The sequence below is a fragment of the Dermacentor silvarum genome, chromosome 5 (assembly GCF_013339745.2).
Source record: "Dermacentor silvarum isolate Dsil-2018 chromosome 5, BIME_Dsil_1.4, whole genome shotgun sequence".
Lineage (NCBI taxonomy): Eukaryota > Metazoa > Arthropoda > Arachnida > Ixodida > Ixodidae > Dermacentor > Dermacentor silvarum.
In genome coordinates this window covers 57,557,533-57,699,686 of record NC_051158.1, presented here as the reverse complement: position 1 = coordinate 57,699,686, position 142,154 = coordinate 57,557,533, and the positions used below count along the sequence as shown (strand labels likewise).

At 46.2% G+C, this 142,154-nt stretch overlaps 1 protein-coding gene across 1 annotated transcript; it reads left to right on the top strand.

Moving 5' to 3' along the window:
- The first annotated feature begins 25,945 nt into the window (after nucleotides 1-25,945).
- Nucleotides 25,946-130,418, top strand: LOC125945697 (uncharacterized). Its single transcript, XM_049667943.1, has 16 exons — nucleotides 25,946-26,029; nucleotides 27,689-27,770; nucleotides 40,608-40,790; nucleotides 41,942-42,063; nucleotides 46,652-46,812; nucleotides 52,163-52,189; nucleotides 54,192-54,265; nucleotides 69,760-69,864; nucleotides 74,425-74,565; nucleotides 75,456-75,547; nucleotides 78,178-78,329; nucleotides 86,812-86,835; nucleotides 97,204-97,230; nucleotides 107,725-107,798; nucleotides 116,197-116,298; nucleotides 130,223-130,418. The coding sequence occupies exons 1-16, from the start codon at nucleotides 25,946-25,948 to the stop codon at nucleotides 130,372-130,374; spliced, it is 1,602 nt and encodes a 533-aa protein (XP_049523900.1). The 3' UTR covers nucleotides 130,375-130,418.
- Nucleotides 130,419-142,154: the final 11,736 nt, after the last annotated feature.

Here is a 142,154-nt window from a genome sequence, read left to right as displayed (position 1 = left end):
GGAAAAACGTCATCAGCGCACCTGGTGCCGCCCCATGCAATACTTTGCTTCTGTTAACAATGCACCTTGCACCGCCGTCCACGCCAGTTCGTGTCGCCGCAGCTTTGCCGTTTGTACTAGCAGGATCAAGTGTCATAACACTCATAATCACACCGGGCTGCATGCAGATCAGAAAGAGCCACAATGCTTACGCATACTTTAACAACTCCTACAAGACTTTCTGTGTGAATTTTTTTCTGCTGGTATTTTTTATGCTAGGAAATCATCGTGCTAGTCGGAAAGCATTATGTTCTTGTTGGTAACATTTAGTGCCCCAAAGTCGTACATCGACTATGACAGTGGTAGTCATGGACGGCTCTTGATTTTTACCTTTGATAAGGTATCCCTAATTAATTTTCCAAGGAATTTGCCTATCCGCTTTCGTGAGCTACCGCAGCAGCTGCAAGTATAGAAAAGATGTTATAAAGTATTAAGAAGGACACATGGACAAGTTCGTTTTGCACCCTGAGACTTAAGGCATGACGCAATAATAGCGCAAACTGTCTCTCTGTCGTCATTCGTTAGCACGCTATTGCCGAAGCTGCTTACTATAGTGCATCAGACTTACTTTCCACCGGGCCAGTTACACCTCTGGGTACCAGGAAAAGTATGCATTACTTGGAGATAGATGGCAAAACACTGTCATGGTACTTTTATCCTTCTGCGTGAAGGAATACGCTCTATGATTGTGCAGTAATGCATGCGTGGTTTTTCCATTCTCCACATTGCATGCCATATGGCCGTTCTGTGTTGATAATATAGCCGTAAAGTAGACTAGCAGATATCGAAAGCCAAAAAGCCTGCCCGCTTACTCAAAGGCATCGCACACCATTCCTCACGCTAACTTGTATTCAAGAGTTCTACGACTGTCAAGGACATCATTAAGGAATGTTTGCAGTTCGAGGAATCTGAGAGTCGGCACATGAGACCATTTGTTCGCGTCCTAGGCGTCTAGGCGCATCGAGGGCCGATAGCTTCGTGTGCTCTATAGCACCCATATGCTTGCGCAATACCGGCGTTCACGAAGTGAAATGTCTTTTTTAAAGCGAAATTTTATATGTCTAGGCGAAATCGTATATGGCTAGGCGTAGTCGCCTTTATAGAAAACGGTCATCATCAGCATTGGCTCGAGTGTCGCCTTCTTCCGCAGCTGGCTCGTTGGCGCCCTTCGGGTTGCACTCGTGCTCGTGTTCGGCACGCGCTCGTGCCCCTGCTCCCACGTTCGTCGTCGTGGTCTTCTTCCACAGCTGGCTGCCTAGCCGCTGATCGTTCCAGCGTATAACTTCACTTGTCTTCTGTCGTCGCAATGGGGAGGCCACGTTTACGGGGTTATGAACCATTGCTTAAGGGGATATGAGCTATTCATTGGCTTATGTAACGGACAGATTTAATTAGGAAGCAATTTAATTTTGAAGAATCGCAAGCGGCAATGACGGGCGAATGCTGCTAACCAGGCTGCCGAGCAAACTCGAGACATCGAACGTAAGCAACAACGGCGGACTACGGGCATACCGTTAGTGACGTTGTTCTCTCCGCCGCAGCTGAACGTCTGTGTAACCTCATATTTGAGAAAGACTTGAATTAAACCTCGGGATTAACGCAGTAATAACACCAGGGCCGCACGTTTCAGCGTCGATGGTTAACCATATTCACAGAGTGGAAGGGCTGCCGATTTCTTTTTTCTTTTTTGTCTAAAGAAACATGCTATGTTTTGTATGAATATACCTTCATCTTTAGATGGGACCACTGATGAAAGATTTGACGTCACTGATTACACAATCGAACTCGCTCGTTCGCAGTTACCTGCTTAAAAGGAATACCAAAATTCTTTACAGGGTTCTCAACCCAGAAGCGCTATGGATGAGGACAAGTACACAAACGACAGGACGGGCGCTGTCCTGTCGTTTGTTTACTTGTCTTCCTCGTTCATGGCTCTGTTTTCATAACACTGTTAGCATGAACCAGCTTGCCCAAATCATAGTATTGTTGCTACAAAATGTTTTACGCGATAGGCACACCTAGATCGCCCGCTCATTCCTTTAACCGGTTGGGCTTGTCAGTTATCTTCGTTATGCCTAGTACCTACGTCCATGTGTGACCCTGGAGCCCTACTATACGTACTTGAACCCTAGTTTGAACGCAGACTGTACATAACTTCCTTGTGTTTTTATCGCCAACAACATTTTAAAATATTGCAACGTGTACATGGAAATCCAACTTTCAAGTCCATAGGCAGATGCGCACTAAGGAACGTGTAACGCGGCTCTTATTTCTTATTGCACTTTATTTTCAATTGTAAAACACTGAAATATAATAATAGAGTAATTGACTGCCGTTTCATTAATGCATAGTTCTTGCAGAAGCTTCTCGTCGGGCAAGTAATGACATTTGGCAGTATTGTGAATCAACATAAACTACAATTCATGTGCACTAAGCTTGTGAGGGACTACTAATATCGTCCAAAACATATATATATATATATATATATATATATATAAAGGGAGAGAGAGAGAAATTAGAACCATAGCGTTGGCGGCATCACAAGTAATTGACGTTAGCATGCCGACTATTATGCTATACCTCAGGCTTTATAAGAACCATCATCATCGTGTTGTTTGGCAAGTCTCTCTTCCTATGTTTCTCAAAGCTCCAACCGTGCCTCGGCACTTTTGTTTGCTGAGTCACTCTCACTTGGACTCTCAAATCTCACATGTATATTTTCTCAAGTCACTTCCCCAATCCATAACCCCTTCATTCGCTCTTAATGAACACTCGATTCACTCTTGATTCATCATATCACCGCTTGGTTCACCTTCATTCACTCTATCCCATCTCGGTTTTACTTCCGACACGCTTTGTTGGCTACATTACTTAAAATTTTAAATTTTCAGCACTCTTGATTCACCCTATCACCTATTCATTCACCTTATTCACTCTTATTCACTCTCACTTACTCTCAATAATGTTAGCTCACTCTATCTCATCATTACCTTTCGTTTGATTCCTATCATTCACCTAAAACCTTTTAAGTCACCATCACTTCACTCCTAATTCACCTAAGGTATACCCATTATCACTTCAGTTCACTTAATCCTTCTTCCACCCTTAATAGCGGTTTTGCGGCATTATCGCTCCTTATCCTAAGATGACTACTCCATCTCGACGACGCGGTTTTGAAAGGGCCATGAAATGTAGACCTCACCATGAGACACATAAGGCTTTTGCCTATATATTTATTTGTTAATCCGTTTTCTGAAGTTTTCTCCACAAAAACTTTGTACGGCATTGAAATAAGAATATTATGCCGATTATGTTGATTGTACCGTGCGACATCGTAAATAAAACTTTCAGGCAGCATTTCAGATAATTCTGAGCAGGTCTACTTCGGTCGGAACGGGAGCGGTTGCATTTGAGAGAGTTAACTCAGCCATGGCGGATATAATTTATCAAACTGAATCCTGTACTCTTCATGAGACATAAGGCTTGTGAGTGGACAGTTCTTTGCAGGAATTTCACGCTTCGTCTTCTATGGTGCCCGCGCGTTCTACACGCTGGAACCCAGAAATGGCGTGAAGAGGCAGGAACCCACCAGTTTTTGGGCGTGATCACGATTGCAAGAATACACCATAATATCGCCACTACGGCTGATTCAGCTCTCTCAAATGGAACTACTCCCCCTCGGATCAAATGAGGTGCCGCCGAATTCTGTATCTCTCAACAGCGAGCGAGAGACAAAATTGAGCTCCGATTACGTCATGCCTACCGGGATAATGGCGACATATGTACACGCGGCAAATGCTTCAATAGCGGTGGTTTCTTTCCTCTATATAATGATGCTAAAATGAGGTGGTTCGGTGGTACGGCTGCAAATAAATTTATACAATAAGGCTACACGATGTTTTTGTTACATGTGGTTTTAGCAAGTTATACTCTGCCGATTACAAAGACGTCTCAGGTCACAAAATGTCGTTTTGGTATTACGTCTGCTCTATTCCTAATGACGTTTTCAGAAAGGTCTCACTTTATTGTCCGGACGGTTTCATAATATAATTGATAATGTTACTTGCAGATTCCTATATGCGAGAAGGTGATCTGCCACGTGTAGTATGCGGAGACTGCCGTCTGCAGAAAACTGCAGCCGCTGGATGACGAAATTAAGAGGACGACTAAGATGGCGCCACCACTGCGCGTGGCAAGTGTGTACGTAGATGAAACAAAAGGACTAGCCCCGCGAATATGACGCTCTGGCGTGCGCATCACAGATTTGTGTGATGACGTGACCAGCTATGTTTACGAAGCCTTACATGAAGCTATGTCCCCTGTCGTTGCTCTTATATGCGAAAACATAGAATGCTTGCTATAAACAAGGCTGCGAATATTGCCCGGTGCAAATTTCCCCAAACGAGGCTTCGGGCTGTGGCTGCGGCGATTGTGACTGCAGTGCGGTAGCTCACAGTAATTGCTGAAGTCCCTTAGAGTTCGCGTGGTAGCCCTATCCCTGAAACAATGTAAGAAATTCAGGCCACAAGATATTGAAAACTTGGGGAAAATGTCTATTTCCTGGTGCACGACGCTCTAATGGTCTCGCGCAAGTCGCCGGTTATTATTGGTTTAGCTTCGGCATAGCTTGTCGTGGGTTCGATGGTTAAATTGCCTAATGCGCATATCAATCATGCTTCCATAAGTGATGTTTCCGAAACAAGAAACAAGTTCAACAACAATCTTTGGTGCTCTGTGTATCACTCGGCCAAATAGCTTTTGTTTAACACCCACTTCAGCCAGCAAACTTTCCTTCATCTCACACGTCGCGATCAGCTTCGCAAAAAAAAAACGAGTCAACTCCTCAGTGAAGATTGCGATGTTCTCGTTTCATATTTGTACTTGGGCTCCTAGCAGAGCTTCGGTCCTCCATTCGAGTACGGAATTTGTGAACGTTTTAGGTAAAACATTGCGATAGAGTGGGCTGTTTTCTGAAACCAAGTATTTGCGGCTTTTTAATAGCTAAGCTGTTTAACTCGGCCGCTTTTCGTCAGGTGTAACGCCGAAATGTGGGCCGATCCTGGTGGTTGTGCAGAACGGGTCCAAGCGCAATGGCACATACCCCTGTGAACTAACGAAACTGTTTAAGCTGGGGATTGTGCGTCGTGTGTAGGCCGGAAAAACTCCGACTGGCAATGACGTCACGATGCGTCGCCTAGCAACGCTTCGCCCCAGCTGCGCCGACCGCGCCGATCGACGCCACAACGGCGTGAACCATGACGTCATCGCGCAAGCGCGTCGCATTGCTTCGTCTTAGCTTTGCTGAGCCATGACGTCACCGCGCCGTGCGGAGTGGTTGCCGCGGCTGCGCAGAAGCGGAGCTAAGCCGCGACGTCACTGCGCCGACCTACAGTATATATAGCTCCCTGTCACCGCCGGGGCGACACAAAACCCCACTGTCTCCGCGCCGAGCACATCGCTGCGAAGATGGGGTGGCCGAAGAGCGTCACTCCTGAAGAAGAGGAAGCGCGGCACGAAAGCCGCCGCGACGCTGCCCGAGAGCGAGTGAGACGACTTCTTTCCGATCCCTAGTATCGCGCCACCGAAGCGGCGGCGAAACGTCGGCGATTCGCAAAAAATCCGGAATTACGAGCCCGCGAAACCGAGGGAAAGCGTTTGAGCGTCCAGATGCTTTAATGAGCGAGTGTTCGTTGCTTCTTGGGCTGTCGATGATTCCGGGATGATCTTCTGCAAAACGTGAGCCGAGTCTCAAAGCATAACCTCACAAAAACTTGGCCGAACCGTGATAAAGCTAGGTGGGGTTGCCAGCTTTGCTGTTTGCACAGTCTGTTTGCGCAGACACTGTTTTCCCAGGCTGTTTGCCCAGTCTTTTATCATTAATGTTGCTCATACATTGTCTTGCACTCTTGGCTTAGCTATTCCTCAAAATTTTGAGAGTGAAAATCCACAAACAAATGTCATGGAACAAAACACCCACAGCGCATGCGTTTATGTTAAATCGTCTTTGACTGAAATCTTAAAAGTGCGAAACAAATACGGAAACCTGAAAATTATGTAATTTCATTGGCGCAGTTGTGCACTATCTCCGGGATCGGCCCACGCAAGAAGCCGCGTTTCCACCAGAAAGCTCACCGCCAGTGTTTGCCAGTAACCATTACGGTTGAATAAGCTGCAGTCGTCGAGAACCATGAGTAGCAGCCAGGGATCTTTGAATGCTGTCGCGTTCCATTTTAAGAAGCGAAGCTTAAGCGTCCTCCCAATTTTTCAAGGAGAAATACATATGTCGGAACTCGCAACACATTTCAACTTGGAAAACGTAGATACCTTATCAAATGACTCCGGCCACCTTGGATATTCTATGAACATTAAAAGGTCGGTGTCACTCAAATTTTTGCAGTACGATGACCCTAGAGAATGCTGATTGTGTCATTGTGGTTGCTGACTTCTATGTAGCTTTGTCTGTGGTCTGCGGCCAGCTCGCTGGTCAATGGCGATGTTGGATAGTTTTCATAGCTTCGGCTTGTAGCGGGTTTCAGGTACACAACAAAGAGGCACCTCCACCTAGCAGCACGGCGTAAGAACAGAGAAGAGCCCGGCAGTTACAAAGCCGTGAGCCACAAATCGAGCTCTTTGCTGGGCGAACATCCGCTGTATGGCCCGCAGATTTCAGATTTCAACGACCGACGACTCTGCTCACCGTCATAACTGATTTTTGAGTGTAATTTATTTTGTCGACCCATGTTCGCCCAATACTAGTTAGAATGTTTGTTGATAGTACGGCTTCCTTGTGATGGAAACCGTACTATCATGGCATTTACCACACCATGTGAGCCATGTGGTACCAACCATACCACATGGCCCACACGGTGGGTGAGCTATGTGGTGCGAATGAAAGGCATTAGCAGTGCCTGTTCAAAGAATATTACCCTAGGCTGGCACTCTCGCATAATACAGCACCACCATTGTGTGCAGTTAAGCTCACAGGAACCGAGTGTCAAATATCATATCATTGCTCACTCCGTGCTGTATATCCCATAAAAGCACAAAACATGATGCTCAGCACATCCCATCTCCATGACACAAAACATTGCATTTGTTTAACAGACAGTGGAACGAAATGTATGCGTAAAAATTCAACGACGTTTTTTTTTCTCGTTCTGATCTCCTACATCATCCAGGTGCAACACGAGCAACGACACTGGCTCATCAGCTAGCCAGAGTTCTGGGACGCCCTCAGTGCTATCAGCCTTGCCATCCCATTCAATCTGTTGCTTTTGGGCATAGCTGCCATTATTTTTCGGTCAGCTATTTAAGTAGTTAAACGCAAAACTGTTCACATGGTTAAATACGCTTTGTTTATTGCATATTCGTAGTGCGTGCCCTAATGACGAAGTCTTGGGCTTATGCAGGGGTGACTATCTTTTTCATATTACATGTAGCTTGCTTCTTAGGTATAAAGCGTGTTCATTTTTAAATTTTACAATTTTTTTAGAAATCGTCTATGGCAGGTAGCATAATTCTTATACTTGAGCCGCAGCTCAATCATAAGAATTATGCTTATGAATTATGAGACGGACGTTGTAGCACGAGAAATCGAAACACATATTTAAATATTAATCAAAAATTCACTAAATAACTTCTTAGTGAATAACTTACCACACATATTGCAATTTACGAATTGTAGCCGGTGCGCTTGTCAGGCGTATCCACTTGGAATGAATTTCCAGAATGACACCAGTTTGGAGATATGCGCCATCAAACTCGCTGTAAAGAATACACTGTTGTTCCACTTACTTTTTACCAAAATGCTGTTTTATACATCGAAGCACAAAAGTAACACGAATGCCCATGTATTTCGTCCCACACCTTGGGAAATATTATGTGGAAACTGCTGTCATCCTCTAAATTCGTTTCAAGTGGATGCGACTTGCAAACTCACCGGCTACAATTCGTAAATCGCAACGTACGCTTATATATGTCGTACAGAATTTAAGAAGTTCATTAGTCAATTTTTGTTAATTAGGTGAATATGTGTTTCAATTTCTTGTGCTACTACTGTCCGCCTCTTCGAATAACCCAGCTCAATGATAAGAATTATGCTACCCGCCACAGGTAATATTTTAAAATTTCCTAAAGCTTGATTTTGAACACGCGGTATATTCAAAGTCCTAGTGTATATTTTCACAGCAACTAGTGTTAGTGAACTTATTAACGAGTTGCTGGGCTCTTCGAAAATCTCAATTAGTCTTATAGAGCTAACTCGGGAAGCTGACGCAATTTCTTAATTAAAAATGCAGTACGAGCAACAGAATATTTTTTTTCGTTTCCAAGGGCTTTTTTTTAATTTTGTCGAGCAATTTTGTGCATATAATGGCAATTTGATCTGGGAACAAAATAATGAGAATCCCATTTGGAAGCGTTTCAGTGCATCAAATTTGAAGACATGCTGTAGACATACCTACATCTGACGACAGCGAAATCTATTTCCAACGCACAGCCTTCAATAGAGTACGATGGTTCTCAGCCGAGCTACTTGACTCATACCACGAATTGTTCATATTTTGCTTTACTTATTTGGTATTTGTTAGGAATTGACCTTACCAGCAGTCAATTAGAATACCCGAAGTGACAGTCAATTATAACACTCGGTGTTACTGATTGGGTTTTATAACGCAAGGCATATGACCATCAATCGCCAATGTAATCGTAAGCTGTTTTCTGCAGGCGGGGAAAACATCATCGGAAATTCGGTAACCTGAAGTTTGTCCAATGTAGGACCTTGACATTTGGAAACCTGACATTTGTACAGTGCTATAGGGAGCCTCCGATGTATATTGGTGGAATATGCGCCTAGATTATTTCAAATATTACACCGTACAGAGTTGAACTGCAAGGTATACACGATGTCCGGGCTAACTTTAGCCAAATGTTTGAACCTATCATACCTGCCCTAGCAGGACACAGCAAAATGTATGTTGTTAGGTTATTGTATAAAGCAGGGCGTAAAATTTGTAAATCGTAGTCACTTTCTTGACCGTGGCCAATGGGTGCTGCTGCTGCTTTGCCATATAGCTTGCACTTAAAAGAAATTTGTTTATGTGCCCGATGCCTGGATGGACCCGCCGCGGTCCAGCACAGCAGAACGATGCAGTAACCATTATTTCATTAGTACGTATGCTTCTGTCACGCTATCGCCAACTATCCCTTTGAGATGATCACTGTGTTTGTCGCATTGTATAGCATGGGTGCGCGGAGCACATGCACACGCTCTCGAGCAGATGCGAAGAGCCCTGTACGTTTGGACAGCTTTTCACGTGACTGATGTGCTTTAGCTAACGGCCTTCAAACTGATCTAGCACTGACATTGCAACAACGAAGAAACCAACACATTTATGCACATTTTAGCACTCTTTATGAATTTAAAGAAATATACCTTGTATATGCATTATAACGTTGAATCTACTGCAGTTGTTGCTAATTTTGCGTAATTTTACACGTATGCAACATAAATACCTGACTTCGTAGTATTTCTTTAGGGCAGCACTTTTAACGAAAAAGTGAGGAGCGTTCTACGAAACAGGTTCTGATAAAGTCATTTCTGGTATTCTACCCCCTGTATTCTTAAACACGCCTTCACTCAACGCTTCTCCTCGACTCAGCCAAGTCGAGGCGACGAGCGTTCCTTCCCTCAAGGCGCCGTTGCGTTTCATGAACTCTACTTCACTTTTCCTCCGCCAAGGAACGCCTTGAAAATGCGCCCTTGACTTGAGTGAAGTGCACCGACCGAGAAAAGCATCTGATATCGAGGCTATTCTTAAATGCGCTTAGTAAAAGCCCAATTATTTAAGACAGATATGCGTTTCCGTTAATTTGGCTTCGTTATCAAATGACAACACGGCGCAATGTACAAATTTAGCTCGGCAGCGCTGCCACTGTTAGCGTTCGACTGATAGATGAAGCGGGAGCTGTGTTTGAGGTCTGGCAACGATCGCACCCCAGCAGCTGAGCATGGCGCATGGCTGAGAATTAAGAAAATTTGCGCCCGCATTTGTCTGCTGCTCCTTGTTTCCTTGTGCTTTATTTGCGGTTCACGTTGCAGTTGTTAATCGTGGTTATTATGGATTATATTGTCCGTGTGTGTACTGTGATCGAGCCGGATTGACTTCGAAGGAGGCAACGCATGGAACTGCCGATGGGCAGCTTTGTTTAACTTCAAGACCATGTGCTGCTGAAAGCTTTCTGAAAGCAACAGGACAAAAAATAATGGTGAGTGAGCATTTTATGCATGGAATCACATTACGCTATTGCGGTTCTCGTGAAGTTGCCGCCGCGATATCAATAAAACGTGCCCGATGTTTCCAAGCATGACTGGCTGGAGTTGCTCATGCTGCGGGAATTAGCACCCGAAGCATACTATTCGAGGCAGCATAAGATTGCGCGAGACGTTCCTTTTTTTTCTTTTTTGCATTGGAGCTTGTGGGAGATTCGGCGTGACAATCTGTTATCGGTTCAGCTGTATATACATAAATGCACAAGGCACCGCTCCGCGACTGTGTCCGATGATCATTCTGCTATCGCGTAAGAAATCTTTCAGTAGAGAAGGAGCAGTTATAGTATACATGTGGCAGAATGCATATGGTTGAGTGCGTAGCTCCGGCAGTTTTAAGGAAAAAAACGTTTTTCAGTCCTGTACTTTATTTTAGAAGCCGTGGTGGTTAGTCGGTTTGTTCAAATTGTAGCACATATCGTCAATGAACCAGCACTGGTGCCTGCATTTCCAGTGCTGCTTCACTTCAAATATACGCTACGCAATCTTTTATTCGTCCGAAAATTCACTTGTCAGTAGTTCATTGCCAGCATTAGTTTTTTTTTTTTTCGTCTTACCTTTTTTCAATGTGCTATGTCGTAGCATCTCCTGCACGTTCCATAAACAGTGCTTTCAAGTTCACGCAACGGCTACGTTTTTTTTTTGTTTTTTTTGAGCTATGTGTCTTCATTTCAGTTGCTTAGGTGCACTGAACTTAGCGTGCGAACGCCCCATATACATATCATTTTTGACATTCTGCTGCAGGATGTGGGCCTTGGAAAGACCAGCTGATGGAAAAAAATCAACGTCTGTGTTGCACGGTAAGGAATGTGACTGACGTTAAAGCATCGATAGATACGGTGCCTGCCTGTTGGAAATGCACCATCTCGATTCCCCTAAAGAACCTAGGTGCTGCGGAAGTACTTGACTGATCTGCCCGGTAGTTAGTCTGTGGTTATTTTTCATACTTATCACTAATAATATTGATGTTTTGTCAGGCCACATTGATAAAATGGTGAAATGCACGCCCGTGTTATTTAAAACCGCAAACATAAAACAGCTATCCCATAATGAAAGCAAACTCGTATTTCATTCCTCTTCAACAGTCATGTATTATTGTTTTGAAGAGCATAGTTACTATTATGATGTGCGAAGTCATGAGTTGCTCGTAATGTGTTACGGTTGAGACGTGAGCTTTGTTACTGCCCACAATTTGTAATGCAGCACTTTTGTATTTAGTGGAATGTTGAAGCTATTTTTGCATGAGCAACTGTACATCAAGAAATATACCATAATTGTAATGGTTGATCTCAGCTTCGTTGAACTCATGGTAGTATTGCGCTCTATACTGTAGTTTTCAGCAACGCCATTGTGACTGTCTGCATCTCCATTTGGCCTGTTGTGGGATCCTACAAGACACGCTTTGTTCCTGGGTCAATTACTGAACTTCTGCAAGCCCCATGGAAGCCAACTGTGATCCGCATCGAATGGAACAAATTCATTGTTCCGGCCTTCATAATTATTGCTTAAGGTGAAGTTAGAAACGGAGCTGAAACAGCGTATATTCTGTAAGAATTTACCACTGCATACCGTCGGGTGGCCACACCAGTAGTGCTACTGCTTGTGTTTGTAGGATCAGAGTCCACGCTCTTTCTGCAATCCTATCAGAACACAAAAAGACGAGGATAATTTTAATTTATTGTTTCAGAGATTGACACTTGGACTGATAAGAAATTATTCAGTGATACAGACTGCTTTATTAAATATGGCTTAAGAAAAGAAATCTGGATGAAAAATACAGACTTAAGCTGCACGGTGCCTATGAAGGCAGATTTATGAAAAATGCCTTTAGTGGTGATGTTTGAGCTGTTAGGATGTCAGAAAGGAGATAGTTGTTTTAGCCAAATATTGCGACGACGACTACAGTGCAGCAGTACACATTAACTGGAGCTCTACTCTTCTCTCCTTGCACACCAACGCAAGCGCAGCACCCTTGAAAAGGCAGTTGCTCTGCGTGGTTGCGTTGGCAGCCTGGTTCCTGCATAAGAGAAGGGGTTGGTTATAAACATACAGTGATGTTAACGCACATAAAAACTAGCTTAGATACAGTATTCGTTTTCATCAGTATACTTTTCGAAGTAAATACATTCATTACATATTTTCATTGTGTTCAGGAAGCCGATTTTTTTTTACATTGATAAGCTCGGGCTGTTTTCATTCATATTTGCAAAGATACAGTTTTAGGCTGGTTTGGCGTTTGCACAGCCAGACCAACATACACCAATCTAACAGTTACATAATGCACTCACTAATAGCTGGAATGTGCACAACAAATATATGTGACATATATCTACTACCACTTGCTAGCGTTTTCTGTATTAGGAGCTGAGTCAACTGCTACAGCTCTTTTTTATTACAATAAAGATAATGTGATGAACAAAAACTATCCTCTGTTGTATTGTTATTCAATGTTTTGTATTGGAATAAAATATTACATTCCCTCTGTATACGTGCAGGTATAATTATGAAAACCATTTCATGGTTGCTCACTTCCTCGTTGGGCTTGGATGTTCATAAGCATATGCTAATTAAACTAAATATTTTGAAGCAAGGATCACGTAATTATTGCTAACGACTGTAAATAACGGCTACTGTCACAAATCCCACGCAAAAAAACAGTATACTTTTTTGGTTTCCCTACAGCAACTAAATGCATGAAATTATAGAGAAACAGAAAAGTGAACGCACCTGGTCATTTTTAAAGATGCTCGCCTTGCTGTGGTACGCTACGTCGTCCTTGGAATAGCGTAGTAAGTGATGCACACGAGTACAAACCGCTCAGGCGGAGCGAATTCCGGCGTTCGCGCAGCCAGACCAGTATCCAGCAATCGAGCACACAGGCACCCACTAACGGCAGGAATCTTCGCAGTTGTTTTCTTTTCATAGGTTCGAACTGCGCCGCAGTTATGTATCGTGCTGCGTTTCAAATGGCGCTGCTTTGTATGATCCCCCGCGAGAAACACGGCACTGGCGCTGATAGTAGTTTCGGAGCACTCGCACGAAGAATACACGTATGCAGGTCATCAATTGGCTCAGCACGGAATAAGACGACAGGTCACTGCACTAGCTGGCAGTCTTCTTGACAGGACGGCCGGTCTGTCTCGGTGCCACAGTAGAATTACTCCGTTGCCGAAGCGCTCCAGAGGATTGCACCAGTCCGTAAAACGATGCCCTTGAAGATGCGCAGCATCGTTACCGAAAGAAAAGCTGCGGAGGCAACTGGCGTCCAACTGAAAAAGCCGACGAGGCGAGCGACAGATCACGACGCAGCCATGTTTGCGCACTAACTTCACTCAAGGAGCGATTCAAGGTAGCTGCGGGGCTACCTTGAGATTCTCGAGTAAAACGCTCGAGGTTTCCTTCACTCAAGGCGCGTTTCGAGTGGAGGGTGATTTGTGAAATGAAAAGCCGCCCTCAAGGAGCATTTCGAGTGGAGGGTCGAGTCGAGGTGCGTTTGTGAATACGGGGGTACGTGTCACGTAGCCACTTGTTCTACGTCCTAAACATTCTGTCGGAATGCTAAAGAAGATTAAAAGCACATGATGTGTGCACCTGCGTGCGCCAGAACCTGCACCTTGAAGCGCGCAACGTATGAACGAACAGCACATTGAATCTTGTGTTCTGTCATTAAAAATTGACATGGTCAGGGCGCAGGCATTCACGGTGACATTTACTCCAGTGATATGCTGGCGTCGCGGTGGCTCCTGATAGCGATAAGCAGACCAGGCCGCAGAAGCGCTGTTACTTCATACGCTGCGTCATGTTTTCTTCTTATCTTTTTTTTTCCTTGTCCCGTTGCCAACATATACAGTACCCACACGTTGCGCGTACTGAAGAGGGGACGCGCACGCAGCCATTTATTATATTGACACGTATACATGTTTATCTTTCACCGGTGGCCGCTTTCCACCAGCTAACAAATGTTAAACGTTATCGCTCGGCGCAGGACGCGCCTGTATCGGAAGTTTCTAGAACGTTATCGATGCTTCTTTCCATTGCCTGTTTTCACCGACGCTTATATTATCTGATTGTATGACCGACGCGAATTGTCTCGAGCTTTCTGGAAGACACGCGGGCATCAGGGATTAATCTGGAACCTTCGATTACTCAGGTATAAAAGCCGACGCGTCTCGCCGCTGATCAGATTTCGACGACCGCCGACTGTGTTCGCCTCTTTCGTTGTGCTTCGAGTGTAGCTTGCTTTTGTGGACACAGGTTCGCCCAATAAACAACCAGTTTCGTCATACACAGTATTACGACGGTTTTCTTCAGCGTCACTACTACGTAACAATATATTTTTTACAGCGGAGCTGTATAACATGTACTCTCCCATAAATTTTTCAATGTCCATGCCTCAAAACTTTTGCGCCCTCTATGAGGAGGCACTGCAAACCAGTAAGGCATGTGCTGGCACCGGGCGTAGTAGGAGGATAACTGGAAAACGGGCGGCGAGTAGCAGCGAAGATCGTGTCTGAGATGCGGCCCGTAAGCGGCGAGCTCGACAGGAAGACGGATGCTGCGAAACGCAGCTACCACGCCAGTAAATTGGACGAGCACAAGGGTGCTGTAAGCCTGCTGCTGAAAAGCGCGTGTTATTTAATTGTTGCACGGGAGTTTGGGACCGGTGTTTGCCTTCATCCTGGTTTCGCCGAACGGAACGGCTGCAAAGACGGGGTAAAGAAACGGTTGGTGGTAGTTGCCGATCCTCCTTGCTGGAAGAGCAAAGCACAATGGGATAATAGGTTGTCAGCGGTGGGTGACTATCGCGGTAACGGCTTAGAACGCGTAAACGCCGTATTCGTTGTGCACTGCGCGCGCCGTGTCTATTGTGAAAATCGTGGGAACCCCCTTCCAAGACATGGTCAAGTGATCGTCACGAGAAAACCTTTTCTGAGCAGGCGTTATTCGGTAAATGTACGCGCGCCTAAAGTGCCACATTGACAGCTTTCGCTGACGGATGGGCTACAATTTCTACGCTATCGGTTTTTCTAAACGTCGTATGCAGTTACGTGGGTAGGATCGGACAATACAGCATATGCCGATCACTCGGCCGTCTTAGTTTACAGGTGCCTCGTACTTATTAGCATTTAATTGCGCCCACTGTGCTGGACATGTTGCTTTACGATGTGCGATGTACAATTGTTTTGCGTTTATAACCCTGTCCATAGTCGCGGTTTATTTTGTATGCTGTTTATAGGGAGGGGAGAAAACAGCTTAAACCGTGGGGGCGCTGGCGCGGCTTAATGCTTTAATAGCCGGCGGACCAATCACACGATGATCCTCGTACAGGGTTAGTGATTGGTCTGCCGGCGCACCATACTCAAAACAGCTCGGTGGCCACAGCACTCCAAGAAGCAAAGGCGCAAATGGGGTATTGAGGTTACGCCTTCAGGGGAGGAACTGATCGGCCGCAACCATTCCTCCCTTTAGGGGGTAAAAGAAAGGGGACGAACTGTTACTTTCCATGCGGTTACTGCTTCGAGGACTAACTGTTGCTATTTTCCAATGCTTCTCAAGGTAGTAACGGCCATTAACGAAATTAGCCATTTATATGTGGATAAAAGAATAATTGAGCTGAAAAAGGAATGCAAAAAAGTGGCTCCAGTAGGATTTGAACTCACGTCCACAAGCTCAAAAATCAGGCACTCCAACCACTTCACCATGGAGGCTCAGTTAATTAGAAAGGATACTAAAGCAAGGTCGAGCACTCCGACGCAGGTGACGCAGTACATAAGAGACTAGGCATTTCGTGTGTTATGCGGCGAGAGTCTAACGTTGTGTGTATATGCAACCATTAGCGATTTCAAAAAGACAGCTGCCCGATTATTCTTAGGAGGATTTAAACTCACAGATTACGTGATTTACGAACGTGTAGCGAGCGCAAATGGGGCACGCAATACGACAGAGAAGGCCAACTTCTCTGTCACTTTGCGTGCCCCGGTTAAGCTACATATCGCTTCACTTAAGTTTGTAATCTCCTTGGAACGGAATGAACTCAGGTACTATTGGCCAAGAAAATGTGGCAGTACATGAATAACTGGCGCGTTAGTTCACTTATGGCGTACACAAAGTGCATGGCTCTTCATATTCCCCCCTCTAAATTTCACGCAATTTATTACGAAGAGACAAAAAGCCGCTTTGCATGTTCAACAGACAGTGCACGAAATTTCAACTATTCGCGATCAATAAACAATATCACTTTCGCCGCATCAAACCACGACACGGATGAAAACAGCAGAGTGCATGGTGAGTAACTGTTGCCGTTCGTCCTCCCGTTGCTCTCTTTCGGACCAAGGACTAAACACTTACTCTTCGAAATTTGCACACGGCACGCACACACCGGCATTTAGTTCCCTGAGGGACGAAAGCGCCCTCTTTAGGATTAACAGTCCAGTAACTCCCGTTTTCCCTTCCATATTTCTTAGAATGAGGGTTGTAAATGTTTGGGGCGGGGTACCGAGGGATAGACAATGGGGTCCCGTTGCTGCGACCAGCCGTTCTGGAGTCAACTTGCGGTGATATGCACCATCGGCTGTGCGGATGAGGTCGCCGTATGTGTTCCAGTTCCACCTGGCACTCTATGTGATTTCTTATAAATATTTCTTGTAAATACAAAGTGTCTTCAATGGTGTTGGGCTGCTGAGCACGAGGTCGCGGTATCGAATCCCGGCGACGGCGGCCGCATTTCCATGGTGGCGAAACGCGAAAACACCCGTGTACTTAGATTTAGATGCACGTTGAAGAGCCCCAGGTGGTCCAAATTTCCGGAGTCCCCCACTACGGCTTGCCTCATAATGAGATCGTGGTTTTGGCACGTAAAACCCCATAATTTAATTTTTCAAGTGTCTTCAAGCTTCATCTGTGTCTGCTTCAATCCATCCAAAGCCTTCAGCAAACATATCACCGCTATCCTCAGTGGCAGTATTCTTCACTTGCGTAGACTATCTCGGGCGGTGCGTCTCGGATGCCCAAGTGGGGAAGCAACACCAGTACCCTCGAGAGAGAGGCAGAAGAAGCTGGGCCTTACTGGTGATTATGCGAAATCTTAGAGGAAATTTCTGGACGGACATTTCAAATTAAGTTGTGCGATGGGCAACAGGCTGTGGTTCGTGAACGATTTGATGGTGATTCGTAACGTTCTAGATGTCGTGAAGCGCGAACGTGATGCGGTTTTACAGCTTCCCCAGCTCCTGACTTAGCCGGCTGCTCGTTTGGCGGCGCCGAAGGAGCGCTAATGCCCATAGCGCGCATCGATCATTTCATGAGAGAGGTGGTTGCGAACAAGCCACCTGCTCCACTTGCGCGCATGCGCAATGAACTGAGTGGGCAGTTAGTATGTGCCGTGCGCTGGCATGGGGAGGCCGTGTGTAGCGCGTGCTGCCGAATAACAGCTGTGCTGGTACCCACATTCACAGGGCGGAATGGCTGCGATTTTTTTTATATTTCATAAGCTTTTTCTGGGGGTATAAAAAATGACACCAAATAGGAAAGGAGCAGCTACTGATATAAATGCTTTCTTAGAACTCTCGACAACTTGCTCATTGGATGTTTTCCCGTAACGGTAGCGTGGACCGAGATTTGTAATGGTTAATAGTTCGGCAATTAGGCAGAACACAAAATAGTTGAAGTGGATAATTCAGTAGCACCATACCACATTAAAACCAATCTAATTTCTACATAACAAGATCTGGATGTAAATGAAACCAACAACTACTCAGTATTTTCAGCATATATAAGAAAACTGAGTTTCCTTCTCAGATGTATCTCTTCCTACTCTTTGTTAGTTTATGTAAATTAACTAACTATATATACATAAATTAAATTATGGGGTTTTATGCGCCCAAACCACGATCTGATTATGAGGCACGCCGTAGTGGGGGATTCCGGAAATTTGGACCACCTGGGGTTTTAACGTGCACCTAAATCTAAGTACACGGGTGTTTTCGCATTTCGCCCCCATCAGAATGCGGCCGCCGTGGCCGGGATTCGATCCCGCGACCTCGTGCTCAGCAGCCCAACACCATAGCCACTGAGCAACCACGGCGGGTCTGGAAGTGAGTTCAGATAACTTAGTTTGGTTAGTAAAGTTGGGTGTGGTAAATAAATGAAATAATAAATGGTTCAAAGTTATTTACCTAACTCTTGGAGGTAGAAAAAATCCATGATGACAGAGCACAGAATTTACTTTATTCAATTTTGATGCTGTAATCCTAAATTGCGTATCTGATTAGGCAATGCCGAGGTGATTACACTTAGACGTTTCGTGTTAGGTGCAAGTTTGATATTGTCCCTTCCCCACTTTAGCATCAGATTGCAAAAGCCTGAGACATCCTCAAATCGTTTTTACTCTACCTATTTCGCGGAAGAATGTTAAGTAGAATATAAGGGTCATAGTAGCAAGGCGCAGAAGTAATATGTTTGTGTAAAAGAGCATACGACCACTGAATGAGAATCAATTTATATAAGCTAAATTAAAACAAGGCCTGCGCGGCACTCGCAGCAGTCACAGGGTAAGCTAGACAAGCGTTTCGACAGTACTACCTAGTAATTTGAGTGAATGCGTCAGGAACGCGCTTGGGACGCCGTCGCGCATGCAAGCCGACGCGTTCCATCGCCGATGGCTAGCGCCGTTCGGCCCAGCCAAGCAGCCGACAATGCAACTACGGCTGTCACATTCGCTCCCATTGTAACGCGCCCAATCTAGCGCAATCAACATGATCCCGAGCGTCCGTCGGTATGTTAGCGCCACCTAGTTAAGGCGGCAGCAAAATTTACCGTGTCTGAAAGGTTGCGTTTGCCGACGTCTTAACTAGATGGAGCCACCATACCGGCGGAGGCTTGGGACCGCGGTGTTTGCGTTCCGCGTCTGAATCGCATCTCGTCGTCTGCGCCTGCGCGCCTGCATAGGGCGCTTTTATAGGCGCTTTTCCCGCCCTCGGATACCAAGCGCTTGCGTTGCTCAGTGGTAGAGTATCCACCTCCCACGCAGCGGGCGTGGGTTTGATCCCGACGGAGAGCGGGTACTTTTTTTCGCATGCGATAGCAGCTACGGGCATTAGGGAACTTGCATGTAGGGAGCTTGCATGTAGGCTCCCTAGGCGGCATCATCGCGACACGAAACGACTATTGGAATGAGCCCATAACAGCTTACGCTGTAATATAGTGGTTTTTAAGTGATTCCCATTATTAATCTCATGAGACTAAAGCCTAGTCGAGCTATGAGTGTGCGCCTGCTTCCAGTAGTCATTTCACCGAGACGGCAGCTGTATATGTAGTCTCTTACAAGGAAAGAAAGAGTGTACAATTACATTTGTTATTACCATGGTGCACTTCCTTCGTCACGATAGATTATGAACTTCTTTATGGCCGAGGTACTATTAGCGGTCAGCAAACTTTAGAGTGCAATTATTATAATATTCATATAGCTCGGCAATTATTAAAGGCGGCCGCATTGCTTTATTGATGTCGTTGTACCGTTTCGAAAGCCACTTGCTACACCAAGGCGAAACATTTTAAGTCAGATTGAAAGATACAAATGTCAGACGCGATAAAATGTCACAATAGAGAGTGCAGCTGTTTGAAAGCAGCCTTATAATTTAGTAAACGCTGCCAGGAAGGCAATTATTATACCAAAGAGAAAACAGACGCCCTAGAAGAAACAGAGGCACTGGGCGACACCACACGTTACACGAAAAGGTTTGATTTTCTACTTCTTCGTCACCGCTACAAGAGAATAATTAGAGCAATTAAGAAGGTTGCTTTTCATTGTCAGCGCACTAAATTTATTAACTGTATGGGGTGACATACGGTGCCGCATGCCTTAGCGAAACCAAAGGCGATGCTAGCAGTTACTGGGGATTTGTCTAAATTTGTAAACTAGTTATATGTAAAGCCTAATATTTGTGCCTCACAAAAAATTACGAAATCTGTGCTTCTAATTAGTAAAAATAGTTATGTTTCAGGATACCAACCTGGTTTTAATAGGGTAATGCAACAGCTGGTATAGAAGAAAACTCATGCACAAATATTGATTATGAACTTGGGCCGAACGAATGGCACACGAAAGGCTGATATAGAGAGAGAGATCGAGACTTAGCAAGCACTTCAGAGAGGGAACAACAGAGACAGCGAGAGAGAGAGGGCAAAAAGCAAATTTTTTTGTTGCAAGTGCGACTACTGCCACAAACCACGAAAACGGGTGAAAGAGTGAACGAAAGCTTTCTCTTTAAAATTTAGTAAGCTATAACGGTAGTTTAAAGTGATTGCAGACAAAAATAGTGAGACGGAATCACATGCGTCTCTCTTAGTCGTCAGGTACCATTGAACGCCGAAATTACAAGTGCTAATGCAATAACCTTGAAACGCAGATTGGTACGCTTCTGTGCTCTTACAAAACGTGTAAATATTTTGAGCGCTTCGTGTGCATTTCATCTTCCTCATCTGTACATACTCATCATCACCGCTTGAACCCTAATAGTGGGTGCTCGCTGGCTGAAATAAAAGGGAGACCTGTGGCCTAACCGTTCTCTCTAAAGTGGTGGAGCGTGCTCTCCGGTCTCGCAGTCCTCTCTTCTATCGAGCTTCCCCTCGAGTGCACCCCGGGAGCTCCGCTCGGGTCGCAGCTTGTATCAACTGCCGTCGGCCATGTCACTCGACCAGCTGCCGAACACCGCAGCTTCCACTATGTTTGCTTCTGCGGGGACACCTTCTTGAGCCGTTACTAGCGCTCAGAATGGTCCCCAGATGTTGGCTGGTCTCCATAGAGACGATGTTGAGAAGTGGTTGGAAAATTACGACCGCGTGAGTGCATTTAACCATTAGGGCGATTCCGCGAAGCTCACTCATGTAGTCTTCTATCTGACAAGCGTCACGAAGACTTGGTTTCTCAACCTCGAACGTGACTTGACAGACTAGTCCTCTTTTAAACAGCAGCTGCGACAGATTTTCGCCATCCCTACTGTTCACTCAGAGATCGCGAAAAAGAAGCTTCCCGAGCGTGTTCAGCACGCCGGCAAGTCGTACAGTTTATATATAGAAGACGTTATCGCCCTTCGCAGCTGTGTCAACAGCTCGAGGGTGGAGAATGACCACGTGCGCCATTTACTCAAAGGCATTTGGACCACTGCGTTTAATTCCGTTGTGATGAACCCCACTACTGTAGCCGACATAATCGCTACGTTGCAGCGCCTCGATGAACTTCATTCCAACCGCTTGCAGCATGCCCCGTCTGACCACGGGGCAACCAACGACAGCGAGTGGCGTGCACTCATCCGTACCATCATTCGCGAGTAATTGCATGCACAAACTTCACCGCGGGCTTTCAACGTCCATACAGCATTGTCTGGGGGTGGCCTACATAACATCGTGAGGGAAGAACTAGCTTCAGTAGCGTGCGCGCTTGGTCCAAGCCCTCTGCCCCTACCAACACCTACTTACGCTCAGAGTGCTGCTGTGGCATCACCCTTTCCTCAGCCCACGCCGCCTGCGCCTGCCCGCCATGTTTCTCGGACTTCACTCTCAGCAAGAGCACTGGCTCAGCCTGATGACAACGAACGGCGCCCACCCCGACCGGTCTGCCATTCGTGGACATATTTCAAGGTTTTGTCGACACCGTCAACAGGATGAACGCCGTGGTTACGAAGCTTTTGAGCGAGATGTGCTTTTTTCCCCAGGGCGACAACAGCGCCGCTCTTAACAACGTTACGAACATTGCTCACCATCTACGGAAAACGTCGGCAAAATCGGATGTTTCCATTACGCGCGTCTTCGTTCCTCTTCGCCAATGCGACGCTCCTCCTCTCCTCTTCGTCCGGCCACTTCGTCTTCTGACCATCGCTCGGAAAACTATATAATGCAGCTTCAGGAGGGAAGTCTGTATCTTTCGGACTACATCCAAGACCTCCGGAGCACCCGTCTAATATACTGCTGGTGTGTGTTGAAGGAGTGGTGACTCAAGCTTTGGTTGACACGCGTGCTTCAGTAAGCTTTCAGTCATTAGTGCCAAATTGTGTTCCCGTTTGCGAAAAGTGAAGGCACCCAACAATGGCCCACCACTTTGTTTTTCTTATGCCGCCCTTGTTCAGCCCTCCGCAGTTTGCACAGTGCACGTTTTCATTGAACGCATACGTCACCACATTCAATGCCACGGCTTGTCCTCCAGTACTTACGAACTCATTTTAGGATGGGACTTTCTCACATCCCCGTCAGCTTTGAGCTCTTGCCGTCAGCGTCTAATTCATGTGAGAAAAACTGAATGTTCATCTGTATTCTACGCACACAGGGCGCGTTTAGTCACAGCTGCCCATTATCTGATTCCACCTGGCCATGAGGATATTCAACATTGACTTCGGTTACCATCGTTAACGGTGATGTGCTCCTTGTACCATTCGGTCACCACATTTCTCACGGGTTCACCATCGCACCCAGCATGGTGAGGTTTCGTAACCGAAGTGCGCTAGTCACGGCGTTTAATCCAACTCTTTCGCCGATCACGATACTCCAAGGTGCCGCGGTTACTTGCTTTACGGACACCGAATCTGTTACGCTTGTTCCCCTTCAAAAGAAACACGACCTTTGCCTTCACCTCCTGATGATGATGGTACTGCTGCTTTAACAACCACGATAAACAACGAACTCATTGTTGTGCAGACAGACCTTTTAACGCTGCTTCAAAAACACAGATCCAATCTTGAAGTCCACTGACACGCCAGCACCTTCAGCGCATCACCGAATGGAGGTTATGCGTCCCCGTTCAACGCAGGCAGTTTTCTCTTGAATAAAGATGCCTTACACCAACGCAAACGCTAAATTCACCAAGGTTTTCTCCACTAGTAGCGTAATGTTCATTTAACACTTCCAAGGCATTGAGTCGGTGCGGATTACACTGATGAGGGACAAGTTGTTGTCGAATCACAAACGCTTGCTTTCGATGTCTCGAGTTTGCTCGGTGGCGTGGTTAGGAGCATTCGCCCGCCATTGCCACTTGCGATTCTTCAAGATGAGCTTGCTTCAAAATTAAATCTGTCCATCAGGTAAGAAAATGAATGGCTCATACCCCCTTAAGCAATGGCTCATACCCTTGTAAACGCGGCATCTCCATTACGACGACACAAGAGAACTGAGATTCTACGCCGGTATAATGAGCGGAAACGGAGCCAGCTATGGAAGAAGACGACGATGACGAACGCGGGAGCAATGGAACGAGCGCGTTGCGGATGCGTCGAGGGGCGCCAACTGCCAGCTGTAGAAGACGTTCGAGTCACTGCTGATGATAGTTTTTGCAAACGGACACGGACGTTCCGGCTAGACATAAACAAGCTTCTCTTGTAATATAAATTATCTCCCGCCGTGCCTTCCCTCTGCGTGGAGCCGCTGACGCATAGAGGCCGATGTAGGTCTTGAAGGGTCGACTGGCGGACGGACGACGTCAACATGGCCCTATCCACAGCCTCATGGGGCCTGTAGCCGCAGCAGAGATGGTAGCCGACGCAGCTGTGGTAGATGTATAGTAGCTCCAGCTACTGCGCTTGCCTCCGTCCGGCAGCAAGACCGGTCGTGGCAGTGGCCGAGGAAAGCGGCCACATCGCTGGTTCCTTGGACCGATTGCCCAACATATATATATATATATATATATGTATATATATATATATATATATATATATATAGATACTTTAAATATGTACAGTATATACAGCGCTTATATAGCCCTTGTGCACCACAGCGCCCCTAGCGGTCTCCATTCAAAGCAGAGCTACGGACGGACAACGGACGACGAGAGACAAGGCTCGGCCCTAAGGTGCTTCGCCCCTAACAAATTGTAGCAGCACCAACGAGGCAACACGCAGAGGTTCTGCCGACGCCATCCGCTCTTCTCTGTTTCCCCCCATTAGCGCCGAACGCTAGCGGTGTCCGTGACGGCAGTAGGCGCCTCTGGCGGCGGCTCGGCCGAGCTCGCACCAGCTGCGCGCTACTGCTCATGCGCCATAGCGTCATCCCGGCGTGTCGTCTACAGCGTGCCGCCCGCACACAGTGCATAGCTTTCGTCCCACTTCCTCTACCTGTGCTCAGACTGCAAGTGCTTCACGAGACGTTCTCCGATACCACGGACCACGAGAAAGTACTTACAACCACGAGGAAGCACTTCGTATAACTTAGCATCACTTCGTATAGCCAGGACCAGCTAGGAACCCATCATATCCGCTGTGTCTTTAGCCTTGCGCCACTAGTGCAAGCTACCCCGATTTTTTTATTTGTATCATTTGAGCTTATGTAGATATTACGACAGAACTATTAGATTGAATGAAGTTAGCGTTCACTGACCGTTGCACTCAGGCCAGTGTTGGCACCTCGGCACCTGCACTGTTCTACGCATTCAAGAGGAAAACTTATGTGCATACGCACATCGTTCACACCACCAGAGGTAAGCGCAACAATCTCCTGGCTAGGGAGCCTACATACAACGCTCCCTATTCCTGGCTAAAGTACCGCCATCTACTCTCTACTCCGCTGTCTCCTCTCCTGAAACGCTTACATTTTTCCTTACTTTTTGCTTGCAAGAGCAAGTCGACGGTGGCGCCCCTCGAAAGCCCCCGTTGAAGCTGTCAGGCCGGGTGCGCGCCGCCGCCAGCGACGGCGGCTGCGCAGAGTGACTTTCGACATGGTTCTGAGGCGGAAAAAAAAACAAAATATAAAGCAGTCAAAGCGCGCACCATCATCGTCCAACCGGAAATGCAGGAGAGAGAGAAGCGGCGTTGTTCAAAGGATGGCGGTACTTTTCTGAAGGTATAGGTACCTTATTCCTGGCTCTGGCCGAGCCGACTGCAGAGAGCGTGACAATGCGTCCACTTGGCTTCGTGGTTTTTCTAGCCAATCTCACTGAGCGTCTGTGGAAGCCTTTTAGGTCTCCTCAACGCGGGCCGAACATTGTGCGGTCGTTACCACGACCACAACACTGCGGCGTGAATACACCTCCTGTGCCCGTATAATTAATATTGACACGTGTACTTGTTCATCTTCCTTGGGTGAGCGCGTTTCACCGTCTAACAAATGTTATTGGTCAGTGCAGGACACGCCTGCATGTATCGGAAGTTTCTAGAATATTATCGATGGTTGTATCCGCTGTCTGTAGTAAGCGAACCTTGTGCAATCTGATTGCATGTATGCTCGACGCGAATTGTGTAGTATTTTCTTGAAGACACGCGGGCACCAGCGATTACTCTGGAACCTTCGATGACTCATGTTAAAAGCCGACGCGCTTGACCCGCTGGCCAGGAGAGACGACCGCCGACGGTGTTCGCCGCTATCGTTGGGCTTCGAGTGTCACTTCTTTTGTGGACACAAGTTCGCTCAATAAAATGTTGGTTCGTCGTTCAGTTTCGCTACTGGGTTTATTGACTGTCCCTTCCACGGGACGATATCGCATTCAACTGTGATGTGGTTTATCGGTAAGATACAGGTGTTGATGCGAGAGCATCAAATGGCCTATTGAGCGAAAAAGCGGGCGTCTATCGTCTGGAGCACCGCAACGGCACATTAATTCCCATGGGCTGCGTTGCAACGCCAAGTGCGTGCCTTGACGGACCAGAGCGGGTGAAAAGGAACCTCGCCTGGCGTGCCAGGTATTGGGTGAGGGGAGAGGCACTCTCCGCAACGCCATTTACCCTCGCTCTCAGAAGCCTGTGTTATCCGCGCGTTCCTTGTACGCGCAAACTCACTCTGGCATTCGAACTTCGCCTCGGCAGTCGCTATCAAGATATTTATGCAGACAGACAGACAAAGAACTTTATTAAACAGGTCCTGCAAATTCGAAAGGAAGAACACTGGTGGAAGTTCGAACCTACGACTTTAGCTCAGAAACCGAGTGTCTTGCCCACTGGACCAAAGAAGCTCCTCCTACATAGCAGGCTTGTGGACTCTTTTTTAGGACATCATGCTACTTGGACCGAAATTTTCATTGCCAAGCCCGGAGTGACAAAATCGATGACGTCAAAATCACCGCCGCTTTCTCGGAAGCATCCAGATTAGATTGATTGCAGCCAGGCATGACTTCACGAATGGAAGTGCACCGGCCTTGGCCAAGCGTCTAGACGCGCTCACTTGAACGTGAGAAGTTCGCCTCGAAGGACGGCTTAGCGGCGTTCAATTGGACGTTTTTTTTCTTTCGCATTAACAACTCATATTAAGTGCTCAGGTCCCCTCGGATTTTCTACCTTTAATTTTTACATCTAACCATTCGGTGTCGGATTCGCCGTCGGATTGTTTACCAATCGGCGTCGAATTGTAATTTGAATGTACAAGAAAACCTAATTCTGCTACGAGTAAACTCAAACACAAAACCCTTTTCCAGCATTTCTATCAGACCTACAGCCGCGCGTTCGGGTACTTGCGAAAATGATATCCAGATGGCGCTCGCATCCTAGACAGACCAAATAGGAACTTCATCCCCTAATTCGTTTGGCACACGCGCGCGCGTCGGGTAATAGCAAACAATTAATAAAACGATAAAAAGATGCTAGGGCCTTCAATTTTATTATTAGACCACTTATACTGCCCCTGTAAAAACGTCTTTCCAGCAATGCATTTCTGTTTAGAAGTGAGGGCAACTTTAAGGAGATCGGGGTAAGCTTGGTCTATGTAAGCTGGCTTACTCACGTTCAGCATTGCAGTGAATGAAGCCTACTTGCAGTATGCGAACGATGCGATGTGAACGGGTCCCGATAACGCTATCGCGTTCTACTCATAAAGGCGAAGCTTGAGCGTCCTCCTATTTTTAGAGACGACCAGTGACATCTTCCAGCAGATTTCTGCGTTTAGGCGAATAGTCTGGCCGACAAGCACCTGCTTTCGCGTGAGAGCGTTGGCACGTCGAAAATGTAGATGCCATGATGGATCGCTCAGGAAGGACCCTTATCTTCTGCCGCCACGCTTTCTCCATGTGGCGCTGTAGGGGCGCCCTCCGGCACCGTTACAGCTGTAGCGGTGAACAGCTGAGTTATCTTCAGAATACACAATGAAATAAGAGCTAGCTAAATGTCCTCTTGCCTTCAAGCGCATAATTTCTGTAATAAAGCAAATACCTTCCCGGACGCATTCGATTATTCGTTTACACAGACGATTAACGTAACGTTTATTTGTTGTACACAATGCTAATGCTGATAAGCTTGCTCTGGTAATTTTTGAGCTTTACTAGTAAATAAATGAAGAAGAAAGAAAGGCTTGCAAAATTTGTTGGACAAGCACACTCGTGCACACGTCTAAATTCTGTCTTTTCTCCTCATTGTACAGTGGTCAACCAAGAATACATTTGTCATGAAACTGCTGTTTGCCGTAATCGTTCTTACATGGAAGGTGTCTTCTATCACTGCATGTAAGTAATGTATGTGTCTAATTTTGGTCATAGTCATTGAAGGAAAATGAAGGTAATAAAACTCTCCGCATATAGCTATCTCTACTGAATAAAAAAGAGAAAACAGGCTCACAGGAATATCAAGACTTGAATAACTCGAAAGAATCTTTAATTTGCATCCTACAATCTGAACATGCAACTTGTTTTTTACAGCGACACAAGCGTTTTTTCTGAAGAGAATAATATTGGCGCAGCTTCCTCAAACGCGAAAAGGCTACTCAAGTACCCGATTGTATGCGGAGATCTTGGGCAATCAAGGTTTAAATGTTCGGAACGAAGAATTGGTTCAGAAAGAAAAATCTAACTGCTCACATTATCCTAAACAACGCAAAAAAGAAACAAAAAAGAAAAGCACAGCCGTGACAAAGACATTTTCAGAAAAAATGATTAGATATCATCGTCTGGCATTAAAGAGATAGGTTTGCGCTCGTATTACCCTACATTGCTTTCGTTGGCATGTATCCTTCCGAACGACATAAAACTCTGATGGACATTAGAACGGTATCCAGTGCGAATGCGAAAGAAACAGACTAAAAGTGAACAGATGAACTGTCTATTCGGAATAATAAATTTACCAGAAACAGAAAATAGGTATTCAATCAGACGAAGAGCAACGCAGCAACGGGCGAACAGGGAATCAAGCGAGCAGCAGTAGAAGGAAACATGCCTTGTAAAAGTGCGAAAACCAGGTAAAGATGGTTTTGTTCTGAGCTCATGTAAGGGCTTCATAAACCAAAGACTGCAGATGATATTCTTGTGTTAGAAACTATATTGCCGATTGCTTTTAATGTGTTAAAATTGTGAATACGATTTATTTGTATTTTTGTTCTCATCTGGGCTACTAAACATTGACTGCTGAACGGAAGCTTGAATCTGTGGTCCTCATCACGCGCTAAATTTCTTCATTAGATAACGATTCTCACCTTAGAACTGAGTTCATCATTTACGTGTGTGTTATGAAGTTAAAGCCGTATATATATATATATATATATATATATATATATATATATATAGCACACCTAGCGAGATTCCAAACGCTACACATTTTAAAAAAGAACCTGCACGAGACTTTAACGTAGAAGAAAATTTCTTATATTTATGTGTATCACTATTGCTTGTGCGATACAGATCATGCAGTATGACACGCGACCTTCGCAGTGGTAGAAGTATGTGCCTGAAGGCCAAGATTAAATGTTAAAGCTCTTAAGAGACTTTAAATATTGTGGAAAGTGTTATTTTTGTGTTTGTGGTTCCGTGCGCGGCTGCTGCGCGCATGCGCTGTTGTATGCATGAGAGGCGCGCACGTTCCATTTTGGCAGCTCAGACTAGAATTCAGTCCTTTCTTTCTGGCCCTGAGCGGCATGACTACCTACCTTGTAAACCAAAGTCGGTCCTGTTACATTTGTGCACACAGATAACTTCCCTTTACGTAATAGCGCTTTTTATGTGCGATTAGCGATAGCACTACAGAAGGTCCGGCTAGCTGTATTGCTTCTTGAAGTGTCGGATGTTTCGCTAGGCGCTAAGACTTTCGTAGGTCCTGCTTGTTCCACAGAATCAGCAGTATTCATAAACACGCGCTAAACACGAAGACGAAAGGAACGCATAGGACAGGACGGGCGCTAAGAAAAGTTCAGCACTCGTCCTGCCATACCTATGTGTTCATTTTGTGTTCGTGTTTTGCGCCTTTTTATGAACACCGTCAAGCTTCGTACAATCCACACAAAAGAAGCGAGAAGCGACCGGCACGGCATGGAAGGCGAGCATCTAATACCAAAAATGAGCAGTGAGAGACATTTTCGAAGCCCGGCCGGTCGTATCAGCTTGTCTCTGGGTAATACGACGTTAATTTTAAGCGCAAATATGAAGCTTTCCAGCATTTCGTCAGCATTTCAGATGTGCGCTGCACGGTTTCCACTGGTGACAGTGACAGTGACAAAAACTTTTATTGGTCCTGAGAAACTAGCCAGGGGGAGCCGACGGCTCCCTCAGGTCAAGTCGGTGGCTCCGCCCATGATGGCACCGGGAGGCGAAATCCCGTTGCGATGTCGTGGGCCCTCTGGACTGCCTGGAGTTGGATGTTGTGGTGGTCGCTTCTTAGGAACTCCTCTCACTGTTCCTTTGTGGCAAGTATTGAGTTTTCTATGGCTAGGCACAGCCAGAGCATGAGATCGAAAGAGCATGAGTCGGCTCCACATTTAGGGCACCACTGCGGGAAGTGTGGGTGTATCGTGCTAAGCGACCGCGGAGTGGGGTACGTGCGGGTTTGTAACATTCTGAGCGTGCTAGCTTGTGGTTTATTTAATTTTGGGCGAGGAGGAGAGAACCACCTCTTTTCCAAGCGGTTGTGTGAGACGATTTCGTGAAAGGTGCACAATGGGTCTTTCTGGATGCAAGCCTCGTTACGAGGAGGGCCGTTGACGGCTGCGCGGGTCGTGAAATCGCGCGCCAGCCGATGAGCCTGTTCGTTGGGGTTGCAGCCGTGCGGTTGGATCGAGTCTCCCAGGTGGGCCGGGAACCATGAAATGTGGAAATATGCTTCCGTGCCAATTTGACCGAAATTAGTGAGCTTCTTGATCACACTTCTATTTGGCCGTTTCGATACGCGCGCCGCCGAAAAGGACGTAACGGCTGTACGGGACTCCGAGAAGACGAAGAAGGGAGACGAAGAAGCGCTGTGTATGGCCAGGGCGATAGCCGCCTCCTCCGCCTCGTGAGCAGAATTGGTGTGCACAGAGACCGCATTCACCAGATTGCCCTTCGCATCCACTACCGATAGTGGATGCCCTATCGGTTTCTACTGGTGTCCTCAAGAACGTTGGTTTCCAAATATTAAACTTCTCAAATATTAAATTAGATGAAAAGTGCCAAAGAGAGAATTGTAGAGCAACATCAATACTCCCGATACATGTTTCTGCCGCTCAATACGTGCTTCAGAAAGTGTTTTTCCAAGCGTGAAAGAAGCTCGCGAATACACGCTAAATTGCCGCGCGACTGGCTCTTCGAGGTGTTTTGCGTGTATTCGCGGGCTTCTTTCAAGTTCAGAAAAACAGTTTTATGTAGCACGTATTGAGCAACAAAACGGTGTATCGGGAGTTTTTCATGTTGGTCTACAATTATCTTATTGACACTTTTCATCGAATTATAATATTAGAGAAGTTGATTTAATGAGGAATAATTATGCAATTAGGCGGAATGCGGTAAATGATCAAAATATCTCCTAGCGACGGCAAACAACATAACTTTGGTTCTGTCCAGCTACGTGGCATTTGCATATTTTTAAACCTTGGTGCAAGATAGTTGGGACACCCTGTAAAAAGAAATGCGCTTGTGGCGCCTTCTAACGAGCTAAAAACAAGCAGTCATTCATAATGTACAGCCTTTGAGATCAGACTGCGCTTATAATCGCAGAGGCAATGTCCAGCTTGTATGGCTGCTCTCGTTAGGCCCAATGGTTTTAAAACCGAGAATGGATCTCGGAAGCAGCGCCAAGTTATCGCGAATAGTTTGTTGTCGAAGCATCGTCACTCTAATGGAGAGCAAATACAGGGAGCTGTAATACGAAACAGTCCAGGACGACAACTTCATAGATCCAAAGTGGCCAGCTTTCGCCTCGAAGGCGCCGCCATGTTCAGTCGTGTATGGTCGTCTGGTTGTGTCATGGAGCAAGGCAAAAACCATGGTAGTATCCTTGAAGTGCGAAACGAAAATCGCCTGAATCTCTGCCGACGAGTCCGTTGCCACCGACGCTCCGCCGACATGGCAGTCAGCGATCCGTCTGCAGACTGTTGGAGCCGGTGCAGTGTGACAGGAGCGCCGACTGTACGGAAAACGCTGGGGCCGACAGTTGGCAGACAAAAATTGGTATCGAGTAGACATAGCGTGAGCGAGTCTTTACTGTCAAACCCTGTTACCTCCTCACACCAACCCGATGCGCTGCGCATTCGACCACTGACTACCTATTGACCTGAGTAGGCGAGAAAACCGTTCCGTACAAACATACAAAGATGGATGGATGTATGGATGGATATATATATATATATCATCATCATCATCATCATCATCATCATCATCATCATCATCATCAGCCTATATTTATGTCCACTGCAGGACGAAGGCCTCTCCCTGCGATCTCCAATTACCCCTGTCTTGCGCTAGCGTATTCCAACTTGCGCCTGCGAATTTCCTAACCTCATCATCCCACCTGACTTTCTGCCGTCCTCGACTGCGCTTCCCTTCTCTTGGTATCCATTCTGTAACCCTAATGGTCCACCGGTTATCCATCCTACGTATTACATGGCCTGCCCAGCTCCATTTCTTCCGCTTAATGTCAACTAGAATATCGTCTACCCCCGTTTGTTCTCTGATCCACACCGCTCTCTTCCTGTCTCTTAACGTTACTCCTAAGATTTTTCGTTCCATTGCTCTTTGTGCGGTCCTTAACTTCTTCTCGAGCTTCTTTGTTAACCTCCAAGTTTCTGCCCCGTATGTTAGCACCGGTAGAATGCAATGATTGTACACTTTTCTTTTCAACGACAGTGGTAAGCTCCCAGTCAGGATTTGGCAATGCCTGCCGTATGCACTCCAACCCAATTTTATTCTTCTGTAAATTTCTTTCTCTTGATCAGGGTCCCCTGTGAGTAATTGACCTAGATAAACATATTCCTTTACAGATTCTAGAGGCTGACGGGCGATCCTGAATTCTTGTTCCCTTGCCAGGCTATTGAACATTATATTTGTCTTCTGCATATTCATCTTCAACCCAATTCTTGCACTTTCTCGATGAAGGTCCTCAATCATTTGTTGTAATTCCTCTCCATTGTTGCTCAATAGGACAATGTCATCTGCAAACCGAAGGTTGCTGAGATATTCGCCATCGATCCTCACTCCTAATCCTTCCCAGTCTAAGAGCTTGAATACTTCTTCTAAGCATGCAGTGAATAGCATTGGAGAGATTGTGTCTCCTGGCCTGACCCCTTTCTTGATAGGTATCTTTCTACTTTTCTTGTGGAGAACCAAGGTAGCTGTGGAATCCTTGTAGATATTTGCCAAGATATTCACGTATGCCTCCTCCACTCCTTGATTACGCAATGCCTCTATGACTGCTGATATCTCTACTGAATCGAATGCCTTTTCATAATCTATGAAAGCCATATAGAGAGGTTGATTGTACTCCGCAGATTTCTCGATTACCTGATTGATGGCATGGATATGGTCCATCGTAGAATACCCCTTCCTGAAGCCAGCCTGTTCTTTTGGTTGACTGAAGTCAAGTGTTGTCCTGATTGTATTGGAAATTATCTTGGTGAATATTTTATACAATACTGAAAGCAAGCTAATGGGTCTGTAATTCTTCAATTCTTTAACGTCTCCCTTCTTATGGATAAGTATAATGTTGGCGTTCTTCCAGCTCTCTGGTACACTTGAAGTGGTGAGGCATTGCGTATAAAGGGCCGCAAGCTTTTCAAGCATGATATCTCCTCCATCTTTGATTAAATCTACTGTTATTCCATCTTCTCCAGGCGCTTTTCCCCTGGTCATATCTTTCAAGGCCCTTCTAACTTCATTGCTAGTTATAGAAGGAGCTTCTGTATCCGGTTCATCACTATTTCGAATGGAAGAAGCTTGGCTGTTTTGGCTACTGTACAGGTCAGTATAGAATTCTTCTGCTGCTTTTACTATGTCATCGAAATTGCTGATGATATATATATATAGATAGATAGATAGATAGATAGATAGATCGATAGATAGATAGATAGTGCAAGCACTATTAACGTACTTTGTCGTTTTTATTTGTACATAGCCATCATCATCTTCCCTCTTCTGCTACTTCTTCGCGCGTGAGCTGGGCCGTTTCTTTTTTGAAATAAAAAGTGCTTGACAGCTTGGTCGGTCTCGCTCTTATAAAGTGGTGAAGGTACGTCAAGATCTCGACGTCCTCTCGCGTTTCCGGCCTCCCTGGACCTACGTTCCGGTCGCGGCCTGCGCCCGGCTACCCCTACAATGATGGACACTTCCAACCCCGGCTCTTCCGGTGCCTCTAACCTACCACACAGACGACTCCGCCTGCGGTGCCCTCTTGGACTGCGACGAGCCCTCAACACGATCCCCCTGTCCTTGCGGGAGTCCGTGGTGATGACGTCGACGATTGGATCGACAACTACGACCGCGTGAGTTCTTGCAATAAGTGGACCGACACGCAGAAATTGAGGCACGTCGCATTCTTCTTGACCGGTGTTGCAAAGACGTGGTATTTCAACCACGAATTCGACATCGCGGATTGGTCCACGTTTACCCCTAAGCTGCGTCAAATCTTCGCTTCCTTGTCTGGCCGTGCAGAAGTCACCAAACTGATCCTGGGTACGCGCCTTCAACTTCCACAAGAGTCTTACACCTCATATATAGAGGATGTCTTGGCTCTGTGCCGCTGTGCGAACCCTAGCATGACGGAAGCCGAAGGCATTCGACACATATTAAAAGGCATTGGGTCTGTAACGTTCAACGCGTTAATCGTGCAAAATCTGGCTTCTGCCGAAGACATCACTTCCACGTGTCAGCGCCTAGACTAGCTGCGGTCTCTTCCTCTTCAACATGACAGCAGCGATCCTCAGGTTCCCCATTATTCATATCTACGTGCTCTCATCCGCACCATCAACCGCGAAGAGCTTCAAATACAAGATCTGAGGCGTTCACCTGCTGCGTGTGCCCCAACCCCCACCTTCGACATGCGCGAGGTCGTAAAGCAAGAGTTGACAGCGATGACAACAACCAGGACGCATCTTGCTCGGGTAGCGCGCCCCACACCTACCTACGCGGATGTTGCTTCGCTACCCGCCCCTACCGTGACCTCCGTGCCTACTGACGTTACTTATGACCATATGCTTCGATGGGAACCAGAGCACTTGCTGCACCATCCTACCCTCAGTGGCGTCCCCCTCGTCTGGTTTGTTTTTACTGTGGTATACGTGGCCATATATCTCGCCTCTGCCGCCGTCGCCAGCAGGATGAAAGACGAGGCTATGCTGAGCACGCGAGATACCGCACTCGCCGACCAGACGCCTACTATCCCGGATCGTACTCGTTCCCTCAGTAGCGTTCTCCGTCTCCTCCAGCTGCTCCCACTCTGCCTCATAGTTCCCGTTCGCCAGACGTCGTTCTCCTTCGCCTTACCGGCGCTTTACATCGCCGCTTCGCCCCACTTCCCATCTTGCCGACCAGCACTCGGAAAACTAACCGGTGCAGTTTTCGGAGGGGAAACTGTTTCCTATCGGTCTCCAAAAATTGTTCCTGTTCGCGCGGCCAAAATGCTTTATGTAACTGTTGAAGATGTTCCCGCGTCAGCTCTCATCGATACCTGTGCCGCCGTTTCTGTTTTTCGTAGTGACCTGTGTTCATGGCTCCAGAAAGTAAAAACGCCTTATCTTGGACCTATTTTGCATAATGCTAATAATACATTCATTCACCCAGATGGACAGTGTACTGCTCGTGTTCTCATCGATGGAATTCGCCACCACATTGAGTTTATCGTCCTTCCAACGTGTATCCATGAACTTATACTGGGTTGGGACTTCCTACATTCTGATTCAGCCGTCATTTCATGCAGAGAGGAAGTTGTCCATATCACGGATAAAGCGCTTGCACCTGTTACGGACTCTTCACCTTCATGCGTGAAATTGGCCATCGCTGTAGACTACGTCCTGCGTCCTGGTCACGAAGACGTTGTAGTCGTAACATCCATCCAGATCGCCGAAGGAGACGCTCTCGTCGCCCCTTCTTCCCGCTGTTATTCTCGCGGAATCCTCATTGCCCCCTGTCGCGTCCGGTTTTCACGTGGCCGCGCCCTACTGTCTGCCTGCAACACGAACCGAGATCCTGTGATGCTGCCCAAAGGGATGACTGTGGCAACCCTCGCCGACATTCAACCTATCTCTATAGTCACGCTTTGCCCTTCTTCATCGCCAGCACCAACCTGAGGTTTGGATGATTATTTCCCTCCCCAGCCGTTGTTGGTTCTGACTTAACCGCCGCGCAGTCCGAAGCCTTACTGGCGGTATTGGCGAAGCACAAAGCATGTTTCGACAGCTGTTCCCCTGAGTTAATTGAGCCAAAGTTATGTGGCTACACACTGCATAGAAACCGATGGGCGTCTTGCACTGGAGTTTGAGGTATCTGGGTATTACCAGCTTGGATAGTATTGAGCCCTGGCTGTGGCGAAGCACGTTTCTAGCCCGCGTTTTGCGTCGATTTGCACTTTTTTCTGCCCTGATTAGAGTGCGAAAAGGCTCGTCACTTCTCACAGACCATGGCGACCAGGCTGCGAGCTGGCCGCAGCCTATAGTTTTACAAAAACGGACTCTCCGTGTGCCGTGGGACGTAATGCTGGAAGCAGAAGACATCGGCGACGCCGATCCGGAGAGACCTAGCTCAGCCTCGAAAAAGCGTCACCGTCGTTATTGCTGCGTCGTGGGCTGCCATGAACAAGACGGCCTGAATTCCAACATCAGATTCTACCGTTTTCCTTCAAGGCCTCACCCTGCGGATCGTTGGGCGCGCTGGATATCTGCAGTTCGTCGCGCTGGGTAAGCGAAATGGGAGACTGACTTAGCAGCAGGCATGGCTGGTGATTCACGATCCGAGACCCGGCCACAGCGACAATTAACAATTCAACCGGTGCGAAGTGGTTAAGTGACCAAGTGTGTGCAAATGACCACAAATGGTCGGGCTGATTCAGTGACAATTCACTACCCCACTACGAGCAGCACAGGTTAGAGAGTTGAATGTGCTCATCCTTGACCTGAAGCCAGCACGTTGAGGCAGCACAGCAAGGTAGTATTGATTACAGCGCTGTCATTAAAAGCTACATCAAGCGAGCAGTGCACGAGCGTGCGCTGCAGCGCGATTCGCACCTACTTACGTTAGTGCGAGCTTATTTGCATTGCATCAGTTATTTATCAATTGCTAGACAGATGGCCACTACTACAGTGCAGGCATAACTACTTGTCTAGCGGCAAGCAGTGAACAAAATTGCAGGAGACCTGCCGTTTCGCGGCATGTCGAAAGACCGCTGCCGTCGCGGCGCGTACGATCGTGCGCTCGAGCAGTTCGTACACCGCGGCATGCTGAAAGACCGCTGCCGTCGCGGCGCGTACCGTCGTGCGCTCGAGCAGTTCCGTACACATGTCTGCTTATCGCTGCTGTGAATTCATTTATAGAAAGCATTTCCTCGCGTTTGTGCGCCCGAATCTAGCAGCGTGCAAACCTTACCTGATGTTCAACTTCGCAGGAGCGTGACTCGCTTCACTTGCGATTGACACCGCGCGAAAACTTCGCCGCTTATTTCTTGAACGGCGTACACGTATTCGGGTTGCATAATTTCTTGCCTTTATGCAGCATGCCACCCATGGAAAAATCTTCGGCACCCGATATTCGCTGCAAGCCGTGGTACAACGCAACCGAAAGTGGCGGGTCCATATTGTGAACGTGCTTGCCGAAGCAGACGACCGAGCTTGGTACTACCCAGTTTCGGATTGAGGGAGCTTTTTAGCACCATTTTTTTAGCGCCCCCTGGACAACGCAAGAGCCCCATTGTGTCTCGCCGTCCGAACGGAACGTCATTGAACAACATGTTGCTGACGTGCCTGCGTGTAAGATAATACGACCTTTATCTAGCTCCTGGGCTTCTCCCAGGGTTCTGGTAAAGAAAAAAGATGGCTCCATTCGCTTTTTCGTCGATTTTTGAGCGCTCAATAAGATCACACGCAAGGACGCATATCCAATACCTCGAATTTACGACAGCTTTGGACACACTGCAAGGGGCGGAGAATTTCTCCAGGCTTGATCTTCGATCAGGCTATTGGAAAATTCCGATGAACGAGACTGACAAAGAAAAGACCGCATTCACTACACCAGACGGACTTTATGAATTTAACATGATGCCTTTTGGCCTTTGTAACGCTCCCGCCACATTTGAGCGCATGATAGATAACGTACTTCGTGGACTAAAATGGAAGACCCTGCCTTTGTTATCTGGACGATATTGTCATCTTTTCGTCCAACTTCAGCCAACATCATCATCAATTAGACGAAGTTCTCAAGTGCCTTGCAAATGCTGGTCTCCTGATCAGTACAAAAACTGCAGATTTGCAAGCAATACAATAACAGTATTGGGCCACGTCGTCTCAAAAGATGACATCTAGCCAGACCCCGAAAAGATTAGTGCTGTTCTCCACTTTCCTCGCCCCCAGCAGCAGAAAGGTCTACGTAGTTTCCGCGGCTTGGCGTCATACTTTCGTCGATTTATACGCCACTTTGCTGCAATAGGAGCTTCTCTACACAAGTCACTGGTTACCCGTGACTCTCACATAGGACTAACGAATGCGAGTCAGCTTTTCAAGCTCTTAAGTAACATCTTACTTCCGTACCAGTGCTTCGCCGCTTGGATGATCGAGCCCCCACCATACTCCATACTGACGCAAGCGCACAAGATATTGGCTCAGTACTTCTGCAAAATAATGCAGCCTCTAAAGAGCGAGTCATCGCATATGCCAGCCGAACACTTTCTCCAGCTGAGCGGAACTACACCATTACAGAGCAAGAGTGCCTGGCTATTCTTTGGTCAATTCAGCAATTTGGCCCTTACCTTTACGGCCGCCACTTCACCATCGTCACCAACCATCATGCTCTGTGTTGGCAGTCATCAATGAAAAACATGTCAGGACGCTTAGGACGCTGGATGCTCCGCTTGCAGGAATATGACTTCACAATAACGTACAAGTCTGGAAAAAGTCATCATGATGCACACGCATCGTCTCGCTGCCCACTCTCGCTCGCTCCCGGTAACGCGCCGTTGTCTTCCCCACCACGTCGTTCGGATGCTACGCCTGCTTCACACCAGCTCTCGATAACGCCCCTGGACCAAGTTACGCTTTCATCACGCTCTGATTTCGTGTTGCTTCAGCGGGCTGACTCCTACTGTCGAACTCTCATGGATCGCCTTAGTGGGTTCGGCGAACCACCCAACAGCCGCTGGCGACGCCAACTTCGACAATTCCGCCTGCAAGGTGGCGTGCTACACCGCCACATTTATCACCCAACAGGTCACCGGTGGGTCCCAGTTCTACCTCGCTGCCTTCGCCTGCGAGTATTAGAGACACTGCACGACGACGCATCGGCTGGCCACGTAGGCTTCCACAAGACTTACGACCGCATCAAGGCCCGCTGCTTCTGGCCTGGCCTATCCACAACGGTGGCCAAATACATTGCCTTTTGTGCATCATGTCAGCACCAAAAACGCTCGACATCCCCTTATGCCGGTTTACTACAACCTCTCCCTTGCCCGAACGCATTTTTTGAATTTGTTAGCATTGATTTATATGGTCCCTTGCCTTTGACACCCTCCGGTCAACGTTGGATTGTCACTTTGGTCGACCATATAACAAGATATGCCGAAACTGCCCCTCTGCGATCCGTACCGCGTCTGCGGTCGCTGACTTTTTCTTGCGCTCCATCGTCTTGCGCCACGAGGCTCCTCGCGTACTTCTGAGTGACCGTGGCAAAGCATTTATTTCCCAAGTTCTCGAGGAAGTTCTTCGCGCCGCTGATACCGTGCACAAATCTGCTTCTACCTATCATCCGCAAACCAATGGCCTCACTGAGCGCTTCCACCGTACGCTGTCTGACATGATTTCCATGTACATCCGTCCTGACCGCACTGACTGGGATAAAATTCTTCCTTTTGTGACATTCACATATAATACTGCTATTCAAGGGACTACCGGTTACAGTCCTTTCTTCTTTGTCATATGGAAAATCTCCTTCCACCATATTCGACAGAGAATTCTTTTTAGCACCTTCTTCGCCTAACGCGTCCCTTCCAGAAGATTTTGCTGCCCGAGTTGCACATTGTCGTCAAATCGCCCGGCAAAGCACGGAAGCTATTCAAGCTGAGTGCAAACGTCGCTGCGACAACAAACGCCGTGACCTTCGTTTTCACCCTGGAGACCAAGTCCTGCTTTGGTCTCCAGTCCGAACTCCAGGCCTCTGTGAGAAGTTCCTTCATTGCTACATTGGCCCATACACCGTTGTGCAACAAACATCTGCAGTGAATTATCTCGTGCGCCCAGTACACTCCGTCACTGACCGGCACCGCCGGAATGCTGAAATTGTTCACGTCTCGCGGATGAAGCCCTTCACTCCCCGTTTAGATAATCTCTAATCTGCGGCCAGGCTGGCCGCTTCCATGACGGGGGGAAGTTAGCGTAAGCACTATTAACGTACTTCGTCGTTTTCATTTGTACATAGCCATCATCATCTTCCCTCTTCTACTTCTTCGCGCATGAGCTGGGGCGCTTCCTTTTTGGAATAAAAAAGCGCTTGACAACTTGGTCGGTCTCGGTCTTATAATAGATAGATAGCCCCGATAAATTGTGTGTAGTACCTTAAGAACGCTAAGGTCAAGACGTGCAAGACGCAAAATATATATAAATTTACTTCAAACGCCCTCAAACTCGGTTTGAGTATATAACGAGACATAATTTCTTAATAATCCCCGTAGGTTGCAAAGAAGTGCGCTTAATGCTAAATATGTGTTTCCTATGAAACGTACTTATATATTACGTTTCCATACTACGTTTGTAAATTTCGGCGCTTGAATTCTGCTGAATTTTCTACAACTGCGAAAGCAAAACTTGTAGCTTAACACATTCTTTTCTATGAACTGACGGTACGTTCACGACCCTTGGAGCAGTCACAGACTATGTGCAATATTTTAAAGAATTTTCTTGTTTTCTATTTATTCAGCATGTCCAGATGGTCTGGAACCAAGCTTCTGCTACCGTAATTCTTTTATTCCGCAACTATATTGCCACGGCGTGGAGCTACAAAGCCAGTGGGTTTGTGATAAGAGAAGTAAAGGAAGTTGTGTTTGTCCGGCTCCACTCCATAGAAAAAGAGATGGAACATGCGTGCCCAAGGACAGATGCGGTAAGTAAACTTTTACCATGCTCTGCATTCAACTTCTGAGCGTTTCGTGAGGTAAAATAAAGCCACTTGATTTTTTATACGTATTGGTATGGCAAGTTGAGTCGTCAACGCATGCCTATGTTATACTGCGACCGATGCAGTTGAATACACTTTATGACAGGCGTGTCAGCCTTCGTTGTAAATACCATAACGATACGTAGGGACAAGCAGCAATAGACAGTTTTAGTTTAGCGTTAGCGTAATAGCGGGGTTACGGGAAATAGCGTTACCGTTCCGCAAACAAACTTTGCAGAAAGACAGTTTTAGTATAGCGTGATAGCGTAGTTTACGTGCGGGACGCTATTCCATTATGCTTTGAATTTCGCATACATAGGGCACCTAAGTCTATGTGTGTGTGCGGCGAGAAAGTGCGAGAGGCAGGGCAATGGAAGCCAGGAGCGCGTTGTATTTTTACTTCACATGTCCGTCGATCTGCAACGAAACAGACAAGCAGTACAAGCTTTCTACCATAGCCTCCGAAATCCTCCAATCTCAGAGGTCATATGCCGTCGTCGCGCCTATCTCCCGACTTTACCGACAGGTGGCGGTCGCATCTCAGAGAAAATTTATCTCGGTAGGCTTAGGCGCGTTCGAAACGAGAAGCGATCTCGAAAACTCCGCTAAATTATCCATAAAAACATATTGTCGATCCGGCCTGAAGGTAAGCGAAAGCCATTTACGCAGTCATTTCCTACCAACGAAGTGAATTATTCAACAGCAACTCCAAATTCAGTTCGAAGCGGGCGGCCGGGACCGCCGCCATGTTTTACGTACACTACGTAAACACGCTAACACGGTAACGTTAACTCTGAGAAATAGCGTGCGCACGGTAAACGGTATGGCTCGTTTAGCGTTCTGCGCATGCGCATTTCGATCACGCTATTCCGGTACGCCCGCTATTCCGGTAACCACGCTAAACTAAAACTGTCTAATATGTGGTTATGGACTTCATCCCCTATAAAGAAATTGTGCTGTCGTAATATGAAAGCTTATGGTAAAATTTATTGATTTATTGTGTTACTAATAAGTCGGGGAAGCTGTATTTAAGCTAATGTCAATGGATAAGCGTGGCTAAGTCCCGCCTTGATATTTCAAACCAGTTTGTTTTACAGAAGACGTGACGGTAGAAGTTGAAAATAGACCTCAAGAACCACCCCCAAAGAGTACCGATTCTCCTTATGAAATACCTGATGATCTGCAGGGATCTAAAGAAGATTTCGCCAACCTTCAAAAGGTAAAAATTACGTTTTTGCCCCAAACAATTTATTTTTATCAATAAATATTGATCGCCATGATGAAATATTGCGAAGGTGTCGACATTTCTGAACCATTCAAAGACGTGAACCAGGTCTACAAGACAGAACAACGCAACAATACCACTCAAAATTCAACGGAACAACACAACATCAGTAACAAATGGAGGACACAACACACAACATTATAGGACGGAAACATGGCGGAATGACTGCAGAAAAACTTTCGTTCGTGTTTTTACAGCTTGGTCACGAGTTCTGTCAAAACACGTTGCAATCCTTGAATTCAACGACGAAATCTTGCGGAAAGTTCGACGAGTGCAAGAATGCACGGTTCACGGCAATTTTATTTTAAAAACATTTTTAAAGGAAAACTTTTACCGACTGGGAGAGGCCCTCTTTGACTTCACGACCCATGATCCCGCAAATATTGGATGGGTGGGAAGCAGCTGTTTCGTTCGTGGCAGGGTGTTTCATATTAGCTGCACGAAATTTTAAAAATTGCCTGTGGCAGATAGCACAAATATAATCCTTGATCCAAACTACACGATGAGGAAGCCATTACCTCTGCGAGAAATCAAAACACCTAATTGATTAATGAACCTACTTACACTAATTAACTTTTTAATAAATCATCTTACGGCACATCATTCAATCTACGAATTATAGCCGCTGAGTTCGCATTGCGTATGTGTTGCATGGCGTACGTGTTCGCATGCGTGTGTTTTGTGCGTCAACGCACAAAACAGATTTTTTCTTCAAAAAGTTAACTGGAACGCCCATGCATTTCGTCGGACACATTGAAAACTTAATATCTGGAAACTGGTTCAGTCCTGAGAATTCGTTCCAAGTGGATACGCCTTGCGAACTCAGCGGCTGTAATTCGTAGATTGAAAGATGTGCCGTAAAATATTTCATTAAAAACTGAATTAGCCTAATTATGTTAATTATTCAATTACGCGTTTTGATTTCTTGTGGAAGTAATTTCTGAATAGTTGAGACCAAGGAATATAATTGTGCTATATGCCACAGGTAATTTTTAAAATTCGGTGCAGCTAAAATGAAACACCCTGTATATTGTCATGTTGAAGTGATTGTTTTTGAGCGTAGGCACAGGGACGAGGCGATATTGAAGTAAACGAACTTAATTTGGGCAAACTTGTGCACATAAGAGAACCTCTGGCAAAACTATTCGGCGGGGACGAAAACAACATGTGCGGTCGAGCGTCGGCAAAAAGAATGCCAGCGCTCTCGTCATTCCGCCATTTATGAGCGTGTCGCCAGACGTACTAACGCACGAACGCCCCGCAGCATCCATGCGCGCACTTCAAACGCATCTCCAATACGCTATCGACGCGACCTCAAAATTAATTGAAAGCGGTGCTGCGCAAAGAAACGGACACCAACACAAATAAGCGAATGTGGCAATATAAACAGAATTGGCTGATTAGTTCATTAGGTAGTGGTTTAAGCTACCATGTTTAGTGTCAGTATTCACGTGTGCACCGCAGATGACGGCTATCTTAATGTACGCGAATTTAAATGCGTCTTTTGGATGTTGAGGACGATGGCTAATTGGGAACATGTACTTTCATGGCAGTGAAAGATAAGCAGTACTGAAAGATAAGCAACGTAATTATTGGCAATTTCTATGACATAGTAAAAGCATGGTAATAATTCTACGCTATCCAGAGCAGCCAAGCTACTTTCAGTCGAAATAGTGATCAACAGGATACAGAGGTTCCTTCTATAACTAGCGATGAAGCTAGAAGGGCCTTGCAAGACATGAACAGAGGAAAAGCTGCTGTAGAAGATGGAATAATAGTCGATTTAATCAAATATGCAGCAGATATCATGCTTGAAAAGCTTGCGGCCCTTAATGCGCAGTGCCTCACGACTTCAAGTGTCCAGAGAGCTGGAAGAACGCCAACATACTAATCCAAAAGAAGGAAGACGGTAAAGAATGGAAGAATTGTCGACCCATTAGCTTGCTGTCAGTATCGTACAAAATAGTCAACAAAGTAATTTCCAATTTAATCAGGGCAACACTTGACTTCAGTCAACCAAGAGAACAGGCTGGTTTCAGTAAGGGATGGATCATATGCATGTCATCAATGACGTACGATGGATCATATGCATGTCATCAATGACGTAAAAGAGAAATATATGGAGCACAATCGACCTCTCTATATGACTTTCGTCGATTATAAAAATGCATTTGATTCATTAGATGAAGCAGCAGTCATAGAGGCATTGCGTAATCAAGGAGTACAGGAGGCATACGTGAATATCTTGGCAAATATCTATAAAGATTTCACAGATACATTGGTTCTCAACACGAAAAGTACAAAGTTACCGCTCAAGAAAGGGTTCAGGCAACAAGACAATATCTCCACTGCTTTTCACTGCAGGCTTAGAAGAAGGATTCAGGCTCTTAGACTAAGAAGGCTTAGGAGTGAGGATCAACGGCGAATATCTCAGCAACCTTCGGTTTGCAGTTGACATTCTCCTATTCAGCAACAATGGGATGGGTCGGGGATGGAGCCATTACAACAAATGATGAAAACCTTAACCACGAAAGTGTAAGCGTGGGGTTGAAGATTATTATGCAGAAGGCAATGTTCAATAGCCTGGCAAGGGAACAAGAATTGATGATCGCCAGGAGTACGTTAAAGGAGTACGTTTATCTAGGTAAATTACTCACAGGGTACCCGTATCATAATAAGAAAATTTACAGAAAAATAAAATTGGGTTGGAGTGATTATGGCAGGCACTACCGAATCCTGACTGGGAGCTTACCACTGTCGTTGAAAAGAAAAGTGTACAATAATTGCATTCTACCTGTGCTAACATGTGGGGCAGAAACTTGAAGGTTAACAAAGAAGCTCGAGAAGAAGTTAAGGACCGCAGAAAGAGCAATGGAACAAAAATGTTAGACCTAACGTTAAGTGACAGGAAGAAATTGGTGTTGATCAGACAGCAACGGCGATAGACGATATTCTAGTTGACATTAAGAGGAAAAAACGGTGCGGGCAGGCCATGTAATGCGTAGAATGCATAACCGGTTGACCAACAGAGTTACAGAATGGATACCAAGAGAAGAGAAGCGCAGTCGAGGACGGCAGAAAACTAGGTGAGGTGATGAAGTCAGGAAATTTGCAGGCGCAAGTTGGAATTAGCTAGCGGAAGACAGGATTAATTGGAGATGGCAGGGAGAGGCCTTCGTCGTGCAGTGGACATAAATATAGGCTGATGATGATGATAGCTTTCGTGGCTGGGTGTTGAGAGTGGCGTCAACCACGTCAACAGCCCCCCCCCCCCGCCCATTATTCTAAATTGTGAGCATTTTAGGGTGGTTCACACTCTTTTCTGTTAACAACTATCAATAATTGTATATAAGTTTGTGCGCAGGGGATGTCCCAGCTAGCGTTAGGCAAGCACTCCAAATTAAAATATAGAATATACGTGGACGAAAACAATGGTATTCGTCAGCAGTGAAGTACCGAAGCAGTAGAATGTATTTATAATAGCGCTATCCACAATTAGATGAGATTCGTCGACAAACTTTTCAGTTACTGCATTAAGGGCTCGAATTTGGACAGAAAGGTAATGTGCGACAAACTGGTGGCCATGCCCTCCCCCCCGGTGCATTGCGCGCGATGGAAGACGGCGCTGTTTTTCCGCGCATTCCTGCCTTGGGCGCGTGAGATTGAGCCCCCATCCTCGGCTCACCATCACACGCTTTAAATCGCACCTACAGAATATGGCGCTCGGCTACGATGGTCAAGTTCAAGTGCGATATCTTTTACTTTATTTGCTGTTTGGGAGGTAAATTTTTGTGCGCTTTACGTACATTCTACTCCAAAGACTTGTCCTACAACATATTGAAAGCCTGCAGCCACATCTATACGCCTCTTAAAAATAGCGAGCTCTCCGCCGTGCTAACACTGATTGTCGTCGAAATGCGCTACGGCGAATACTACTCTCTTTGTTTTGTGCAGGTTCCCAACTCACACATGTGATGGCGGGAAGGTAGGCTTGTATCATAGGCAGCTTTGTACGTATTTTACGACTGCATTCTTAAGGTGGTGCAAACCTTCGCAGTATGCCGTTGCGAAAGAGCGTTCTCCTTATGGACCCGCTCTTCCCCCGTTTTTTTAATTGACAAAGTAAATTGTTCGCGTGTAAGTCCGGCACAGCTTTAGGCACTTCGTATTTAGCCACAGTTCTGCTTATATTCCTTGCTGTTTGCCTAAATTCCCACGAAGAAACAAAAGACAACAGCACATAATGAAAAACACGCGAGTATAGTAATGAACAAGTCCTGCTTTGCATTATGGCTACCGCCCTAATATTCTCCCATTTCGCCTCTATTTTGGTTATCTCCATGGACTATTTTCGCTGAAACTAATACAGGGCTCGTGTCGTAACGGTAACACTTCGAGATTAGCGCCATGGTATGGTTTTCGATGTATTCGGTGTTTACAGGGAATACATTTGTCCCAAACTTATCGTCACATACCTTTGTACCCATATTGTACTAAACTGTTGTTTATACTTCTCTTGCAGTTCATTAAGAGCAATCAAACTATATATCTCCTAACGGTTGATAGCACCAAGTGGCCCTATGCTCTGCACGGTTACTGCATTTGTTTGAAGTCAGCATTTATTAGCGATACTGCCTCCGGAGCACTGCGAACGGTGGATTGCTACAAGGACGTGCAACTAATGTAAGTTTTACGTCATTTCGCTATTTTTTTTTTATTCTGCTGACAGTGTACCGGGAGATTTGCAATATTAAAGCTTATATTTATTAAGATAATTCGTTGGCCAGATTGGGCGCATGCGTATAAAGTATTTTCTTTTTCCTTGAGCGTTATTTAAAGCCCCCAAAATTTATCCGGATTGCGTCATTCAAAATTAATCACCGGCTTATGTGCATATAAGTCGTTGTCTATTTTCCAAGTAAGTGAACTAATTAGATATTTAACATTCTCATTACAAATCTTAAGCATATGTTTAGAGCGCGATGATTAATAAAAATTGGAGGACGCTTAAGCTTCGCATTTAAGAGTAGAACGCAATAGCATTATGGAGACCCGTTCAGCGGCGCAATGCACAACTGCAGGTCTGGTAGAAATGCTGGAAAAGGGGTTTGTGTTTGAGCTTCCTCGTAGCAGAATTAGGTTTTCTCGTACATTCAAATTACAATCGGATCGGTAAACAATCCGATGGCGAATCCGACGCCGAATACTGAAGTAGTAATTTACCATTTTCCTGACGGATTTCACTGTGAGAAATTCAGTTTCTGTTTGCCAAAACATCGCACCACGTGGAGGGCCTGCGCGGTCGGGGTGGTTGGGGATGATTTTCTCGGCCACCCGCATCGCACGCCGACGCTGGATTTTCTGCGGCACAGGGCCCTTAACGCTATCACGAGAAACACCTAGTTTCATGATTTTATGTTTGGAGGTGGCTGTGTAGGATAAAATATCGGCCGCCAAATATTTTCTAAATACCATGTTCACATCCGAAGGGCTGCGAAGCATATCACGTAGTTCGACTTCTCTGTAACATAGAAGGCTAGCATAAAAAGACGGCAGATCCCACGCCCTGTGGGAATCGATGCTAAGCGAAGCAGTCTGCAGGGAGCCTACCAAGTCAACGGCCATGAGAGCACCAAGACGTAGGCGGCTCCTTCATGACCTACATTACACGCATGTCATGATATTCATGTCATGAGTCCCTTTAGCTACACCCAAGAGACCTCAAGGCGAAAACCTTAGTCATGGTCATGACTAGTACCACATCGTACCACATCCCTTCCCTTAGTACCACATCGAAACCCATTCCATTGGTGTTTGAGTGGTAATCTTTTTTCGCTGAGTAATTTGCTGAGTCTTGGTCATGACTTGACTTCTACTACGATCTTTAGTGTTTCCTTCACTTAGTACCCATGTCAGAACCCATTTCAGTGGCTTTTTAGAGTTTATCTTTTTTTTGCTGAGTCATTGTTATTTTTGCTCAGTCATGGTTATGACTATGATTTCTACCATCGTCCTTTAGTGTTTCCTTCACTTAGTGCCCAGGTCCGAACCAAGTTCAGTGGTTTTTGAGGTTCAATCCTTTTCGCTGGGCCATTATCATCACCTACATGACACACATGTCATGGCATTTATGTCATGACCTATCACTTAAGTTTGTCATACACTCCTGTCATACTATGCCAATTTTGGTACCTACCAAGTAACGAAACGACCATGAGAGCACAAAGACAGTAGGCGGCTGTTTCATGACCTACATGACACGAATGTCATGATATTTATGTCATACCATTTCCATTATGTACGTCATATACTCTTGTCATAGATTTTGGTACATACCAAGTTAACGAAACGACCATGAGAGTTCAAAGACGTAGGCGGCTATATAGATAGATAGAGATATGGACAGATATTGTCAAAGTAGGAAATGTTCCCTAAGAAATTCATCGCATTCAATAGTACTTTAACCATTTCGCATGACAACGCGCCCTAAAACGATCCTGCTGCTCAACGGCCAGTCTCTATCGGTCACCAATCAGAACCTGCGCAAATAGACATTTGCATCATATCATGAATAGAGGGAAGAGCGATGACAGCTTAATGATACGTCCCCCTTCTACATCTTAGTGGGATTAGACTTTGAACAGTCCTTCGCAGCGCCGCGTACCCAATAGGTCCAATTCAAAAAAGAACAAAAGAATAATTTAACAACAGTTAGCTACAGGCCATCACAGCTGTAAAAATACAGAACTAGACTTGTATCACGGGTTCCCTAAATTACATGTTCTCTAATGCTGGTTATCAGGAGGGTAATTATCGTATTATGAAATGATTTCTTGACGAAAATTTGCCACTTTGATAGTATCTATCTATCTATCTCTCTAGCCGCCTACGTGTTCGTGCTCTCATGGTCGTTTCGTTAACCTGGTATTTACGAAAATTGTTCTCTAATGCTGGTTATCAGGAGGGTAATTATCGTATTATGAAATGCAAAGCATTTCTTGACGAAAATTTGCCACTTTGATAGTATCTATCTATCTATCTATCTATCTAGCCGCCTACGTGTTCGTGCTCTCATGGTCGTTTCGTTAACTTGGTATTTACGAAAATTGGCATAGTAAGACAAGAGTGTATGACGAACATAAATGATAGGTCATGACATGAATATCATGACATGTGGGTCATGTAGGTCATGAAACAGCTGCCTACGTCTTGGTGCTCTCATGGCCGTTTCGTTAACTTGGCAGGTACCAAAATTGGCATACTGTGACTACAGTGCATGACGAATATAAATTATAGGTCATGAGATGAATGTCGTGACATTCATGTCATGTAGGTCATGAAACAGCCACCTAAAATGAGAATGACCCAGCGAAAAGACATTAACACTGAAAAACCACTGAAAGGGGTTCGGGCGTAGGTACTAAGAGAAGGAAACACTAAAGGATGATGGTAGAAGGCATAGTCATGAGCATGACTGCAAAGATGACAATGACCTAGCGAAAAGAGATGAACCCTCAAAAACCACTGAAATGGGTTCTGACGTGGGTACTGAGTGAAGGAAACACTAAAGGATGTTGGCAGAAAACTTAGGCATGAGCATAACTCATAATAAATGACAATGACTGGGCAAAACAACATTAACACTAAAAAATGAAATGAGTTTTCACGTGGGTATAAAGTGAAATAAACGCTTAAGGATGGTGTTAGAAGCCATAGTCATGATCATGCTTTAGCAAAAATGGCAATGACTCAGCAAAAAACTAACTCTCACAAACCACCTAAATGGGTTCTGACCTGGGTACTCAGTGAAGGAAGCACTAGAGGATGATAATATAAGTCATAGTCATGAGCATGACTCAGCAAAAATGACAACTTAGCTAAAGAATATTAACACTCAAAGAGCACTGAAGTGAGTTCTGATGTTGCTACTAAGTGAAGGAAACACTAAAGGATGATGGTAGAAGTCATAGTCATGAGCATGATTCAGTAAAAATGGCAATCACTTAGCAAAAAACGGTTAACACTCAAAACCCACTGAAATGGGTTTAACGTAGGTACTAAGTGACGGGAAAACTAAAGGATGATGGTAGAAGTCATAGTCATGAGCATGGTTGAGCAAAAAAGACAGTGACTCAGCGAAAAAAGATTAACAGTCAAAAACCACGGAAATGGGTTCGGACGTGGGCACCAAGTGAAGGAAACACTAAACGATGGGGGTAGAAGTCATAGTCATGAGCACGACTAACGCTTTCGCCTGAAGGTCTCTTAGGCCTAGCTAAAGGGATTCCCGAGGAACTCATGACATGAATGTCATGACATGCGTGTCATGTGGGTCATGAAGCCGCCGCCTACATCTTGGTGGTCTCGTGGTCGCTTTGTTAACTTGTTAGACTCCCCGCACACTGATTCGCATAACATCGATTCCCACAGGGCGTGGGATCTGCCGGCTTTTTAGGGGCGAAGCACCTTAGGGCCTGAGCCTTGTCCCCCCCTCGTCGTCGTCGTCGTCCGTAGTTATGGTTTGCGTGGAGTCTGCTTGGGACGCTGCGGTGCACAAGGGCTACATAGGCGCTCGTTCCCAACACGCACCTTTTTTCTCTCTTCAGCCATGGATGAAAACAGTCGCTTCTGATAACGGCACGCCCGCTATGGATGAAAAGGGGAGAGTGGCGGCTTAACTACAAGCGGAGTCGAGGGCTCGCAAAGCTGCTGCAGCACGGCGATGCAGACAACAAGCAGACCGCAGTCTAGGGCGCGGGAAGCTGCAGCAAAACGGCAACGCAGGCAAGCGGACCCGGAGCAGAGGGCTCGCAGAGCTGCAGCAGTACGGCAACGCCGGCAAGCAAGCCCGCAGCTGAGGGCTCGTGAAGCTCGCGCTTGAACCGAGCATCAGTGCCACCAACCTTAGGTGGAGAATGGTTCCGGCGTTTTGCCGCCGCTTCCCGCTCTCTCGCCGCCTCTGGGTCCTCTTGCCGGCAGTCGCCGTGCTGCTACACTGATCACAAGGCAGTCTTAATGAAGGAAAAATGATGTCCCCACCTATGAGTCCGCACTATGAGTCCGCACCATATACGACCAATAAAACATTACATAACTGTACACATGTGTAGTCATTCATTTGCATGTTCGAGTGGGCAATGTACAGGGGATTCAAGGTTACCTGAACGATCCCCCGGTGCTTCGCCCACTCATCATCATTCACTTCGTGGATATGCGGTGTTTTTTTCGAATTAACCCATTTCGTTGTTCGATATGATGCATAACTATTGCTTGAGGGTGGCACAAATGAAATTATTCTTAAGCTAAATTACTGTCTGCCGCTTCGTTGCGTTTTGACACATCCGATTCCAATTACCCGCCAAGCTGGCTCAATCACGATTAGCATTGCGCTGCTGAGCACGAGGCCATAGGTTCCATTCTCGCCAGCAGGCGCCTCTATACGTTGAAGTCCAATGCAAAAACGCTCGTGGACCTGCTTACGTCGCAGGTTGAAGAAGCGCGTATGGTGGAAATTATTTTGGACCCTCCAATACGACGTCCCTCATGATCCAAAGTGCAGTATGGGAGCGTTGAACACATCCTAATTGGATAGTATTTTCCCCTAGGGGTTTTATGTAAGCAGAGTGCAGTCCTTAGACCAGTATTATGTTATTGTTCTTGTTGTTGTATTACTGCTGTCAGCAGCACCTTCTGCAACGTCGCACGCATGAGGACCGTATTCTTCGTAGCACCAGAACCATTGAGAAACGCACACTTCTTTAGATGCGAAAAAAATTATCCATGGGACCCTAAGCTAACTCTTGTCTCATCCTTAAGTCCCCCCCCCCTCCTTCTTGTACTAGAGTAAACTTTAGTTTTTATTGCCATTTTTTAAATGAATGAGGTAGTAAGTGTTGCTCTAAAGGATGCTGCATATTCATCGCTTGCCCTTTATTTCGGGGAAAGCATGGGCCGAGTTTCACATTTATGTTGCTGCTAAAAATATTGCGCATTATTACCTAAAAGATTGATTAGGTAACTTTGTTGTTTTCAGGGAGGCTCATTACTCAGTCATGATGAAGTAAGTGCATTTCAATGAAACCTTCATTTAATCCGATCTATTTTCACTGTTTAGTGAAAATGTTCCCACGGAACCCACCTCACAGTGATTGTCGATGTTAACTCAATAAACCTATTTCCCATAGCAAACTTACTAACACTAAGATACCCCAGGCGCCGACATCAAAACTACTCCTAGCTTTAAAAAAAACATGGCCCACACTTTGATTCCCAGCCGATATCCCAACTTCAAGGTTCAATGTGGTGCCACTACAAACCTCTAGTCATGCGGCGTGTCGAGAACACGCCGGCTTGACGCTCATTTCCAACATGACAAAACCTCCTGGGAGACGCTGCTATAGACTGGCGAGACCCTAGCATACCAGAGCAAACTAAACACCCGGGCCCACACCATGTCCGTTGCCAGTGTATACATGGACTCAAGACACCACTGAGAAGACGAATCGATTTTCCTAATCAGAAAGTTTAATTCTCTCTTCCATGACAATAAACAACATAGGACAACGTAATTGTCGTGATCTGAGGGTATATATTTCTTAAACTAGCTTGGAAAGAGGATATTGCTTCAAAGTGTCCTCAAGGTGCTTCTGCACATACTGCGCGTTTCCCGTTTCATTGGCATCTTCTATGCGCCGTCCGACGTGTGTAAGCGGCAGTATTCTGTTGCCGCGATGCCTCACCAGGCGATATGGCACTTTTGGCATTCGTTGCCATAAAAAACCGGCTGCCATCTCTCCCGTGTTAGTCAACCCTTCTAATAAAACGTCTCTGTATCTAGCTACAACAGTCAATATAATGCGCTGGCATGCAATCTCTAGTCAACGTAACCGCACCACTCACTCCCAATTTGTATTTATTCCACAAAAAGAGGCAATGGCGACAGGATAACAAATGCGAGAAAACCATGTTACCATCATATGGAGCATCGGATATTTTTGGCAATATTCTCGTTAGCTGAGAAATGAAATAAGTATTTGTTCAATTCATTACCTCTAATTTAACAGGCCCAGCATGACGATTAATTGCGCCTGGATTCACATTGTCGTACAATATAGACGGTGACGCTCTCGTGATTGAGTATCCAGCTCTGCGGTGGGAATACGTAGGTTTAAAAACACCCTGCCGCCGGTTATTCACTGGTTAGCCAAGTGGGCACAAGTGGGCACCGGTCAGAAATTTGGCTTTCTTTAGCGGTAAATTGTCCTGGAGAAAGAACCCTTGCCATCAAATGGCTATGGAACCCCCAGTGCAACCATATCCTGACTATTTGGGATCGGTCGCTCCCGTGCATGACGGCAATTTCTGGTGTGCAATCAACTAGTATCTTTCACCCATAAGAGCTGACGTGATTTGCATGTCGCTAGCTCCTTCCCCAAGACAGCTCACCGCTATAGAAATCGGAATGTGTGGCCGACTGCGCACAAGTGGATACGGAAACAACATCCTCAGAGCTCTCCTCGTGACTTTTAGAGCAGAATTAGATGTCGAGTACAATATCCTGAACGTTAACTGCACACACATATAGGGCTAACACCTTAAAGCCAAATCCCAGTAGCGACAGTTCTGCATATCAAAGAAAAATAACAAACATTAGAACTCTCCAAAAGGCCACAGCCACCATAAGGAATATTTCACTTTGTCTGAATTTGCTTGCAGATGTATTCTAGTCCCCATATGGCCTGTCAGAAAACACATTTACACTTACTCTGATGATTCTTCATAGATAGAGATCGTATTTTACGAGAATTTTCGTTTGCTCAATTTTGTTTTTAATGTATACGATGTTACCTAACCTAACTCTAGGGTTAACCCTAGCTTTAAGTTATTGGGACACGTCATAAGTTGTTATTTCGTATTCAACTCGTTTCGGGTGTATGCGTAATTTATTAAGGGGGAACACGTTACTTCCCGATCGAAACAGAGATTTTTTACCAAATAAAAATCGCTGCAATTGTTTTTGAAACGTGCGGCCTTTGGTACTCATGAAACATTATATTTCAAAGACAGGGTGAAGCAGACTTTGAGGCTCATTCTGAATATGGACGCCTGAAAGTTGTGCTCAAAATTCATGACAACGGTAAGAATTTATTTCCCTATAGCCACAGCGATGCACATGAATCTGTAATGGCATATGTCACGCTAACACTAAAAGTGGAACATCCAAAAAGTTCTGTAGAAGCTCCATAATGAGACTTGACCGATAGTGCGTATGCGTTCTTACCAGTCGCTCATTTTGCACACCTACGTCTGTCACCTATACGAACGGGGTGGTGGTATGATGGCGACTTCTGCTCGGTTTATTGTTTTATTGTTCTTTTTTGTTTCGTTTTGTTTGCGCGACAGGAAAGAATGTTCCCGCACTATATGACTAGTGGCGCAAACCACGGCTCACTGTGTCGAGGATGGCGCAATGTGCTCGATGTATTGCAATGAACTGTTGCATTACCTGATTGGTGAACTTGACTTAGTCGCAATTTATCCTACTAGGGCGAAATTATTATTGCGATAGCAATTATATAGACACTCCAAAGCGGATTTCTGCTGTCGTCGTCGTCGTCGCTGTTGCCGTTGCCGTGAGGTTCGGTATGCCGTCAGCGGCGATCAAATCGTTGCCGCACTCCGGACGCTGTATGTGCGAGTGAAAGGGTGCGAGGGACGCGTGCTTTCACGGAGAGCGAATGCACGTCGCAGAGAGAGAGAGAGAGAGAGAGAGAGACAACTTTATTTGTCAGAGTGGGGAGCTAGTTCATGGGCTCCACAGTAAGGCCAGATGGCCGCCAGGCGATGAATGACGGCGACCTCTTCGGCTCGCTCCACGGCTCGGAGTTGCACGTCCGAACTGGAGCTAAGCAGCACTTCCTCCCACGATGAAGGTGAGGAAGAGGCCAGGAGATCGGGTGGAGGGGGATCCTCTTCGCAGTCCCAGAGGGTGTGACTGAGCGTAGCTAGCTCGCCGCACAGGTGACAGTACGGACTTAACCTATCCGGGTAAATGTTGAGTATACGTAGGGGTTCGGGTATGAGTATGTCTGTAACCTGCGCCAGGTGACCTCCTGACGCTTGTTTAATTTACTGTGTGGTGCGGGCCTAGTGTGTCGTATAAGACGGTAGTACTGGGTTATGTCTTGATATGAGTGCAGGACTTCGTTTGAGGTCTCCGGGTACGGGAGGCCCACGCTCGGCTGACGAATCCTCGAGCATGTTGGTGGGCCGCTTCGTTCCCTGGATTCCCCGCGTGAGCCGGGACCCATATCAACTCTACTCATCGTGGTTGTCCACTGTTTTGTAGTGACTGTAGGAGCTTTAGTGTAGTGTGTGCCACTATTCCTCGCGCCAAGTTTGTTATGGCGGTTTTGGAGTCGCTCATAACTATACAGGCGTCAGTTGAGGCCACGGCCAACGCAATGGTGGCTTCTTCTGCTTCAGTTGGTGTGGCAGCGCTCAGCGAGCTCGATGTTGTTTGTGCCTTGAGTGCTGGGCCTGGAACGGCGCAAACGGCGTAAGTGTGCGGTCGATCAGAGTACTGGGCTGCGTCGACGTACGCCACGGCGGAGTTCGTCCCGTACGTCTTGTGTAGTGCCTTGGCCCTCGCTCTTCTGCCACCGTGGTGGCCGGCGAGTGTATTTTTTGGCAGGGGTTGGATGATGAACATGCATCTCATGTGTGGTGGGATGGTGGCGGGGTCACTGCCCATCGGGAACTCTCTGAGGCCCATCGGAGTGAGGATTCAGCGGCCCGTCTTGCTACCTTGAAGACGGTGAACCTGTGATGTGCGATGTGCTTCAATGAGTTCTTCGCTGGTGTTGTGAACTCCCAGTTGAAAAGTTTCTCGGTGGAGGTGTGTCTTGGTAAGCCGAGGGCTACCTTGTATGCGTGTCGTATAATGCAGTCGAGGCGAGCTCGTTCTGTCTTCCGTAAGTATAGGCATGGTAGTGCATAGGTGAGACGGCTAACGACACAGGCCTGGACGAGTTGGAGAAGGTTCTTCTCTTTCAGGCCCTGCTTACGCGCGCTCACTCTGTGCAGCAGTCTCGTGGTCTGGTTCACCGTCATCTGGAGCCGGTCGATGGTGATGCCGTTCCACCGGTTCTGCTGCAGTATCATGCCCAGTACTCGTATGTCCTCGACGTGGGTGACTGCTGCTGGTTTACGCATATCGTGATGTGAGGTGGGGGTGACTTGTGCTTGCTTCGGTCGGGTGGTCGGATCAGGAGGAGTTCCGACTTGTGCTGGGAGCACTCTAATCCCGCTGCCTTCACGTGTTGCACGACGATGTCAGTGGCGTGTTGGAGCGTTTCTTCAACTGTGCCGTCCGACCCTTCACACGTCCAGAGCGTGATGTCGCCGGCGTATAGCGCGTGTCTGAGTCCCGGAACTTCACTCAGTTTCGGAGGGTGGGTGCGCATTGCGAGGTTGAATAGGAATGGTGACAGGACTGCGCCTTGCGGCGTGCCTCTGTTCCCGAGCCGGATGGGAGCCGAGCGCAGGTCCCCGACCGCAAGCTTGACCGTCCTGCCTGTGAGGAACGACCTGATATAGTTGTAGGTTCGTTCGCCGGGTTGCAAGTCGGCTAAGCTCTCGAGCATGGCCGCGTGGAGCACATTGTCAAAAGCCTTATGGACGTCCAGGCTCAGTAGAGCTTTCGTGCTCGAACCACTGTCTGGATGCAATAGGTCGTGGTGTAATTGAAGGAGGACGTCATGGGTAGACAAGTGTGCCCGAAAACCGAGCATCGTATGTGGTGGAAGATCCTGTTCCTCTGCAAAGTTCTGTAAGTGGCCGAATATTACATGCTCCATGAGCTTGCCTAGGCAGGAGCTGAGTGAAATGGGGCGAAGATTCTCTAGGTTCGGTTTCTTGCCCGGTTTTGGTATGAACGCCACCCGTGCGTGTTTCCACTCAGGAGGTAAACGGCCGGATTGCCAGCACTCGTTCATGTATTCGGTTATTGCTCTCACGGACTTCGGGTCGAGGTTACGCAGCGCCTTGTTCGTAACCCCGTCGGGGCCCGGCGCTGACGTCGTGCGCAGCTAGTGTAGCGAAGCGCAGACCTCTGCCTCTGAAATGTGAGCGTCCAGCTGTTCGTTGGGAGCTCCGACGTATTGTGGCAGGTGCGTGTCGCCTTGGCTCGAGGTGTTAATGTACCGGCTGGCGAGCTCCGCAAGCAGCTCCGCATCGGTGCCTGGGTATTGGTGTATTATTTTCGTCAGTTGATTGCGTGCCGCCGACTTGGTGTTGCCGGGATCCAGCAGGCGTCGCAGCAGCCTCAGGTGCCATGTTTTCTTGCAGCCCAGCTGGCCGTTGAGGCTGTTGCAGGTCTGGCCCCACTGCTGAAGTTCCAGTGTAGAGGTGTGAGCTTCGATCTCCCGTTCGAGCTTCGCTATGCGCCGTCGCAGCTTGTTGTGACGTTGGCGCTGCCACCTGTGCGTGATAGATAGATAAATAACTTTATTAAAGACCGAGGGAGGAGAGCCGGGTTTTACCCCGACCCCCCTGCGGGCCGCTCCTACGTTGGGACAGGCAGGGAGTACCTGGCCGCGGCATCGTGGGCCCCTTGGATTGCCCGGAGCTGACGGTGACGATCCGTGCTTTTGATGGCGGAGTAAAAGCCTTCTCTTGAGTTCATTTTTGCCTTGAGTTCCTTGGGTATGTGAGGGCAGTCCCACATCATGTGTTCAAATGTACACACACACCCACAGTCCGGGCAGTCAGGAGATATATCCATATATATCGAAACGCTAGCTGGACAGGGGTAAACCCCTGTCTGTAGCAGTCTGAGCGTAATTTCTTGTCCCCTGGTGAGATGCGAATGGGGTGGAGGAAAGACCCTACGACCCAAGCGATAATGTGAAGTGACTGAGGCTCTCGCGTAATTCTCACATGTGCAAGAGACGGGAGTCTGTCGATGGCTGCTCTTGAGGCGCTACCAGATCGTACGTCGTTGAAGTCACGTCGCGGCTCAGCGACATGATCCATTCGTTGAAATCCGATATGGAGTCGGGTGCTGTTTCTTCGCGTAGCTGACGGAATTTATCCCACTTCGTAATGCAGGCCGTGGCCGTCTTCGCCCTGCTGGCGGCCGTTTCAAAAGACAGTGACAAAATATAATGATCGCTTCCGACCGTGTGGCCTGTATTCTGGCACCGGGCGCCCGGTATATTCTTTCAATGGGAGAGGTCTGGCGTGGTGTCTCTGCAGACACTTATACCGACCCGTGTTGGAAGTTGTGGGTCGTGGAGAAAAGTAAGCCCTAGAGCTTGAGCGGTCTCCCATAATCGGGTGCCCTTGCGGTTGGGTTTTGGGTAACCCCACTCTGGATGTTTGGCGTTGAAGTCGCCCAAAATCAGTAGTTGCGCTCCTTTGGCCAGCAGAGACGCTTTGCGGAGGGCTAGTGGGATGTCAGTGCCCTTGTCTCGTGGTGAGTTGTAAATGCTGAGGACGAAGAGCGGGCTGTCTCCCCTTCTCCTCGGCAGTATTTCAATGAGTGTGTGTTGAATGTCTGTGCCTTCGATTTCATGTTTTGTGGCTGTTAGGTTGCGGTGTACAAGGATGGCTGTGTTGGGGTGAGGCCTGTCGGCCGGTCCTAGCTGATTGTATGGAGTGTAACCTGGTCGTTTTACGGGAGTGTTCGTCTCTTCTAGTGCTGTGATGTCTGGTGTGTCTTGCCTGTTGTGTTGGATGTGAAGCTGCAAGTGCCCCCTCTTAGTGCGGTAGCTCCTGCAGTTCCACTGCCATACTTTCAGGGTTGTTCATGGGGCCATGTTACGTTTGTGGCGGTGGGAAGCCCTGCCTGGCGGGCTGGCGTTGGTGTGTGGCTGGCTTCTTACAGATTTTCTCTAAGATGTAGTTTTGGCTGGTGCTTATCATTTCTTGTAGTGCGGCGAGCTGTGTGCTGTGTTTGGCTTCTGTTTCCTCCACAGAGCTCTTGAGTGTAGTGTATGTGTTTATTGTGTCCATGCGGAACGCGTGAAATTCCTGAAGGTGTGTGGTTATAAGTTCACTGATCACGTTAAAGCGCACCTCGAGCTTAGTTTCTAGGGCTGAAATGGCCGCCGTTACGGCAGTGGCATTGTCCGCTTTGGTATGGAGCGAGGCAGTGCATGTGGCTGCCTTGCGCTTGTTTGAGCTTTGGGGCTGTGGTGCCGTGCTAATGGAGACGGATGAGGATTCTCGTGTTTGTGATGCAGGTGCTGATGTCGGTGTGGATGTGTGAGAGGCGAGGGCCGTGGCTATCTTAGCTTCAAGGGATTGGATATAGCTAGTTAATTTAGCTATCTGGGACTGCTGATCGGATATTTGGGTTTGCTGGGCCGAAATCTGGGTTCTCAAGGCGGAATTCTCCTTGGCCATATCCCTCACCTTTGAGTTGGATGCCAGCGACACCGGGGGTCCATGTTGCCAGGCCACCATCTTGGGGGGCTCTCCGTGGCCTTGGCTAGACGACTGGAGCCGGCTTGCCGAGGGGGCTCGTTGGGTTTATCGACGTACAATGTACAAGCTATTGCCGTACAATGTGGTGGGTTTCAGGCCCTCGCTTTCCACGCAGGATGTCTTGCTCCTGCTCAAAACACAGATCATAGACTCTTAAAGCAAAGATGTAAAAGAGGTACTCGCACTAGATCTATCCAAGGCCTTCGATACAATTACACATGACTATATCCTTAAGGAGATATCGGCCTTGAATTTCGGAGTTAAATTCTTCTCCTTCGTTGAATCCTTCCTTGAGAGCAGGACGGCGGTCATAAAGTTGAGGCAATCAGTGTCGGAGTCTTTCACACTCGGAAGAAGGGGTACTCCCCAAGGGGCAGTTATCTCACCACTGCTGTTCCACATAGCAATGCGCAAATTGTCGGAAAGCCTTGCAACAATCATTATGTTGGTCATGCATTATATGCCGACGACATTACAATCTGGTGTCCCGTAGGATCGGAGGCGACGGTCGAACAAGCTCTACAGGAGGCTCGAGACGTTACGGAGTCTTTCCTGGACGGTACGGGACTGGCACTCTCGCCTGGAAAGTCGGAACTCCTGCTGTACAGACAGGCTAGACGAGGTGCTAGGGGACTCACCCCACTCGATCAGGTACCCATTAGCGTTCGTACCAGGAATGGGTATACCATCCCTAAAGTATACTCTATCAAAATCCTAGGGCTTTTATTAGACTCGAAGGGCTGCAACACAAAGTCTATAGGGTCATCTCACCACGAGAACGGAGAACATTCTCAGATTACTTATGAGAGTGTCCAACAAGAAAGGCGGCATAGGCGAGGATATACTCCTTAGGGCTCGCCATGCTTTCCTCGTGAGCCATGTCATTTACATAGTCGCGGCCCTCAATTGGACAAAAACAGAGAAAGTAAATTAGACACGCTCATGCGCAAAAGTGTCAAAAAGGTGCTTGGCGTTCCAATCACGGCTAGCACAGAGAAACTCATGAAGTTGGGTGTACACAACATAACTTCGGAGTGAATTGAAGCACAAAGATCAGCACAAATTATTAGATTATCAAACTCCAAAGCCGGCACAAGACTGTTGGATGCGGCAGGCCTCCGTCCTAGTTTTAATCAGGGAGAGACCACGCAGCTTGATAATAAAACAATGAATTCCTTTATTGTAGACCCTTTTCCAAGAAACGTCCACCCGCAACACAATAAAGGTCGTAGATTGGCGAGGGCTAGAGCTTTCCTAAAGAACTTATCCGGAATGGAGACCTTTGTTGACGCGGCGCAACACACCAGCTCCGACAAGTTTTCCGTAGCAATAGTCAATGACAGGGAAGATCTCCTCTCGGCAGCTTCGCTAAAGAGCTCGTTCGTCGACGTGGCGGAACAGGCTGCTATAGCTCTCGCATTACTTGACAGAACACGCACTACCGTGTACACGGACTCCCGAGCGGCGATTAGAGCGTTCGCAACGGGATTGATAGCCAAACAGGCAGCCAGGATTATCAACGGCAGACCCCCCTCAGACACTATTTATCACATAGTCTGGTTCGCAGCACACATGGGACCAGACGTATTAGCGGGTCACCTGAACCCCAATGATATAGCCCACGACCGTGCGCGAGGTTTCATGTGCCTCGACGGGACGGTGTCTCGGGCGAGTTTGGGAGAGCTCTTCCACAGTGATCCTCTAGTTACTTTTAACGAAATCACATCACATTACAGAAGGAATAGGCAGAGTTTTCCCTCCCCTCATCATAAGCTCAACAGATCACAATCTAGCACGCTCCACATGCTCCAGACGGGGTCCTACCCCTCTAGGGGCTTTCTCAGCAAGCTTCACCCCGACATTCATCCATTCTGCTCAGATTGTGGCACTGAATTTTGCTCATTAAATCAGATGCTCTGGCAGTGTCCTGTATTACAGGATTTTAACCAACAAGAAGACTGGACGAAGGCCATCACAGATCCCAGACAAAACGTCCAACTCCGGGCTGTCCAGAGAGCCCGTGAACGAGCGGAGAGGCACGGCCTCTCTGTTCCGACATGGGACTAGCCAACGGCTAGCAGGCCCCCCTGCCTAGCTTCTCAGGACCTAAATAAAGTGTTTACTACTACTACTACTACTACTACTACTACTACTACTACTACTACTGCTGCTGCGGTGCGGATCGTACGAGAAGCTTTTCCCGACGAAGCTCGATGAGGCCGCCATTTTGCTGTTTGCCCAGTCTTCGCGCCACTAGTGCGAAACTGCCCCAGTGTTTTTTTTTTCTCAAATATGCTTGAGTTTCTATGAAGGCTTCTGCATTTTGCGTAATCATCGGCGCTTTTTACCGCCCACCCCACATGTCTGGTGCGTTTTCCGATGAGTATAATCGTGTGCTGAGCGAGTTGTGCGCGCTTTTTTCTAATAAGGTAAATATCTAATTTGGGGTTTTCGATGTTACAAATATTGATTGGTCGACGTCGTTCGTATCGACCACGAATGCAGCCCCACGTGTTTTTTTCAGCCCTTGTCCTGACTTTTAATTATTCCCACTCATTAATCAACCAACACGATTTGCTGTAACTTCTTCCGACATTCTAGACTTACTTTTAACTAACAATCCTGATATATTGCAAGAATATTTTCCGGCACCCGCCGCGGTGGCTCAGTCAGCTAAGGCGTGGCGCTGCTGAGCACGAGATCACGGGATCGAATACCGGCCGCGGCGGCTGCATTTCGATGGAGGCGAAATGCAAGAACGCCTGTGTGCTTGCGTTGTAGTGCACGTTAAAGAACTCCAGGTGGTCAAAATTAATCCGGAGCCCTCCACTACGGCGTGCCTCATAATCAGAACTGGTTTTGGCACGTAAAACCCCAGAAATAAAACTAATAAAAATTTTCTGACATAACTCATGAATAAGGCATCGCTGACCATGATGCAATCCGTGGATGCATTATCTTTTGCGTGAGCAACAGGACAATTACCAAAAAAAAAGATGTTATGGTAAAGCCACTATTGACGCAATTAACACTTCTGAATTAACAACTTTTTTCGTTCAATTTTTGCACGATCTTCATTCCCGCTCTACTAAAAAGTGAGTGCTCTTTATAGCTACCCTGAGTCATCTCATCGACAAGTTCATTACTATGTTATCCATTACCTGCAAAAGCAGATATCCTTGGTTTACCTACCAGCTTCGGCGGCCTAATAACAAAAAGAAAAGACTGTACAGGCAGGCAAACCTGTTTGGTTCCGCGAGTGCACATGGTAAGTACAAAGCGTGTGCAAATGATTATAAGGCATTGCTAAGATGTACTTACCATCCACGTTAAAAATAATACTCGTTGCTTTTGACGTGTGGTGAACCCGGGAATTCGTGCTGACATCAGTCTTACTGATTTTTGGTGGGGTTCCCAATCCCCGATTCAGATTGCGCTGAACTTCCTAATGATACGTTTGTAGCAATGAAAACGTTAACTGATTGCCTATGTTAAGGGCATGATTAGGAATAACTATGCACGAGTTAGTTATCAGTGAGCCCGGTGCTTTATCTCTACTAGCCAATCCAAAAACGTCATCTAGTGTCGATCATCTGGACAATGATAAAAAATTTTATGAAATCCAGGCAATCCACTCTATTTTCCCAGTTACTATCACCTGGATGCACCTAATGACTGGCGCACAGCTAAAATAATACTTTCTTTCACATCAGGTGATCGCGTTTCTCCCCTTAATTATCGTCACATCTCCTTAACCAGCACTATTTGGACCTTACTCGAGCAGATCATACACACTCAAGTCATCAATGACTTTGAAAACCGTAAGATTGTTTTCAAGCGTCAGCATTATTTCCACAAGACATACTCATGCAACACCTTACTTCCGGATTTTTACATACACCCACCGATAGATGCTGTGTTTCAAGTTGATATATCTTTAGATTTTCTAGGCATTTCATCGCGTTCCACACAATGGGGGGTCACCTAGACTTTCACAAGTTAACATTCACCCTAATAATAAATTCTTCTTTCCCAGCCAGCGCGGTTTCAGGGTTTCAGGACGGGCACGCCACACGAAACACGGCGACTGGAATTCACCACTGACCTTGATTCTAACATCAGCAATGGCCTACAGACCGATTGCACATTTCTTGATTTCGCCAAAGGTTTCAATTGCGTCGTTGATTGCCTCCTGATTTCTAAATTATCTGGTCTTCGATTAAATTCCCTCACTTTACCATGGCTTCGAAATTTCCTTTCCCTTCGCAAGCAGTTCACGACGGCTAATAGTTTTTCCTCATTCTTCCTACCTCTCTCCTGGCGTTCTAGAGGGCAGCGTTCTAGGCCAGCTACTTCTCATGATCTATGATGGGTTCTGGATTAGATGAATACGTCAAGCATTTGGTCAGCAGTCAACAGGAGCCGCAGACGCCGTAGACGTTTAAAGTGCTCATGAAAAAATGCCGCGAGGAGATGGATAACTGCTGTCTTAATTGTTACATGTAGAACTATCTCTATGAATGAGGGACATGTTTATTGAAAAAATGAATCATCAAGGATGCGTGGGCAAAATGCTGGACAGAAATGCATATATGTATATAAAGTTTGATTAGCTTATGCTGAATGATTATTTTTGCCTTCCCGTTCAATACGAATGACAATAGAAATGATCATCCTATAGGATGAGCATTTTTTGTCTTTGAGAATCTCTACACCCTCCTATATCCTCTTTTCTATCATGTTACCATGCCAAGTTGTCCAGTTGTCTTTACACTGAGCCCTAAGCGGTTAACCCTTAGATGTCGCGTTGAATGTTACTAAGGCAAGCATCGACGCTGTCGAATAGAACTTCTTTGAAAAAAACATTCGCTCCAGTTTGAGGCATGCCTCCTCCAACCAACGTTGATCACTTCAGGTCTTCATCTTCTGTGAATATTTGGTTTGCTTTCATATCATAGTTCTGTGAGCACTGTGGTCAGTACTCATACTCGACAGCGAGGAAAGTCATTTGGTGCGCCAATACAGTCGCCAACCTACAGCTGTAAAAAAATCTAAATCATCTACACATTGAGGAGATAAAAAATTTTGAATTCCAGACGAACAGTAACTTAAAAAACGTAAAAAAGAATTCGACCAAAAATGAATTTTTCACAAACGCCGGTAATGAACCTTTAGATAACAAATGACTGATAAAAGGTCACATATGATAGGTTACATGTCGTATCTATTATGGAAGAGAGTACGCCTGTTTACGTCAGCATTTCTACGGGAAGTATGTAGCGAAGATGAAATACTTTATCGACTCGCAAGTGAATATAGACGCCTAACTGCCTCAGCCATGTTAACTCTTGAAGCATAAAAAACGAAAGTAACCAACTTTGTTACTAGCAATAACTGCAATAATATAACAGTGTTCGGAAAATTTATTATAGTTTTAAGCACGCTTGACGTAACGCGAAGAATATGGGTTGTAGTCGTCGAATACAATTGTTGCGCGCGATTTTTTTGCGAGCAGTATCAACTCTAGAAGCAAATTTGTTTCATTTTAGTGACCGACTGAAGGTGAGTTTGCGACAGAGACGAGTATTATCTCATACATCTTACACAGGTCGGGAGAGATGTCGTCGGCGCAGCAGAAAAGGCAAATAGACTGCATTTTTTACACTAAAAGTATTACTGTACTGATCGCTTTCGTGCAGTGCTAGAGCGAGAAACAACGCGAAAGAAAGTGTACGCATGTTTTTTTTTTTGCACCAAGGTCCTTCAGGTCAGGGTGGAAATTAAGACGAACATAAAATGGCTAATCATTGCTTACTGCGCCTACACTTGAGTGTCCAGGAAGCATGGAAATTACGCTCTCCCACGTAGGTATCCTTTCCGATTGTTCTCGCAGTCGCGCCCTGTAGAAACGAATTTGCGAGCCCTTCATTGTCATCAAACTTGCTTTAGTTGGTTCCACCATAGAGTAATTAAAAAAAAGCTAGGAGGGAGCTTCACGTGGCTGTCTTTAAGCCTAGTAATAAAATATATATATAAAGTATGCTCTCATCACGTTATGGCCAAACAGTTGCTTCGATACGCGTCACTTTTCTTGCGGCTGCATACACCTACTGCGGTAATGGCATCTCTGGCCTCTTCCAAGGTGCAAAGATGGCGAGATGAAAATTTAGAAAACATGTATAGAGAGCTTAATTGTAGGGGTCATGAGGCAGGGAGTGGCCGAATACTGCACCAGGGAGGCCAATTCCTGTTCTGATGAGGGAGTGACTTTGTTGAAGCTTTGTGGGCCTTCATAATTTGGTTGCACCTTTGAATATTATAGCCCCACTAGATCTCCGCGATATTTTTGCTGGTATCCGGCGCCACTCCATGCCTGAAAATGTAGTGGACTGGAGGTGGATTCGAACTTATGCACCTTCAGGTTGGAAGCCGGGTGTTCTACCTCTGCTCCACGCCACCACAGCTCGAGAACAAGCTAAGGACCAACCAAAGAGCGATGGAACGAAAAATGTTAGTCCTAACGTTAAAAGACAGGAAGAGAGCTGTGTGGATCAGAGAGCAAGCAAGGATAACAGATATTCCAGTTAACATTAGGAGGAAAAAAATGGAGCTGTACAGGCCATGTAATACGTAGCATGTATAACCGGTGGATCATTATGAGGTACAGAATGGATTCCAAGAGAAGGGAAGTGCAGTCGAGGACGGCAGAAAACTAAGTAGGGGTCGTGAAGTTAGGAAATTTGCAGGCGCAAGTTAGAATCAGCTAGCGCAAGACAGGGGCAATTGGAAATCACAGGGAGAGACCTTCGTCCTGCAGTGGACATAAATATAGGCTGGTGATGATGTACAGAGCTCACGCTCACTGCGGGAACCTAGGTAGACTAAGCTTCATGTGCTGTTTACGTTGATTGACGATATTCGACGATAATAAGGACCGCATACTTGCGTTTCCCACTTTTGTTGATCTACGTAGTTCACGGAATATCAAGCGAGACATGTTTCCTCGAAGCGTTGTTGTGCACCATTGTTCGCAGCATGCGGAAAGTTTGCATTGTCATTGTCTCTCACGGCACATCGCATCATGGCTGAAGTATTGGTTTGCTGGACTGGCCCCTTGCATAGTGTCGTCATGACAATGCGGTACTTTACTGTGGCTTCCGATCTGCACGCACTCAATCAGTTGTCCACAAAACTTGCACGCCGTTTATTTTTTCAGTAATAGCAGCAATGTGCCATAATGGGCTTACATTTTTATAGGTATACTTCAGTGTGGAGCGAAATACATTTCGTATTTCACGAAATGTACTACGCACCACAATCAAGTATGCCTAGAAAATCAAAGCACCAACTTGCCAAGAAGTCCTTTTGGTCTATAATTTTAATTGTTAGAGTTGGTCAGCAGCTTTAGAGACACCTGGTAGTATTCATTTTTATCATTATAAGGCCCTAAACTTGCCACAATTTTTTCACGGTGCCTTTAACCTCTCTTGCGATCCTTCCATGCACACCTAATTCTGCCACGAGTGCAGTGGCAACGTTGCTTTCAACCGGTTCGTCCCAGCATTTGGTTTCCTTATTCTCCGTCTCTTTCTCTTCACTCCTCTCTATCAGTTCATCTGTCTTTTCCCTGGCCTGTTGCGCGTGCGTACAAAGGTAAGCTCAAAGACTTCTTCAATGCCTTTGTGGTGGACTCATGCGTAGTTACAGCTGTCTAGAGGGGAATATTTGTCTACGGTATGAGAGTTTACGACCGCATTGTGGCAACATCCAGGGAGCTGCAGAGGCTATTGTGGTGACGTCGAGGGAGCTGTCGTTGGACAGGTCTGGTAGCATCCGTCTCTGACACACCTGTCACCTACCATATGCATGTTCTCAACAACCCGCCGACGCGGCGTGCCAGACAACAACATTGAAAACGTGTTTGTTCCTGTAAACACGTCTCTTTCTTAAGTGAACTTCACGGGGTTTATGTTAGTATGTTATGAGGTACCTTCCAGGGCGTATGTTCTAAGTTTGTTTGTATACGTTTTCCTAACTACCTGGCTCGCTGGGTAGTCCAGGGTTGAATAGGTAGCCCAGCTGTGACCTTTGCTTAGGGAACAGTCTTCGACACATACCGTCACAACAACTTAGGTGGTTATGTATGTTGCATTGTGTACATATGCGCCACTTTTCAACGAACCTCTTTCGCGCCAACATGGGTTGATGTAGATGTGGCATTGGGCAGGTACCGCTGTTAACTGCAATTCTTAGACGCTGATATTGAGCACTGGGTCTTTGCTACGGTGGAAGATGTCACTCGGGATAATTTAAGTGTTTCTTGCAATCACAACACGCAACTCAGGAAACGTGTAACTGGACAACATGTAACTCAACACGCAACTCAGGAAAAGAACCGCCCTATTGACAGAACAGTCGCAAGAATATGCTGAACAGCTAGCGATACACAACTGGCGTGCCTTCTGCGATAAGCGTCAGGGCACGCTCAGTTTATTTCATCAAGCGTATTTCATCATCATCTTGTAATGACGAATGTGGTATGACAAATACTGATGCAGACGAATTGTTGCGGCACGATACGTGTGTAAACACGCGGATACGCTGAGGATATAAGGTATAAATCTGGTATAAGGCGAATTGTTGCGCAGCTATCCGGAACATGTCTCTCATAGTTGCTATTGTCCTGAACCGATAGTTCAATTTTCGGTGGGCACAGCATCTAAGTGTAAGTAATATCCGCATTGTATAGTTGAAAGCTAGGTAATAATGTTTTATATTCCTAAACAATCTCGCGATGTTCGATTTTGTCGCTTTTCCTGGGTGTTTAGTTTAGCGGATGCTTCTGATGTTGCGTAGTTTGCGGCATAGCACTGCCTGCTCTCTTTAGGCTTTTCGCTTCATGGGAGGTCTGCCTAGGCAAGCCTTGTGGTATCACCTGATTACTGCACCTAGTTACACCACAACACAGCACGTAAGCCCTTGCATGTTAGCCGCTTGCTTGGCCTGATAAATATGATCATGCTCGAGATATTTGTAAGCGTTGGGTGCGCTCTGCTCTAGACGCACCAGGCCACCACCTCCAAGCAAGCTCAAAACGAAAACTTCGTGATTTTATCCATCGTGGTGAAAGCACAATGCCCTTCCAGCTAATAAGATGTATTAGCTGATGCCTGGCGCCGCACGTAGAAATTGACGATCAGGCGTAGAAGAATTCACGGTACCTTCAACAATGACAGTTGGACAGCGACAAGAGTAGCGACACAATTTTTAAAACTACTATAAGCCCTAGGTAATCGTGCCTTCTGTACATTTGTGATGGAAGTGACCAACTGTTCTGGTATCAAAAGAACGATCAGCGTGTTTTATTGCGATAGCAATTATATGGACACTCAAAAGCAGATTTCTGCCGTCGGCGTCGCCGTCGCCGTCGGCGTCGCCGTCGCCGTCGCCGTCGCCGTCGCCGTGAGGTTCCGTATGACGTCAATGGAGATGAAATCGTGGCCGCGCGCCGCCGAACGCTGTATGTGCGAGTGAAAGGGCGCGAGGGACGCGCTCTTTCACGGGGAGTGAACGCACGGCGGAGAACAAACGCGCGTTCTGCGCCGTGCTCGCTTAAGGGCTGCAGAAGTAGGCGTCTCTTTTCTCCTTTACAATCACCATATATGTAGAGCAAGTAGTAAGTGGTTCTTGAGGGAAAGGGAAAGGTTGGCGCTATCTTCTGCAGCCCTTGAGGGAGCACGGCTCAGCGCCAATGTAGAGCAAACGCGCCTTCTTCGGACGCGCGAGAGGCCGTGGGGGAGGGGGAGGGAAGGGAGGCAACGTTTAGCTGCGGCACCAAGTGCCTATTTATATCAGAGGCTCCAGCAACAGTCACCAACGCCGCATGCATTTTGAGCTAACGCGGGCAAAACGCCGATGGCGTCGACAACAGTTCTGCGTGTTGTTGCTACCAAAGCCGCTCACCTTACTTCGTATGACATTGCTGTGTTGCTATCGCATTCATTGCTTCGCCCTTAGGGCGAAACTGTGACATTTTTGTAGTGCATTGCAGCGGCAATTCCTTATCTTTGTTTTTTTAGAATCTATTAGTATTTTTGCGTTTTTTGTGCCAATAAACTCTTTCCTTACTGAATGTTCCAGGAACATCTCATTCAACATCTAATGAGGTTGAGTTACAAGAGACATTCATTGTTCTAGATGTTACCGAGAATTGCTTACTACTGCAGTATGGTTCTTGGAGACAAGGTGAGTGTAGATGCGTTAAAATCGCTTAAGCATCTCAAAGACAGCGTTCTTAGCAATTTAGTAGCAACTGAAGCACATTTCTTTCTATATGACAATGCTGATGCGTGTATTGCCCATATATGTTGTGAGCAAATTGTTGCGTTTTAGAATGCAAATTTCCGCCCTGCATATCAATTATCTGCCATCATATTCTGCGGTGCTTTGTATCCTTGAAGTATACCAGAACACGTTCACGTATATAACATATAATATTAGTAGACAATATTCCTGATTTAAGATAACTTTATTACTGAATATTACTGATTTTTGCTAAAGTATCCGCCATTAAGGTGAAAAATTGATGAACAGTTGCTTTGTTTGAAAGCAGGTGCATATGTAATGAATGAATGCTACTAATGATAATCAAGCAAACAGGTACATCCAAAATAAAAAAAATCTATGTGGCATAAATGGCTATTGGATTACAATATTCGAATCAACTGCGTCTCTGTACCCTGCGCGTACACTGCTGATCAGTCTAAGGTACAACATATTCGGATAATGTAGCATTAACTGTATTTCTGCTGAAATTCTGCTGACTTGGGAGACAATGTGCGGAATCTGACTAAACGCAGAAATAATCGAATGGGACTGGCAACAAATCTTTAGAACAGTCGGGCTACACAACTATCATAATACCTCAAAAAGCGCACGGCTAGCGCGGCTGGGTTTCTCTTTCTGCTCGTCCTTTCAAAAAGATAATATCATGCTAGCTGTATAGCGAAGTAGCCATATTAGTGCACGTGAAACGTCTCGTGCATACTTGTAAAGGTGTGTCAACACTAGATTACAAAAATCACGTAATCAACTACACAAGCAACATTTATTCGCGCATTCTAAAGCTTACAGGCTTAACCTATGGAACATTTAGTGAGGGTTACATAGTGTACTGTTGCAATGGTGCTTTCCCTACTTGGTTTGAGCCCGCCATGGTGCAGAATGGCGGGCGCGAATTGGCATCCACTTTCTTGCTATCGGAGTCTTCTCACGTCGTTTCTGGACCTTACGTTTTGAACGCGTGGGCGCCATAGTTGAGCAACCTTCAAATTTCCGCAATAAGTTGAACTTATAAATAAGCCTTATAACTCCTCATACGCAAGTGTTTCTGTTTGATGATATAAACCATCGACGGCTAAGTGAGCTCTCTCAAATGCGACCACTTCCGCTGGGTGAAGAAACGCACGACCGATCTATGCCACTCGTAAAGCCAAGCGACGCCTACTCCATGCAATTTCGTAGGCGTGCTGCAACAATGGCGGCATCTGTGCAAGCGACCAATGCGTGATCATGTAATGGTTTCTTTCTTCTAAACATTGATATCATATTCAGACGTGGGTGGGCCGCTGCGGCCGCATTTAGATGGAGGCGCAATGCAAAAACGCCCATGTGCTTGCGTGTGCACGTTAAAGAACCCCAGGTGGTCAAAATTATTCCGGAGCCCCCCACTACGGTGTGCCTCATAATCTCTAGACGGCTAGACCTGGTCTGCTACTTATTGGGAGCAATATGAGCTATTTATTAGTGTTTTCTTGGGCTCACTGTTATCGCCTAAGCTTGTACAAAAAGGCATCGTTTTTATAAATGCATGGTGCGCAAAAAATCAATCAAATGAGCTATCAAAAAAGTAAAAGCAGATTTGAAAAAAGGAGTTCAAGCCCTGTAAAGGTGGACGCCGTTTTGAGTTGTAACAAATATTGAAGAAAACGTTTTTCCGAGTAGCATCTCACATTAATTTCGAAGAATCGCAAACGGCAATGGCGGGCGAATGCTGCTAACCATGCAGCCAAGCAAACTGAAGACATCGAATGCAAGCGACAACGCAGTGAGAACGACGTCAGTGACGTCGTTTTCTCCTTCGCAGTCGAACGTGTGTGTAACCTCATTAAGATTCTGACGGCCCCTGAGTACATGCCACCTCAGTTCTACATATAGATACGCTTCGCGAACGTCGGCTTCTCCCTTAAAAGGATGACCAAATTGACGATCTCTGAAAAGGTGTTTGCATGGTCTGCCATATTGCGTTCCATAAGTGGTGCCTTAAGGTAGCTACCGGGCTACCTTAAAGAACACTGCTTTTCCGATGCGATAAGGTTAAGGAAAGGTTCGACTGAAGTAACAGGTTTGTATATGAAACGCATTAAGGCAACGAATAAGTAAGGAAGTCAAAAGATATGTATAAGGTTGTTTTGTGAATACGCGCCTTTGTCATCTAACTGAACATTTTTACTCATCATAATAGGCGTTGCTCTAATAGACTAACTTCAAATGTCTCATCCTGCGTCGCATTTCAGAGCATATCATTCAAATGGATTGCAGTGTGCGACGTTCTTCTTAGCTAGTTTTTAATCGTTATATCTTCTAAAGTTTTTTTTCCACCTAACGGTGGTTGATGGAAAACAAGGAAGATCCCTTATGAAGAAAACGTGATTATGCCCGAGTTTGCACAGAATTAGTGCTGACGGAACACCGTTGTTTGAATCCTCGCATCTACGCGTATATATAGTGGGCGGCAACCCGAGAATGCAGTGCCATATGCACTATTGCCCAACTCAACAATTTCGAGAGATTTACCAGCCATCGTTAATTTCCAGGACGGCCAGCACTTTTGCCTGTTTAATTGCCTGTTTAAAACAGCTAGTTTCCCCCGTACAAGTGTAAGTGTCGCTACATTTAAAATTAAACCACAAAAGTTTTGACAAATTTCATAGGAGATCTTGATATCAGTCGCTAGCCAAAACTAATATTTTGGTGCATCGCAACGTTTTCTTATTTGACTATTAGTCTACAGTTGACATTAGCAGAGCAAACTCATTTTAGCTGTGGGGGGAATCCAGCTGGCACGCTTCTCTTTTAGAGGTTAATAAATGTTCAGGGCAGGTAACGAAAGATCTTTTGTGCGTTGCTTGTACTCAATTCATATGTTGCCACCGATTATAATAGCTTGCTAGAGAACTGCACGGGCTCGGACTTACCCGAAAGCCTGGGCCCGGCTGGGCCCGTGGGCCGGGCCGGGCTCAGTAAGGCAGTTGTTTCACGGGCTCGGGTCGGGCTCGGGTCGGGCTCGGGCACGGCATGTGCTTTTTGACCCGGGCCCGGGCCGGGCTCCGACTTTCTGGTGGTGTGCATGTAACGTGCAGCGAGTTATCCTCGAGCGTCTCGACTCTGAAAAATCTGTTGCCCCGGCGCAGCTAGACGCTAGCAGTGCTACTCCTGTGTATTTCCCTTTTCATCTTGCGTCGTATTTTGCGCTGTTGGAACAGAATGTAAAAGTTCAGAAAGACCGAAGTCGCCTCAAACCAAAGGATGCCATTGTATTCCTTACCTAAATCAATGGAATTAATGCTTTCAGCGCGGTGCAAGCGCGTTCGCGACTTGCCAATTCTTCAATGGCGAATTGGTAAATCGATGACTGTTAAGATAAAATAATTCGTCCCGCGAATGAAATATGGCACTGCGTCCATCCATTGATTGCACGCATGTTCTCAACGGGCCGCCTAGCAGCAGCGCATTACGCTGAACCATGGAGGAACGAGAAGCATTCTTTCTCCATTTACTCCATCCATGCGCTGCGCTAACGACCGATCGAGGCTGGACTTCGGCTATAGTGTACTAGAATACGGTTGAGTGGGACGAGCGGCTGGGGCAGCACATGCTTTGCAGTGAGGCGCCCGACGTGGAAAAATACTGTGGCGGCGCTGCGATAGAAGTGGATTGGGCCGCATCAAGATCGCGCGTTTGCAAACTGCTGGCGATACTGCTCGGCAGGGTCATTCGTACTACTTCACGCTCTGGTATTTGCGTTCAGACCGCTCAAATGGTGTTCATAGGTAGGGAAGTTGTGTCACGGGCTCGGGTCGGGCTCGGGCACGGCATGTGCTTTTTAACCGGGGCCCGGGCAGGGCTCGGACTTTCTGTTGGTGTGCATGTAACGTGCAGCGAGTTATCCTCGCGCGTCGCGACTCTGAAAAAACTGTTGCCCCGGCGCAGCTGGACGCTAGCAGTGCTACTCCTGTGTATTTCCCTTTTCTTCTTCCGTCGAATTTTGCGCTGTTGGAACAGAATGTAAAAGTTCAGAAAGACCGAAGTCGCCTCAAACCAATGGATGCCATTGTATTCCTTACCTAAATCAATGTAAGTAATGCTTTCAGCGCGGTGCAAGCACGTTCGCGACTTTCCAATTGTTCAAAGGCGAATTGGTAAATCATTAAGTGCCCAATGACATCAGATATCCATCGCGAGAAAGGCAAAAACAGCTACAGTACAGGCCATTTCGCACCTTTAGCTTAGTGCAGCAGCATGCAATGACGCTACCTCTATCTTTCTTTCAAATAAATTGCAGTCGTGTTTTTCCTTCTTTGTCCTATGTGTTTGAGATGAATTTTCATAACCAGGGACAACTTGTCTAAAATAACGTTTGCCTAGCTTTCATGTAGAAACCCGTAATCTGTTTCCGCAATTTGATTAATTCCAGTAATGTGTAAACTTAAAAACAATTCACTTGATTTTTTTTCTTTTTTGCAGAACTACAATGCATGATGTGGGTTTTTGATATCGGCCAAATCAAGAACACAAGATGTTACAGCAATATGCTGAACAATTGCAGAAAGGATATTAAAGATGTTTGTGGCGTCGTTGGATCAAAAAGAGGTTCTGACGCGGAAGGTAATGAACGAGGAAGGTAATGAAGGCATTGTGGGGACGGAAGGCACTAGCGTGCTAGGCGGAATGCCGCAAGGTTGTTTTTATATTGCACTTCACTAGCGGGACCAAACAAATCTGTATTTTCTTGCAGTGAGGATCTTAATTTTTGAAACAGCACTATTTTCTTTTAGTGTATTATTACATTGGCTTCTTTTATAAATTTGTCCTTTTTTTCATGTGCCACCCAGATCGTTTAGAAAAATAACTGCTTAAATTTCGATTGCGACTGACAAACTTATCATTGTTTCTTTTGGCAATGCTATCCAGAAAAAATTGAATTTCAGCGCACGTATTATTAACAAGAATGACCTCATTTTCTCACTGCGATGGCAATTACACAGGCACTCCAAACGCATTCCTGCCGTCGCCATCGTCGTCGCCGTTAGGTTCCGTATAAAGTCCAACAGCGATAAACTCGGCGCCGCGCACCGTATGCTGCATGTGCGAGTGAAAGCGCGCTAGGAACGCGCGCTTTCAGATATATAGCATGAACATATTGGTAAATGTAATTGGGAACCATGATCCTATTCAGTGGATACTTATGCAAAAGAAGTTAAAAATATTCAAATGTAATAAATAATCAGTGAAGTATTTAAATTAAAGGAAATCTTTGACTCTTTCCGTTAAATATATAGTACGCCTAGAGAAACTGAATAAATAATTTTATATAACGCAAGTCCGCAAGATTAGCACTGCACTCATTCATGTTGTCGTCAATAAATCTCAAGCTCATTTTAGATTTTAATAGCCGTTGTGTACCTAGTTATATAGGGCAGAATACTTTGAGCAGATTTGCAAGATAACCGAGGAACTTGGTCTTGATTTTTTCGTTTTTGAACATATCTCAAAAGGGAGCACGTCTGACTACCCAAATGATGTTACCAAAGACAACCGTCGGGTCAAGGAATTTGCTCGTCAGACAACTTCCACTAGTGTTTTAGGGGTAAGTATTACGTTAAATTCGCAGGCGCAAGTTGGAATACGCTAGCGCAAGACAGGGGTAATTGGAGATCGCAGGGAGAGGCCTTCGTCCTGCAGTGGACATAAATATAGGCTGATGATGATGATGATGATTACGTTAAGTGGTAGCTAACGACATTTCGCAAAGAGAACGTAGTTGACGCAACAGAGCAAAGCAATGCAATAGCTACAATTCAAGCTCCACAGGAACAATGCATAGTGGCTTAAAATTCAGCCCTTTAATAGACGCGTTCATTTCTAGAGACAGTCACGAGTATTTCCCCATGCCTATATAGGTAATAAATAAAAACGCCACTATGGCGATTCATTCTACCGTGAACTCATTGTATTTCAAGAAGCAGTCCAACTTTCAAGGTTAGAAGTCCTGTTGAAGTAAAGCGCGACTTGCTTGGTCTACAACCGAAGGCTGACTGACATGCGCTCTCATATTTGTCGCACACCTTGGTCTCGACAAGCTTGTGAGCCTATTATTTGCTGGCACCTGTTTGCACGGTATTTATTTCGCATTAGCGTGAGAGATGTAATATTAGTTCATCTGAAATAGGTCCCCTTACAATTCTTCGAGGCCCTGACTATGGGCTTTGTAGTCCACTAAATCATGCACCGGTAAATGGAAGAAAAACAAAGCTACACATATGAAACGATGGAAAAGGACGAAGGCCTAAATTCAAGTTGTACGAGTGTGAAAAACTCCACTTATAAAAAACTCTATTCATCGAATCAATACTAGCTGAAAAAGAAAGTACAAGACAACTTTCGGAAGCTGTTAATCAATTGCATACTTTAAAAATAAACTTACGCAACTATTCTACGCGTGCTCACTTTACAGTTTCCATGGCGAGACGAAAATCGTATAGTATGGGGCTGCGACACAGAGATGGGTGTGATGGAATCGGGCACAAAATGCTTATTTAAAAAAAAATGCAGATTTCGCCACGCACACTTGGGCTGAAAAAGTTCCACAAGGTTTACCGTTGCAAGTTACAAAGCGGGGTAAATTATTACCTGAAAAAAAAAATCACCGCATATCCACGACGTGAATGATGATGAGTGGGCTAAACACCGGGGGATCATTCGGATAAACCAGAGCTACGGACGAGAGAGAACGAGAGCGCGCGTCGGGAACGAACGCTCTTGTGCACCGCAGCGCCCCTGCTACGGACGAGAGAGAGAGCGCGCGTCAGGAACGAGAGAGAAAAAGAGCGCGCGTAGGGAATGAACGCCCCTGTGCACCGCAGCGCCCCTAGCTACGGACGAATAGGAGAGAGAGAGCGCGTCGGGAACGAACGCCCTTGTGCACCGCAGCACCCCTAGCTACGGACGAGAGAGAGAGAGAGCGTCGGGAACGACGCGCGTTAGTAGTAGCCGCTAGCTAGTACTAGTACTAGCGTGGCTACGACGGCGCGACGGCGGACAAGGCTCGACCATAAGGAGCTTCGCCCCTAAAATAGCAATCTGCTTCTCCAGTGAGAATTTCTGTTTTCTCTAATAACACATGACCACAAAGGAAAAGGCACAATGGCACTATCGCGCACTAAGAAAGTGCGTTGGGATGATCGCGACAATTATGCCCTTTTTCACTATATAGTACATTGTACCAAACACGGTATCACTGGATTAATTCCTACCTCAAAGCCAGCGCCATAAAACATCGTAAAAGCTCCACATCCAATAATCAACGGCTAAGTAGCTCTATTGCCACATTTTACGGAACAATTTACGGAAAGAATTTACGGAACAGCAGCAATAATAAATTTCATTACTTTCCTAAAAAAATCTGGACTGCTGATAATACAAAGTCACAGAAGGCACCTCAGTACATTGATCTTGCTATACTTTGTTTCGAGGTGTCTTTAAATTTATTATTGCGATAGCAATTAGGACACTCAAAGCAGATTTCTGCCGTCGGCGTCGCCGTCGCGGTGAGGCTCCGTATGACGTCAAACGGCGATGAAATCCTCGCCGCGCACCGTATGCTTTATGTGCGAGTGAAAGCGCGCGAGGGACACGGGTTATCACGGGGAGCGAACGCACGGCGGAGAGCAAACGCGCGTTCTGCGCCGTGCTCCCTGAATAGCTGCAGAATTAAGCGTCTCTATCCTGCTTTACAATCACATATATAGAGAGCAAACGCGACTTATTCCGTCGCGTATGCGAACGCGAAAGGCCGTTGGGGGACGGGAGGGAGGTAGGGGAGGCGATCTTTCGCTGCGGCACCAAATACGTATTTATATAAAAACGTTGCGAGGCGAGAATGTGGTAAAGACTTCCGACGCTGCTCGACGAGTGTCTCGTTCTGATCTCACCGAAAACCTCCGAGCCGCCCCCAGAGGCACCGGCAACAGTCACTAACGCCGCGCGCGTATGGTGCGAACGTCACTTCAATCTGCACTCAAACAAAGCATACAAAACGATAAATGAATGTGAAGCTGAAGGCTCAATAAACTTTAGTAAGCTAAAATTATTTCTATGCTAGTCAGTACGGCTCTCTGTTAAATAGATGTTACGCAGCATAAACAGCTCTGACATCTTGTTTTCCATTTGTCTTCGAGGATTATGGGTGTTCACTGCTTTTCACCTATCCTCACACAGTTTCTTCAGAGCACTCAAGCTATTCACCTGCAAATGATGAGCTTGGATGACTGGATGAATACAGACTGCGAGTGTGTAATGTCTGAATTACTTCATAATAATCCTGATGGACTAACACGTACGTTACAGTGCTACATAAACGCAAAAATCCTGTAAGTGCGATTTTTTTCTGCTAAAGGTAAAAAAAAGTGACCCCAACAACTTCGGTAGTTAAAGGAACAAAGGTCATTGAGTAGTTAGAAAATTCGCCCAAAGACCTGAACAATAGAAGACACTTCGATATTTTAGTAGTTTCTTTGAAGCACATAGATATTGAGACCATTAATACACAAAAAATTTGACAGCATTCATCTGGATGATTTAATTGACTTGGTTTCAGTTCCGTGTAAAGTCAAAGATGAAAACAAAAGTAGAGTCATTCGAGATGGTTTGTTAAATAAGCGGCAAATCTCATACGTATCTCTCACAGTGACAGTATTTCTATCATGAACTCAGAATAAAAAACAAATTTAGTCACACAATGCTTCCGCCCCCAGTATGAAATATAAAGGGGGTACATACCCTCCCAGGGTTATCTGCGTGGTTTTGTCTACAAAAAAAAATACCGTACAATAGACGTCGTGCACCAATAGGATGTATGGATACCAGGTGAGAAAGAATGACAGGAATATATCTTAAGTGACAAGGTACAAGAACGATGGGACCTGACGGATAGCAAAGGCAGGACGTTCCAGCCCTGAAGTGAAAAGCGCGAACTGGACAACACTAAAAATATTCAATCTTTAGTTTTTACGATTGGTTAGCTCATGCCTTTGCGGCTATAACGTTTCATGTTTCTTGCCTACTATTACCTATCGTGCTCTAAGCGTAACAATTTACCTCGTGAAATTTTTCGTGTTTTATTGTCTTTATCTGCGCCCATTTAATGTTACAGCGACGCTGTTATTGCGACTACAAGCACTTGAAAGCGCTATCTCGTATTTTGACCAAGTATCCTGAAAAAATAAAACTTGATCACTTACATTGTTTATACTTTTTTTGTATATGTGAAATGTTAGTAAAGCTGCTCAAGCAAAATGTGCATTGTACGAATTTGCATATATATATATATATACCAGAAGCACAGCGTGCATACATTGCTCGACCATGTGTGGTGTTTGATACAACTTCGCTGGACATTCACGTCCGCAGGGCGGGATGGCCGCCAATTTCTTCGTTGCATTTGGAAATACCTTGTGAATGACTAACGGAAAGTGTTTATTATGTCTACTATGATTAGAGCCGTTCTAGGCAGTCATACATTCAAGCGTTACATGGCGCCATACTACCGTTAGGGGTAGTGTTTCCGATAATCGTGTAACTACTGTAAAGTACCTAAGTTCAAATTTCTCGATAATAGGGGGAGGGGGTGATACTAAGTGAAACTTCAGACAGCACCTTCATGGTCTTGTCGTAATTAAAAGGGTTGCAAATAATAAGTGCACCCTCGTTTTGAAGTGAAAAGTGTTTCATTTCGGTTAGCATTGGGGGTCACTTGCCAAAACCGCAGAAAACGACCACATATTATACTATCACTGCTTATTTCATAGCACCCGTATAACACGCATGCCTTGCTTTGTTATTGCACGAGGTCACGGGATCGAATCCCGGCTACGGCGGCCGCATTTAGATGAGGGCGAAATGCGAAAACACCCCTGTGCTTAGATTTAGGTGCACGTTAAAGAACCCTAGGTGGTCCAAATTTCCGGAGTCCCCCACTTCGGCGTGGTTTTGGCAAGTAAAACGCCATAATGTTTTTTGCTTTAGTATTGTTGTGTAGAGCAAAAAAGCCATTACTCGATCATGGACGTGCCATGTGCACACATGTCACTGTTGTTGCCACAGGTTGGACGCCATCGCAGCTAAATTTAGCCATCGCTCTGTGTTGAGGGACGCATAAAACGGCACTACGTTCGTCACTCCTAGCGGGAGTGGTTGCGATTGAGAGACCTCACTTTGGCCATAGCAGGTTCATCGAACTGAAACGTGTGTTTAACAGGATTTGAAAGACCTACAAGTGTGCCGTTTCACGCTTGCCTGACTCTATATAGCGTCATCATGTTCGGCATGTAAGGTCATGAAAGGGCATGAAGAGACACGGGCCGCAAACAGGTGGAAAGCCAGCCCCTAAGCCCAGCGAAACGTGTACTTCACAAGGTGGGCGCTGAAGAATGAGGCAAGCGCAGAAGCCCCAACCATCTACAAGTGCGGCGAGCGCGACCCGCAGGGCCCTTTCAGGCGCCATCACTAGGGGAGAGGAGGGGGGGGGGACGGTGGTCCCTTCTGCACTCTAATGCCAAAACACCCCTGCGAAACAAACCGGCCCACTGTGAATAGAGTGATTACGATTGCAGAATCAGACTGCCAAACACCCCGCTAGCGGTAAGATTGGTTAAGGATGCGAGAATTTTAATGTGTCAAGAAATGTGACTTCTGTATTTGGCTAACTCAATTATTCTACCCTAGTACTTACACAAAATTTTCAGCATTCACAGAAGGTCTCACGTGGATGCGGCCGTGACACAGCCTACCCATTTTTCTCTATTTGCATGAGTGATGCGAGGTACGTAGTCGGTTTCTTTGATGGCGTCGATGAACTGCACAATGAATATTGTTTATGCTCAGTGAAACTGAGGGGCAGGTTAAGGGTAACGTGAAGCCGAGTTTCAATTTTCAATAAATTACAAAAGCAAGTGCTCTGAATCATTATAAAACTCTTACAGGCGGCGCAAAAGTTTGCCCTCTTCACTGACGTACCTACAGATGCCGTAAAGATTGGACTCAGCAGTTTTGGGGGAAACGCTATCACAAATTTCCGTGAAATCTAAACGCATGCAGATCAAATACAGTTTAAGGGCTCCCATCCGTGTAAGCGCCGCACCATGCACCAACTTGGCCACTCAAAATATGGAAAAATAATATTGCAACGAACAAGCAATCGCATTCGGTACTCCGTTGCCATGCGCGCGCATCAGCGAAACATCGCACCCTTCGTACTTTCGCGTGCCGCTACTAGAGGGCGAGAGCAGCGCGTTGACTTCTGATGCAATAGTACATGCGGTGATCAGGGATGTGCGCAAGCCGTCGCGGGCGCCGGCACCATTTTGACCAAAAGGTTTGGTCCGATGTAAGCGCCGCTGCTCGTCAAAATTGTGAAAAAAAAGTTTGGCCCTTACACGAGTCCGTATGGCACAACCATTGTAAAACAAAAAAAAATATTCCGTGTGCAGAAGTGTTATACGGTGGCTATTGCTATCTATTCATCTTCGAGGGATAACTCGAGGTTCAAGCAAATTCACTTTTTCTAGTAAGTGGGCCATGGTAATTTAAAAGAGTTACAGAATTTAGGACGTTCCACGCCTAATTGAAAGTTGTAAATAGCAACATAATCCTCGATTTCCCGCTGTTTTGTCCCATGATACGTGGCTCGTAGCTTCTTTCTCCCATCTCCTAGATGAACTCAACGAATCTTGTTAACACGGTATATCGCGAAAATGAGGTACACGTAATGGCTAATGTTCAGGAAATTTTTAAAGGTTGGGAACACATACGATCGTTCTAGGATATTATGTATGCAAGCAATCCGGATCTTTACAAGTATGTTTTTAAAACAACACAGAATTTGCGCCGCTGCCCTCGCATTACTACAACTGACAGCGAAACCAAACTTCGCAAACGTGAGGCAACGCTATGGAAATATTTTAGTTCTTACTTAAATGGGTGTTCATAAAATACACCTCCGGAAAAAAAAAAAAAACGTTTGGGCAAATTTTCGAAAGTGTCGTGGTGCCATCATCAGCTACATTTGCCAATGTGCTGAGAGAAGAGTGCGTAACGTAGAACTTATATTTAGAAAAAAATTACAAATATTTTAGAGCACAACCTCGCAAACCTGTAACGTTTTTCGAATAACTTTTATGTTCACATCTCCCTCGGCCACGTTAATTTTTCTTTTGTGATAATACTTTACTGCTTCTTATATTTTGCAGACAACCAGTTTGGTTGTTTGCATACGCGCACGTATAATAAATATACGTGCGCAATATAAAATATGACTTTTTTTTTTGCTGAAGAATGACACTTTAGCAAGCAAATAGTATTAAGAGACAGCCACCGCAAAACACAGCAACAAGGTACTGTCAACGAAAAGTTCAATTGTTCCTACGATTTCAGTTTGTTCTGTTAAAGCACACCAGAAATACTCCTCTTAAACAGTGGCGTGCCGAATAAAAGAACAACATAGCTAATTGTAAGATTCTTGCTACTGCTATTCTACTTCAGTCTGCAAGACGAATTCATCCCCGCAAGCACAATGAATGCCATTGCTCAAACCTATTTAACTATGGTACTCATGTACCCTCAGAAATATGATACTCGAATAGCTTTTTTTTGGGTGTGTGTGTGAAGCAAATAAACTTTGGGCGCCAGATGACACAAAAAAAAAAACAAGAACTGCTATCAGCTTGCTATCCTCCTCGGAACGGATATAGAAAACGCATTAAACGAATTCTTGTACTCGCAAATAAGGCAGCGAGGTGGTTGGCAACAAGTGAAATAACCTGAACTATTGTCTTTATAGTTCTTGTAATCGAATTTCTGGGACAATATGAAGGAATGAGCGGATACTTATCGGATGCTAAATAATGCACGGAACATGAGTATTTCGGAGCTATCCTCTTTTTAAACAAACAAGTTTTGACGACGTTAGCTAAAACACTTCACATGTCCCATTGCCTCCAATGTGCTACTTTGCAGCTGAGATGCGCAGCTTTCGCATTGCCTTTCTACAGGTGAACAAAAGACACAATAAATTCTATAATTTGTCGCTCGCATTCTCTCTCAGGTGTGGAGACTGTGAGCTCACGGGTCCGGCTAATGGATGTGGCTGAGGTTAGTAGGCCTAGGTTTGCCCCGAAATGTTTGAGTACGAGAGGCTCAAGCTAAGTAGAACTTTTCAGTGCAAAAGCATTGTATGTCCCATGAGGCAGAAAATCCGGCGTGATGAACCAGATATGGCCAACGGCGCAAAGAAGAAAAACACTGCGAAAATACTCATAATGACGTCAAATTTCTCACTGGAGGTTTCCGTAAACAAAGTAAAGTAACGACTTTGAAAAGAAAATTTGGTTCAGTTGGGTCTGGGTGGCAATCGAACCCATGCCTCCGGGTTAGACGAGCGCGCTTCCCCGGAGCCACGGCGGCTCCAAGGTTCTGGGTGACTAGACGTATGCCTAGTGCGTGTGCCATTGCACACGTCATGTCGCAGCCATCTGGCTGACTAAAGGTGTGGCCCAGTGCGTGCATAATTGGGCACGTGGTGGCTGCGACGTTAAAGTGGATCAGGATTGATTAAGCTTAGTACAAATTAGAGGAAGGTGGGTTAAGGTTGGTACAAATTAAAACAACGTGGATTAAGTTGGAGTGAAGTGGATTAAGGTTAGTACAGTGTAGAGCAAGATGGATTCAGGTAGAGTTGTGAATTGCACGTGACAATATATGACGCCACGCATCATGTACGTAACCAATTCGATAGGGAGGCCCTAATGCTCTCGCATTCAAGTCACGTAAGGATACTTAAGTGCCTGTCAATTTTTTTACGTACACAATCTGTATTTACAAATGATCTACTTACAGAAAAGTCATACTTTCATAAGACTGAATCGTGGAGTGGTCGATGTCACAAAATCGTAGACGTTGTCCACGACCCCACAATGCCTGTCGGTCAACCCAAAGGAAGACAAGTTAAGGGGCGAGCACCATATGTAAATGGTGCAGAGAGCCCGCTCTGCAATAAACGAAGCATACCCCACGATATGTTTTTTTTTCATTTCTTGGCGAACATTTGCTACATTGACAGTATCTATCTATCTATCTATCTATCTAGCCGCCTCGTCTTTGTGCTCTCATGGTCGTTTCGTTACTTTGGTATGTACCAAAATTGGTATACTATGGCAAGAGCATATGACGAACATAAATGGTATGTCATGACATGCATGTCATGTAGGTCATGAAACAGCCACCTACGTCTTCGTGCTCTCATGGTCGTTTTCGTTAACTTGGAAGGTACCAAAATTGGTATAGTATGACAGGAGTGTATGACGAACATAAGTGATAGGTCATGACAGAAATGTCATGACATGCGTGTCATGTAGGTCCTGACAATGACCCAGCTAGAAAGATTACCACTCAAAAACCACTAAATTGGTTCGGACGTGGGCACTAAGTGAAGGAAACAAAAAAATGATGATAAAAATCATACTCATGAGCATGACTCGGCAAAAATGACAGTGACTCGGCGAAAAAAAGATTGGCACTCAAAACCACTGAAATGGGTTCGGACGTGGGTACTAAGTGAAGGAAACACGTAAGAGTGTTTGTAAAAATCATTGTCATGAGCATGAGTGAGAAAAATTACAATGGCTCATCGAAAAAATAATAACTTCTTTCTTTCTGTAGTTCTACGTGCCAAAACCAGTTGTGATTATGAGGTACGCCTATAGTGGAGGGCTCCGGATTAATTTTGACCACCTGGGGTTCTTTAACGTGCACTACAACGCAAGCACACGGACGTTTGTGCATTTCGCCTATATCGAAATGCGGCTGCCACGGCCGGGATTTCATCCCGCGATCTCGTGCTCAGCAGCACAAGGCCTTAGCTGACTGAGCCACCCCGGCGGGTGCAAAAATATTAACACTAAGAAACCCCACTGAAATGGGCTCGGACATGGGTACTAAGTGAAGGAAATACTAAAGGATGTTTGTAGAAGTCATAGTCATGAGCATGACTGAGTAATAACGACAATGACTTAGCGAAAAAAATTAACACCTAAAAAACCACTGTAATGTGTTCGAACACTAAGTGAAGGAAACAGTAAATGATGATGGTAGAAATCATTGTCCTGAGCATGACTAAGCAAAGATGACAATGACTCAGCGAAAAAAGATGAACACTCGAAAACCATAGGAATGGGTTCGGACGTGGGCACTAAGTGAAGGAAACATTAAAGGTTGATGGTTGAAATTATAGAAATGAGCATGACTACGGCTTTCTCCTAAAGGTCTCTTAGGTGTTGCTAAAGGGCATCCTGTGGACTCATGACATGAATGTCATGACATGCGTGTCATGTAGGTCATGAAAGAGCCGCCTAGGTCTTGGTGCTCACATGGTCGTTTCGTTAAATTGGTAGGAAACCCGCACATTGCTTCACATAACATCGATTCCCACAGGGCGTGGGATCTGCCGACTTTCATTATTTCAAACCTACCCACGCGTAACACATTAAGCGGCACGTAAGAGTGGATGGTAAGTTTCGGGAGAATCCTGTTACCCTTTGTACTTTCTCCCTATCCCATTTGTTTTGGGGCTGTAGTGGCGCAGTTGCACACAGAAGGCTTGAAACTTACCATTATGAAAATTTAGTTTGATAAAGATTCCGAAATTAAAGGTGAGCTTCATGAAAGCAAAACTGTGGAAAATTTAAAGCTGGAAGTTATTGAAATCAAAAAATTGACAAAAACTCGTCTGGTCGGGATTGTTCATAGTCAAAGATAAAATGAACGCCGAACAAAAACATAAAAAGAAAAGCAAACTAGACGTTTTCCTGTAGTTATTACTGAAAATCAAGAATATCTAGTTGGTAATAGTCGGCAACAGGAAACAAGTACTTAAAAAATTGTCTACGATCCGTAACTAAGCGGGTTGGATTAAACAGCGGAGAGTTCGCACGAAGAAATGCGAGTACGGCCGTCTGCTAAATGTGAAAATGAATTTTCACGCTAAAAATGAAAAATTCCGTATCCAAAAGTTTATGCAGAGCCCAGTAGAGGGAACAAAGCCAACGGCCGGCGAAGAATGATGGGCACGAATGTAATTCTATGAGCAGTAACATTGGGAATACTGTAGCGCTCAGGCACTACCGGGAATATAACATGATGGCTGTCACTTATTGTTGTTCTTTGTTAAGACATCTTCTCCCCCATTCCTCCCTAGAGAAAACTTATGTAAGAAGAGCGGTGCACCAACTGTTTCGCGGGATATATTTTAATCTATCTTATGTAAAACAGTCACCTACAGCACCTTATTTGTGTGCCAATATATGCTTATTTATTCACTGTAATTATAAACGGAGGCTCCGATAGAGCTTGTTCGCTGTGCTTTATGCAATCGATCAATTAGTCAACTGTTGATTGCTGGTATTTTGGTTGAGTGTAGTTTATTATGTATGCAGCCATTTGACTACTTACTCATTGAATGTTGAATGTATACCAATCAGGAGTTCCTTGGTATTGTTGACGTGTATTTACACTTTTGATGCAAGGAGTATTTTCTATATTCCCCACATTCGCGCATTACCCACTAACTGCACCAGTTCTCTAGGTGCTTTCTGCTTTCAGAGCAAAAGTAAAAATTGATGAAACTGCCGTTAAGTTATTTAATGACTGCGATGAAAAAAAGAAACCAAAGACATTGATATAAAGTGCATACACCTGTTTCGTGTAAGCGGAGAAGGCACTGCTATGATATCTTTTCGTAGTTAGTACTGTGCAATTGTGAAAAATACATTAAATAAATCCATATGTTTTTCATCTTTTCAGAATTGCTTCCGAAAGGCAGAACACGTACGTAATTGAACCTGCTTATGTTGAAGTGCAACACTTCTTTTTATTAATAAAAATAAATTTAAATTTGTATATATCACACTATGAAAAAAATAACAGCTAATTAGCTGGCTTTGAAGGTACATTGGTATATACGCGGACAACTTTTCATAGCTATACAGCGAACGCTGTGGAACGGGAGCGCGTTTTGGGCAACACTATTGGGAATAGTCCCACTATTTCGTTCACGTTTTCGTACGTGAAAAATAGAGGACGTGATTGTTTTTTTTTTTACAACACGTAATTAGAAAGGATACGGAACATTCACAAGTCGGGTCCAGACCTTTTTTTATTATTTTTTATGCCCTTTAGAGTTTTTGCACATGCCAGACCGTCGCAGGTCTGGCATGTGCAAACATGCCAAAGTCCAAACGACGCCCGCACCTTTTGGTGAGCGCCCGTCAAGAGGTGTCGTGGTCGACAACTCTGTGGCTGACGAACTACAGCAACGCAGCAGCCTCTAATAAACTGCTGTCGAATCAGACAAAATAAGTATGCGAAAAATCTACGCGGAAACCACTCAAACCCGTCAAGAACTGAATGCCGTCGGCGTGGTCAAACGTTTCAGCGAGCTGACTTATGCAGCGTCAGCTCTCACCTAATGGGTCCTTACCCAGGCAGCAAACCAGCAATGATCCAAGCATGGTCCAATTCTCGCAGAAATTGGTACCAGTCTTTAAACAATGCTGGCATATTGGCAAAGTGCAACCCAATCCAAGGCTGGCCCTGAGTTGAAACCAAGATAGGCCGAATATTATGCCAATGCAGCAGCCATTGTTTTGCTAGCGTAGTACCAGCGATGAGCCATTTCGTTGCCATTATTATTGCCAGCTTTCGGCCACTCGCTCTTGCATGACAAATCTCGTAAATATGCTGGCTCTAGACATTGCAGCCATTACCGCGAGCGTTTTTCTAGTGGCATTTTTAGAGCAATTGTCGCCATACTGGCTATATCAATTGTCGCTAGGAAAACGCGATATAAATATATGAGGTCAACAATCAGAAGTCCTCTACACATGCAAATAATCATAAAAGAATACTGAAAGACAATTTTATAACTGTTTATTTACAAATAAGTAAGCACAAACAGGCTTTTTCCGTCGACCTAAATGGGTAGCGCTGGGTTGTGTTAAAACAGTTTATTTACAAACAAGTGCCAAATAGCCATCTCTCGTGAAGCTAGGTGGATGACGGTGGATTAGGCAAGGCCCTGAGGATAGGAATTAGGCAAGGTGCCGTGGACGGTGGGCTGGCCAGGGCTTTCAGGGCAGAGAGCTGGCGTGGGTAGGCTGGTTGGCTCGGAATACGGCGGGCTGGTCAGGCCCCTGAGGACCGCGATAATGCAGTGGTTTCATTGCATTTGCTGCCATCTCCCACAACGACTTCCCCCTTATTTGTAATAGATGTTTGCGCTGGAAAATAAAAACAAATATTATCAGAGATGACGGAATGACAAATGTATGTGGCAATGTTTTCTTGTTGACAAATCACCATACTGCAAGAATAGAATTGAAGCTAAGCATTTCGACACAATTACCTGTCTGGTTAGGAAAATAATTAGGACTTTGAGAGTGACTCCAACCAAATACGATAATTTATTATCCCGATGTTTCGGGGTCCATTCGGCTTCTTCTTCAGGGGGTATTCTTCGGAGCTGGCAGTGTGTAGCTTTTAAAAAAATATCCTTTGTAAAAAAAGGAGGGGGGGGGGAGAGCGGACGGTGGGGAGACACTTGACAGGGTACCTTTTCTTGACAGACGGTGGGGTGGGGTGGCGATGGCGTTGCTGGCGGGTATGACTGATGCGGGGGGCGCTTGACCCCCGGGAATGCCGTAGAAGGGGGGGGGGGGGGCGTAACTGAAGTTTGAGCAGAGAGTTGCAACAAAAAACTTGCACACTACAAGCCCTATGTTGTTCCAAGAAAGCCAACTTAGTAACCCATGCTGGCACATCCACAGGAATGTCGGTCCACTAATTCCAGCCTCAATGAACGGCAGTGCTGATATTGTTTACTGCATGTGCAAAGAGGGCCAGCGTTGGATCCCTAAAAGAATGGTCCAGCCCATATTCGATCCACGCTGTTAATCTTAGGACATGATTCGGCCAGGAATCAGAACGGCACAGCCCATATTGGAACCACGCTGTTAACCTTAGGCCATCATTCGGCCAGGAAGTGCCAATCGGTATCGAACGTTGGTCCGAGCTGACGTACCGCCTGGGTATGGATGCCGCGGGCATACGGTTGTGCCGCAGCTCCGACGCTGGCTACGTGGTTGGCGGTTCGCTGGCTAAAATTTGATACGGACCAAGTTGCCAGCAGCCGCTGCCGCATTTAAATCATGACTGAGTTTCCCATAACAGTTTATTTCTACAAAGGCGATAAAACGGTACGAAAAGCAACATTACCGCGAGAAACTGTTTCTGTTGTCAAATGCATTTTGAACTATGTCGACGGTCCAAAGATCAAAAATTCCCAGGGACGAAGGAATATCGGAAGCTAACCTATATTTTTACTATATAAGAGCAGCGCTTATATGAAAAGAAAAAAAATTCGGCACCATGTTACACTCCTGTCACCCGTGAAGGCGAAAGCCTGCTGAACACGTGGTAATGCATTAGGTTATAATATCGGAGGGGTCAGACTTCTTGCAAGACATCAATCAATCAATCAGTCAATGTTTATTTCGAACGACAGTTCGGTGTCCGTAAGGCGAAAAGTGGTAGCCAACTGCCTGAAAATGCTTTTGGGCCTACGTACACGGCAACGGTTTCAGTCGAGTTTTGCCATAACTTCCAGATTTACAATAGTAGAATACGAAACCAACAAAGAAATAAGTAGTACAAATACAACAAATGCAATAAAGAATAGCCACAAGAAATGAGTAGCGCAAATACAAAAGAAATACGATCCATGCATACATCTATTATAGAATGTTAAGTAGTTTAGTCAAAAGCTGCAAAGCAACAAGTGCAGACATGATGCAAATAACAATAAACATGAATGCTCAAAGTTAATAAACATTCCAATCACGATAGGACATCATAGTGTTACGCTAAAACTAAGGCAAGGACGGAAGAAGAGGACAACAAAGAGCGCTTGTCTTTGTAGCCCCTTTTCATCAATTCATCTGTTAAATAAACGCACCCCATCGTAACAGTTTTGGTGGAGCTGTGGGGTAAAACAACGGCGTGCCCGAACAACTACGATGAACCGCCCGCAGATGCGCAATTCGTGGAGCTTCGCTGAAGTCGCCGAATTGCCGGTCTGCCACCAGAGATGGCTTCCGACGGCGACAACCGGCCGCCTTCTTCTAGCTCCCCATTGCAGCCCTACATCGAACCACGAACCTTCGCCGGAAAAGCCTGGGAAGACGTGGACGGATGGCTCAGGTTTTACCAACGCGCCAGTCGGTTCAATGGCTGGAATGCCACCGCCCAGCTTAACAACGTTGCCTTCTTCCTTAGGGGAACCGCGTCAGTGTGGTTTGGAAACCACGAAGAAAGCATAACGACGGGGGAACGGTTCGTAGATGAAATCAAGAAGTGTTTCGGAGATCCGGCAGCTAAAAAGAAGCGTGCAGAACAAACCCTAATGCAGCGAACACAAGTTGCCGGCGAAACATGCACGACGTACATCGAGAAAGTGCTGAAATTGTTGTGCAAGGCCCTGGACCTTCAGGTGCCGGAAGAGGACAAAGTTGGTCACCTTCTAAAAGGGATCGCCGAGGACGTGCACCAGTTCCTCATCGGAAAAGACAGTCTGGACTCCGTCAGTGACGTCATTCGGCACTACTGTACGTTTGAAGCCTTGAGAGCTCGGCGTATCACACCGAAGCTCAGCCGCCTGGCCAACGTAACTTACGTCGCCAGTGTTGACGTGGTCCCAGCTTCATCCGACCTTGCGTCAGTTATTCGGCAAGTGGTGCGCGAAGAGCTTGACCGACGTGAGGCGGCTTCCCTCTCGACTCCGCGGGTTCAAGAGCCTTTTTCTCACTGCGACTTCGGTGAGACGTCTATCACCGAAGTCGCAACTTAACATGCTGGCTCCAACTTAACATGCTGGCTCGAGGAAGGGATATTCTACAATGTATCACAACCATGTCGTCAGTCAGATAATCGAGAAATCTGCGGAGCACAATCGACCTCTCTATATGGCTTTCATATTGCCATGGTGTAGCAAAAAGGGATAGGAAAATTATATTTACAATATATATATATATATATATATATATATATATATACACAGAGAGAGACGGATGCAGGCAAGATGGCAGAACAACAACACGAGCGCTGCCCCCGATCGTCGTCTTCACAGTCTTCCTGGCGCATTCTTCTATGCTCGGCGTAGCGCGTAACATAGAACCCCCGCCGTCGAGAGCGCCTTCTCGGCGCTTAAGGAGCAGCGGGATCGTCTCCAGCAACATAAGGCTTAAGGTGGAAGACGTGCACGATATCAGTGGCGGACGCGGCAGATGATCGACTGTTCAATGGAGTGATCTCGTACGTGACGACAGTGATCTGGCGTAGGAACTTGTAAGGTCCGGAGTATCGGGAAAGAAGCTTTGACGACAAGCTAACGTGGCGGCAAGGCGTTCAGAGGAGGACCAAAGAGCCCGGAGAGTAATTAACGACTCTGTGATGGCTATCGTAGGGGGCCTTCTGGGACAGCTGGGAGGCATAAACACGATCCCTTGCAATCTGGCGAGCCGTTGCAGCCCGAGAAGCTGCACCGCAGGCGTAGTCGGTAACAGGGTGCACAGGCGACGGTAAAAGAGTCTCGAAGGGCAATGTGGGATGGCGGCGAAACAAGAGATAAAAAGGGGAAAAGCCAGCGGTATCATGGCACGACGAGTTGTAGGCAAATGTCACATTAGGCAAGGCGCTGTCCCAATCACAGTGGTCTGAGGAAACGTACATGGAGAGGATTGTGGTCAGCGTGCGGTTGAGGTGCTCGGTAAGCTCATTGGTTTGGGGATGGTAGGCAGTGGTTAGCTTGTGACGGATGGAACACGAACGAAGAATGTCGTCGACGACTTTGGACAGAAAGGAGCGACCACGGTCGGTCAGCAGGTGTCGAGAAGCGCCTTGGTGAAGAATAGCGTCGTAAAGTAGAAATTCCACAACGTCAGTGGCACAGCTTGTCGGCAGTGCCCGTGTGATAGCGTATCGTGTCGCGTAGTATGTAGCGACGGCAATCCACTTGTTCCCAGTAAGATATGTTGGGAATAGCCCGATAAGATCAAGGGCGACGCGGTAGAACGGGACACCAGGAATGTCGATGGGCTGAAGAGGACCGGCTAGCGACAAGAATGGATGCTTGTGGCGCTGGCAAGACTCACAAGAAGCAACGTATCCGCGCATAGAGCGGTGGAGGCCTGGCCAGAAGAATCGACGCCGAACGCGATCGTACGTGCGAGTTGCTCCGAGATGTCCAGCGGTTGGGTCATCATGAAGCTGTTCGAGGCCAGCGGAACGCAGTGTTTCGGGAACAACCAGTAGAAGCTCTGGGCCATCGGAGCTGGTGTTGCGTCTGTATAAGATGCCGTCACGAAGCACGAATAATTGTAGGGACGGGGCATTATCATGAGAGCGTAGACGGCGGATAATTGAACGCAACTGTTGGCTGCGTATGTCGGATAAATCGGATATTGCGAAGACACAGGCGTCCGAATCGTGCGCTGACAAATCGGGAGGGTCCACTGGATGACGGGATAGGCAGTCCGCATCCTGGTGCAGTCTGCCAAACTTGTAAGTGACGTCAAAGGTGTATTCTTGCAGTTTCAGTGCCCAGCGGCCAAGTCGTCCAGTCGGATCTTTGAGGGAAGGCAACCAGCAAAGCGCAGGGTGGTCTGCGATGACTGAAAAGGTGCGGCCAAACAAGTATGGTCTAAACTTCCCGACAGCCCAAACAAGTGCCAGGCACTCGCGCTCAGTGATCGAAAATTTGCACTCCGAAGAGGAAAGAAGGCGACTGGCATAGGCGATGACGCGATCGCGTCCTTGTTGCTGCTGGGCGAGAACAGCGCCGATGCCATGTCCACTGGCGTCGGTGCGAAGTTCAGTAGGGGCTGACGGATCAAAATGGGCCAAGATGGGTGGTGACGTAAGTAACGTCGTGAGCGTGTGAAACGCAGTGGCCTGTTCAGGACCCCAAGAAAATGGCGTTTCCTTCTTCAAGAGTTCCGTGAGGGGTCGGGCAACGTCGGCAAAGTTCCTGACAAAACGTCGAAAATAGGAGCACACGCCGACAAAGCTCCGGACGTCTTTAGTGGAACTTGGTATAGGAAAGTCTTTGACAACACGAATTTTTTCTGGGTCAGGTTGCACGCCTTCAGCACTCACAACGTCGCCAAGCAGAGCGATTTCGCTGTGGCCAAAACGGCATTCGGCAGGGTTAAGCTGAAGGCCTGCTCGCTTGAAAACTTCAAGAACTGCCGACAATCGACTAAGGTGACTGTCAAATGTCGGTGAGAATACAATGACATTGTCAAGGTAACAGAGACAAGTTGACCATTCATATCCACGGAGGAGGGAGTCCATCATCCTTTCAAATGTGGCTGGGGCATTACACATTCCAAAGGGCATTACCTTAAACTGGTAAAGTCCATCGGGCGTAACAAATGCGGTCTTTTCACGATCTTGATCATCAACGGAGATCTGCCAGTAGCCTGACCTCAGTTCGATAGAAGAGAAGTAGGGAGAGCCGTGTAAACAGTCGAGAGCGTCATCGATCCGCGGCAAAGGGTATAGGTCCTCGCGCGTTACGTTGTTTAAGTGGTGGTAGTCGATGCAGAAGCGCCAGCTGCCATCTTTTGTCTTGACTAGGACGACCGGTAATGCCCATGGAATGGTTCAAGGTTCAATGACGTATTTGGTGAGCATCTTGTCGACTTCACGCTGTATTACTTCTCGCTCGGCATGGGACACGCGGTAAGGACGACGTCTGATTGGTGTGGCATCCCCAGTATTGATCTTATGAGTGACCGCAGATGTCTGTCCCAAAGGACGGTCATTGAAGTCAAAAATTTCGCGGTAGGACTTCAATATGCGCCGCATATCGGCTGTCTGTGCAGGAAGGAGGTCAGACGCAATCATCTTGTCAATATCACCGTCGACGAGATTGTGCGAGGAAGAGGAAGGAGCAGAACATAAAGAAGCGTCGGTGACGAATGCAGAAACGGCACACTCATAGATTGAAGCAATGTGGCCTAGAGTCATGCCGCCTGGGAAGAGTTGCGTGCACAAGCTAAAGTTCAGTATCAGTAGAGACGTGCGGTTATATGCAACTCTAATAAGGGTGTGAGGAAGAGTGACGTATTTGGCGAATAAGACGTCAACGATCGGGGTCAAGATGTAATCGCCATCGGGAATGAGCGAACATGACCGCAAGTTTACATACATAACGGCTTGAAGAGGTAGACGAACGTAATCCACTGAACACAAGCGCGGTTGGCATGTAGTAGGAGTGTCATGGTAGCACGGTAGGTCTAGCTGAAGCGAGCCGGTTCCACAGTCAATAAGGGCAGAATGGGCAGACAGAAAATTCATACCGAGAATAAGGTGATGGAAGCATTTCTCGAGCACTGCAAGTAGTACGCTTGTGGATCGGTAAGCAACACTTATTCGCGCGGAGCACATCCCTAGCACGGGAAACGTTCCGCCATCGGCGACACGAATGAGCGGTACTGTGGGTGGTGTTAGGACCTTCTTAAGACAGCGACGAAGCTCCAAATTCATCACCGATATCTGAGCACCAGTGTCCACTAGGGCGACAACATGTGCGTCATCCAGTTTAACGTCTATCAGGTTCCCTCTGGTCCGCAGTGTGGTCCGAGGATTTGGCAGGCGGGTCGTCGATGCAGCATAACCTCTGGGAGCGGCATCGTCTAGTTTTCCCGCGGGAGTCGTTCAATCGGCGACGTAGATCGGCGGAATTGGCGACGCGACAACAGCGAACCGGGACTGGTGACCACGTTCGGATGGCGAACGACAATACGGCATCATGGAGGGAGCGTATTCAGCGGTGCTTCGGGGTTGCTCGTGGTAGGGCTGAAATCGGCCATGATCCATGTCGGGGCGACGGTTGTTTCCATAGGGAGCCTGATACCAATACCACCGGCTGTTACAATGGCGGGCCACGTGTCCAATACGACGGCAAATGGGGCAGTCATCAGCAGTCCTCCACTCGGCTGGGTTGCGAGTGGGGAATGGCGGCCTTTGACCTTGGGCATGCGAACGTGTAGGACGGCAGTCAATCTGCTGGGAAGGAGCTGCGGCGCACACAGAGTCCAGGCTACCTTGATTCTCAACAAGAAAAGTAGAAAGTTACTTATCAAGACAGGGGTGAGGCAAGGAGACACGTTCTTCCAATGGTATTCACTGCATCCTCAAAAGAAGTGTTCAAGCTGTTACACTGGGAAGGCTTATGAGTGAGAATCAACGGCGAATATCTCACCTACCTTCGGTTTGCAGATGACATTGTCCTGTTCAGCAACAATGGGGACGAAATAGAACCAATGATTGTGGACCTTTACCGAGAAAGTGTAAGAGTGGGGTTGAAGCTAAATATGTAGAAGACAAAGATCATGCTCAATAGCCTGGAAAGAGAACAAGAATTCAGGATCGCCAGTCAGCCTCTAGAGTCTCCAAAGGAGTACGTTTATCTAGGTAAATTACTCACCGGGGACCCTGATCATGAGAAGAAAACTTACAAAAGAGTAAAATTGGGTTGCAGTGCATACGGCAGGCATTGCCAAATCCTCACTGGGAGCTTACCACTGTCATTGAAAAGAAAGGTGTACAATCATTGCATTCTACCGGTGCTAACATATGGGGTAGAAACTTGGAGGTTAACAAAGCTCGAGAACTAGTTAAGCACCGCACAAATAGCAAGCGAACGAGAAATGTTAAGTATAATGTTAAGAGACAGGAAGAGAGCGGTGTGGATCAGAGGGCAAACGGGAATAGCCGATATTCTAATTGACATTAGGAAAAATTTTGACCTGAGCAGGCCATGTAATGCGTGGGATGGATAAGCGATGGACAATTAGAGTTACAGAATGGGTACCAAGAAAAGGGTAGCGCAGTCGAGGACAGCAGAAAACTAGGTGGGGGAATGAAGTTAGGAAATTTGCAAACGCAAGTTAAAATCAGCTAGCGCAAGACAGGGGTTATTGGAGTTCGCAGGAAGAGGCCTTCGTCTTCCAGTGGACATAAATATAGGCTGATGAAGATGATGATGTTTTACGTTACGTGCAGTTGTGGTGCCCCAGACTAATAGACAATTATTTATATAGGTTGAAAACAGCGCGTGGTAAATCTGGAGCTCAGCTTGTTCTCGAAGAAAGTGTCTTCATCGTGACAGAACACCTGCAGCACGTGATAATGATTTTGTCAAAGATTCTGTATGACACGTCCATGTCATATCAGCGGAAAACTTTACACCCAGAATTTCACGTCTCTCCACTATTTCAGCGGGTGTTTCCTCAAGCTGCAATGATTGGTTTACATTAACTTCCGTGCCTCTGGTTCTAAAAAAGGCAGCTTTTTTCGCATTTATTCTTAGGCAGTTAGCAGTAGACCATTGCAGCACATCTGAAAGTACGCTCTGGGTTGTGGCAACAACTTCAGTTATATTTTGTCGAGAAACAAAAAGACTGGTGTCTTACGTGTACAGCAAACATGATTCATCATTATTTATGTTAGCAATATCATTCATGTAGATAATGAAGAGCATTAGTCCCAAAATTCTTTCTTGATGCACGCCACAGGAAATGGTTTTAGAAAAAGAAATACAATCAGCAATTGAAGCACATCGTTTCCTCTCAGACAACTATGAATAAAACAGTGAGTTACCTACGCCACGTGTGCCTTAAGCGCTTAACTCCTCGAGTAAAATGTGATGGCTTACATTATGGAATGCCTTGCTATAGTCAATGAAAACACCAAGCTTAAGCTTTTTTTCGTCAATGTTTTGAATTATAAATTCTTTTTCAGCTAACAATGCAGTCTGTGTTGACTTACCACGTTGAAAGCCACGCTGCTACTTCGAATGTATATTGTTTTAAATTAAATAATTAGCTTTCACGTGCCAAAACTACGATCTGATTATGAGGCACGCCGTAGTGGGGGACTCCGGAACAATTTGGACCACCTGGGGTTCTTTAACGTGCCCTTAAATATACCTACACGGGTGTTTTCGCATTTCGCCCCCATCGAAATGTTTAACGTGCCCAACACTATAGCCACTAAGCAACCACGGCGGGTCTTTGAATGGGGTTATTCTACGAGTAAAATATGTGAAATACCAATCTATCGTTTTTGTTTCAGAATTCCAATGGAGAAAATTATAACAATGTACGTAACCATTACACTTTATGATGGCTAGGGATCACTGTTATGCACACAGCTAATTCTTAGTGGGTGCGCGACATATTTGAGCACTAAATGATGACTTGAGCAATAGCAAAGATGTTTAGGGCACAGCTTCATATAATCGTCTCATCTTGTTAACACTGTGTCTTCTATGGCTAATCTCTAAACCTTTCAGTAAAATATTCTTTAGTCTCAATAATTGAAGAAATTCTGTTTTGACAACAGCTCTATGCTTGCGTCAAATCTTTAAGATCAGATCTATAAGAAAGAGAGAAAAAATTTGTTAAGATAAAGGGGAAAGGGTAACCGCAGGGTCCTTCGACGGGCCCTGAGCGTGGGTGGAGTCTTTTGTCAAGGACCTCATCAGTCGCGGCGGCCCGGCGCTCTCTCACAACAGGATCGAGCTGGTCCCGGGAGTTGACGCTAGACAGTGAGGCTTCCCACTGTTGACTGATTAGGTGTTGGATTATAGGGTTCGCGCTAATGAGCTGGCAGACCCAAATGGCATAGTAGAGCGTGGCCGGGGCATTGCAATCTGCGAATTGTTGCTGTTGTTGTGTGGGGTGCATGGTGTGATATAGCGTGCGGTGCGGAAAGGTGTTTGTCTGTAGCTGCATCCACGAAACTGCTTCGGCGCGAGTGAGTGATTCGTGCGATGGGGGACATTTCCTGTGCTGTAGTATGTTGTGTTGAAGTATGGCGCCAAATTGTTTTCGGGTTGGTTCCGAACTGTTCTCCGTGCGGTTGTCTCGCTGTGAGGCTCGGTTAGCGTGCGCTCGAGCCGAGGTGTGGGCCCTCAGGTTCCCAGCGAGAGAATCATGTCTGGGTGGCCATACTATAGTGACCCTTTCAGGAACGGTGTAGGTCTTTCAGGTGGAGACCGCTGTTCACGAAATTCTACCAGCAGCGTAGTTACGACATGCTTCATGCGAGTCCATGATTGTCGGGATATAAAATCAAATCCCCTTTCTTCATTATTTGCTACATATCAAATTCAACAGCAACTGATCACCCGTATGGTTTCCTTGGGTGCACTGCCTGCTGGCTTTTTTATCGTCACACTCATATAAAGTGAAGAAACAATGACACAAAGGAAAACATAGTATTATTTGTTTATTGAAATGTCGAACAAGTGAAGTAAAAGGAAACGCAAGAGGCCGGAAAAGCATCTTCCCGTAAGTTTGACACTTAGAGGTTGAACGAGCGCACGCCTGATGGGCTATAGAAGAAAATAGACCGTTTCTCAAGAATTGCCCCGGATACAGGTACTGATATTGAGCATCTGACTAAATGTAGGCGTTCTGGTTACTAGAACTTGACAGAAACTCGGGGAGAAAAAAAATTGGAGCAGGTCCTGCGTGCCGTGAAGAATTCTGCAGATAGCTGAATACACAGGATGGTTTGGGGTTACGCAAATCGTTACCAGGTAGACTAACTAGTTTGTGTAAGACAAACAGCAATGTGTGTGATGCGAGCATGTACGTGACGACAGTGGCAGGACGACTGTGACTACGACCGTGTGATGCCGTCGACATAATTCGTACTCTGGTCGTCCGACGCGAGCTTACTTCATACGGACTACTGGTTCCACACAGTATAATGACGCCATAAAATACTACATGTCATACATGTATGTTAGAACGACGATGACATTTCCCCTGCGCTGATGAAACTAAAAACCTGTTCGACCTGGGCCTCTCACGAAAGCAGTACAGTATCGCGCATTTCGTACGGAAGTGTTGGCCAGCTACCACGAGTAAAGTACTGAAGAATGGGGGTCTATCCCGGACAGGCATGTGATACAAGCGGAAAAGGTCTCAAAAAGCTAATTGCCTTCGGCACGAGAGGACTACGCAGACGACCATGGCACAGTGATTGGAGCATTGTGTTGCTGTGCTCGAAGGCAGATGTTTGAATTCGGATGTCCGTCATACATCTTTAATCCCAACCACACTTTGCTGCATTCTAGGCACTTTGCCGTAGATAGGAAAGTTGTCATGTCGCATGGCTTTAACAAACATCGATAAAATACAAACTCTTCCTGAGCAAATTGAAGGTGAAATAGAGGCGGAGTCACTGCGCACCGCACTTTATCGCACCACTTCTCTCGTGAAAGGCGTAGGAGGAGCGTCGGACTCGAATTCTTTTACTTCCTTATTTTCGGGATCAGCCCACATATTTACGTATGATGCCGTGTTAAATATTTCTAAATATTGTCCGGCATTTAACTTGTCAACCCTACCATCCGATTATGTGGCACGTCGTTATGTGGGAAAATAGTCCATGGCCTATAGCTTACCGTATCAGACTTCCCTGCAAGATGTCATCTGTTCGAACCCGGCGATTGGCCACTTTCATTGACTTATCTATAAAAAATTACAATTTCGTCATAAGGGCGCTATAATAAATGCGATACCAACATGTTACAATATTACACAGAGGAAGGCTCGTAGCTTTAGTGGCTGTATAAATTACAGTTCCCATAAGCTGGCTAACCAATCAGGCGTTGTGGGAGGCGCGCAGACACGCATAGACAGGAAGAACTCGATGAACGCGAATAGCATCAGTCGGAACCACAAGTTCTTGTCGGCATTGTCTCCTTGCGCGGTCTCGCATTCCTGCAATGTGACATGCTCGCGGTGGGCACGATGTGCGTCCACTTCGCGCGTTTGAACTGTAGGGTTTTGTCGGCATTGTCGCTTAGCCTGGGCCTCCTGTTTCTGCAGCGCCGTGTCTGGGCGCCTCCGGCGTTAAGCTCCAAAATGCGCCGCACACGCAGCAACACGTTGTTTCTTCATAGGTGTGGTTTTGCTTCGGTGCGATCAGCGTGTCGCATGCTGTGGTCCCGTATTGCTTCTGTGCGATTAGCGTGTCACAGGAGCTTCTGTGCGGACATTCAGGCAATTAACACACTCAGGCATGTTTGTGCCATGTGAGAGACGCGGTGCTTCGCCGCAGGAACCCAGCACCAGTAGACACTTTTCTAGCCACCCTACCATGGCTAATGCGTCTGGGGAAATGATGGCAAAAGCCGCCAGAGTCTGCATGGTCTGCGTAGGCTGTGTTAAAATTCGTTCCTGCAAGCAAATCTGTATAACCTGACGATTTAGAATACAGCTGGTTCTGTGCTCAAGTGTCTGGGATTAGAACACGAACACGCCTAGATGTATTTTGCCACATAGGCGTTCAAATTGTGACCCAAAGGAAAAGCGTACAGTTCCCGTAAGTAATGTTCTTGACAAAACAAATTAAAACTAAAGAAATCAATATTTGCATGTGTAACTATAGACGACGGTGAAAGAGCACATGGAGTGTTCCTATAATTGACATTGCAAAAAAATTCGCCAAGTGCCTCCACGCGCTCGTTTGCACGCGGATGATGCTTAAGGATGTTCCCCCTTGCTGGGTCATGCGCCCGTGGTCAAATGGTTGGAGCATGGAGCTGCTATGCTCAGGGTTCCCTGTGTGAATCCTGCGATCAGGCTGTTTTATAACATTTTTCTTAATATAAGTAGTACACACACACGCACATACGCATTATTTGCACACACACACACACACACACACACACACACACACACACACACACACATATATATATATATATATATATATATATATTGTGTGACGGGGTGTCAACGAGATAAAATCGGGACAGGATTTGTAAACAGGGACTGTTGACAGAGATGGCCAAGATGGCTGAACACGCGCAGCGTCCCCCGTCAATCGTTGTCTTCTCACTTAATGCAAGGAGGCGGCCCGTAACATCTAACCGCCCCGGCGGGCTGAGTGCCGTCTCGGCGCAGACCATTTACACGAGGAGGCGACGGAAAAGTACAGCTTCCGTCGGGATACGTGCACGACGTCACGAGATGTCAGGGTAGATGCTGAAAAACTGTTCAGGGGGGGGGGGGGGGGATCTCATAGTGCACGTCACTAAGTTGCCGTAAAACCTTGTAAGGTCCAGTGTAACGCAATAAAAGCTTTTCGGTGAGACCGACGCGACGAGAAGGAGCCCAGAGAAGCACAAGAGATCCCGGAGAAAACAGAGGTGCCGGTGGCTGCAGTCATAACGGTGCTTTCGGCATAATTGCGAGTCGGATAGTCACTCATCAGCGATCTGACGTGCCAGGTGGGCTCGCGCGGCAACATCGTGGGCATACTCCGTGGTATGTTGTACAACAGCAGGCAGTCGCGTGTCAAAAGGCAATGCAGAGTGGTGTCCATACATGGGTAAAATGGCGAAAAACCGGCGGTGTCGTGACGAGAGGAGTTATACGCGAACGTGTCGTATGGCAAAGCAATATCCCAGTCACGATGATCGTCAGACACGTAAATCGACAGCATATTGGTTAAGGTGTGGTTCAGCCTTTCGGTGAGCCCGTTGGTCTGCGGCTGGTATACAATAGTGAGCTTGTGCTCCACAAAACAGGAACGAAGGAGGTCATTGACAACTTTCGACAAGAAGTAGTGGCCTCGGTGTGTGAGCAGTTGCCGAGGGGCACCATGATGACGAAGGATGACGACAAGAAGGAGGAAATCGGCTACGTCAGTGGCGCAACTAGCCGGCAAAGCTCGCGTGATGGCAAGACGCGTAGCGTAGTCGGTCGCAACTGCGATCCACTTGTTCCCTGAAGCAGACGTAGGAAATGGACCGAAGAGGTCAAGAAAGATGCGGTAGAATGGCTCCTGGGTATTTCAATAGGATGCAGAAGGCCTGCAGGCAACTCCGAGGGCCGTTTACGTCACTGCAAAGGTCACACGCAGCAACGTAGCGTCGAAAAGATCGGTACAGACCAGGCCAGAAAAACCGGCGCCGCGGAATACGTGCGGGATACGTCAAGATGGCCTGTGGTCGGAGCATCGTGGAGTTTTTGAGAAAAGTAGCACGGAGATGCTTGGGGAGAACAAGCAGAAGCTCTGGGACGTCGGGAGTGGTACTACGGTGGTAAAGAATATCGTCGTGAAGCTCAAACAGACGAAGCAATGGGTCGGGCTTACGAGAATTGAGGCGGCCAATTGTAGATCGTAACGTGTCGTCACGTTGCTGTTCAGCGCGTATGTTGGCCAGATCTGCAATAGCCATGACGAAGTCACCGATATCACCTTCGGCGGTGCCGGGAGGGTCGACAGGGTAGCGTCATAAACAGTCAGCATCTTGGTGTATCCGACCAGACTTCTAGAGCACATTAAAGGTGTACTCCTGTAGTCGTAACGCCCTGCGACCAATGCATCTTGTAGGATCCTTCAGCGACGAGAGCCCGCAAAGGGCATAGTGGTCCATGACGACGGAAAACGCTGGGCCGTACAAATAAGGGCGGAATTTCGCCACAGCCCAGACCAAAGCGCAGTTATTGAATAATTGCGCTCCGACGACGAGAAAAGGCGGCTGGCGTAGGCAATGACACGGTCCTGGTCGTTCTGGCGTTGGGCAAGTACTGCACCTATGCCGTGGCCACTAGCGTCGGTGCAAACTTCTGTAGGGGCCGACGGGTCATAATGCGCCAAAATGGGCGGTGAAGTCAGTAAAATGACCAGGGTGGTGAATGCGGCAGCTTGTGCACTACCCCAGGAAAAAGAGATGTCCTTCTTGAGTAGGTCAGTAAGCGGCAGGGCAATGTCGGCAAAATTCCTGACAAAGCGGCGGAAGTAGGAACATAAGCCGACAAAGCTCCGTACATCGCTAACTGAGCGAGGAAAAAGGAAAGTCTCGAACAGCACGCACCTTGTCGGGGTCAGGTTGGACACCTAACAAGGTGACCGAGAACGGTGATGTGACGTCGAGCGAAACGACACTTGGAGGAGTTAAGTTGCAGGCCAGCGCGTGAGAACACATCGAGAACACATCGAGAATGGCGGACAGGCGGGATAGGTGGCACTCAAAAGTAGGCGAAAAAACAATCACGTCATCTAGATAACATAAACACGTAGACCACTTATAGCCCCGAAGGAGAGAGTCCATCATTCGCTCGAAGGTTGCGGGGACATTACACAATCAAAAAGGCATAACCTTGAGTTGGTAAAGTCCATCTGGTGTGACGAACGCAGTCTTTTCGCGGTCCATGGCATCAACGGTAATCTGCCAGTAACCGGAGCGTCGAGGCAATCTAAGGCGTCATCGATTCGGGGCAGGGCGTATACGTCCTTGCGTGTGTTGTTCAAGTGTCGGTAGTCAACACAAAAGTGCCAACTGCCGTTTTTTCTTTTTTGCTAGTACCACAGGGGACGCCAACGCACTGGAAGAAGGTTCGATAACACCTTTTGTGAGCATTTTGTCAACTTTACTTTGGATCACACGACGTTCAGCGAGGGAGACACGATAGGGACGTTGGCGGATAGGGCTCGCGTTCCCCGTGTCGATGCGATGTTGGACAACAGACGTTTGGCTCAAAGAACGATCGTCATAGTCGAAAATGTCGCGGTAAGTCTCCAGGAGGCGGCGAAGGTCAGTAGCTTGATCAGAAGGAAGGTCAGCAGGGATCATTCCGACAAAGAGATCGCGCGGCGAACAGCTTGTGGTGCAAATGAAGGACGAACTGGAGGGACTGGTGCGATCCAACGCGCAAATTTGGCAGTATTCGGCAGCAGTGATGGCGGCGAGTGACATGCCTGCCGGAATCAGTTGATGAGAGGCGCTGAAGTTTAAAATAGGAATGGCGATGCGATTGCCGGTGACAGTCACTAGGGTGTTAGGCACGGCGACCTTCTTGGCGAGCAGAACGTCTGTTACCGGGGATAGCACGTAATTGCCATCAGCGACAGGTGGGTTGGAGACCATGGCGTTATAAATGGTGGCTTGCGGGGGCATGCGCACATAGTCTAGAGAGCAGAGACGGGCCGAAGGCGTGGTTTGGGCATCAGCTAGGTGAGGTATTTCGAACTGCAGGAGGCCAGTTGCACAGTCAATTAGGGCAGAATTAGTTGCGAGGAAGTCCAGACCAAGCATAACGTCGTACGAACATTCAAGAGCGGCAAATAAAACAGAAGTTAGATGACTGGCGATGGTGATGCGGGCAGTGCATATGCCAAGGATGGTGGGAGTTCCTCCATCGGCCACGCTTACAACGTGATAAACAGCAGGTGCGACCACCTTCTTTAGGCGACGGCGAAGACCAGAGCTCATGACAGAAATAGAAGCCCCGGTGTCAACAAGGGCAGAAATCGTGACGCCATCAACGTCAACGTCCAACACACAGCGTCGAGTCGGCAGAGTAACAAGAGGGTTTTGGGGCAGAGTCGTAGATGCAGCGTTACCGTCGGGCGCTGCATCGTTTAGTTTTCCGAAATGAAGGAGCCACGGTTGTTTGGCGACGGGGCGCGGCGAGGTGGCGGTGAGCGGGAGGACGGACGGCGGTACTGTTGCGAACGCGACTGGTGACCGCTACGTGACGGCAAGCGGGTGGACCATGTCGTGGCAGCATCAGGTTTTTAGGGGTGTGCCGCAGATAGTGGTTCAAAAGGGCTGCGATTAAGGCGGCGAGCATGGCCAAAGGATGGAGTACGTTGCGCGAGCGACCAGCGGTTGTTACAGTAGCGAGCAACGTGCCCAACACTGCGGCAGTTAAAGCAGATAGGCCGATCGTCTTCAGTTTGCCAACCAGCAGGGTTCCGAGATCGTGGAGCGAACCGTGGACACCGAGGGAACGATGTCGGGGCCCCGGAAGCGGCTGTAGGGCTGACAACGGCGCAAGCAGCGTGAACCCCGAGATTCGCGAGTTCGTTTCGCACGATGGTTTGGACGAGTGAAACCACTGGTGTGCTCGAGTCGCCGGCGTTAGAGCTGGTAAAGAGGCGAGCGGTAGCCATTGCCTCGATTTCGTGGCGGACAATCCTCGTCAATTCGGCCGAAGGCGGCGAAAGGTTAGACTGCGGCTGCTCTTTACACGAAGACGTTGCAGCGGTGTTGGAAAGCCGGGCGAATGGTGTTCAATACGGCGGCTCTTAGCCTGCTCGCAGCGCTGACACTCCTCGATCATGGCATCGACGGTAGCACAATTTCTGCACATGAGCAGATTGAATGCGTCATCTGCTATCCCTTTCAGGACGCGGCCAACCTTGTCAGACTCTTGCATGTTACTGCCAGCTTTACGCCACAGCGCCAGCACATCCTGTAAGTACGACAAATACGATTCCATGGACATCTGGGCGCTAGTTGACAGCTGTAGCTTCGCAGCGATTTTTCAACTGGAGGCCTTACCGAACAGGTTACGGAGCTTTTGTTTGGATGTATCCCAGCTCTCAAAGTCGGCCTAGTGATTGTCATACCACATCTTCGCCATTCCACTAAGATAAAACACCACATTGGCCAGCATGACTGTCAGGTCCCAGTGGTTGGAATCGCTCACCCGTTCGTATAGCGTGAGCTAGTCCTAAATGTCGATACCATCGGTCCCGTTGAACGTTCCAAGGTCTCGGTGTTGGACTACTACAATCGGTGTCGGCGGCGCAGAAGCAGATTCCGGTCGCATCGCAGCGCCGACCGCTTCGGAGCTCCGTCGTCTGGCGAGAATACCCCGCACCTCCACCAAACTGTGACGGGGTGTCAAAGAGATAAAAGCGAGACCGGATTTATAAACAGGGACTGTTGACAGAGATGGCCAAGATGGCTGAACACGCGCAGCGTCCCCGGCGATCGTCGTTTTCTTCCTTAATGCAAAGAGGCGGCCCGTAATAATATATATATATATATATATATATATATATATATATATATATATATATTCGGGACAACACGTTGACCCATGGTTCCAGGTGCACATTCCCGTAGCACATTTCAGCCCACAATTTCCGGCATCGGCCCACGATAAGAAGCTACAAATTTCCCATATACGAAAAAAAGGAGTTCGCATCCCGTACCACTTTCTCATATTCTTTTCACGTTACAGTTCGTGCTTTGAAGTGCGTGTTGTTGGAGAGCACTATCTCCGGGATGAAACCCCCAGTCCCCAGTCCTCGCAGGAGCTTACGCTACGTGGAGATTGTGCGACGATGTACACATTTATGATCTGCTAAAGGTAATCATGTTCTAGCTTTTTTAGCCGAAGTACAAATGCCATCGTCGTTTTAACATAAACCACATGACATAAATATAGGTGTGTACGATTGTATAACAATTAGGTCGCTGAACACATCGAAAGCCGTGCTACTCGCGCTAACTTCCGGTGAGTACCTCAGTAAAATCCAATGAGCACGTATCAATTTGCGTCTAACGGCTGTGGCAGAAATAATCCCGCTGCCCCCACACAATATTTGCGCTGCTCTCCTTACAAACACATAAGCTCCCGTCAACATACACAAAACTACTCGATTTACACAAAGATGTTGGTGAACTTGGTAACACTTTTGAGAAGCCAAAGCAATGATGGTTAGCCAGGCAGCAGCAAAATGCTTTGCGTAACGTCGATTTTCACAGTTCGTGGGATCTGCACAATATTTCTTTCTTTTGCAGAAATAAGAAGTGTGGCCAGCCAGGAAAGACATAACAGCCTCCCGTACAGTGCCTGGAATAAGGCAAAGAATACTCAGCATTGAAGAAACCTAAGCGCACGCTCTTAGCGAAGAGGCGCGAGGTGGTGTGATATGTGCACAAATTATCGCGCAACCTAAAAAAATGTGGGAACAAATACAAAGTTTGGATCTCGTTTTCTAGTCCCCACGAAGGCTGGCTGGGGGATTTCCACGTTTTTTAGGGCCAGCAGTGAAGCCCTCTTCTAGGCATAAACATGCCAGCATCAATGTCACGCGAGGCGTTGGCGCCGCAAAATAATCACTTGCATTAAGAAGCGTCTATATCGGACGAGATGGTTAGCGTATCAATTATCGGTCATGGGACGATGAGCTTACATCAAGAATAGGACTACATCGCATTTACCAGCGCATTCTCATTTTTGTGTAGGTGAGCAGTTGCTTCCTATTACTCGAATCTCAGGTGATAGTTGAGACATGCTTGTGTGCCAGGTAATAGAAGCTTTGGTAATCAGAGAGAATGAAAAGGTGTGCATAAGCATTATGCTGAGTAGCGATGATCATAGTTCTTAGCATAAATGCAGTAATTTGTCTTTTCTGGTGCATTGCAAGGTGACTGCGATGCACATTGCTACTATCTAACTGTGCATTCGAAGATATCATTGAGTTAGATTTCGCACCACAATGCACACAAATTCGGCTTAAGATCAGTGCTTGCAGTCACCTCGTTGTGTATGAATTAAACGAGTCGTTCCAGTGGCGCTATCTGCGCGACCACCGTCTAGTATCGCACACGCTGTTTGACGGGTACCTTTTCACTTTGTTAAGTCTTTTAAAGTACCGAGTCAGCTCGGTCTCCCTGAAGATAGTGTGCCGCGGCCGAAGGAGGACACATTCTCTTTACCGGATATGACTACTCTGAGCGAGAGGACGTAAAGGCGTGCTCAATTTTTCATTGGTTGTGAATGTTGCCATGTAACCTTGCAAATGCTAGACTTTTCATATTTCCAGAGAAGAGACAGTGAAATTTCAAATTACACGCAGTGGTGGAATGCGGAGCGTCGCCCTGAAGACCATGTCAGAGGGTACGGTACTGTGATTATCATTTTCAGTATATATTACACAGGTAGTCATTCGAAATGATGTCTATATGTGGGCGTTTGTCAAAATACCACAAGGATGCTCCCCAATTATTCACGACCAGTTCATGTAACCGAAGCTGAATAGAAACAAATACGCCCTTACGGCACTGCATGAGCACATTTTTAAACAATTGCTGGTAAATAGAGTACTTCACTGAGGGTGAAATTTGTGTTTTAATACGCTCTATGTAGTATTTCAGCAGCAGAACCCATCAGATTGTGTGTTCAAAGCACTGTCAGAATCTTCACAACGGTTGCCCGCGGATGTGTGGGTTTATTGACTAGTTTCTTTCACCTAAACAGTTCACGTAGACGTGGTGCCTGTGCTCATACAAAAATACTTCCTTACTTTCTTTAGACCTCTTACCAACTTTCTATCAACTTTAGTAACACTCTATGTACTTTTACTTTCTATTAACACATGTTACAAGAAAGTTGGTAGGATCTGTCTTTACTTCGGTTTGAAGAAAGTTTGTTTAAAGAAAGTTTAAAGAAAATTGTAAGGCTCTGTTTTAACTTTCGTTTGTATAAAGTTTTTCAACGAAAGCTTACATAAAGGTGGTAGGCTCTGTTTTTACTTCGGTTGAAAGAAAGTTTCTTTAAAGAAAGTTTTTAAAAAGTTGGTAGGCTGTGTTATAACTTTCGTTTGTACGAAGTTTGTTCAAAGAAAGTTTAAAAAAGTTAGTCGGCTCTGTTTTTAATTTCGTTTGAAGAAAGCTTGTTTAAAGCACCATTAAAGAAAGTTGATAGGCTCCGTTCTTGTTTTCGCTTGAAGCAAGTTCGTTTGAAGAAAGTTTAAAGAAAGTTGGTAGGCTCTGTCTTTACTTTTGTGTACAGAAAATTATAACAATTGCATTTGTTTCATTCATTTGCTCATTTAACACTTCAATAAAAAGCATAACATGCAATATCGGTAATACAATAATTAGTACGAATAAACTAAGTGTCATACTGATAATTGCTTCCTGCAGTTTAAGAGAAAGCGAGGATACAGAATAATTTTTGTTATTACGCGTGCATATATAATTAGCAGTAGCTAAGGTAAAATATCTTAGCCTGCCCCAGTGAAATTGTAAATAACGTTTTCCTACTTCAAAAAAAAATTTTGTTGTACATGGACTGGTACTCGAACCCAGGACTTCTGTGTGTGAGGCTGAGACGCTACCACTACTGCACGTATTATAGTAGCCCCAGCAGGAACCATACAATGCCTAGACTTTCTGACATGTCGTAAAGCCATTTATTTGTTTTCATGACGCTTAACTTTTTTCGGAATTCGGCTTCTTATGAAACCTTTCCTATACTATTTTATGCAAACTATACACAAAACTCTCGCAAATGCAGTACCTGCGGTCACTGTTAAAAGAGCCTTTCTTTTCAAAACTGCGGGTGTTGTGTTGAAATATTGGCGGGATTCATACGGCAGCAAGGATTCCGTAAATGCTTGCTTGGGCACACAAGTGAGTAATTTACGATTGTCAGTTTACTGAGTAGTCAGTTGTGTACCTGGCATGGCCGTATCTGTTTGTTTGCGCTTGCGTGCAAGCAGTACGCCTGTTGCATTTCAGCCGAAGCTTCAGCTGCTGTAGCACGCCAGACATCGCCATGTTTTGTTACCTTTATTCCTGACGCCAAGAGGAAATATCGTCTCATCAATTCAAGATGAGGGCACATATTCTCGAAAACACTACACTTGGCGCCTTAATTAACGTGTATATGGGCGGTGACCACGGATATGTGCTCGGTAAGTGTCATATTAGCCCGTAGACCGTCCGTCATTTCAAGCAGACGGAGCCGCACGGGCGGCGCGTGGATTGGCTCATGCTTCAGCTACGACTTCCCTTGAGTGACAAATGCGAATCTCGAAGGCTATGCTCCTGAAGCGATGCGAATCGGGGAGGCAGGTTCCTTTTCGTTAACCGCAGTGTGGCGCTGCTGCAGTGTTTTGTTGCCAATTAATCTAATCCAATCCAAGTTGCTGTAGTGCATGGACCACGTTGGCTGTGCGCGAGTGCTCGTTGCAGTGAGGTGGTAGTTGAATTTTACATTAGAAGTGCCTAGGCAAAATGTGCTTCTTATCGTGTGCATTAACCATCGCACAACCTCTGGACTCGTGAAATGCCATGTGTTCGCCATGGGTTTCGTGCGATACGCCAGTGTCAACAGTGTCTTACTGCACCCGTCCAAGCTGCCTTTGTTCCCGCCTGCCTGTGCTCTCTCGTGAAAAGCCTAGTACTGGGCCTTCATCTCAGTGTATGGAAGAATTTGTTGTAGGTTGTGCGTTCGTGGTGCTGTAGTTCATCGGCAGCTCTACAGTGTTTGCGCCCGAAAGAGAGTTGGTGCCACGGTACCTGTGAGACGAAAGAGCGTTTGTTGACTACGTCTTGAAAGGTAAGCAAGTTTGGCGCTTGTGCGCGTTGTTGTAGCTTATGGTTCATGTAATGAGCTTTGTGTAACAAGAGAAGAGCACATTCTGAGCGTAAGTTGTCCATGTTTCTGGTGCACATACAGTAAGCAATTTTACGAAAGCTTCTGTTGATGTTATCGCGTACTTCCATTTTCCTGTGAAGTATGCTACCCCGTCTCATTGCTCTGACTGAATGGGAACACAATTAGGGAAACACTGCAAGTTAGGGTTTGTTGGGTAGTTTCCCGGAAGAACATTATTCCGTATACAAGCATTTCCGCGAGTACACTGCAGGTGTGTATACGTCGATGTGTCATGGGCTTCACGCGTTCGCACAGGATAGCTATGTTTGACGCTTGTGCACATATCAGTTTGTATGAAGAATTTCTTGTATACAGTTCACTTTCAAGGCCCGCGTCGCGAGAACCTGTCTGTATTCTATATTGTACTATAGAATCTGTCGTGTTCTATATTGCAATACGCCGATATTGCAATGACGAGGTTTCTTTTTAATCGAGACATCCCAATCAGACGCTGGCTTTTACTATATATACAGATTCATCTAAAGAACAGTATGCTAGCTGTTCCAGTCATAGATAATGACTTTGCCTTGTAGTAATAAAGTAAGGGCTGCGATTTCGTGGCGCTACTTTGCGCTCTATCCTACGTCACTCTTACCACCCACCGTGAACGGCCGGCTATTCCAGTTCATAACACGGGCGGCGCGTCGGTCAAACCACTGACGAAGAGCAAGACGGAATATTATCGCTATATAAAGACGGCCTAGGGTTCAAAAGACTTTTCATGTGCTCAATATTTTTTTTCATAATCCAATGCTTTTTTGTTTATTACATATTTGAGTTTCGGTGATTTTCCCGGTAGTCTTACGTTTGCTGCATTCCCGCATGGAATTTCACTTGTTACAACATAACCGTGTAACCTCCTGAGATATAATGGAAAGATTCGTACGAGACGCGCATTAATGTAGCTGCTAGTGTGAGGCTCTTTGCAATTCAGTATTACACTGATATGACAGGTTTCCAGATTCACGTTGCAATAAATTATTCATTTCTTGCAGTTGAAGGCTATGCGGATTCTGGAGGCATCCCACAAGAACCTGCAGCACTGCTGCAAGCTAGAGAGCACCACTATAAAGCACCTGATCTGCGTGCTTTTACAAAGGTACGTACAAAACTATCATTGCATTGTGTGCTGTAGGTTATGTTTCTGTAATATGCAATCATTTTACTGTGTGTGCCATTTTCATGATTTCTAGTGGCAAATCACTTGCATTTCACTTTTGGTCATCTGGAGGGCCCTCAGTTTATTGAACTTAACTTTAACTTACCTCCTCTGAGCTAAATATAACCCTGACTTGAGTCAGGGTTATATTTGCATGATAAACTCTGTACAGACTGTATATTAATCTAGTCAGATTGCCTTTTTTAAGATCATCGTTGAGAAGCATGAGGTCTCGAGATGTGTATCTTTTTGTCATTTTTATTATGGAGTATTGTGAAGCTCACTTCTCACACTATTGCCTGTGTGCCTATATTGTTCCCTCTAATCGGTCATACTTATGTATTGCGTACCGTACTTCATCTCCTAAAATTAGCATACAAACAGCATGATTTTCGTCTTTATTAGGTAGCTGCTGAATCCCTAGCCACAGTATGAGAAGGTAATTTCTCAAGAATATAACAAACCAATAACCTTTATTGTGACAAGTTCAATATGCACCCGAAGTGCAGGTTGGCTTCAAGCAGGAAGCTGGTCTCCTTTGTATTTTACAGAAATTTGAGGTGGTAACGCAAACTGCTAAATCACAACAATCCGCACAGCGCAGTAGCTGCAGGCCACCATGACAGTCCAGCTGAATGCTGAGTGTTCACCGTTACATTGGCACTTTTTTTTCTGCGGGCAGTAGCAAGCCATGACAGTGCAGCTGAACGCTGAGCATTCGCCTTACATTGGCATTTTTTTCAGCGTGTCTCTGCCCTTCTCCAGTTGACATTAGATAAAGCTTGTTCTTTGCTGTCACTTATCTGAAATGCAAACAATCATTTTTACCTTTTCTTTCATATTACTTGTCAGCTGCCTAATACACAAGCTTCCAGTGACATGGTAACAGTGCTGACTACTGCCCAGAACATGTGTGCATCTGTGGTTTGTGGTACCACATGCTCACTACCTCGGGTTTACTGAGATGTCACAAGGAAGCTTGCTTCATGCTCAAGCTGCCCTGCACTTGGTGGAAATATTGAAATCGTCACTTTTTGATTTAATAATTTGTTGTGGTTTTAGCAAATTGAGTTTTCAAACTGTGAATAATGCACACTAGAGGGTCTATAAAAATGTTTTCTACCACCTAAAGACATGGTTTAGGCAAAAAGTGCTTTATGCATGTCATCACATTTATTGAGTTTGGCATATCTCGCTGAAGCCATTCTAAAAGCTTTGAGTATTTTTACTGCACCTGATTTACGGCTGGTTTACACAAGTGTACGATTCCTACATGTAACACATGCATATTATGTGCAGCAGTTTTGCTTCAGTCACTTTTTGTGTGGCATTCCAATACCTACAAAGACGTCGCCCAAAAAGAAGCTTTGCACCCCAGAGGTGTGAATGCCATTCTAAGTATGTGTGTCAAGGCAGTCAGTTGAAATGTTTGTTTTGATTGTGGGTCATTCGAAGCCAATTCTTGTGGATGACTGCATCATGCTATCTCGTCCAGATACAATTCATAAGGCTAACTATTATTGCATTTTTCCTCCTTTAGGCTTGCAGCAAGAGGGATATCAAGAACACGGGAGATATCCAGACCACATTATAGTCACTGCTTGCTTGTGGCTTCTGAGGGCATGTATGAAAGGTTGGAAAATAAACATCAGTGTTTGAAAAGATTGGTGTGTTTCACTAACAGGTACATATTTTATACGTTCAAGGTTGCATCAGAGCACTACCAGACAATTTTTTTAAAAAGCTTGAAAAAGTCGATAAATGTCACCAGGATATTTCTAGGGCGAGCAACAGAAAGTTGGAAAAAGTTACAAGAATGTTTCTAGAGCAAGCAACAGAAAGTTGAAAGGAAGTTACAAGGATGTTTCTAGGGCGAACAGCAAAAAGTAGGAAAAACGTTACTAGGATATTTCTAGGTCACGCATCAGAAAGTTGGAAAAAAGTTACAAGGATGTTTCTAGGGCCAACAGCAGAAAGTAGGAAAACAGTTGCTAGGATGTTTCTAAGAAGTAAAAAGATGCCCTGCTTTTAATGTTTGAAGCATGTTCATTCATCGTTTCAAGAAAGTTGGTAAATAAAATTTTAATTGAATATCAGTGGCCAATAGTCGACAGGATGTTGGTATGAAGTATTTAGGAAGTTTAAAAACGGTTTGAGAACTTTCAATAGACCGTTGGTAGGTTTTAGTAACGTTTGTCTAAAAAATTTAATTGGAAGTTACTAGAATTTTTTGTAAGGGTGGCAATAAGGATGTAAGGATGTTCCACATGCGCCGCAATGGCCGTGTGTAGTGTTGGCTAGCACTGACAGAGTTAGTTCTAGTAGTGAAACATAAAAACCCCAAATGAGGATTGGAAAACGGCGCCGACGTAGATGAATTTGTAATAGCATCGCACGCGTAATGCGAAGACGCGGGTTCGTATCCAACCTGCAACCAGGTGACACTTCATCCTGTTTCATTTTCCTGATGGATTCAGAAATACGTTATTTCATTTAGAAACTGCAGATAATTTACCCTGTGCTGTCCTTGGTGTCATTGTTTGTTCGTTTCCAACTTATTTTACCAACTCTCTGGAATGATTTACTCTGTGTTAATATTTGTTTAAGTGACTTGTATTTTTCTAATATGTGCCTATCCTATAATATGACATATCCTAAGCAATAGTAAACGTGCTTGAGTACACCTCTGACATCGATGCGCATTTGTGAATTGTTGCTCCATTTTATTGTTTTTCTATAAGATCGTGAAGGTTAAGATTCACAGAGTGCATAATCAGTACGCCTAGAAAATGTACTGCGTTTTATTCATTATGAAAAACGTCTTCCACCTAGTGCAAAAAAGAAAGTCGCGTCCCCTATGGAAACAGCCTGATGGTGATAATTTAGCGTGGCAGGCTAATCCCCACTGAATATAGTATGTCTATAGAAATGCAGAGTTAATGTCTGTGACACAGTCATTTTGTCCAGTAGACAGGAATCTTCAGTAAATACTGCAGTAAAAGTGACATTGATGCGATGCTGGTCAAGCAACAGTACGACTGCGAAAGTAATATTTTTAATGCAATGCAAACTAATCCGTATAAAATAAAAAACTCCACTCCCCCCCCCCTCCCAGAAACAGCAGTTTCCCTGAGCGAATAGTACGCGCTCGAAATATAAAACTTTAAGCATTGGTAATTTGGTTTAAAAGAACTGTCGGTAATTGTACAAGTATGCAGGGTTACCGTTATTACTAGAATGCAACGCGACCACGATTGTAACGCGAGGGTCGAATTTCCAGTCTGCGAAATAAAAAAAAGAACTGAAACCGCGAAAGTAACGCCAGATGAACGGAAAGAGAAACGGTAACTTTATTCAAGGAGACGGAAGTTTCCTCCAAGGAGACGGAACTTTCCTCGGGTGGTATTCTCGGGCGGTCACTTCGAGGGATAGTTTCACTTTCGCGAAATTTCGCGTGACACGGCACCGAAAGCCTCCCCGGCAAGTGTTCTGGCGCTGTGTCAAGTGGTAACCAGTGTCAAGAGCGCTGTAGGCCCTGTACTTCAAGCAATTCGGTGCTGAAACAAGCCAAGTCTCGCGAAAGTGAAACTATTTCCGAAAGTGATCGCCGAAAAATCAAGCCATCCGTGCCGTCAAGCTCGTTTGAGATTAGGTATTGCTTAAAAAACTGAACAAATATTTCTTTCGGGGACCGTGCCAGACCACTACGAGGCGCTTCCAACCGGCCCTGCAATTACAAAGGACTCCCATTGGTGCCACCATCGAAGAATCATCGACTCATTGACGTCGAGCCACCGAGCGGAAGTGCAGTTTCACAGCTCCTGGGCCATCAAAATTACTCGTCTTTCGAAGCGGCCGTCATACTGAACGCTCTGCGTCGCCGTAACATTGCGAATTAGCGTGGTCAAAGTGCAAAAGGCTGCAGGGTATACCGGAGCAGCGTAAACGTAACACCAGTCACAAGCACAGAGAAAATGGCGTCGATTCCAACAAAAACACTCATAACTTCGGTCTACTTGTCTATGCATTGAGTCGAGACGGTCGCCAACGTAAAGTTAACGTCAGGTCGCCAACTTAAAGTTAAAAACCGCGGAACTTAGAATATTTGTTTTAACATTTTAAAATTTGCCGTTGTTCGAATGTAACGCGAGGGTCGAGTTCAAGCAACGAAAATTGCAAAAAAAAAAAACAACTCGCGTTAAAACTGAGTAATTATGGTACATGTTAAGCAATATGAGATTCCGGCGATTACATCAGAACTATCGACAGAATATTTCAGAAGAATCCTATTAAAGCAGAGACCCTTTTAATTAGTACATAGCGGATTGAATGGGAAATGGTACCGCAACAAGACCGCTGGACTAAGTACTTCATTTGCCTTGTGGATACGCATATCGAGTATTGGATTGATACGTTGAGCTCTCTGCCCATGCCATGCATACTGTAACTGGCGCGTTATTTTAACTAGTGTGGTTGCATTTAGGCTCTGTGTCTGGTATCTCAAGTGAAGATTAAGTAGTTTCCTAGTAAATACTTTTTGTAACATTTATCATGGCATTTATTTATAATTTTCTTTATCTTTACCGATGTGCTTTGTACCTAACAGTCTATGCTAATAAGTTTATTTCTTAATCAGATGTTTACTGTTACTTGCGAACTACAGTGTTTTAATATTATTTTTTGTGGTCACAGATGCTCCGAGTGATGACCCATCAAAGCAGTTTCCTCACAAATACCTTGTTCTAGCGGCCCAGAGTAATTGTCTGCTTCTGTCATATGGCCAATCAAACAATGGTAAGTCTTTGGCCGCCTTGAAAACTTTACAGAAACTTAACAGTGCTTCGGAGTCCGTATTTTTCCATTTAAAGGAAAGCTATGAATTCCTCGCGGAGCGCGCAAGCTATTCTCAGTAAAACGCACTGCCGGCGCCTTAAAAGCTCGCATGGCATGCGCGAACGCGTTACTTATTTCCTTCGAGCAAGCGAGATTACCTAACTGCATGCAACGTTTCGGCCAGCGCGAATATCACAAAAAGAAAATGGCCGAAACGTAACGGCTTCATCATTCATCTAGGCTACTCACCTGAACGTCGTGGTTAGGAGGACGCGCACAAGATAGGAAGACAGACCCCTCCCCTCGCGCATCCCCTTCTCATGCAGAGTATCATGCACGCGAATAGTTTACGCCAGGAAACCTCTCTGCTGTCATTATAAAGAGCTCTCTCTCTCATCTTGCATATCTTTCAATCCTGATTTATCAGGAGATGTACCAAAATTACTGCGTGTGCCTCACAATCATTCCAAAATTCATTCGTAAAAATGAACTCAATTTACTTTCTATTGAATCTCAGAATTTGTTATTGAAATGGAAAATGTAGAGACGGCATCAGAAAATAAAACTGGATGAGTTGGTAAACTTTCACTAAGTGGCGGGAACGCTACTGAGATGAAGACGGCACATGTCCTGTTTCTCCATTAGCGAATTGCAGTAACCTGGAAAGCTGCGCGAGTTCGAATTGATGCATTCCTTGATTCGGCGTGGAAAACGCAGGATGACCACTGTCTGAGAACTGAACATTATTAAGAAAAACGCAAAAAAGGAAGAGGTCATCTGCGTATGCAGTCTGTGGATGTGGTTTTTTTACAGCTAAGTACTTTAAGCGGACCCTTTGCCGTCGCTGTCGGACTTCACTAAAAAGGGGCCACATGTCCTAGCGGGAGAGGAGAGGAAAAGAAGAGCTCAACAGGGGGAAAGGGGCTGGAGTGACCAGTTATCCCCTATGAGTATGTTCTGAGAGGGTGCACATGAAAAGGAGAACGGGGAGGGGGGTTGACGTAAGTCGCGCCAGCCACTACTGGCGTTGGAGAGGGAGAGCGTGAGGCGTGCCAACCAGTGGTGGTGTAGAAATAAAGTAGGTCAGCGGAGGAGTGGGGTTTGAGAGGAGTTCGCGTTAGCGTTGGTTGTATATGCGGAGCTTTGGATTAGTCGTACCGCACATTCGATCCAAGCTACAACTAAGGGAAGACCACGAGAATTGCATACTGCTGAGGAAGAAGCTACCTACCGCGAGCATCAGCGAGAGTTGGCTCGTAAACGGGCCCGTCGTCGTAAGGCCGACCCCTAGCTACACGCCTGAGATGCCCAGTTTAAACTGTACCACCGGGAGGCCGATCCCGAAGTGCACGCCCGAGATACGGATACACATCGGGAGCGCCGGGAGGCAGTTTCACTGTTCGACCATCTGCAGGGAGTGGAAGGGGTGGTGAATTCTTTTCTGCTAATTTAAATGTTGAGAAGCCTTTCGCCACAATTGAGAGAAGGGTATGCAGGCTAACTACTCCTAATTGCTCTGCAAAGCCGTGAAATCCTTTAGTCTCTTGCGCCGTTGGCATCGTTTGCGAGATTCCACTGTTTCGTGAAAAAAGCCTACTTTGGTCTGATGGGCAACTGTGTGAATGAGCGCCTGCATCAACACAGTAATACTTTAAAGGGAACACCTACTTCCAATCTTTTTGCACACTGTAAAGCATGTGCTTGTAGGTCTTTCTTTGATAGAACTAAAATCATCGTTAAGCAAAAAGACAAAATAGCTCGTGAACTTGCAGAAGCTCTTCACCTGCAAAAGATGTGTTATGATTACGTTCTGGAGCTGTCTATATATTTGCTGGATTTTTACACGCAGCTGCTAGCCAAATTATTCCATGTGACTTAATGATATGCGCACGTAGTGTCTTCTTTTTTGGCGTTTTCAAGCGAAGCTTGTATCGTAAAAGTACTGAAAGTTGGGAAAGTAGGTGGCTATTCATCTTGAAACTGCAGTGTCTTGTATCGCCTTACAAGGGTGAGCAAGGGTGGTGGTGTCACGCTAAAGAATCCGGCCGTAGAGCACTGCACGGGCTCGGGCTTACCCGAAAGCCCGGGCCCGGCCCAGCCCGTGGGCCGGGCCGGGCCGGGTAGAGGAGGTTTTTCACGGGCTCGGGCCGGGCTCGGGCACGGCGTGTGCTTATTGACTCGGGCCCGGGCCGGGCTCGGGTTTTTTGACGCGGGCCCGGGCCGGGCTCGGGCTTTCTGCGAGTTATTCTCGGGCTTCTCAACTCTGAAAAACATGTATCTTTTGGTCTCGGGCCGGGTTCGGGCCGGTTTCGAGTCGGGCTCGGGCCGGGCTCGGGCTTAAGGTAAAGGGGTGGCGGGCCGGGCCGGGCGGGTAACGTAGATTATTTCCGGGCCCGGGCCGGGCCCGGGTCTCGCCATACAAGTTTTGATCGGGCTCGGGCGGGCCGCCCAATGTAAAAACGGGCCCGGGCCGGGCCTGGGCCGCAAAAATCGGCCCGTGCAGTGCTCTACCCGGCCGCTCCAGAGTAGAGAAGGTGCGGGGAAAGCTGCGCCAGCACCGGATCACGTGACGAGTGCGACCAATCAGGGTCGTTTGGTGTCTCGCGGGGAGGAAAACGAAAGGAGGTTGGCGCGCGCACCGCCGGGCTTTCGCCGCTCTGACGCAGAGCGTGAGAGCGAGCGGAAGTCTTGAAAGACAGCTCGCAGAACGGCGGCTTAAGGCTCGGGTACCGGTGACCGGTGTCTTGCTACCTGTGCACCTGGGTGGAGATCCCGCTGGTGCGCCGGAAAGCCCAGCCACGAGCGGGATCTCCACCCAGGTCCGCGTCGGCAGTTCCCCAGCCTTGAGCCGCCGTTCTGCGAGCTGTCGTTCCAGACTTCCGCTCGTCTCACGCTCTGCGCATTCCGCCCGCGGCTTCCCTGTCCGTGGCACATGGTCATCTTCTTTCTCAATTATTATCACTAATTTTCCTCTTGTTGTTGCGACAACACAATAATGACTCCAAGCTGATATTTCAGGCACTTTGTCCCGTCATGGACCCTCGCCACTATTCACATCATCACATTATGCTAAGGTCGATCATTAGGACATTATGCAGCCATCGATCGTTTAGCTCCAAAGCACTGACCAATTTCTTCAGCTTTTCTGTCACGATGAAAATCTAACGATGTGAATTTTGTGTCTGTCGCAATAATAATTCACATGGTTCGCCCTGATTGTCCTGAGCCCCTGATTGTTGCTTCTGCAGTACTGCATTTCACCGCTCTTAAGCCTTTCATAATTAACCTACTGCTGTTCACCTCAGTGTTAGAATGGCATACGACCACATTTGGTGTCGTTAATACTGGCTCACTCTATGTCACTGCGTCAGTCGGTTGTTGCTATCTGCGAACGCTTTCAATGACGCATGTGGGCAGCAACACGTTATTTGAGCCTTCTGCAGACCTCGTCATCTCTAGGCAGCCATTCTTTTGTATTGGGCTGGACTCCCTAGGACACTTTTCGACAACATCAGGCAACAAATGAGTTGATATCACCACTATCTGTCACAAAGGCTACAAGCTCCGCAACGTTCATTGCCGACCTCCTTCTTGATTTTCTGTTCTTGGCGCATCGTGCTCCCCAGTACTTATTCCCGAATCCGCTCCATTTTTTATGCATAAGCAGTCTTTCGAGAGTGCTCTAGCTTCGTCACATGAAACTGCACGCGAGAAGTGTAGTGCCTTCTATCTGCACTAAAACTTGTAATTAATAAAGAGCATTTGATCGTTATCACAGTGTAAATGTAGTTGATTGGTAGCTTCGTAAGCAATAAGGTATAATTTAAACCGAAAAAAAAATGATCGGAGAGACAGAGATGGTGAGCAAGGCAGGGAGGTTAACCACATATTAGAATCCTGTTTGCTACCCTGCTCTGGGGTAGGGAAATAGTGGTTAGAAAAACGACAGAGAGAGAGAGAGTTAATCGGAGAGAATACTCATAAGGATACATAGGGCTTCAAAGAAAATACATGGGGAAGCCTACAGTAGGGGTGGGCCAACTTGAAATTTGGGAGTAGGTCAACTTGAAATTTGAAGGAGGGCCAACTGAAATTGTGTGGTGGCCTATCTCAAATTGGGGATTGGCCAACTTGAAATTTGCCCGTGGCCTATGTTAAAGTATGAGGGTGGGCCAATTTGAAATTTCAGAGTGAACCAACTTAAATTTAGGGTTGGGACAACTTGAAAATTCGAGGGTGGGGTGGGTCAACTGAAATTTGAGGGTGAGCCAGCTTGAAGTTTGAGGGTGGGCCACCTTGAATTTTGGGACGGCCCAACTTTATATTTGGGGGTGGGTCAACTTAAAATTTCGGATTGGGCCAACTTGAAATTTGCGGCCATGCTTACGCATACTTAGACAACTCCATAGGAGATTCTGCACTCTTTATACAGTCTCCGATGTTATTCGGCAATTTCTTTATCTACTCTTTGTCTACTCTGCATAATATCAGCGCCACTGACTGCCTGCAGCCAAATTGGCTCAATGAACAACTTAACTGCTCACGCAGAGACATGCTTTCAATATAGTTATCAGCAGGTCACCGTGGTAAAGACGCTATTTGCCTTAGGCTCGTTTGCCTATACGAAAATTTGCAAGGTTCATTAGTTCTAGGCGCGAACATCAATTAAAGAGTAGGAAACAGCTCTTCCACAAAGCCACATCCTGCAAAGTAGTAGCAAGAATAATTACAGAGTGGTCTTTCACACACACATGTCTTGTAAACAGATGATCATCGTAACAATGTGAACTTTCGGTAACCGGGGAGGAGCTAGTAAAGAAGCTGCAGCACAGCTATTCTCAGAGATGTAGCAAGTTCGCTGTCATTGCAAATAATTCATGATTTGTTGGAATAGAATTATTAAAGGCCGGGTGGAAATTCACAAGAATATATATAGTGGCAACAGACAAAAAGAAAACAGTACACTTAAGCAAATTTTCACAGAAACGTTTATGATGGTAATGTGGCTCGCTATAACGTAAAACTATACCAATATGTTTCTATTCAATTTTCTTCGTTAGCCATATGCCATTGGTCAAACATTTTGGGCAGGGTGCACGCCCACTTAGCCTGTCTGCCACAAGACGTCACTAAAACCATGAGAACTGAAGATGTCTTGTGCACCCTAATAACGCGTTATTCAGCCGAAAAAAGAACCTTTATTTCCAATTCTATGCCTTTTTAAATCTTTGACGAGCTACCGCAAGTTAAGTAAGGGGAAGCGGACCAATCGGAGACGCCTGCAGCACTCTCCTCACCGGGTTATCTACTTTCACGGTGCTAGCTTGGTGCTATCAAAAGCCTTTCCTCTTCTGCGCACTCCTCCCATCTCGTCAGCCAATCAAATGAGGAAAACTTGTAAAGGTAGGCAATGCCTTTTTCACTTTCAAACAAAACAAGTAATCTTCTATAAATGACGAGAGAGCTTGACTGGGCAGATAAAGCACCCTAGCGTGTCACCGCGCGACCGTGCATTGGCAGTTACATAAATTTGACGTCAGGGTATGGGAATAAAAACTAAATGAAAAAGTTTGCGTTATATTGCGCCTGGCACGTCTCAAAACGGCAATGGGCATTCTTTGGGCGCTTCACACGAAGCGGCCATTTAACTAAAGTCCGCTTAGATGATGATAAGATCCAGCTCCCACTTTTGATGGGTGCATAAAGAACCTCCCTTCGAGGTGACTGCAGCCACCGCATTTTTGGAAGCTGTAACTAGCGTCAAGGCCACGCTACTCAGCTTGGTTTAAAGTCACAGACACGGAGGGCCCACTAATTGAGACAAGGCGCCAACAGCGAAGGCTTTCATTGGAACAGCGTCGAGTGCAGATTCCCAAGCACCGCGAAGTCACGGCATATGCGCGGGCGAACGCGTCACTGCGGAGGTGGAGTGCGACGGAATGGTACGACGTCATGGGTTCAAACAATTCGAGCATTATGATTGGCTGAGGCACGGTCATCATAATTGCTCGCCTAGTTAAGGAGGAAAAATGACTTTTTTAAATGCTGACATTTTTTCTTGTAAAATGAGACTCTCCGCTAGGGGGCCGTAGAGCACTGACGTGCCTCACATGGGCGCCTGCGTCTTGCGCTCATTTCTACGGAACAGGCTACTCAACCCTTTCATTTTGCACCGAGATAATCAGCAAGCTACAACGAATCAGCGAATACCACCTACTTTAAAAGTGAGTGCGTGTTTCGTCAAGATATTGAGCTTCATCTTAAGCGACCACCTCCCGCTTTGCTAAGCCTAACGCCGCGCGAGACCACACCAGTCTGCCGAGGAGAACCGCCTTATCACGTGCAACAGCCACACTGTGCGTGGTAGAGGAGGCCGACAGCGCTCGCAGCTGCACGCGCAACACTGAAATAGGCGTCGTACGTGCACTGTGCACCCGGGAAGAGGCTCGGTGCTCGCTGGTGCTGCGGCTGACAGCCAATACTTCAGATGAACGAAGAAACCCGTGACGGCAGCGACGTCAAGCGAACGACAAGAAGAAACAAGCGCAATGCATACAGACTCAGCGGAATTAGCCAATCGTCACGCGATCTTGGGCCAATGACAAGAACATTGGCAGAGACTACAGACATCAATGACCAATGGCTGACGTGGGAAAGGAAAGGCAACGAGAAAATAATGCGCATAAAAGCCCCGCAGCCACCCAATCCGCACAACAGCCAGCCACGCCACCACCGCAACGCAAGTCCAGATGCCACCCCTACTTTTTGACGACAACAACATCGCCTACCGCTTAAAAACTGGCCTTGAACTCGTCAAATGGTCACTCGTCGCAGTCACTTAAGCAGTGGGAAAAGCCAGCGTTATACTGCAAAAAGAATTCCACGACAACGTCCACATAGATATGCAAAAAAATGCGGCCAGCTTGACAATAGTGGTGCCAAGACTGAAGAAACAGCGAAGCTGGGCGACGTTCCTTAGCAACTAGTTGATGTAGGTTTAACGAGGCTTAACTTAGCTGTTTCTAGGCAAGGTTGAGCTATCAGGGCAAGGCTAGGCTATCATGGCAAGGCTGGGCGTTGACGCGTGGCTTGGTTCTCGCGTTCTTGGTATTCCAGATTGGCTCGGCGACGTCGCATAACGATGGCTTTGTTGGTGAGGTAGGCTGGATCGGCACAAAGACGGCGATTGCTTTCCCGCGTAGATTGAAGGCACTTCTCTCGTCGGGCAGCCACTTCTTCAGTTGTCAAGGGTCGCTTAGGTCAGGCCATATCTTTGTAGAGCGGAGAAATGCCCGGGCGTCGCCGCGCGCACTCTTTCATGAGTGCGGTCACAAGACTCTACTAAACACGCGCCATATATCGGTACAGCGGAGAAATGGCCAGGCACCGACGCGCGCACGCTTTCATTAGCGCAGCCACGTGACTCTGCTGGACACGTGCTCGGCGCAGCTATGACGTCAATGTCCAGGCTCCTTTCTCACGAGCATAGCGCGAGCCGCGCGCTATGCTCGCGAGAGACCTGGTTCCTCTTCGCTCAACCAGTTTTAGCATTGCAAACCAGAATTCTGCCAAGCTAAACAGCTCCGCTGTTAAAAGAAAACCTCGTTATTGCAAGTAAATCCAAGACCTACGCTCAAAACTTGGCCAAGATCACCAACATACAGCTTGGAGGCCGCATTTACAACGTGAAAGCTAACTCGCGTCTACCCGAAGCTGTTAGCAAAGGTGTTATCTACGGCGTCCCGCCGGTGACCTGCAGTGCGGAGCTAATGGATGGAGTCCCAGTGTCAGGCTGCTATACATTCCTCAACGCCCGCATGCTTAGACAGTCTACGGTGCTGGACATCTATTTGAGGGCCCACGCGTTCCATGCAGCATCATTTATCAGAGCAGCGAGTACCGATACAAACGCTACCACAAGTTAGTTCAATATTGCCGAACCTGTGGCAACCTCGGACATCGCCAAGAGGTTTGCCCAAAACCAACCCCAAATTTCTGCTACAAATGTGGCAAAACAAACCAACCCCAAACCATCACTGCCAACCCATGTGCACGATCTGCGAAGAAGGACACGAAACAGCCGGGAAAGACTGCAAAAAACGTTCAAGCCTAACCCACCACCTTACCAAGTAGGACATCAGCTAGAAAGGTCTTGATGGGGGCTAGTTGGTTCATAATTTTGAACTGAGGTTTGAACAGCGCGAATAACACGGGCACACGGTTTGTGGTATTTGTTTCTTCGTGTCCGTGATATTCGCACTGTTCAAACCAGAGTTCAAGTAAGGCAGCAATGACAAAACAGGATCCAAGAACGAGACAGCCGATGGAGCGATGGAGCTCCAACCGCGGCCACTTCCCTGAACTAGGCGCTGCCAATTGATACGCCTCCAACTCAAGTAACACCACCAGTAGCACCACAAGAAGTAGAAAACCCATCGCGGTCACATTCCCGTATACGTGTGAATTACGTCGCAGTGGCCGGCAGTTCCAGCCACGCCAGCGCCGAATAGGCAGAAGCGGTAGCGGTAAGAGACCTCGAGAGCAAATTTCAAAATCGGCAAAGCCTCATAGACAGACTACTTCAAAGATGCAAAGAATGCGAACATGGAAGCGAGGAGTCATCTACAATGCTTACCACGGAGGCAGTCGACGCCGCGTTCGAAGATAGAGTTCAGAAGCACCTCCTGGGTTTTGAGATTATCTTTACAAAGAACATCCTCGCCATGATCGAAAACAGCACCAGGCCTAGCGTCGAGAAGATTGCGACCCTTACCACCCAAGTCACTTCCCTCGCAAATCAAGTCACAACTCTCACAAGTCAGGTGACCGACCGAACAGCCTAGGTCAAAAACTTCAAAGCGCACGCGAAGAATAATTACGTCACCAAGTCCTACCTCGACAGCCTTCTCAACGCCACCAAGCAGGGCAGAAAGAAGGCTCGCATTAACAGTCACAGTGCATTCCGCTCACTGTCACCCAACCACTATTCTGTCTGTGAAACTAAAGAGCCTAATGATGGCGACACCTAAAAGCACAACAAAGAGCCCGCGAAAACCCTTTCGCATCTGTCAACGGAACTGTCGGTTCTTCTGTCCCCGCTATGCAAACCTACAAGAGTTCGTCAATTATGACAAGCCCGATGTCATTGCGCTACAGGAAACTAACACTCGCAACGTTCGACTTCAAGGATACACCGCTCATGCACAAACCCAACACACAACCATCCTAACCTGTAAAACTCTCACAGCGCAAGAACATCAAATAAAAGACATCCCCATCGAGCACACCCTAGTGGAGGTCATACCAGACAGAAAAATGCAGAAAAGCATCTTTATCGTCAGCATATACAGCCCTCCTCGGGACCAACTTCCGGAATAAAACCACTTTATTCGTGAACTCAGCAAACGCACGAAAGGCCATAAAGTTGTCATTATGGGAGATTTCAACGCCTTACATACAGCACGGCTCATTCAAACACCACCCTCTTGGTGGTGTTTGAATAAAAAGGCGTATGCGAAACTGCACAACAACACAGTCTGCCCCTCTGGAACGACACGCTACAGGCCACTAGTAGGAAACTGTCTCTAGGGAGACAAACCCGTACCTAAGCTTCACAGCGAACGTCCTCTGGGCTAAGTGGAGCCCACTCTCGGAGACGCTCGGAAGCAACCACCACATTTTCCAACTTGACATCGGCCACAACCGGAAACGGACCAAGACTGGAGTTGCCCGACTAACGGACCAGAAGTCCTTCAGGGACAACCTCAGCGGCGACACATCAATCGACGACAACGACCATTGGCTCAAGGGCCGTCTCTTCATCGCAGAACACCACACCAAGAACATCCAACTAAGCACCCACAGCCCTGCAGTTGACCCGCATCTCCTTCATATCTGGGAGGCCAAAAAAAAGCGTCCTCAGGAGGTGGAAGAGCCAGAAATTCAATAGAAAACTTAGGCAATGAATCGCCCTTCTCACCATACAGCCCCAAGGTTATGTGGAGCAACTTAGCAGGCAAAATTGGCACACCTTTTGCGACAGCCTACAAGGAACACTCAGCACTAAGAAAACTTGGCACCTCCTATGCGATTTTAGCTAATGACTGCATGAAAAGCAACAAAGGCAAGATCTGTGCAGACCAATCCACAACCATGCTGGATCGGAGCATGCCCTCCTTCATGAACTTCAGCAGAAACGTAGCAGCGACAAACCCACGTCGTCGTCGAGCGGCAAAGCGTACGATGGCGAACCAAACCCATACCTTGATCGACCATTCATGCAAGCGGAGCTCCATGCAGCTTTAGCGAAACTCACTAGACACACCAGTCCCGGCAAGGACAGAATCACTAATACGCTCCTACGCAACCTCCCGCAATCAGCCACAAGAGCACAACTCCAGTACCACAACGATTGCTAGGAAAAAGAGACCCAGCAGCAGCCTGGAATCATTCGGTGGTCACCATGATCCCCAGACCCAACAAACCCCATCGCATCAACAACTCGCTCACGTCCACGGTGGGCAAACTCCTCGAGCACATGGTGGACGACCGGTTAACGCCATACCTCGAGTACAACGGATACTTGCCGCACACCATGTTCGGATTCCGACAGCATTTGTCCACGCAGGACGTACTCCTGCTCCTCAAGGAATACCTGCTCGACTCCGTTGATCAGAGAGGCAAATCACCAATCCTGGCAATCGACGTAAAGGGCGCATTCGACAACGTGAGCCACGAAGCCATCCTTCGCAACTTCAAAGATACAGGCTGCGGTGCCCGGATCTATAACTACATCAGCAGAGTTTTGGCACACCGAACAGCCACATTAAGCGTCTGCAACCTCCGCAGTGATAAATTGCGGGTACCTAACAAGGGGGAGCCCCACAACGATCAGTGATTTCACCACTCCTTTTCAACATCGAATGATTAAGCTGCCAAACAACTCAATGCCATCCCAAACCAATGTCATTCCCTTTACGCCGACGACATCACACTCAGGAACAAAACACCTACTACTGGAGAACACGAACACAGTCTCAAGAAGCCATCGATACCATCGATAGATGCCTCTGAGACTGCGGTCTCCATTGCACAGCCGAAAAGTCATAGCATCTTGACCTCTGAGCATGGACACGAGGAAGACAGCCCAACTATATCGAACCCGATCCTAGCGTCTCTCTCAATGAACCAAAATCCCTAAAGTCGACTCCCTTCGCGTACTAGGTCTTCACATCCACAAGGACGGATCAGGAGCGGCCGCTCTCCCGCGTCTCCAACGTACAGTCACAAATTACGCACCTCCTGAAGAGGATAAAAAAACCAAAGCGGACTCAAGGAGCAAGACAAAATAAGGATGATTCGAGCCCTCCTAACTAGCCGTATCACCCACGGCACTCTCCACCTGACACTCAAGCCGGCTGAAATCAAGAAACTCAGTGTTATCATTTGAAAGGCAATCAAAGTAGCTTTGACTCTCCCACCCACAGCATCAACGTAGAAACTCCTCAAGCTCGGCGTCCACAATACGTAGGAAGAGCTCTCCGAGGATCATAAAATCAGCCAACTAGAGCGGCTTAAGCTCATACCCACCGGACGTGAAATTTTCGCAACCTAAATTACAGTGAAAGCTACATTGCCGAAGCAGACCAGAAATGAAGAATCCCACCCGCACTCGGGGAGTACGTGTACCAGCGTTGCACGTATACCGCGCAATATGCATCCGACTTACCGTAAAGAGCGTCCGCAAAGCAGACTCAGCGCACTCAACAAGATATACGTGACAAACCCTGATACGAGGTATACCAGTGCTGTCTGGTATGTTAAACGAAACGCCTTTGCCCTAAGCGTCACGGATAACCAAGGCAAAGAACTCGCAGCTGTCACCATCTGGGCAATGCCGCCGAGACTGCAGAGGAAATGGCAATCGCTGTGGCAATAACAAATTGCCTTTGAAGTAGCCGTATTCCTCACTGATTCCCAAGTAGCAGCTCCCAGCCGTCAAAAAGGACGCATATTAGAAACCACACTCAAGATACTTCGAAATCACATCGCACGCGCCCCGCTGCCCGACACCCACACGAACTGGATTCTAGGCCATTAGGGCATGACAGGAAATGCGGCGGCACACGCCGCCGCCCGCGAGCATACCCGCCCGGCGTTCCTGCCATACCACACCAGGCCGGCCACCAACGTTGATAACATCGCACGAAAGTACTCGCAGCTTCTGCAACACCACCGACTTAGCAGAAGAACGTACCCTTCCGGACACAAGAAGCTGAGCAAAGAGGAATGAGTAATACTCCGCCACCGACAAACACCTATCTACACGGAATGATCATGCACAGACTGTATCCTATGCAGTACTTGTACACATACACCCATTGTGACATCCCAAACACCCTGCAACACATGGTCCAGGGTTGCCCACTGCCTGAGACATCCTTACTCCAGCTCACAAGCTCAACAAGACGACTCCAAACAAGGAGGCTCCATAGAGGCTGAAGAAGAGCACCCCAACTCAGCGCACATCTATACCACCACTGAAACGTGGGAGCCGAAGCTTTCCCCTAACGACTTGGATGACCAACGCAGTTTGGTCGCCCGGGCCAACGCGGCAGCCCAAGCCCGAGGGTTCCTGGAATAAGGAATCCTCCCACCTGGTCCTTACTCGTATGACCGTTTCGGAAAATTCTCTAATTTCTCTCTCTCTATCTCGTGTATGTGAAATAAACCAATTGTTTCCTTCAAACCGCCTGAAATCATATCTTCTCTAGAATCTTGGCGGTAGAGAGACACGGCAGCGTGGGTCCAGTTAGTCATCTCAACGCGCTACTGTTAAAGCACAAGCCAGCTACCAGGATTTAGGCACTTTGGCAGCGTAGGCAAGCGTCCCAGAGTGTGATGCCTGAGTTCGAACCAGGAAACCCAGAACCGTATCACAATACCCCTAACGTATTTGGTAATTGTCTTTGGTCAGTGTATTTCCATTAGATTCCTGTGTTTATACGATTCATACTGAGTGATTTAATGCGGAGCATGCAGTAAAAATCGAGATGCACTGCAATTTCCGAATTGTTATCATGTGCAATATAGTTTTATAATTTTGAACACATTCCTCATTGGGAAATAACAATGCCCATAGTCGTTCCAAATTTGTACAAGAAAACATTAATTTCGAATACATCTTTCATTGGCTAATAGCAATGCCCTTAGTAATACCCGATTTGTAAAAAAAATGTTAGCGGTGCCTTCTCAGTAGTATTCACGAAATTTATAAAGCAAAAGAAAATCACAACAGCAAAACATTATTTTACATCGCTGCATACACTATAATTTCATCATATTCGTGTGTATGCATCCTTACATCAAGATATGTTGCTAAGCAGGAATAGTTTCTCGCCAAATGCGAAATTATCGAGCCTAAGTTCAGCGCTGATAGTCAAGAAATATTTCAGCCTGCGTTGATAGCTTATCTTAGGGACAAAGGAAACTGGCGTTATTTGTGTATTTATTGTTCATAATATGATTTCAGGAGAAAAACAAGTTACCCTTGTAGGACAGTAAGAGGAAAGCAAGGAGTAGACTGGCAAACTGCCATAGCATAGGGCACAAAGCCTACCTACTCTTCTGATAAACATTTTTAACAGCCATGTATTTGGCTAGGTGGCCAGTTGTGACAAATAGGCGCGGAAAGAAAAAGATGCGATCGCTGATAAAACTGCCCCCTGTGATTCTTTTATAATAACTTGCAAACGAATGAAGGCAGCTTTTCATAGGATGGCCCAACTATGTGTATCACTATGCCACACTGTACCATTATGTTCACTCTGAGTGACCACTATTTCAACTAATACCTTCGATGTCTATCATTCACCTATGGTTTCAGGAGGACGGAACTGCCTGCTGTGGGGGTTATCAAGCCAAGGAGTGAACACGAGCACTGTATGCTATAAGGTGCTCGAGTCGCTATGCGGCAAGAACACATACGACATAACCGAAACTGAAAACCCGTGCCACCTGTATGACGTCTACGAGTAAAAACGCCCAAAATTATGGAAGAATGAATAAACGTCTAATCAAGCCTTTAATCAAAATGTTTGAAGTAAAGCTGGCTACCAGAGAATTCGCAAGGTCCCTAGCAGGATCGGAAACGAGCACTTTTCTATAGTCATTCTGCCCTTATGCACCTCGTATTGTGTTCTCGGTTTAAATAATGTAGCATGCGAGTGATTTCTGGTGAGGGTATTTATAGACACCGGAAGGTGACTAAAAATTTGATGACAGAAGATTCAGGTACGTGGTTTTGTTTCTTCAAAGCAATGTCGGCAACCGAGTCATAAGCGCTGCTTTGTGAAATTAAGACCGCTCACGGTTGGCTTGTATTCTTTTGTATACAGTCTTGGCAATGCCTTGAAATGGCCTTTTGCTAGGACCTCACATAATTTGTCTTCTAGTGTAATTTCCTCTTACACGAGCATAGTCACAGTGGATTTAGCTCATTTTGCATTGGGAATTACGCCAGCTATGTATAAGAAGCTATGTTTGTATACCTAGAAAGATAATAATAAAGGACACTTAGCTATCCCTACGTGAATAAATTCGAAAGCATTGCGATGTCTCTCCGATGACCGCTCGGCCTTGTTCGCGTACTTGCGTGGACGTCCAAAGAAGCCGTAACTACTGTGACTACTTCTGTGACTACTTCTGCCTGAGAAGTAGTCAAAGATTCGTCCAATCGAGCGCACGACAGAACTCACCCAAAATCACCGCACCGACTGGCAACACTGCGACGTGCTGCGCTACATATGCATCGGCCACGCAGTTGACGCTTCCCGGCAAATACAGCTTATATAACCGTAATCTTTCGCGGGAATCGCGGGAAACGCTTGAGGCGAACGCTATGCGCGAAGGCGAGCTTGCTGATTCTTTTGTTTTATTGCGATAGCAATTATATGCACACTTAAACCGGATTTCTGCCGTCGCCGTCGACGTCGCCGTGAGGTTCCGTATAGATTACAAGGGCGATAATGTCGTCGCCGCGCGCCGTATGCGTGAGCGAAAGCGCGCGGGGAGGGAGGCGGGGCGACGCTGTGCTCCTGCATCAAAGGCGTATCTTGCAATCGGGCGTAAGGGAAATTTGCCACTTAATCTCCCACGCGAAAGCAAGAAAGCGGGAAGGCAGCGCTGGAGGGAGGGGGGGGGGGCACAGCTTCTACTCTGCCAACAACTCCGTTCGTACTTTGCCCGGCTGTGGCCATCGCCCGCACGGGCTCTTATCTCCACATGGCTCTGAGCTTTGTATGCGCTGTGCATCCGCTGCTCAGTTTCCTTTGAAGCGATAGACCGCACGAACCTTGCCCGCTGCGGCGGCTGCGATTGCTGCCAGCGTTGTGACAGTCGTTGTCTATGGTCATTCAGCGTGAACGATCTATTCATGTTTGCTTGCGCGCGGACACCACGCTTGTTAATTCAGTTAGTAAGCGGATGTGTCCAAGTTGATGCAGCCGATAAAACTACTATCCCTACTCCGAATAGCTCACTACTAATTTGCTTTGCCTTTCGGGTGAAACTGCAACTTTTGTGTTGCCCCCGCATGGCCAGTGCTGCCGCTGCTACGCATGGATGGATTGTTGGCTGGATGAATATATGCCATGAATGTCCCCTTTGAAACAGGGTGCTGGGTTGTGCCGCCAAGCTCTTGTTCTTATTTTACCTAATTTCCTACCTACGATGATGATGATGATTTATTGGCATCCCCTTTGAAACGGGGCGGCGACAAATAGTCACCTAGCCTGCTTGATTTAATCATGTATACTATACATATTCTTTATCTAGCATTTTTGTATACCTCTCATTATTATTTTTCTTTTTCAAAAATTTACCTTGTGGCGCTGCATATGATTTTAAGAGATCAGGTCGTATCCATCTTTTCCCTGCTTTTTTGCCACCAGTACTCCAATCGTCTCTTGCTGATCTCTACGGCTGATCTGTTTGTTTCCTTCCACTTTGAAACCAAGCGCTTCTGGGAGTTGCACGTTACCTACGGTTCTCGCTGGGTGAATCCCGTCGCATTCCATCAGGATGTGCTGAGTGGTTTCTGGATCTTTACTGCAGCATGCACATGTCTCATCTAGTTCCGAATATTTGTTCCGATATGTTTTCGTCCTTAGGCAACCCCGGCTCGAGCCTCAAATAGCAAAGGATTGCCCTTTGGGTTATCGTACAGATTTTCCCTTCTAATTTCTTTCTTCTCATTCTTGTAAATCTCCATTGTCCTTTTATTGCGATAGCAATTATATGGACACTCAAAAGCAGATTTCTGCCGTCGGCGTCGCCGTCGCCGTGAGGTTCCGTATGACGTCATTTGGAGAAGAAATCGTCGCCGCGCGCCGAACGCTGTATGTGCGAGTGAAAGGGCGCGTCTTTCATGGCGAGTGAACGCACGGCGGAGAACAAACGCGCGTTCTGCGCCGTGCTCGCTTAAGGGCTGCAGAAGTAGGCGTCTCTGTTCTCCTTCACAATATATATAAGTGGTTCTTGAGGGAAAGGGAAAGGGTTGGCGCTATCTTCTGCAGCCCTTGAGGGAGCACGGCTCAGCGCCAAATCAGCATGTATGCAGAGCAAACGCGCCTTCTTCCGACGAGCGAGAGGCCGTGGGGGAGGGGGAGGGAAGGGAGGCGACGTTTAGCTGCGGCACGCAGTGCCTATTTATATCAGAGGCTCCGGCAACAGTCACCAACGCCGCACGCATTTTGAGCGAACGCGGGCAAAACGCCGATGGCGTCGACAACAGTTCTGCGTGTTGCCGATGCTGCTGCATGTCCAAGTTTATACAGCTGATAAAGCTAATATCATTACTCCGTATAGCTCTCTACAAGTTTGCTATCGCAATTGATGCTTCGCCTTTCAGGTGAAACTGCGACAACTTTTTTTTGTTTCCATTCTTTGCATCCAATTCACGGTCTCTATTTCTCTTACTTTCTTTCTGATGACTCCTGGTTGTCTATTTGCAGTTTCGATTATCCTGTACTTGGTTGCCAACTTCCTTGACCTCTTCCTCCATTCTGTGTCCACGCTTTTCATGTAGAGATACTTGTGCACTTTAGCCGCCCATTTATTTTCATTCATGTTCCTGAGCCTTTCTTCAAAACTAATTTTGCTCTGTGCTTCTCTGACTTCAAAAGAGGCCCAACCCATGTCACCCTGCACTGCCTCATTTGTGGTATTACCGTGGGCTCCCAAAGCCAACCGGCCTACTGATCTTTGGTTAACTTCCAAACCCGCCAATATATCCGATTTTAAGCATATAATGGCATTAGCGAATTTTAGCGCTGGCACTATTACTCCTTTCCAGATTCCACGCACCACCTCATACTTATTGTGGCCACACAGTGCTCTGTGTTTCATTATTGCTGCATTCCGCTTCCCCTTTATTTTAAGATTATCTTGGTGGTTGTTTGAGTAATTCTTTCCTTCGTTTATGTGTACGCCGATGTACTTATATTGCTTCACTATGGGTATTACTTGCTGTTGAATTGACACCACGAAGTTACTCGTGTGTTCATTAAAGATCATAATTCCTGATTTCTCTGTGCTAAACTTAAGGCCTAGATTTGTCGCTGCAGTTCCACCGATATTCGCAAGTATCTGTAAATCTTTTTTATTGTCCGCTAGTAGCACAATGTCGTCTGCGTACATCAGTCCGGGGACCTTCTGTTGCACCATTTGGCCATTACGCATGTAGGATAAATCAAAACCTAATTCGCTGTTTTCCAGTCGTCTTTCTATACCCTTCACGTAAAACGTGAACAACAATGGTGACAGAGGGCATCCTTGCTTCATTCGATGATGAATTCTCACCATTTTATTTCCTTTTCTACCTTCCCATACCACTTGTACTTGGTTGTCTCTATATATCTCCCTCAGCAGCTCCACGAATTCGTCATCTATGCCTTGGTATTGAAGAATATCCCACAACAATTCCCTGTCTACGTTGTCATAATCTCCTTTATTATCTAGAAATGCTATCCATAAAGGTCTTTTCTGAGCTACTGAAATCTCTATGCACTGAGTTACTACAAAAATATTGTCTTCTAAGCGTCTGCCTGGCCTGAACCCATTCTGTAGTTCCCCCAATACATCGTTTGTCTCCACCCACTTCGACAGTTCTAATTTTATGGCTTGCATTGCCATTCTATATATCACCGACGTTACTGTAACTGGCCTGTACGAGCTCGTCTTATCCTTATCTCCTTTGCCTTTTTAGATGAGATTTATCTTGCTTTCACGCCATCCAACGGGAATTTTCTTTGTTCTAATCACTTGCTCTATGGCATTAGTCAGCAGTGCCTTGCTTTTTGGACCGCGGTTTTTGATTAGCTGTATAGGGATTTCATCGGGTCCTGCTGCCGTGTTGTTAGGGACATTTTCTGCTGCCTTTTTCCAATAAAAGCTTTCTATGCTAAATTTTGATGTCTCTGGCCTCTCTGCTGTTGCTGGATCTGTTGTCTGAACTGCGCGTTTTCTCGTGCCGATGTTATCCTAATAACGTCTGTGATGTACCGCATCGCATCATCTCCTTCGTAGATGTCACCGTCTTCATCCCTTATAGCCGTTTGCGAGTTTTTAGTTGGAGCTCCGAGTGCTTTTATATGGTTCCAGAATCTTTTTGGAGCGCTTTTGTCTCTTTGGTGAATGTTATGCACCCAACGTTCACTTGCGCATTTAATTTTCTCTTGCACGAGCTCACTCGCAACCCTTTTCTTTTCTCGGTATGTATTCCATCTAAGGAGCACCTCTTCTTCTTGTAATCCCAACTTTTTGGCTTCTCGATGAGCCCTAGATGCCTCTTTACGCTCTTGTATAGCTTGTTTTATTTCATTGTTCCACCACTTACGTGGTTTCCTCTTGCCAATCCAACAATTGTTTTGCCGTGTCCACCTTATTTCATGCTGCATAACGTCCACCAATTCCTTATATTCCCAGACTGCTGTAGAAAAATCCTCAATTTTCTTCTCTATGTTGTTTGCGATCTCTGTTATTTGCTCGTCATTCATTTTTAAAAATTTCGAGGCTATTGGTTCATGTTCTGCGCTAGTATCTCGCAAAAAATTTCATGCTAAACGTCTATGATCGCTTCCCAGGCTATTTTTTCCATTTTTGTCTATTATCATTTGGTCTAGTGGTTCGTAGACCATTTCTGAGACTAAGGCGTAGTCGATACATGACTGCCTGTTTCCGAATTACCACGTTACCTGTCCATGACACTTATTCTCCCTGTTAACTACTATAAGGTTCTGTTCATCACACAGATCCAGCACTAGAGAGCCGTTGTAATCAGTATATCTGTCTAAACCGTCCATACGTGCGTTCATATCTCCCACTAATATCACCTGGCCCAATTTACTGAACTCATTAATATCGCTTCTAATGCAATCAACCAATTCCTTATTTTTTTCTCTGCTATCACTACCTGTCCAAAGGTAAGCTACTCCCAGCCACGTCTTTTTACCTAGCCATGTGCCACTAATCTATAAATGCTCTTTACGTGTCTGGTTTACCCTTCGCCACTTCAGACCTCGCCTAATTAGTACGCCTACGCCTCCGCCTTTCTTTGACCCGGTCATTCTGTTGCACCCTTCCCATACAAAATTGTCAATAACAGGCGGCTGCTCCAAATCTCTTAGAGGAGGGAGGGAGGGATGGAGGGAGGGAGGGGGGCGCTCTCTGGCGGCTGCTGCTGCGTATGGCGATGCCGCATGGGCCATATTTTGAAAGTGGTCTGGGTTCGAGACAGAGTACGAGTGCTCATATCTTAGCGAGCGCTGTGCTTTACACAGCCTGGGTTGGTTGGAAAATCAACATTTCATGGATTTCCAGTGCTTTAAAAATTAGGCAAAAATAAGAGAAGAGGATATAAGCAAGGGCAGGAAACAATGACGAAACATGAATTGTAGCGTATGCTTGAAGCCACTTATCAAAGATGCGGGGTAGACAGGTTCTGATGCACGTAATCCCGTTCTTTCATTGATGGAGCAATAGAAGCTCTACTGACATATTTATCGTCTTTCTTTTTAAATACAAAAAGCTTCAAGAATGAGACGTCACTTTTCATCCTTGTACCTGCCCAGAACAGGTGTGCTATTAAAATTGGTGTGCAGTGGCATCCTTTAGAAAGGTTCGCTAAGTGACCGGATCCCGCTAGTGACTGGACTTCCACACGTTGCTCAGCTCTCTCAATCTGTCAACGCAACAGCCGGTCATGCCGATGTAGCATTTGCCACGTGACAGGGGGATGTAGTGAAAGACCGCAGTACTACACACAACGAAAGAGGTAGCGTGCTTCTTCGTGCATGCTTGACCTTTGTGCCCACAATCATTCACTGCTAGGCACACGCGAGCCAGGTTTTCTGGCGCTGAAAACAGCACACGGACACCACACTTGGTGGGGCTGTGCTTTTCAAGTGGTGCGGCAGCTGGTGCACATAAGGCACAACAACCGGTCGTTCATCTGGCCGAATCCGGATGCCTGTAGCTTTTGATCCTTTGCCCTTGACCTCTTTGCGGAGGCCTTCTAGCAGAGAGGCTATAATCTGTTGGGGCTATGGTGTTGGGCTGCTTAGCACGAGGTCGCGGTATCGAATCCCGGCCACGGCGGCCGTATTTTGATGGGGGCGGAATGACAAAACACCCGTGTACTTAGATTTAGGTGAACGTTAAAGAACCCCAGATGGTACAAATTTCCGGAGTCCCCCACTACGGCGTGCCTCATAATCAGATCGTGGTTCTGGAACGTAAAACCCCATAATTTAATTTTTATATTCTGTCGGGGGAAACCTGCCCTGCTATGACGTTGTACTTGCTCGTGCAAGCTCATTGCCACCGGTGTTCGCATTACCTTATTGGGGGCTGTGCACAAGCAGTTGGCACCTATGCCACGCTTAACCACCTTTGAGTGAGCCGATCTGCAAATTAACATTCACTTTTTTCATCTTTGTTGATACTTCCAGCAAATGTGTTCTCCGAGGGTAAGACAGGTCCAGAAATTAATCGTCTACAAGCATCTCATGAGTAAAACTGAGACCTGGTGCAGATCGCTCATGTACCTCAAGAACACTGTTGTGAATGGTCTGAACGCCCTCAGGGGCCCCTGATTTACCAACCATCAAGTCGTCGAGATATAAAAATTCGCACCACTTTTGATTTATCGCACAGGGCTCAAGGATGCTGTGAGTAGATAAACCGGTGGAGTTCATAAAAGATATGGGGTCAGATTCTTCGATAAAAGTTCTCACAGCTGAGTGAATCAGGTTTTGCAACAGAATAAAGTCAGTCAACGAGATCAATTGAGAAGGCGGATACGCTTTGTGTCGCAGATACTTTCTTGGTACAATACGCTAATTATGTCATTAATTTATTTGCGAGCAGTGACATTACAGAGCCACTATCAGGCTGGCAATGGGCTTGCAAGAGGAAGCTCAATGTCTTAGCAGGGTGGGTTTCCCCCAAAAGATCAGGACCTCTGTGCTAGAAGGCCTCCTCAAAGAAGTCAAATGCAGAGGATCAACAGCAAATGGGCACCTGGACTCGGTCAGATAAATGAACGGCTGTTGTGCCTTATGTGCACCACCTGTCACACCGGTTGAAGAGCAGGCTCGCCAAGTGTGGCGTCCCTGTGCGTTTTCAGCACCTGAAAAGCTCATTTGGACGTGCTTAGCAGTGAACAAACAAGGACACAAAGGTCCAGCATACACGAAGGATGCTACTCCTTTCGTGGCGTGTCGTACTGGGGTCGTTTACTACATCCCCTGTCGTCTGGCAAATGCTACATTGGCCAGAGTGGTCGTTGCGTTAACGACAGCTTGACAGGGCACCGTGTGCACTAGGGGGACCCTCTCACTTAGTGGACCATTGTAAGCGATGCGACTGCACGTCATTATTTAACAGAACACATGTTCTGGGCAGGCACAAGGAGAAAAAGTTCTGCGTGGTTCCTGAAGCTTTTTGTTTTCAAAAAGAAGATGACGTATATGTCAGTACAGCTGCTATTGCTCGGTTAATGAAAGAGCGTTATTACGTGCATCAGAACCTGTCTACATTGCATCTTTGACAAGGGGCTTCAAGCATGCGACAATTCACCATCCACCATCTGTTAGTGCATGAACAGCGCATGTATATAGATTACACCCGCACGTTTTCATGAACTACAATCTGTTGAAGACCAGCTTCTACCTATCGTTGCGTCTTTCCTTTTCTCTTATTTTTTGCTATTTCTTTAAAGCACTGGAAACGCATGAAACCCGGTGCAAGACTGCGAAAAGTTGATAACTCTTTATATTCGCGCCACTGTTGACGAATTCAAAGTTCCGTCTTCCTGTTGAGCCTCTGTCTTACTTCAACAAGAAAATTTGTCATTTTTCAAACAAGTCTAAATTGAGAGGTTATTCAAAGCTTCAATTTTAGTTAAATGGAAGAACATGTTATGGAGCATTCATCGGTGAGCATTCATTCAGCAGTACCATCTACTGGTGTGCGCCTAAAATTTAATGGTCTCAATGGACCTTAGTTCCTGGCAAACGATTAGGAGTTTTTTTTTTCAGCACAGTTGCCTTCACATTATATAGGTGGCAGGAGAGCTAGCAAACTACAGCATAGTTGTTGGACCAATCAAAATTGAAATTTGGCAGCAATGATCGAAAGAAACAAGCTGCATTCTACAATAGTTCAAGTTATTCAAAAAGCTGCTACAAATAATTAATGTACTGCCCCCCCCCCTACACACAATTACACAAAACATTGATGTTCATGGTGTCAATCACACTAACACCAGACATCAAGTGAGGAGAATAAGGTGATCAGAGGCTCGATTCTTTTTCTTAGAACATCAAATGTGCGTTGCATTATTGTTGCACTTCAACTCCAGAAGGAGCAGTTTGTGAGATGGTGACCGACGCAAAAGAAAACTCATTACATTCTATGCAGCAGAACGTTGCCTGATGAGGTGTCATGCACACATATGTACTCTTTCATATAAAATGACATCCTGCTATCAAACTTTGTGCAGACGTGCCATCCTTAGAGTAAAAAAAACAGCATAGTACAAGGCAAAAAGTGTTAAATTCGTTGAAAATACTAATAACCATGTGATTATTCAATATGTTTGCTGTTTATTAATTATTCTCCAACTTTGTTCTCTACGGGTGCTGTAAACAGGCACCATGCATTTACAGTCGTTGCAACAATGACCTGTGCCACAGAAAAGGAGAAATGCTCATGAAATTTATACAGGAGTGTACCCCACATTGACACCCCGTTTCACATTCCAATATGGTGACTTAACGATTGCTGTTGCCAACACCTGTGCACTAGTAGATACATAAAATATGGCAACTGCAATTATATTTCCACAAGCCGTAGTTATTGCAAGCTGTCACCAGTGTGCTGGTACACAGCTGTAATAAATTAAAACCAAATTAAAACCCTCTAATGAACTTATCTCAAACAACGGAATTGGAGTGCAATATCCTGCATATAATAAGACATGGATAAAATGCGGAATAAATGCAACATAATTCACGTTGCGACCCGATTTGAGGTATTTAGTAATCTGAATTTATATATAAGGGATTCCAGATTAAGATGAGAAGACGTATTTCATTCCACTGCAAGAATGGCATCACCCCAAGAATTCTTGCAATTGGTGGTATATTTTTATTTAGTTGATATGTGTATGTTCGTTAGGGATATTGCTTGACATGATTTTTAGATTGACTCTTTCCTCCAATTTAGGTAAATTCATGTTCGCAAATAATATTGCAGATGATACCAAGAACTTGCTCAGCAGGATCATCTCTTTGACATTGACAAGTTCCGAGGCTCTTGAACACATATCTAAGAAAGCCTGGGGCGCATGCGGCCATCTGATCTCACCAGGAAGTTTGCGGAAACCATCTACAAGGTTTCTTGTGGTAAATGTACATTTGCTTGAATGAGAGAAACAGGGAAGTAAACAGGTGGATTACGCAGCATAAGAATGATGTCAGGAAGAATCATGCTTCAAGAAGAGCTGTCGCTCGACACGCACAAACCATCGAACACAATCATTGGGATGATTTACAATTCTGGCAGTGGAATGAAATCTATCTTCTAATCTATATCTAAACTCTTGAAATGGTAATTCAGTCTACTACCTATACCTTCACCAGAAATGTTCATAATCATTATTCTATCTACCCCAAATCATACCGACCGATATTCAAGCCTTCATAAGCAGTTTTTTTCACGGCCGATTCATTGTGGGAAAGAGTTGTCTGTATGAAGACCATACCATCCACTTATTTCCCGTCTTTTTTTGTAAATAATACCTCGAGAATTTTACACTCAAACTGCATTGAGCTCGAACAAGTTCTATCCTTGAAATTGTTGATTCCCTTTCCCTTTGCCTTCTTTTACCCACCTGGTTAGCAGAGTAGGCAGACAAACTGCAGGAGAAACGTGGTGGCACCGAGTTAGACTTGTGCTCCAGAAAACTTTTTCACGGACCCTGTAGGAACAACTGCTTGTGGCATGGAGTGATTCAAGCTGAAACCCAGCTGGTTAAGGCTTGCCTATCTTTGACGGAACAGGAACGAACGTCCGTAGTCTCTGGTCTCGGCTTCTATCTTGAGGGCCATGACCATGTTTAAGATATCTTGTCTCCACAGGCTGCACAAAAAAGGATAATTTTCTTAGCTATGTCTATCTCCTAAAAGAACAAATTTAAGTTGTATTCGTAGCTTTGTGACACTTTTTGGGTGAAGGCAATTTTACTCCACTGCACAACACTATACTCATAATTGAACTGTGGCCGTTCTTAATTCAGATTAATTTAGCTTGCAACAAATGACAGGGCTGTATATAGAAGTACAGTGCAACCAATATAGTCAAAAGCTTTGTCGTAACTTTGTATCTGGCACCATTCAAACGAGAAACTGCTGTTCCCAGCTCAGTAAACTTATCTCCAGTTATTTTACATGTGAAATTGCCGGGAGATTCTTTGGGAAAAAAGTTGCAAAAACATTCTTGCTTCTGTTTATTCTATGAATTCTTGCAAAAGGGTTGGATATCAGGAACCCATTTACACCACAGGCAGAACACCACATGTTTAAAAATAATATAGATCGAAGTACACTATTAGAAATTTCATAATCGTGTCAGGCTGGAATTATTGGTGGCTATGGTTGTAAGCAATTTCTTTCAATAATTAACGTGCAGGCAGTTCTCAAGTTAAATTATGTTGCCACAGGTGTGTGCAATCCAGAAAACCAAGCAATAAGTTCTAGTTGTGTTCTCTATTCTGATATTTAGGTTAGGTGAGTATGGGTTACATACAATACATAATAAACAACGCAAACTTGAAAATATCAACTGAACAAGAAAACAGTTTTTCCATGTGCAGCAACAAGCCACAAGCTCATGTGGAGTACACCCTTGCTATGCCCTCCAAGCGAAGAATGTTTTTACCATAATGCTTGAACACTATACGAACATAACAATCAACAACTTTGAGCAGAATCTCAACATCACTGAACAAATCATGCTTTAGGATTCCCGATCTAAAATTCTCAACAAAATGTTCTGGTGTTTAATGTGTTGAGCTCAGTCTGTACTCTCAAATACCTGCTCTCAGCAAGCAAGCTTGCTTCTACAATTTCTCTAAAGGCAACATTTGCGTTCTCAAGATAGGTTTCACTTGCAGATAAAGTGAATATGTTGGTCATTTGCTAACAACCAGCAGGCTGTTTGAGCTCCTAGCTTGCCTTGTGTAGATCTACAATGCC

Bases quoted from the DNA above. Each gene is read 5' to 3' on its own strand.
- LOC125945697 (XM_049667943.1), top strand. From the start codon at position 25,946: ATGGGCTGCGTTGCAACGCCAAGTGCGTGCCTTGACGGACCAGAGCGG. The intron at 46,813-52,162 runs GTAAGTTTTACG...TGTTGTTTTCAG, and splicing joins TACAAGGACGTGCAACTAAT to GGAGGCTCATTACTCAGTCA. The intron at 116,299-130,222 runs GTAAGTCTTTGG...CTATGGTTTCAG, and splicing joins ATATGGCCAATCAAACAATG to GAGGACGGAACTGCCTGCTG.